The 144,179-nt window shown below is 26.7% G+C and overlaps 4 protein-coding genes and 1 long non-coding RNA gene across 10 annotated transcripts; 3 read left to right on the top strand and 2 right to left on the bottom strand.

Moving 5' to 3' along the window:
• Positions 1–34,710: 34,710 nt before the first annotated feature.
• On the top strand, positions 34,711–35,006 carry LOC135925691 (uncharacterized). The gene is made up of 3 exons (XR_010571712.1): positions 34,711–34,773; positions 34,813–34,929; positions 34,973–35,006. It is a non-coding gene; the product is annotated as an uncharacterized LOC135925691 (long non-coding RNA).
• Positions 35,007–35,421: 415 nt separating this feature from the next.
• Positions 35,422–77,181, top strand: LOC135931659 (son of sevenless homolog 2-like). The gene is made up of 22 exons (XM_065468916.1): positions 35,422–35,683; positions 35,964–36,281; positions 39,226–39,324; positions 40,061–40,224; positions 40,792–40,988; positions 41,979–42,326; positions 42,691–42,814; positions 44,284–44,373; positions 44,886–44,959; positions 45,121–45,253; positions 46,383–46,562; positions 47,051–47,210; positions 48,763–48,864; positions 50,638–50,793; positions 62,997–63,179; positions 65,142–65,262; positions 68,298–68,495; positions 68,692–68,885; positions 71,709–71,825; positions 73,865–74,282; positions 74,720–74,945; positions 76,191–77,181. Exons 1-22 carry the CDS (start codon positions 35,558–35,560, stop codon positions 76,480–76,482), a joined length of 4,020 nt encoding a protein of 1,339 aa, XP_065324988.1. The 5' UTR covers positions 35,422–35,557; the 3' UTR covers positions 76,483–77,181.
• A 1,447-nt stretch (positions 77,182–78,628) lies between these two features.
• LOC135931936 (histone acetyltransferase type B catalytic subunit-like) lies at positions 78,629–83,834 on the top strand. Its single transcript, XM_065469256.1, has 9 exons — positions 78,629–78,705; positions 78,749–78,824; positions 78,867–78,987; positions 79,050–79,185; positions 80,931–81,105; positions 81,388–81,779; positions 81,984–82,177; positions 82,822–82,953; positions 83,476–83,834. Exons 1-9 carry the CDS (start codon positions 78,639–78,641, stop codon positions 83,617–83,619), a joined length of 1,437 nt encoding a protein of 478 aa, XP_065325328.1. The 5' UTR covers positions 78,629–78,638; the 3' UTR covers positions 83,620–83,834.
• Positions 83,835–93,713: 9,879 nt separating this feature from the next.
• Positions 93,714–107,526, bottom strand: LOC135931288 (uncharacterized). 6 transcript variants are annotated; one of them, XM_065468284.1, is made up of 8 exons: positions 107,441–107,526; positions 107,313–107,398; positions 107,221–107,274; positions 102,902–102,925; positions 94,150–94,379; positions 94,022–94,105; positions 93,911–93,979; positions 93,714–93,870 (listed from the first exon to the last, which is right to left on the bottom strand). In XM_065468284.1, the coding sequence occupies exons 3-8, from the start codon at positions 107,235–107,237 to the stop codon at positions 93,767–93,769; spliced, it is 528 nt and encodes a 175-aa protein (XP_065324356.1). In that variant the 5' UTR covers positions 107,238–107,274; positions 107,313–107,398; positions 107,441–107,526; the 3' UTR covers positions 93,714–93,766. The 6 variants fall into 6 exon arrangements, with proteins under 6 accessions (XP_065324356.1, XP_065324358.1, XP_065324357.1 ...); XM_065468286.1 differs by having other exon boundaries at positions 94,162–94,379; XM_065468285.1 differs by having other exon boundaries at positions 107,313–107,391; positions 107,441–107,498.
• Positions 107,527–130,672: 23,146 nt separating this feature from the next.
• On the bottom strand, positions 130,673–143,884 carry LOC135931821 (lysM and putative peptidoglycan-binding domain-containing protein 3-like). Its single transcript, XM_065469127.1, has 3 exons — positions 143,572–143,884; positions 143,297–143,522; positions 130,673–131,638 (listed from the first exon to the last, which is right to left on the bottom strand). The coding sequence occupies exons 1-3, from the start codon at positions 143,842–143,844 to the stop codon at positions 131,103–131,105; spliced, it is 1,035 nt and encodes a 344-aa protein (XP_065325199.1). The 5' UTR covers positions 143,845–143,884; the 3' UTR covers positions 130,673–131,102.
• Between the last annotated feature and the right edge of the window lie 295 nt (positions 143,885–144,179).

Genomic DNA, 144,179 nt, shown 5'->3' with positions numbered 1-144,179 from the left:
ACAATCGGATGCCCTTCCTGACATCAACCCCTTTAGGTGGTTTTTTTTACACCCCGTCGAGGAGACAGTGATCCTATTCTAGACTCAGACCACAGGGAACCTTTTAGACCTCCATTAGCCGCCAAATGACGTTGCCACTCCCCCGACACGATGAGGGTAAAGGTAGGATTTTGGGGGATTTATTATAATAATAATATAATAAAATATCACTAATATATATCTCGAGACGTCTTGAGCCACATTTTTTAAAATTGTTCGGGATAGACAAAAAAAATTTATTTTTATTTTCAGCTTAAAAATTTAATAAGATAAAAAAAAATGTTTTATAAGTTTTTAATAGTGCATCCAAATTTAACGTTTGCATTACTTCCAAATTAAAGCGTATTTTAAATTTTTTTAGATTTATTTTAAATTTAGGAGTTTAAAGAAACAATGTGTTTTCCAACTTTACTTTATTACGAAATAAAAAAAATTACTTTTATATTTAACCCTTTCAGCCTGACCACCACTTTTTTTAAAATTAATTACTCTGCATTCACAGTTATCGCGAATTCGCAGCGATGTATACATTCGCCGCAAACTCGTGCTTACTATGATGCAGGGTAATGTATTGAGAGTCCAAGCGTAGCTCGACCATATAGCGAAAAGATTGACTGCGCTTACTATGACGTAAAAGTAAATATTTCATTTCTTTTGATTTTTATATAAGTCATACGGAAATCTTGTCCGCGTAGAAAATCTGTTTAGGTTAAGATAAAAAAAAAGCCGGCCTGGCTTTCGGTTCGTAAAAAATTATAGCTGTTTAGTTTAAATCTTTAAAAACTGGTTGAACTTTTTTGCGTAAAAACATAACTCTACATTATAGCGAAAATATTTTATTTTTTTAAATATTAAATTTCTATTAACAAAAGTTAATATAAATTTAATAGTTTATAATTATAAATCAGTTTAATAAATATTCTTCATATTTATTTTTAAAGGGCAAAAAAAAAAATCATTAAAATTTCAAAAAAAGAAGAAAATAAACTGATGATAAGATTTTACAAAAATTAATTAATTCTTTTTTATATAGATATAAAAAAAAATTGTTTGATATTATATATTGGCCGAAAATTATAATAATATAGTTCATTTTATAACATAAAACATATATTAAACATTTTTTATTTATGCGATATATGTATAGTTAGTCATTTATATAATCTCGGCTAATGAATTACGCGTAGCCCATTCCCTTTCCCGTTTGACATCATATCTATTAGAAGAGCAAGAAGTGCATGGTATGCTTGCAGGCTTGTATTTATTACAAAAATGATTAATTAATTCATGGTTTGAATTTAAGAATCTGAGCAGATCTTGATTATTCCATGCTCTACTAGAATAATAAAATGGTTGATTATTATTGGCGCCATGGATATTTTTTGAAGATTGCATGGAATGAGTCCTATAAATTGGTTGATTGTAATAGTAGCCATGGATATTTTTTGAAAATTGTATAAAGATAATGAGTAATATCCAAAAAGCCAAAAAATGTTTCATGATTTTCTTCTTAAATTCCTTTGAAAAAGGGAGAGAAAAAGGAAAATAAATAAATTATTACAATGATTTTTTGAAAAGTGTTAAAAAATAATTCAAATTTTAAAATACTTATGGTTTGACTGTTAACTTATATATATATATAATATCTCAATATAAGCAAACTAGGTAATTAACTTGTGTCTGTCGGTGTAAAATAATAGACATAGAAACCTTATTTTATAACTCATTATAAGTTAGGAAGGGAGAGGGGTCTAGACAAAATATTAATCTAATTTATTTTTTAAATGTATAAATTTTTAAGAAAGTTATAAATTTCCAAAAATTATGCAAAAAAATGTACCTTGCCAAACTAATCCATACACTCTTATTACAAAGAACTAATTTTTATTATATATATAAAAAAAAGAAGATATTTGAACAATAAATATTAGAGGTGTTTTTTTTTATAAAATAAAATTACCAAAATTTCTAAGAATCATTTTATGTGTAAATAGCCGCGTTTTAGTTTTAATTTTGGGGGTCCAATTATATTATAATTATATATTTCAAACTTTTTATGTCATTTAAATAGATTGATGTATTTTAGTTATTATATTCGCATTAAAAAAACCTTTAAATATTGATGAAATAAACTTTAAAAAAGTAGTATATAATTTTGACCAGGAATTTCACGTGATATAAACTATTGTTGAGACAAAATCACAACTACATGATTTGGAGCTTTATAAGCCTAGACTCATCTCAAGCTTTAACCCAAATCAATGAACGATTTGTAATTTATCATATGACTCCATCCAATTTACAAATATAATTGCTTTGCAACTCGTTTGAAGATCTAATATTGACTCTCGATATAGAAAAAATTGCACATCTTGCCCAATTTTAACCAGAAGATATTAAAAATCGGAAGATCCAATTAATATTAGAATTTAAATCTTGGTATAAAAGATTAATTTTACTAGATTTTCTTTGAAATGCCATATGCAAGCATTTATACTATAAAATAAATAAGTTTTTAAATAAATATATTTCAATTACGGTATATTTTGGATAAACAAAAGCAGAAATGAGAAATTTTTTTCTCTTCATTATGGCGAAAATAAAAACTTATCTCAAGAATATGCGACAGAAAATTCATTGGATGCTTCTTTTAGCAAAATTCCGAGCTTTAAGTCTTAGGTAATGATTTGCTTGGCTAAAATTTTGAATCTAGGTTTACAACATTGTTCTACAAAAATATTTTAATGTTTCGAAAAAGATCGTTTCAATTATTAAAAAATAAATTGTCTCCACTTCCCTTTATAGAAAATTTCTAGTTATGCACCTGAATCTAATCGTTTTGCGTAACCCCGATATTTATTCGAAAATATATAACATTTTGGTGGTGTCCTATTTTCGAACCATCGAAAATTTTCTCCTTACTGCCTTCCGTTCCCTAACGCTATTGGCCAAGTTCCTATACAAGATACTCCCTATGGGGGGAAACCTTCTCTCCCTACTCATTTGTTTGGCATTTATCAATTTTTTACTATATAAAAAAAATGCATATAGTATATTGGAAACAATACAGGGGAACGCTATGTCCACTTCAATTATAATTTAGCTATTATTTTATAAGACTAAAAATTTTAACCCAACATAGATAATTACCTCCTACATGATTGGCCAAAAAAAGGATTTAAAGAATATTTAATTTTTATAGAAGAAAATGTATTTAGCATACCAAAAGTAATAAAAAATAATTGTAAACTTTATCGTTTATAATTATAAATAAAACTTTTAAAATCTTAATAAATAAATTTTAGGAAAGTCAAAACCCTATTTTTTAATCTGACGAATTTTCGGAATCAATAAACAGGAATTATGAATGATATTTGTAAAATTGGTGGACTGTCATATTATAGTTGGGAACGTCATTTTGACTCATTTTACCGATATGCTAAATTACAATAAAAAGGATAGGAACATCTTCTGTATAGAATCCTTAAATTAATATCCGAAAATCTCATATATATCATTACTTACAGTTAAAATTATTTATATATAATTATATATTTGTTTTAGGCACTCCAAAATTAATACTCATTTGTTATGTATTACAGTATTATCAAAAAATCAAATGCGTCATAGTCTCTTTATCTTACTGAAATATCTATTTTAAATTTATTTATCAATTTAGAACTTTATTCTATGAGAGGACCAACACTCACATATGTGTGTTCCAATTTACCCAGAGTATATCGGTATATATTAGATATAACATAGTCAACATATAGCAATAAGTAAACAACGACCTATTAATTTTTTTAATATTGGAATTATGTGGCCGAGTTCGATCTACCATATATCATCCCCCAAGTATCGAACCACCAAGTTGGCTTCAGAAACCATGAACGGAATTCGAACCCAGAACTTTCTGGATTGAGATTAACGCACTCATCTAACTAGGCCAGAGGGTCTGTTCGAAATGACTATTTTTTATATATAAATATTATAAATAAACAAGTGTTAACTTTCTCCTATCAAATTAGGTTTGTTCAATATCACACCATGTTATAACTAACATTAACCGAGTATGTCATAGTTGGGACAAAAAAATCTTATTTCAAAGTCAATTTTCTAAAAAATATAGTTTTTATAAATGTATATATTAATTATTTCAAATAACCTATACTTTTAGAATACGGAAGATGTTTTATTTATTCAGATCAGTCTAATATTATTGAAAATATTCAGGTATGAACGAAAAATGTTCCAAACATCGCCGGTCTCCCCTACTTTGCAAGATATTAATCAATTCAAATCTTCTTTGAATTCCTGACAATTCCAAGCTGAAAATACCAAGGACATAAAGTGATCAGACAAAAATATATTCAACATTAATAACCTTATTGTAGTGATTAGCTACCGAAAACGGAGATAGAGAGAGACAAGAATAATCAATCCACTTTATATGATTATGGATATGGAAGTTCGAGAATGATCGCCGAGGATTATGAAATGGGATGAGTTATGATGTTGTTATCGGATTAATTATGATTAATATAATTTGTATAAATGGTTTATTTGTTTGCAAAAAAAGATTTACATGAAGTCCAAGTTGTATATATAAATATATACTATAGATTGGCCACGTTATGAGATTAACCTGATCAAATGAAATATATTTAATCGTATTGAAGTATGAACTATTTTTTATATATTTTATTATTCTGTGCAATATAAATGTAATGGATATTTCATGAAATTAAATTGAATCAGAATTTAGACAATGAATAAATTAGTAATGAATGAATTATGATATAATGGTTTCTGATATTGAAATAATTATTATAATTGCTGACAAAGAAAAATCGGATGATGAATGAATTGGCAAAAGGAAGAAAATAATAAAATATGAAATAGTTAATTTGGTACAATTGAAGAATGAATTAAATAATTAGTGGATTTTGGTTAATGATTTGGGATTTTATTGACATGGAAAATATTTATCAAGTATTAAGAGCCATCTGCCATGAACAAAGTGGTAAATGAATTCAAATATGATTTTGAGATTGTGGATAATTTGTGATAATTAATTTGAGGATTTAGTTGAAATAGTGATGATATGAAATTAATTTTAGGAAATTGATGACTCAGTAAAAATGGAATATCATGCATGGATAATAACAATATGGTAATTTGGTTTTTGGATTATGATTATGGATCTATCGTAATTTAGACATTGAGAAGGTTATAAAAAAACCTGGCTAATTTAGACATCGGGAAAATACTGATAAGAGAACCTGGGGAAAATGACTGAGACTGAATAAAAGAACCTGGATAAAGACGTAATTATATAAATTACGATGGGACTATGGGTTATCAGCCCTAGTTATCATAGAGGTTGAATATGAGGATGAGTGATATGAATTAGCAACCATGGTCCTCACCCTCTATTCGGAAGATAATTAGAATCGATATTGTTCGAAGATACTCTGGGGTAGTTGCCCAGAATATTTAAGTTAAAAGGAGATAGACCTTCGACAAGGACAAGGGGTGGTTACAGCATGGTAACAGATCATTCGAGGGCCATTCAAAGTTTAACGCCATTGGGACCATCCAAGGTTTGCGACTGTATGAGGATGTTTTGAATTGAATAAAGGGGGTGGAGGAGAGATGTAATGATTAACTATCGACCACGGGGATAGAAAGACAAGAATAATCAATCCACACCATATAAATTTGGAGATGGAAGAAAGTACGAAAATGATAGCCGGGGAATATAGAATGGGATGATATTGGATGTTTATTATTGTATTATTATGATGTTGTTATCGAATTAATTATGATTAATATAATTTGTATAAATGGTTTATTTGTTTGTAATAAAGAATTACATAAAGTCGAAGCTATGATATATGCTACACTTATAAAAAATAAATGGGGCAAAAATATTTTCTAATCTTCTCTTTACTTTTAAAAGTAAATTCATACCGATTTTAAAATTAAATGAATATATCAAATGATATTTCTTACCTTGTCTTATTTTAAGTTTTATTTTTGGTTATAACCTACACTCAGGACCATTCTAGGGCTTTTGATGACCCGGGACAAAAATTATCCAATTTGCCTAAGCTTTAAAAAAATTACTCAAAAAAAGTAACTTAAGTAAGACATTTTTTGAAATGGGATTTATGAATTGGCAACTTAGAATATGATTAGAAAATATTTATGCAAATTATATTATAGCAAAAAAAAAAATGTAAATAAATTTGTAACAAATGACTGAATTAGGTATAATATTAAGGCTTACTTTTAAAAAAATAATGACAATTCACTTTTAAACGCGTAACAACATTTGTCTGCCTTACATAAAGCTCTAAATGTAAAAAAAATTTATTCTCGCAAAAGAAATATTTTTTATATAATCTAACCCTAACCAACTCCATATAAAGACTTGCCATAGTCCACAATCAAATCTTCAATGATCCATATTGACTAAAACTAATTTTAAGCAAAATCGTACTGATACATCAAGGGCTCAATTGTTTAATTTATTTTAGGGGAAAAAAAGTCTCCAAAAGTAACAGCTTAGAGTTACTCGTTATTTTAAAAGTAACAATGAATGACATTTATGCCGCTTTTAACGGACATTTTTTTCCGTATATCTTTTCTATTCTCTCATATTTTTAAATTCCAAGCTCATTTTTAAAAAAGAAAAAATATTTAATGTTTTATATAATAAAATATATACATATGCTATATCAACAAATCAATAATTACTGAGAACCAAATTATTCTCAACAACCCACAAAAGATTAATTATATATATATATATTTATTTTAAAAAAAATATATATTATGTATCATTCAAAATAAAATTGTAACTCATTCATTATACCTTTGAGTTTGATTTTAAGTTATTATTATTGCTATTGATTTTTCATAAGAATATTTATCTATTGTTTTATTTTGCACTTTCAAATTTTTTTAAATAATTTTAAGAATAAAAAGAAAAAATTAAAATTTTATTTTTGAAAGGATAAAAATCTCATATTTTTTTTTTCTACGTGACCTTCTTTTATGATCTTTTTTTGAAACGAATGACAAAATTTTGCAAATCATGTTACATGCATCAAATTTTTATTTAATTATATCTAATATATAATTATATTTATAATGGGCTGATTCATTATACAATTTTAGTTATCTAATATTTTTAATTTCTATTTTTTGATATGTTTTTTATGTATTTAAAATATTTTATTCATCTATTATCGATCGCGATGTCTGCGCAAACGGTGGCTGGAATAATGCTGGTTAGGAATAATTCGGCTTCCAATTTTTTTAGGATGTTTAAAAGTAATGACCTCCAATTTCCGAACACAAAGGCGAGGGATGTGATGAACCGTAGTCATCATTTTTCGGTTAGAAATGAACAAGTCTATCATATCATTCCGACGGGTCAATCAAACGAAATTATGAAAAGCGATAAAAACGTCATAAATATTACGGAAAATATTACGAATCAAACGACATCGAGGAACTTTATAAATATTTCAAGTTCAAGACCAGTTATAATAATACAATTAGGTGATATTAAGCCTCCAATTGCTTATACCAAAACTACTTTAAAAATTGACTCGTTTACGTTCAACAACAAAAGTAACCCTAATTCATCGTCAAATATTTACAAAGATGTAACTATAAAAGGCGTCATCCTTTCTACGTTGTTCCAAAATAAAACTCAATCACTTATCAACAAAAAATCACTTATCATATCGAATAATTCCAAAAGTAATAATATCTCAGAAAATATATCATTAGATGTCCATCCTAAATCTGATTCTAACAGAAGTAACGGATTTTTCTTCAAAAATGAAACTCACACGATTATAATAAATAGAAACGAAGGTCAAAATAGAAATGAATTGGCCGGTAATAGTGATTACAATTATTTTTACAATGAGAAAACATCGTCGAGTAGTTCCTCTAGGAACGGGAAAAGGAAAAAACTTCCAGGCAGTGAAAAAATTTTGTCATATTTTTTCGTCAATGAAAAGGAACCCACGGATTATAAATTCTTTAATGAGGCGCACACGCGAAACGATGTCGCGGGTTATAAAAAACCTTCTAAATCGATGAGACGACATGGCCGTTTAGGTAGAAGAAAAAAACATTTCTCGAAAATGAGACGCAACCATTTGCGTCCCGTCGATTTAGGAAATAGATATATCGGGCATCATGTACCCTATAGAAGAAATTTAAATTTTGGCAGGAGACATCATCTACCTATGATAGTGCCGGAGTATATGTCAAACGAATATGAAGATCCTTCTTACACAACAAATGACTATTATTCTAGGCGGAGGTTCTCACGCTACCCGATATATACCAAAAGAAGAACGCGAAAATTAAGAAAGGTTTTGCCTTATTCTCGGTCCCAATTACGTCCAACGAACTTTGTCGGCCTACGAGGAGGATGAAGGAGACGCATTGGATCAAGATGCATATTACAAATACTTAATAGAAAATGAAATGAGAGAGAATCAAAACGAGGAAAACATAGAGAATGGATTGGCCGATAAACAAGAACGAATGAATGGATACGATGACCCTACATCGCCATACGAAATATCTTACGACGAACTGGCCAGTTATGACCGGCAACCTAGATACGAGGAAGAGGAGTACATACCGAGTGAAGACGCGATTGATGGGTTAAGGATACGAGACGAATATGCTAACGACTCGGCCCCAGAAGACGAAGAATCGATTCCTATCGATGAATTTGAAAATCCACCCATGGTAGCATCTATTAAGGGGGATTTCCAAACGATGATTTATAGTTCCAATGGGAGTCATAGAGAAAAGTCGGAAAGATCGGGATTTTTACTATCACCCCCTGACTCATTGCTATTTAATTCGCAGGCTAAAACGGGAAACTTGAAAGTAATGTTACAACCGGACGATAAACCCATGGATTCGTTATTAAGTTCTAAAAATTTCGCCAGAATGGATAATTCTCCTATGTACGCTAGGCCATTTAATTTCAGTATAACTTCTGATCTGGGTAAAACGGCCAATTTAATAGTCTTAGATGAACGTTTACCTAGTGGAATAGAATCCACTCCGAGTACCAAGGTTAATCAAACACAGTTCCTTGTAGATTTCGCTAAAATTCAGAACCAAATTCAAAGTTATATACCTGATCTGTTTGATCGCAATCGCAAATCTAGATATAACGGTGACTATCGCAAGCCAAAATATGAAAACATCCGGCCTATTAACGCCAATCACCAAGATTTAATGTTATCGTCTCGAGACAATGTTCAACAATCGTTTGAGTCCCCGCCGATTTTGAACGAGCCGATCAACGATGCCAAAAGTATGATGTCTCTTTCGAAACGTAATAAGGTTATACACGGTCTCATAGCATATCCACACAATATTCCAAATCACATGATGGGTAAAAACAAAATATTCCTCGCCCATTCTGCCGTGGGGTGGCTCGGTAAATATTCAAATGACGACAGCCCTTGGCTAACTTCTGCCAATGAAAAATCATCGAATAAATCCATTCCGGTTAACGGGTTTATCAAAAGTTATTCGATACCCATGTTTTTCCCGCGAATGTTTCCTTATTTGAACTAAATGAAACACTTCGTTTCATACCGTGAAAAAAAAAATCATTATTATTTAATATTTTATATAGTAAAACAATAAGTATATATTTCATTTTTTTTACCCCTTTTATTTTTTCTTTTATAGTAAAAGAGATTATCATGCCAATTCAGAGATATTTTGAATTTTTTAAGTCTATATTAAAGTTACAAATAAAATATTTGATATATAAATTGGATTTTTCTTCCATAAAAACAAAAGAACTGTGGTAATCTAGAGTGTTTTATGCCCATGTTCAATTTTTTTTTTGAATCATTTAAAAAAATATGCACGTTATTTTAAACACTTTTAAAATAAAAAATGGTTTATTAACATCATTAAATACATTCTTTCTCTTATTTTCATAATTATCATTCCTTGAGGAATTGACATTTTTATATATAAAAAAATATATCTCACTTTTTATCATAAATTTAATAATTTATTTGAATTTATTTTATCAAACTTAGTATGATTAATCAATAAATAATTATTTTTTTTTACTAATTCATATATTTTTTTTTAGAAAATATAAAGTTAATATTTATTTTGTGATAAATTATTATCTTAGAAATTAAAATCTTTATAAGGGTATTAATCTTATAATATTTACTTTACTTGATATAGGTCCAGCCCTACTGAGACTTCACACGAGCACAAGACGTAAAGGAACACTATTACTTGCTATTAGTGTGGTTAATTAGTTGGTTTTATACGACCACGACCCTGGTTTTTGGTTGAAAGAATGAACCAGAACCAACCCAACGCACGAGTCGGTGCGTGCTCCGATCGATGCTAGGGTCGGTGCTCGGGTTGATACTCGGGTCTATGGATATGGTAGACCAGGTTGACCCATTTGGTTGGGTTGGTTCTGGTTCATTTTTCGACCAAAAACTCAATCAAAAATCATGCTAATTCGACCCAACCAAGCAATTTAACCATACTACTTACTATCCTTCTAAAATTATGATCTAACCATTTATAAAGATCCGCTTTAATTTAGTTTTAGAACATTTCAAACTCACAAAAATTAATGTACGGCGGCAGAAAATGCGAGAGATAAGAAATAAAAACAAAATATTTTTTGGTTACAAATGGCTTTATTTTTAAAAAAATTTTAAAAAATTAATTAACGAATGTTTGCGCATGATTCTAAATATTTATAGAATAATTTATGTAGTTACTTAAAATTTACGAAAACAAGTATTTTTGTTTAATTAAAATTTATTATATTCGTCAAGAAATTATTATTTTTTGTTAATCGTATTCAATTTGGATTTTTGTAACTCTACATCAATATGATCAATTGATTTTTTTTATTAGCTTCTTTTATTTGATACCCATGTTAAGATATTATAGTAGAAAAATTGTCAACCCCCCCCCCCCCTTTCCTTTACCCACGTCGAAGACGTAGAGTGATGAAAACCAATGTAATCAATTAATCTCCTTAGTAGCCTTAATTTGAGATGCACATGTCATAATGTTAGAAAATATTAGAACACCCCCCCCCCCCATATTGACCCACCCTAGAGAGATGTTAATATAATAAATTAAGCTTTTTATTAGATTTTAATTTGATACCCATGTTGAGATATATCACCCCCCCCCCCCCCCCAACACCCACCTGGTTGCTTAGAGTGATGAGCATCAATGTAATCAATTGATCTTTGTATTAATTTTCATTTGATGCCCATGTTGACATTATATATATAATTAATCCCCCCCCCCCCCCCAACAAGCACTCTGGTGACAGTAAGTTTTGAGTATCATTTAGAGAAAGAAAGAAGGATTATCAAAGAATATGATAAAATATATAAAACACGAATATAAATACATTTATATTAGATTTTTAAAATAAAAGTCACAAAATACCACCGTTATCTGTAGAAATTAAAATATATATGAATTTTTTAAAAAGATAATTCCATAAATCTTTCATTTCTTCGTTTTCTTTGTGCTGCATTTTCCTTTGAAAATATTTCATTGACCCCACGATAATTCCTTTTCCATATTTTCTGTAATCCATTCTGTTATCAAAGGTTCATTAATATGTATGAACATTAAATTTTGACAAATTATTTACTCTTAAACTTGCTCGATTATCTACGAGATCAAAATCATAAAATGAAATCCCCTTTCACATTCGACATATACTGCCCGATAAAATGTATCCAAAGGAGTTAAGGAATTTTTTAAATTTATCATTAGGAATATCTTCATCGATATATCGTCGAAGTCCAGCAATCATTTCAAATTCTATTATTACGAATCTTTGGGCAGATTTTTTATTTGTTTTCCCACCAAATCCCGTATCTAGTTTCTTAGACCAATTTTCCTTTTTTTAAAAATAAAATAGGAAATCGAAGCTATCTATTAAACCCCTACTGTTACTATTTTTTTATTTAGAGTAATTATAAATTGGTCTGGTTTTAATCTTACAAAGTCATGGATTTTTTTTCATGATATATTATTTTGAATAAAAGTATAAATTTTTGAGTCTGGCGACGTCCTGTAAATATTTTACCTACATACAAGCGTCTACACGAAAGGGGGATGCGAACGATTTACCTTTAATTTTTAACACTATTTGTTTATTAAAGATAAAATGGTAAATTTATTAAAAGATATATTTGTTTCTCATTTATCAAAGGATAACATTTTTAGTACAGGTTGAAGTTATATACTCTCGTGACGAATGTTCAACCAACTAATGCTTATTTGTTATTCCTGAACTAAACAATCATGAGACCTGAGAGTGTTTAATTAGAATTGCTTGAAAGTTATTATTAGCGGATCATTTAAAATTAATATCATGGTCTGCCAGGTCTCCTCCTATCAGCGAGAATCTCCCGCAATTTTAAAATTTCTTCCGCATTAATTTTTTTAAACCATTTTAACGTTTTTAGTTTATAACTAATAATTTTGAGAAGCAGTAGTTTGTTATTCTTTAAATAAATTTTGAAACTTTTTCAAAAAACATATCTAGTTTGTCAAATTTCCTTCTTTCTATTATGTTTTATCCAATAATAACACAACATCATAATAACCATGTGTTTGAGTTACTTAATTTTAGGAATTAATATAAGAACATTTTATATGGACTGGATTATATTTCCTTGAGGTTGAATCTCTTTTCTCTTAATTAAATTATCATTATATTCATTTAAATACATATCATAATTATAAATTATATCATTACTTCTATAATGTTAATTGTGTTCAATTAACATAATTTATTGTAATGTTAATTTAAATTTGTGATCAGTTGAGATAATTTATTTTAATGTTAATTGAGTATTAATTTTAATATCTATTGAAATGTTTTATTATATATACCAGTTGATTGTGTTATACATATTTTTATTATTATTTGATTTTTTAAAAGTAGAAATAAAATTATTTTAAAATTCAAAATATAACTTGTTTTCTTCATGGTGCCCCGGCACGTTTTTGTAAAAAAAAAAGAAAATATATAAAATTTGCCTAAAATTAAAAAAAAGTCAAAATTAAATTAAATTCGAAGGATATGACTTGTTTTTTTAAAAAAGATATATATAGTCAAATATAATTCTGATATATACATATACAAAAGTGAGGGTAACTCTAGAAATTTTCGTAATAACCAATCTTCGAACAGCAATTCAAACTATAACAGAAGAAACTCCATGTGGCACAGTAACAATAATGCAAACAATTATGATAAAAACAATGCCTAATCTATTGAGATGACTGCTTAACCTATCGAGATGACTACCTATTGAGATGACTACCTATTTAGATGACTACCTAATCTATTGATATGACTGCCTAATCTATTGAGATGACTACCTAATATATTGACATGATCAATGCCTAATCTATTGAGATGACTGCTTAACCTATTGAGATGACTACCTATTGAGATGACTGCCTTATCTATTGATATGACTGCCTAATCTATTGAGATGACTACCTAATCTATTGATATGACCAATGCCTAATCTATTGAGATGACTACCTAATCTATTGAGATGACCAAGAATCAAACCTTAGCACGTTCTTTCATGCAAAAGCTTCTTTCTTCATGGTGTCTTGGCTCTGGGTGGTGGACTACAAGATGATGACCAACACCTAATCTAATGTTACAACCTAGAAAGAACCAATATGGAAGTTGGACGTTAGGTTATGAATTCTATATTGTGAGACCAATGATGATTACTTATTATTCTAATCCACGTAAGAAGAAAAGTTATTATAAATTAAGATTTTATGCCGGGATAAAGGCATGTTATTAATCATTAAAATAACTAAAATGTAAAATCATAATGGATATATTTGAACACATAAAAAGCCTTAAAAAAATTATTTACTTAATTTCTTAGTGAAATATTGATATTTTTGATTTCTTGAATGATGACCAATTGTTGTAAATTAACTAAACCTAAAGATGAATTCTTAGATATAATTAAAAATAAACCATTAAAAATCCTAAACAAGAAGATAAAACTTTAATTTTAAATATATTAAAATGTAATTAAAACATATGAATTAAAAGGTTTAAATCACATGATTGAATTTAAATAACCCTAAGTAATACTTAATATGATAAAAATGTTTTTGAAATAAAGCTTTTGAAGACAAGTGGTTATGTAACATCTTCATTTTAGATAAATATTTAAATGATGTGATGAGATCATTTTCTAAAAATTATCTTATGAAGAATTTTTATTAAAAATAACACTTTTTGAATTAAAACTAGGGTGTGAAATTTAAATTTTTTATTTAAAGAGAGGGAAATGTGAATAATATTTTATTTGCATATTTTAACCTCGGAGATTGAAAATAAATAAAAATAAATTAAATATTAAAACGCAACTTAAATAAATAAAATAAAATATATAAAACGCAAAATTTGAAAAAACGCGAAATATTATATAATAATCTTTTTCGATTTATCATTCTTACGGAATTCTACATATTTATCATTCCATATTCCAAAATTTTTATTCCAAATTCTTTTTTCCAAATTTAAAATTTTATTCCGTATTCCATATATTCAAATTTGAATAATTCCTAATGATAATGATAACGTACAACAATTTTATCAAACCTACGAAAACGTATGGACTCACGCGACTCAAACATAGACTTATGCGCTCACCGAGCAGCAACTTGATCGAAGAGGGGAATGTTAATTGTGTTCAATTAACATAATTTATTGTAATGTTAATTTAAATTTGTGATCAGTTGAAATAATTTATTTTAATGTTAATTGAGTATTAATTTGAATATCTATTGAAATGTTTTATTATATATACCAGTTGATTGTTATACATATTATTATTATTATTTGATTTTTTAAAAGTAGAAATAAAATTAATTCAAAACTCAATAAATAACTTGTTTTCTTCATATAAGATAATTTTTTTATTTATTATAGTTAACTTTGAGCAAAGCAATTCATTATCATTATAAAAGATTAAAACATGGAATTGCATAACTCATCAATATTTTCTATTTATGAAGACACAATCATTAATATTTCATAGTACAGGTATAACAAGAAGGTATAGGCAGGATTCTCAAGGACCTTATTTAAATCTGCTACATCTTAGAATTAAATATATTTGTAATTTTCATATTTTAAACAGATAGTAAGTGTACTCTAATAAAGTAACTTTAACTGTTATTTTAAGATTTTATTGTTATTTTGAAATTTTAAGAAATCAATAAAGTGACAATTTATTTAGAATGATTATCTAAGGTTCTAATACAATATAATTTTTAATGAATAAAAATTATTTATAAAAAATTGTTTATTTATGCTTAATTATATCAATCCTAAAACATATGAAAAAAAGTTACACGGACAGTTAAGCTCTATAAAAACACATGAATGACCGAACAAAATCAAAATTAATTTTGCACATATATACTTTACCTAAAAATATTAAGCTACTAAAAGATCCACAACAAAAGTTTAGAAAGAATTTTGATTAATAATGTTTTTGAAATGACTGGGGTCTGCATAGTCGCTAAAAAGCATATAATCTTTTTTTAAATTAATTTTCAGACACATTTTTTTTAAAAATATATTTAAATCATAAATATCAAATATAATTCTATTTTTATTTAATATTAATGGGAAAAAAAATTATTTATTATCTTATTACAACTCAAATTATATTATATTTATCCATAGGATTAGGAATCAAACTTTGAACTTAATAATTCTATTGGGTATGACTAAATACTGCATTGCTAAAAAGCATATAATCTTTTTTAAATTAATTTTCAGACACATTTTTTTTTAAATATATTTAAATCATAAATATCAAATAATACATAATTCTATTTTTATTTAATATTAATGGGGAAAAAAATATATTTATTAGCTTATTACAACTCAAATTTTATTATATTTATCCATAGGATTAGGAATCAAACTTTGAACTTAATAATTTTATTGGGTATGACTAAATACTTGCATTGCTAAAAAGCATGTAATCTTTTTTTAAATTAATTTTCAGACACATTTTTTTTTAGAATATATTTAAATCATAAATATCAAATAATATATAATTCTATTTTTATTTAATATTAATGGGGAAAAAAAATATATTTAATAGCTTATTACAACTCAAATTATATTATATTTATCCTTAGGATTAGGAACTTTCAACTTAATAATTCTATTGGGTATGACTAAATACTGTATTGCTAAGAGACATATAATCTTTTTTTAAATTAATTTTCAGACACATTTTTTTAAATATATTTAAATCAATTTTTTAATAAATAAAAAATTAAATAAAATATAATATCAAAATTATATTTTTATTTAATATTAATGGAAAAAAAATATATTTACTAGCTTATTACAACTCAAATTATATTATATCCATAAGAGGGCGTTAAATGCATAAATATGAAAATATCATTTTAGGAAACCCGAATGATTATTAGTTAGCGCCTTTTTATATTTGGGTGTAAATACATATGAAAAACCTAAAAATTTAAAAACAATGATAGGTTTCTGTTGTAATTTTGTATTTTTACATTATATATACATATTTAAGATTTTATATAATGTCCAATGTCAATCAAATAACGTATAAATGTAGATTATTAGTAGATTATATATTTAATTATATATAATATCTTATGACAATATTATATGATTATGCTTGTAAGACATCAAGAGATTGTCAATCACTATGGATTGGAGAGATGAGAGTGATCATCTGAAAACCAACTCCTTTGTTTTGTAAAACTAATATATATCATTATAATTTGATGTTTACAAGTTAAATTTATTTTGTTATATATATATATATATATATGATTGAATTGATAAATAATATACATATGGAAATTGGAGTCATTTTTTATTAATTTATGAGTAAGTTTAGAATCTAAAAATAATAGAAAATTTGTAAGGCACATAAAAGCAAAAAAAGTTAGCAGGTGTTAGGCCCCCTCGTAGTCGCAATTCACCCTGGCATAACAACCATGCAGGCATTCAAAATCACTATTTTGGGCTAAATGCCAGTCATATTCTAGCTTTAGAGATTTTAAGCGTATGAGAAATTAAACATTCAATAAAATGAATTCATCTACCTTTTTTAAAATACGGAAATTATTTAAAACCAATGCAACTTGTAGACAGATGATAAATTTTTTTAAAATGTGAGTTCGAAATGTCTATTTTTTTAGAATTGATATCAAAACGCACGATTATTGGCTCGTGATCTTTTAATATTAGCTCTCGGATCATTCAAACCTGATATATTTAAATCCTTACGCTGCGTTTATAATAAAGCGTTATCTACAAGCGTTGCGTTATTTAAAGCATCGTTATTACAGCTGATTCAGTTCTAAGAACTAATTTAAGATAAAGTTTAAATAGAGATATTAATTATATTTTTTTATCGAATTCGCTTACGCATTGCAACATATGTTTTTCAAATTTTATCTAGCATTGTCATCATAACGCTCCATATTTATAATTTTACATATTTATTGGCTAAATTTTGTAATAACGCTTCGTTAAATAACGTAACGCTTGAACAAAACGCATTTACTATAAATGCGCCCTTATTTGCCAAATCTATATAAAGTATTTAGCAGAGGCAAAGCAAAATTTTTGTACACTTTGTATCGTAAATCATTTTTATTTCACAATAACCCAATTTCAGCCTCAAAAATAATATTTTAGTGTGAATAAAATAGTTGCCATTTTAATTATTTGTTAGGATGTTAGCCTGTATATGAAATTTAATTATTAGGTATTATCTTTTATAAGGAATAGCTGTTAAATTTATACAGATCAATTATTTCCCTACCTTCATCTGGTCTTTATATGCTTGGAATAAAAGTCCTTCTTCAAAATGCATTTGTTAGGAGATCATAAAGTTTTTTCAAGGACTCTTAAAAATTTTTTTCTGGTTATTAGCAATGGTGTTGAAAATTGATCATGGAATTCCTAACATATTCCTTATCTTTCCGAACCAGCTACTTTTGTATAGTATATAGGCAAGGCCATAACTACAAGGGGGGGGTTGAAATTTTGCGTAGTTAGCCATTTTCATGCACTTTTAAGTGTACTATAAATGTAAATTATATAAATGAACCTTATTATTACATAAATTATCATTCATTTTATATAAATAATGCTTAATTTTTACATAAATTGTTATTGATATTACCTAATTTAGTCTATATTTTTCTATGAACATGTTTCATTTTATTACCTAAATCACATTTTAAAATCATGAAATGTTGATCGAAATACGCCATTTCCGGTCGAATTCAATCGAAATATAACAATTTCAAAAATTTTAGCCATCCCAAGTCCCTCTAAGAAATAGTTATGACCCTTTACTTAGACTTTCCTCCGATTTCCCAATGTAAGCTCATAACCTAGCGCCTGATATAAAAAATGTTTGAGGACGAATAAGGTATTCGTGTCAAATAATATTCAATTTTTTTTAAATTTGATATTGCAGATATATTGGAGAATATGCAGCTTGCATCCTTCCCAGAGATCGAGGTTTGATGGTGTTGTTCGTAGAATCTGAGGCATTTTTTTAAATAAAAGTTTTAGGCCTTTTTGTTGCTTATTTTTGCATTCGATTTAGATCCCTTGAGTCATTGTTAATTAAGGCTGGAGTTTAATATGTGCGTATTCTTTACAGTTGTTGGTATCTATTTGAAGATTTCATAAATGTATGATATTTGAATCATGACGCTACCAACTTTTTTTCAAGGTGTCTCCTGTTGCCTCTCTTTTTTCTAACTAAGATTAGCAGAAATACCATACGAATAATTGTGCTATTCGTTATTCATTCCATTATTTGATTCGATTATTAAAGTTATATTTTTCGAAGGTTTTTTTGTCAAAATAAATTATGAATATATGTAGATGCGATATATTTTAAAATGTTCTAAACTAAACTATTTGTCACCAGCATAAAATTTACAGAACATAATAATAAAAATAGAACCCAATGATTTCTTAATGTTTATCCAAACAAAATGGCCAAAAACACACTCGAATTTTAGAATTACCTATAATTATATTTTTTTATACGTATTGATATGATATTATTAGATTGGTAAATCGTTAAAATAATTTTCTATTTGAATTATTAAAAATTTTCTGATGAAATCATTTAATTATTATGATTGATTAGGGCAAAAGTTGTTTTCTTTTTCTTACATTTAATTTCTACTTTACCTGTATCTTACAAAAAATTAATTAAATAATTATACATTTCAATATGTTTTATATGCTCCATTCTTTTTTTAAAATCTTTATAATAAATTTTAGGTTCATCAAACGAAATTATAAAATAAAATATAGATACAGGAAAGTAATAAAATATGATTCCACTAGGAGAGTAAATTATATTATTTTACTATTTATTTTTTTGCTTACGAATACGGAAAAATAAAATAAAATATATTTTAAGAAAAAATTCGGAAAATAAGCGAATATTTACAATTAATTTTGAATAATTTCTAAATAATATACAAATAATTTCGAACAATTTAATCGAATAATAAAAGACCATTATTCGACGGATATTTTTTTAATTAGATTCGTTTTGAATTGAATCATTATTCGTTTTGAGTTTCAGCACTGATGTTGAGTCCACATTTCTTACCTCAATGAGAAACGCATTGGGCCAGATATTTTGTAATATTGTTGATTAAGATATACATCATCAACAAATGCCAGTATGTAAATAATATCGTCTGTTACCTGCCTCCCCCCTATCATGTGGTTGTAACAAGCATTTTTCTGATTCTAGACCTGTTACGGCATTTCTATGATAAGAGTATATTTTAGTTAGTCATTTAGGAGGTGAGTTTTCTATTTCTTATAAGGGTTTTTCATCTTCTGATTCGAATAAGTTAGTCTAACGCATTGAGAAATCTACGGTTAAGAATAATTAGTTGTTCCTTTTTTAATTGCCATTCATTTCTAGTAATTGGGGGGGGGGGTCGTGATTACTTCAATTAAGTTATGACCCTTTCTTAAGGAAGTTATTGTGTGACTTCTTAATTTTCTTCCTCTAAGAAAAACAGTAATCCTATTTAGTTTTATAATAGTAAATATTTTTTCTAAAATACAGTGAAATTCAAAGAGATTTCCCTTCAACCTATTTTTTACCACTTTTGCGATTTTAGTTTCAAATGAAATTTATTAGTAAGGGTTTAACTATTCTTTCGGGACTGTAAATTCGGTCTAGCCAATAGTACAGAGTAGTGTTGTTAAACGGCTTGATTAGAGTCGATTTTTAAAAATAGCTAACTCAATATTTTAGCCAGAAAAATATCAGGCTTGGAGAAATTTAACCATAGGTGGCACAAAGTTTTGAACATTTATTAGCAAAAACTCGAGGTTTAGCTGATATTTTTCTGCCTAAAAAATTGAATTTTAGCCTTTTCCAAAAATCGGCTCAAATTGAGCAGTTTAACAACACTAGTAGAAAGTGTAAGCATTTCTTGTTCAGTTTAGAATTCGCCTTTCCAAATATCAAAATCTTAGCATGCAAAATTGTCTTTTTTTTTTAGCCTATTCATTATTTGAATTATTTCTTCCATATTGGGTTTATAATCATATTCCGTATTGGGTATGTGTTTTCTGAATTTTTTTTTGCATGATAATGCGGTATTCATAGATACACTTAATTGCATTTATGTTTGTGATTACATTATTTTTCATGGTGCAGTTTATAGGAATTCAATCTATTTCTTTTTAGTCTTTATTTTTTAAATTATTTTAATAATTTAAATGTGAGATATTTGTTGTTTAATATAAAAGTGGTTTGTGTTTTAGTCACTGTTATCACTATGAAAGTTTTTTTATCAGGTAGTCTTAGTTTTTGGCACGCTTTCGCCAATTAGTTTTCTCGAAAGTGAACTTACATTTAACTCGTTTAAACCCAAATTACTTAAATATTGATATAATTTATGTCCAATTCATATTCGTTTTTGAATAGGGCTTACTAACTATTCTAAACTGCAAATAGTATAACCCTTTATTTCAATTGTTTCAGTTCAGTTTTTTTATTATTTCCTTCTTTCTCTTTTAGAACGAGATTTAGACCCTAACTGGGCCATTAAAAATGAGAAACAAGGGCAAAAAAAAATCGGGTATATACGATAATTGATTAACAATTAACAGATAATTAAAATAAAATGTTAGAAGATAAGTGAAATATTATTAAGGAGCAAGATATTTTTGACAAGGCTATTTTAGTATAATAATAATAATAATAATATATAAAAATATTTATAAACAATTGCTAACATTTTGATATCGCACTTAGTTGCTAGGCAATTAAATTCCGTTATTAAGATTGTTTAAAAAAAAAATTCGAAGAAATAGCAAATGATTAATTTCCTTAAGTCAACACACCGCACCTTTATATTGAGTTGCAAAATTTATGCTAGAATTTTTCCCTTTTTAATGAAAAAGAAAGAAATAATAGTAATAATATAATTTATTGAACTACTTGAATTTAGAAAGTTTAAGGTTTAAATTTAAATAATTGAATTGATTAATTTTTTATTTATTTTTGACATAAAAAATTCGGTTATTTTTTCTTCTAAAATATTATGTATTTCATTTATAAATTGGCCTTCCTTATTAATTAATTAATTATTTCTTTATTTCGTTTTTTCTCATATCATTCCTTAATTTACAAATAAAAAATTGAAAAAAGTTTTAAAAGATGAAGATTCAATAATCTAAATGACATTTTTTCATAACGTAAAATGAGTTTTAATTGAAAATTTTTATTATGATAAGGTTAATTTACTCTACTTTTATAAAAATAAAAATTTTGTTGAATTCAAGAAACATTTGGGATCAGAAAAAATTACCGATAGAAAAAATGAAAAATTTGAGATATATTTTTTGGGAGGAAAAAAACGAGAATTAGTGAAATGTTGACTAAAAATTTTAAAATTTTGAATTTTTGAGTAAAAAAATAGTTAAAATTTGTTATCTTTCTCATGGGCAAATGGTGATATAACATTTTCAATTAAATTTTATAATTAAATATCCATTTTTATACATACTACCTTTATCAATATACAAAATTCAATCAGGATGTATTTATATTACTATAGGATTCTTTGGGTGCTGTTATTGTTAGTACAACAAACATTATTTTTTAAACCTAAGGTTAGGAGCTTATCTGTGGATAATTATGTTTTCTTCCTTTTTTTATGCATTAAAAGGTTACCTTGTATAAAAAAGTAAATTGGTATATGACATAGTTACTTGAAATGTAACTCTAGTTACAGTTACTCAAGTTACTTGAAATGTAACTCTAGTTACAGTTACTCAAATCTAGTCTTTACATTACAATTACCTTATTTTTTTCCAAAAGATTAGCAGAATGAGAATTGAGCTTACAATAATGAAATGATGATGAAGAGATTTGTATATTAGAAATATTATATTAAAATATACAACTAGTTATATTTATAATTTTTATTCTTATTATATCTTAAATGAACGTGTCAAGATTATTTAATATAAATGTGTTTTAATTCTTTTTAAATTTAATGCTTAAAATAAATTAGAATTAACTTTTTTAATCATTGTCCTCAAAAATATAAATTACCACCAACCCTAGAAAATAGGCTACTTTGATTTAGGCACCTCAAAAAGGTAAATTACCACCAATACTAGAAAACAGGTTTACGTTTATTTAGGCACGTAAAGAGGAGATAGACATGGGAACATACTAGGGGAAAAAAAATAATGAGGCGAAAGATTTGACGTACACATAAAAATAGGACACACAAATAAAATATTAAAAAAATGGAAGGATGCGATTCATGAAGACTTATACTTAGCGTAACTTTAACGAAAGACTTTGTAAATGGCAGTACGGACCGAAATAATAAGAGTGTAACTAAATTAACCATTCTGTGAATTTAAAATAATCAACCTCATATCTTAGAAAGATTTGTTTTAGGCATGTAAATCTCTTATAAAATCATATATTTCAATGTTCGAATTATAAGAACATTATGTCATTTGTATTTTCATCAAGTATAAATAATGCACTATTCGATTCGATTTTCAAATGATTAAATTTTGAATTATAAAACGATATTAAGGACTTGATGAGTTTCAAATTCCGATTCAATTTTTATGAAAGGAAAATTTTCGAAATTTGTCGATAAAAGATTGGGAGTTATAAAAATTTTACAATTTATTTATTATTTCAAAACGAATAGAATAATTAATTATTTGCATTCCTCGAATCTTAAATATATCTATTTATTATTCTGCGAAATTTCGCAAACTTATCCGGATAAGGTTAAAACTAGAGGTACAGAGAGCGTTACTGCATCTTTCTTTCTTTCTTTCTTTCTTTCTTTCTTTCTTTTTTTTGTCTCTTTCTTTCTTTTCTTTCCCTTCGAATTTGTTTACTTTATATTTTCAAACACATTATTATTATATATTTTAATTACATTATTATTATATTTTTACCCCCCTCTGATTAATAAAAGGTATATAACATTATACTAAAAATAATAATAATTTATTATAGTAATAAAAAATTCAGGTCAATGAAAAATAAAAATTTATACCTTGTTTTTTTGCAAATATATAATTTTTTTTAAAATAATTATTATGATAATAAAAAAATATTAAAATAAATAAATTTAATAATTATTGTATTGACAAATTTTTTTTGAAAATCTAAAAAAATTACAAAATACTGAAAGAGATGATATACCTAAAATGATTCCCAATCAATATTTTTCTTATTTTCCCACTAAAATAAACACTTAACTGTTGATTAGTCATATATTTTTTTTTATGAATCATGGGCGGAAAAATTTTCAAAGAAGAGATATTTATACAAAGGTAAAAAATAAAACGGGGCTGAATAAGTTCGATAAAATTTGTTTTTTTTTTAATTTGGATTTTTTTTTCCTTTTAAAAAATAATTCAATGATTAAAATTTCCATATAATATATTTAAAAAAAGAAAGACGATCCTAAATTCGTTATCGGTTGGGAAAAATATTTGCGACAATCGAATTTCTTATTCTTAAATTGGTTATATGTTTATTCAGAATTTAAAGGTTTTTTTTAAAAAAATTTATATATATACACATATTAATGGACATTCTTTATTACATTTTAAAATTGAATAATATATATTTTTTTTTAAAGGCTATATTATGTCAACGTCATATTGAATATATCTTAGTCGTTCTTAGACCCCTGCTAGTGGGTCCGAACCCGCTTATACCAGAGGTCAAGCTATGATATAAATCTTTTTTATAAAATCGGGCTGGGCTAGAGCTTAAAAAAATATATAAATTAAAGAGTCTTAAAAAAAATAAAAATATTTTTTGATTTGCCAAACTACTATTATCGTGAAGCCATTCCACTTTTCCGATTGGTCCATTATATATTGTTCAAATATTACTTGGAATTATCGGATCTATTAAATAAATTTGTAAATATAATAAATACCGGCAAAAAAAAATACGTATTAATAATGATGTCGTTTATTTAGACCTAAATGTACGAAATACCATCAAATTCATACGATCAAAGGAAGCCCTCCCATATTTTTTACATCTTGTTAAAAGATAAAATGGTAAATATAAATTTCCAAGGGGATAAGACGAAAGTAAATGATCGATTTTATTTAACTTCTTAATATAAAAAAAAATATGTATGATTTAACATTTTTCAATTTAAAAACGTCAGGTCCTTGCCTAGCTCGAGTTTTAAAATAAAAATTCCAACCGGTAACAACTGCGGGCCGGGAAAAATTGAATTTCTAGTCTTAATTATTACATAGCTGTGCGCCCTATTACCTTTGTAGGGTGATAAATTGATTTAAAATTGCATTTTTAAAGAATAGTAATCTTAAATATTCATTATCGTGTATATAAGTAGTTTAGTATAACATCAGTTTAACGGTGTTATTGTCTAATAGTTTTGAATTCTAACACCTCATTCACAGTTAGTGAGAATTGGCTGCGAAGTATACAAAAAACAGGCTGTATATTTTTGTATTCTCTAGTATGCAAAATATGCTGTACAGGGATGTGAACCCAGCAAAATTTTTTCCCGGGTTCGGTTCAAGGTTAAAAAAAATAGGTGGGTTCGGGAAATATTTTTAAACACGGGTTTGGTTCCGGGTTCAGCTCGGGTTTAAGAATTATTGAATTGATAAAAAAATATTCTATATTAAAATCATAATTAAAAAACTAGACATAAATTTGGTATAAAAAATAAATTTTTTATTTTATTTATAGTCAAAATATAGTTAAAGATAAAAAGCATAGCATGTATAGATTTAAAAATTTTTATTTAGACTTAACAATCCATAAGGATCTTTGAGAATAAATTTAAAAAAATTTAAATAAATTGTTTAAAATTTATTAACACTTCACCTAATTGGAAATTTGAAAATATTATAAAATGTCAAGTAAATTATTAATATTTGTATTTACAATTATACAAATATCTTATATTAATTTTAACAATAAACTAAAACCGGTTGAACCCTGGTTCAAATAAAATTCCAGGGTTCGGTTCGGGGTTTTGAAAATTTTATAAACGGGGTTCAGGTTTGGTTCGGGTTCAAATTATTTTCCCAAAAACCCGGGTTTTCTTTTCCGGCTTCGGGTTCGGTTCGAACCCCTGGTATTTCTGTGTAATATTTTGCGGCAAATTATTGCTAACTATGAATCTTCTAAAAAAAATACTCAACGAATACCATAAATGTACACAATGAACAGATTTATAAAAATTACTAATCGACCATGATTTATGATAAAATAAAAACTCGGCATAAATAAAAAATTATGTTCACAAAATATAATTATTCTAGGAATATGGAATAACGACATGTTTTAATTCGTATGAATACTAACGAATAACAGATTTATTTGAACCGAATAATGGATTAATTAGATTCGTATATTGATAGAGCCCAATTATTACTTATAACAAATATGCGTATATTGTTATTTTATTATATTATCTAAAATCTTAAATACTTTCATTATATTTATTTGCTTAGATAATTTTAACCTATTGCACGATTTGGTATGCTATCGAATTGTGTAAGGCTAGGAATGTTGAACACAAACACAGGGACATTTTTAGAGTTAGATTTAAGAGGGATTTAAAAATCAGAAGGACTATACCAGCTGAATCCCACCAGGTTCAACTTAATTCTGCACGAAGTCGCAATCTACGTTATCCAACTAACAACTCAATTTCCAACGATATCAGAAGACAAATAGTCTTGTACCCAAGTCCGGGGGTCAACGGAGGCTACCAAAATCCTCAAATAAATAATCCCTTTTATAGCAACGTCCCACCGCCGTTCTACCCGTCCAATCAAAATCTCATTCTATCGGCCGCGCCGTACCAACATCAGCAATCTCAGCCTTTTCTAACACCTGCGATAAACAATAATAATCCTCAACCTATATTTCATTATTCGAGTAACCAAAATGGTTTACCGGTTAATTCACAGTATATGTCCCCTAATTTCGGGTTTCCTTACTTTAATAACTATAATCCAGCTGGGGGTCAAGGAGGAAACTTTTTAAATACTCCCCTTCAAAATCCAAGTCAGGTTTTGATCTTGCCTCAACCCAATAACCAAAATGTTCCAACCAACAATCATTTTGGGGATCGAGGAAACCAAGGAGGCATATTATTTCCTAACTCACTTGGAATTCCAGGGAATTTTCAAGGTCAACAACTACCAATATTTCCTCAATACAATTTAAACCCAGCTCCTCCTAACGCTGTAAATTTGAATGCTAACAATAACGGGCGTAACGCTCAATCTTTACAACCGTCGTTTTTTCCCGCTTATTTTCCGCAATCAAACATGGCCAATAATTTAAGCGACAGGCAAAATATACGTCATAGGTTGTATTTTCCGTCATCTCCCCAATCCTCGAACACGAATAGAATAGCTGTAAATCCTTTGATGAGTGCGATCAGATCTAATATAGGAAATTCAAGATGGCCAAACAATAATCCGTCGTACAGACCTCTGCCACAACCGTCAAACGATTTACAAATGATGCGTTATAGCAATCAGGTAAACCCGGCAGGTGACTGGAACAACAATCAATTGGGTGCGGGAATGCCACCCTTCACCAACAACAATTACAATAATCAAAATACGCTTTTGGCTCAGATGCAGCAGGCTTCTCAAAGGGCTCAACAGCAAGGAGTCAATAGGCCTATTATGGACACATTTAATTCGCCCGCCTTTTCCAATTCAAATCCTTACGATCCTTATTTTAATCCTATGAACCATGCCAATACCTGTTTTCGAACAAAAAGCTTATGGACAATTTTATATACCTTACCGATTAGTCTACTAGTTATCTTGAAATCGTTCAATTTTTCGTAAAGTTATTTCGAGTTAAAATTGAAGAAGGAAAAAAAATTACCTTATTTTTATATTATACAACAAAGTTTATAATTTATTGTGTTTGTAATTTAATTTTTAAGTGCAATCTAACTTTTTTTAAAAAAAAAATCACTTTATATTATTTTTAAATTATTGATTAACAATATAGAGCCATGCAAACATCCTTATCCTTTGTTATTTGAAAGCTATGATATTTGCAAACTAATGGCAATAAATGTTATATATATATATATACACACACTACTAAATTAGCGATTCATTAATCAAAAGTTCCATATATAGGTATCAGTGATAGAGCCATTTTGTGGTTTCCACAACGACTAATTGTCTTTAATTATTATTATATGATTACACATTTATGCATTTAATCGATTTGCAAATTACAAAATGGAGGTACAGCTGAATTCTATGTATGGATACTTATAAATACATTTATTGAATAAATCTCCAATCTAGTAGTGTTTATACATCATTGACTATCATTTTCCCTTAAACGATTTTCTATAAAAGAAGCGTTGATATGAAAGTTTTTTCTTAACATAATTAAAATAAGTGCTATTCTATCTGATCGATTAGCATAAATCGACATAATTAAGATGCTAGGATTATGATTAGAATTAAAATATCTTTAAGAAAAATTATTCTAAAAGTAGGAACTTTTCCCAAATAGAAAGTGTGACTCTAATCGTTTTTCTTTTCTCTTTAAAAATTCTTAATAGAATAAAATTTTTTAGACTAAGAAAAAAAAATTGAGAATAATTTAATATCGAAAATTTTATATTTTAAAAATTATAAATAAAGGAAGTCCCTATCCACTTTTGAATAGAGATAAGTAGGAGCTAGGACGAAACCGAACCATTAAAACGCTTTTCATACAAATATTTTATTTTTACTTTTATATCTTCTTCTTCTCCATTTAATGATGGTTTACCCGGGTTCAACCAGTTTTTTTCTCTAATCCCCTTTTCTCCATTTTTTTACTGTTTAAGTGTAATAAAATATAATATATCAGCTGATCAATATTTTATAGTTATATATATATATATATATATATAAATATCATAAAAAATAGTGTGCATAATGCAATGATATAATACTTTAAGAAAAGTCGCTGATTAGAAAAAAAAAAGATTGTGCAAATTGTCAAATGCAAACGAATGGCATTACGTCGGCTGAGTATTAAAGCTCTATATCCACCATTTTCTGTAAAATGCTTTTTTTTTATAAATGAATTCTTCACTACTATATTTTTATATATTCACATTAAAAAATGTTGAAATATAATTGAGAATAATCCTTTATTTATCGTCTTGTATTTAAAATGCAAGGAATTATTATTTTTTTAAATTCTCTCCTGAAAAATTTTAAAAAAATGGATATGGAACATTCTAATGCTCAACCGACAATTATTTGAGTATAATTTTTTAATTTATAAAAAAAAATGCGAAAATTGAGAGTGAAATTGCACAATTAAAAATATTTTTCTTTTTTCTACAAAATAGTAATTTACTTTACAATAAGAATAAAAAATTAAGAACTCAAAAAAATATGAAAGACTAAATTTATATAGGTCCGGACTTTTACTTTATTTCGATCTTTTGAACGATCATGGTGGTATTCAAATGGATGGATTCTTTAAAATTAAAGCCTAATAATAAATTTATCGGCAATTCAATAAGTTTAAACATTCAATAAATAATACAGTATATAAAAATTGTGCATTTATTCGCATTTTGTGAGGATCAGAAATTTTCTAATTTAAAATGTTTTTTGAAATAATTTTTGGCTGGTTCTTTGGGAATTAATTATATATAAGGGTGTGTTCAAAATAAAAAAAATAATCTCGCATTTATACATTATGAGTCCAACTCCAAACTCTGTTTCGTAAATTTCAATAATAAATTCATTTTTTGAAAAAATTAAATTTCTACTTTTTTGGACGCACCCTAAATAATGCACATGGTAAATGTAAACAGCTGAATAAAATTTATAGCATATTCCTTATGCAATTATTAAATATAGGATAACTATTTTTATGATATTATAACACACCAATTTTAAAAGGCCAGGTATTTTGTATAAAGGAAAATATAATTTAATAGAACTGACTCCTTTTTCTGGTAAATGCAAGCAAAAGGGTGAATATAAAAATTAACATGAAAGTAATCATGAATTAACATAGGTAATTAAATTTAAAATCATTTTTAAAAAAAATCAGATATTTTAAAAAAAGATCCACGATCCTCATTGTTATGAATTTTTTTTGCTTAAAACTTTAAAAAAATTGTAGCCTAGGAGGCCAAAGGACTCATTGACAGAAATAACTTTTAAGGTAAAAATAAAAATCTGAAAGTTTCTGATACTTTCTGATTTTCAACATTTCAATTGCTATAATTGGGACAACGCAAGGACTAGAGAAGAAAATTAAGTAAAGGATTAACTTAGCATATAAAATTATTTTAATAATAAATTAAGTTTATTAATAAATTAAGTTTATAAATTAATTATAAAATATGCAAAATATGGTTAATAAGATATAAGTTCTAATTTAACAATAAAAACTAAGAATTATAAAAATTAAAAGCAAAAAGTGACATAAATTGTGATTCTTATTTAAGAAATTTAGTAATTTTCATTGGCACCCATGTAAATTGTAAACAGCTACCTTTTTAAGAATAATAACTTGTAAGTGTAACGTTATCTAGTTATTTACACTTTTGTTTATTTTATTTACCATGATAAGTGGTTCCAATATGGTTCTATTTAGGCGAATACACTGTCCTTTGTAAGAGTCCTACCTTTTTTATACGTGATTTCTTTGTTCCAGCTTTTAGAATTTTTGAAAGTGTCCAACTTATTATTAAAATAATACCTAGCAGTTATGCCCTTTTTGTACAGTTAGATAGTGAAGCATTGTTTTATATTGTAACAAGATATAAAACTATATACCAGTGGCGTCGCTGGGGAGGAACGCAGGGGCTCGAGTCCCCTGAAAAATTTGAATAGGCTCCTGAAGCAAAAAAAAATTTTTTTTAATGGAATATTAACCCCTTGAACTAAAAATATATTTTTTGATTGCCCCTTTTAAATTCTATTAAGTAAAATATAGATTTAATTTTATTATTTAAAAATTAATAAGACTATCTAAATATTTATTAAATGAATACTATTTTAAATATAAGAATAAATTAATTAATACATATAAATTATATTTTCACTATGTCAGCTAGCAATCAAATTTTGTGTTAAAAATAGAATATCAATATCACTCACTAAATATTAATTTAGCATTAACAGTTGAAGCTTAATTGACTATTATTATTTAAATTATTTATAACCCTAATTAATAAATATAATCACTTATTATTTGAAAACTAAAAAATTTAATATTGTAATTAGCAGAGTTCAAAATCACTAATCAACTGTATATTTATTTTTAAATTTTATTATCACACCTATTCCTAAAAATATTTTCAAGTTCCAAATAAGTATAATGAGAAGTAAGTAGACATCTATAATAATAATCCTCAAAAAACGTCAATCAAATTTAGCCAATAGTGTAATTTTAAAATATATTTGTCCAATAAAAATGATTATAACGAAATCGGTCCAATAGGAATCACCTTACACACGAAACATTCATACACTACCATTTCATTCACTTCACATAGCAAAGCAATGGTATCCAGATGGCAAGTAAATTTTTAATATTAATAAATAATTTTTAAATATTTTAGAGTTAGAAAATCAAACATTTTTTATTCCTCCTCCTAAATCTATGTATAAAAATTTCAGTTCAGAAGAACAACAATGTGCATTGAATGCACTGAATAAATGCCTAATATTATACATATTCCTGAATATTTAGGGATCAGTAGAACTTTAAACGCATCAAATAATTTTTTCAATAAACAGTTGGAAAACTAATAATAACTTTTATTTTGAAAGATAATTTTTCCATAAAATATATATAAATTATTATATTTAGTTTAATAAAATTATAATAGAAATGAAATAGGAATAGGAATAGGAATATTTTTATTAATAACTATAGGGTTGATCTAGCTATTATTCAATAATAAATAACAAATAATAGTAACATAATGTACAGCATTAGACATAGGGATAGCAATTTCATTAAGGTATGATGCAGTTAATTTTATATACATATATAAAATAATAGTGTTCCCAGATGTCAATTTTTAGATTCCTAAAATAAAAAACTATTTTATATTCTGTGTCCAAAATGTTTTAAAAAAATCCTTAAAATTTTTACAAATTAATAACGACATTTTGGATACATTTAAGTTTTAAAAAAATAAAAATATTCAAAATGTTTGATATGATTCAATTATTAGTTATTGATTAAAAGATATGTAAACATTTAATTGTATTTATTATTATATATTACCTTTCAGTTATTAAACTTTGTATGAACTTATTATTTGATAATGGTTATATTTACATTTTATTTATATACTTAATAAATAAATATATGCTGTAAATAATTGTATCAATATTTAATAAATAGTTGGAAAACTAATAATAACTTTTATTTTGAAAGATAATTTTTCCATAAAATATATAAAAATTATTATATTTGAGTTTAATAAAGTTATAATAGAAACGATGTAGGAATAGGAATATTTTTTAATAATAACTATAGGGTTGATCTAGCTATTATTCAATAATAAATAACAAATAATAGTAACATAATGTACAGCGAGGGATAGCAATTTCATTAAGGTATGATGCAGTTAATATACATATATAAAATAATTCTGTTCCCAGATGTCAATTTTTAGATTCCTAAAATAAAAAACTATTTTATATGTTTGCCTTATAATATTTTACATTTGTCTGTGTCAATTTTAAAATTGACTCAGAATATTTGGTAATATCATCAATATTTTCTTTTAACCATATATATTGTTTGACATATAGTAGATCCTTATTTTCCAGCACCTTTTAATGTTACGACCTTTAATATGTATTCATGAATTTCATACAATGATAGGTAAATCAAATATTTCCCCTTCATTTGATGATAATTTTGAAAAATTTTCCCAATTAATATATACATATATTAGACAGATTGAATTCTTATAAACCCCCTAACTATTTTTCAGGATCCAAGGAAAAAATTAATTATTCTGAGTTTTCCTGGGCATGGTTAATATTTTTCACAATTAATTTGGACTTGGACATAGCTTGCTAAACATCTTTCAAAAATTTTTTTAATTTTAAATATTGGCTAGATATTGGCCTGACAGGAGCTCTGGTGGATAATGTTGGTATTTGGGATGCTAATAAGTAACATTGTTTCCGTGTAATCTTAACTATTGGATGAAAATAAGATAGAAATTTTTATTATTCATCCATCATTGAGCAAAGAAGAAAATCCTGATTTCCTGTCATTCTTGACGGGTTATCATCTAGTATATTTTATAATCCTCTATTATATACATATACAGTTGTTATAAAATATTAGATAAAATACCGTTTTTATAGACTTATTTGACAGTTATAATATATTACAGCTAATATTATAATGAATTTTTCTAATAAATGTTTTGATTATAAATATAGTAACAATTTGCATTTAGGTATTTAACGCCATCTATTTATTTATAAATAATTATAAAAATTAAACATTTTGTTATTCATCCTACAATAGAAGTAATAAATTTGATATCTTTTCTTCAAGCTATTTTTTTCTTTTTCGAAAAACAATTTTGAGCTAAATTTTTAATACAAGTATATTTTTGTATTACAAACTACTATTATTTTAAGATATAATATACCAACTGGAGGTGGTGCGACAATATATAAAATCTTAATTGTTTCATCATATCATTCTGGTCCTTATTTTATAGTTAGAAAATATTTCATTTCTAATATGGCTTCCTTTCCTTGTAAATAACTTAAGGTTTCAATATATTTATATAATTTCTTCCAAAGATTTATAGTGTTTTTGTTTTATCAAATTATCTAACATAATAAATTCTGATATTAATTTACACCGTGAGTGTCATGGCTATTACTGCAAATTAACCATTATCTATTATTTATATTGCTATGTAATTTATGATTATTCCTACAGCTGCTGAGAGCATATGATAGCATATTTTAGATAAACAATAATGGTCAATGTGTACTCGTTTATATATCATTTAAAATGGAAGATAATCTTTTAGAAAAAGTCACAATAATTTTCTCGATTACTTATCTAGCTTTCATCATGTCATCTAAAAGGAAACCACCATATAGTTTTATGATTTGGATTGGTCGTTTACACTCTCTTCTTCAAAAATTGTTGATTTGGTTTAAACCTATAAATTTTTCCTTATTAGTCCATTCTATAAAACATTGTCTAAAATGGTAACAGAGAGTTATATTAGTTTGATAACCTTTTTTCAATTTTAGTTTGCTAAGAATGATATTATTGCATTATGTGGTTTTAAAAACTATTATCAATTGATTCATATGTATGAATTAATAAATCTTACTTGTAATTCTTTAGACGCAAATTTATTTTATATCAGCAATGAAAATATTTTATAAAGTAATTAGATTTTGTATTAAAAAAATATTATTTTTAGAAATGTCTTGTATTGTTTTAATTATTTATAAGCCAGTTTATTTTGTATGCATAATATAATAAATGACAAAATACGAAATTCAGAATAATTGTCAGTGTTGACAAATTTAAAAAAAGTGTAATATATTAATATAAAACCCGGCCGAAGGCCGGGCAAAAGCGTACCGAAGGCCCAAAAATTTAGGGTATGGGGGAGCGTCTTTTTTAGTTGAGCCCCCTTAGATTGTAAAGGCTAGCGATGCTCCTGATTCATACGTTTTTCTTTGAATAAGCCGCAGGCCAATTACACTGTTTGCGTTTGCCTGGGTGAGAATCAGCGTTTTAATTGTGATGTTTATTTGTTGTGGCAAGAGGAGCCTATGATTAAGAACATAATTTGATATAATATTTTCAGACTTATTTATATTTTTAATTATTTATCTCAATCACAATTGACATATACCGTGAAATAAAAATATGACAGAGGGTCAATCTTTCGATTTTTATATTCCAGCAGATTTATAAATTCCAGATGATTTTAGATTTAAAGGATTACATAGATAGAGTAATGTACTCCTTTAAATATTATATATTTCTTTTTTAGTTGATATTGACCCATGGATCCAAATTAATATTTAACGAGGAAGCTAAGCTATATTTTGAATCACTTTTATTGCAAATTTTGAAAAAAATCTCTGTATTTAAACCACATTCTTTACATGTAAGTTTATGATTAAATTATATAAAATAAAATTGCATTATAGGATGTTCAAAACATCTTAAAAAACTATTTCCCAAAGCCTATTGCTAATGTATGTATAAATGAATATCAAAATTATTTTGATAAAAATATAAAGAAACCTCAACCTATATTCAATTCTTTTAAATTACCTAATATTTTTCAAAAAGTATATTAATTAAAGAAGCGTATATATTTTACAAATTGCTAGGCACTTTTACCATATAAATTGCATATAAATGTGGCTATTCTTATATCTTATATTATAGAGAAGTTATCATTAGAAATTTTAAAGGTAAATTAATTTATATTCATGCCAATTTTTTTTTATTTTACAGTATTTATGTAAATATGCTTCCTTATTGAATCAATATAATGTTGATAAAAAAGATATTTATCTTGTGCTTAATGCTCGAAAAGTATTTATAATTTAATTGGTGTGGCCTTAAATTATTATTAGGATTTAGAAGAGCTCTTCTTAATATCTAGTGATTCAATAATTCAGGATAATATAAAAGAATATAACACAAAAATATATGATTCCATTGATATCATAAGATATAACTATAATAGTTGGCCTTACTATAACAAAAAACGGAATAATATTGGGATGTATTTAGAAAATATAATAGAATACATTATTAGAGAGGAGGCTATCTATCTCAAAGATTTGAAGTATATTGATCGATTAATTAAGTACCCTCTAAGGACTTATTACTCCAATAAACCAAATGAAGTTATTTGTTAGAATATATTACATTTAAAAATGTTGTATTTGTAATTTAAATTATAGATTTTAAATGAAATGTAATAGCTACACTAATCACTTTCTATTCAATTTTAACTATCTATTTTTCATCAATAATGCTTTTCAAGTAACTTGAATTTTAGCTTAAATAAACTTTGATATAGATAGCAAACTAAAAATTATAAAAATATCTTGTAAAACATATTTAATAGTAGGAAAATTATATGAAGTGTTAAATATATATAAATATAATAAAAAATACCTTTAGAATAAATTCTGTGCTAAAACTAACTGGCTTGTAAATTTGGATATATTAGATGATATATATTACTTATCTGTAAAATTAATATGGGGCCTAGAAGATTGCAAGCAGTTATTAGAAATTCAACTAAATTCTAATGAAATGGTAAACCTTTTTGAAGATCTTGTATTGGTTCAAGAATTTAATGTGTACCTCAAATATATAACTGGAGTTTTGCAATATATTTGCTCAAACCATGATGTGTTTAAAATATGTGACAGTGATTGTGATAATATGAATTGCCTCACAAATAACTTTGATTCAGATTTTTCAAAATATTTACAAGTTTACTTATGATAATTGTTTGTATAATATAAATGGTAAATTGCATATATATCAGATTTTAACAATTTTTTTCTACTTCTATTTTAGACCTCTTTTTTTTTAATTGAAAAGTTTTTTCCCCCAGCTATTTGGTTTTGCAAAGATTTAACGTCATTGATATCTGCCTCATTTTTATTTTTTTCATTTTTAGTAATAAAGATTGGTTGGGCTTGATAAATAGGTCTTTTTGATGAATCACATTTATACACTGACCTTTTTCAGAAACAGTTATTTTTTTCTAGAAAAAAAGAGTACGATAGTGTTCAAAGTCACCATATGTTTGAAAAAGGAAATTATGTGATTTTTTAAAAAAGGCTATATATATTATGTCAGATATTTTAGCAGAAACTTAATTTTATAATATTATAAAAACATCGTACATTTGGTTGCCATTTACAAAGGAACATCATTTTAATAAGTTAATGTTTATAATGATTTTAACATTAAATATATTATATACTTATGAATTTTTTTTATATTTAAATCACATAAATATAAATTGCATGATATAACATTATTCAAAATAATATAATATAAAAATAATTAATTATTTTTTAAAAATTCATATTTTAATAAATGTAGAAAATTAAATATATATATTAAACAAAAAGAATTTCCGCAAGATGGAGTATTTTTAAAAAATTTGATTTGTATATTTTTTTATATAACAAAAATATATTTAAAAAAAAAAAATTTACAACAGTATATGAATATGTATTTTATAATATAAAATGGCATAATTTTAAAATTCATGTAAAAGTTTTTTGTTCAGCAAAGATGATTATTTTTTAAATTATTTAGGTTTATAATTAATAATAAAAAGTAAGTGGACCATGCAGTTAAAAAAGAATTTTTTAAACAGCATATGTTATCAGCAATTAGGACCCCTTATTAATTTGCAAATATTAATTAAACTCATGGTTTCTAGATATATAAATATTATTTCATCATTTTGAGAAAAAAGAAAGCTTAATTTAAAAATAAATATGATAAATAAATTAAAATATGATAGTTTTAGGCAAATAAATTTTTTTTCATTATACAAAACATAATTTCCTGTAATTTTTATGTTTTCATGAATTATATGGGGTTATTTTTAATTCTTCCTTCATTTTGTAATTTATCATTATCTATTCTTCCAAAAAAATAAATAAAAAACTTTTATATGAATCTCAAAATTTAATCATATATATTCATATTCTCTCGTAAATGAAACCGCAATTTTTGTTATACAAAAAATATATAAATTAAAAATTTTTAAATGCCCCATCTTTCGGAAATATTCTTGTTACTTTATTTTCTTAATGTATATTATTATAAAAATTGTTTCATATATTTAATTAATTTTTCTTATTATTAGTATATATGAACTACTGTATATAGTTATAATTTGATAATATTTTATTTATTATATGTTATCTTAGTTTAATCTTTAAATATCCATAATATATTTTGTTAATTCACATGTAACGCACATATATCATCACTAGTAAAATATTAGTATTAAAATAAAAAAACTAACACAAAATTGAAATACGTGATACGTGATATATAGCGCTTTTGCCCTCTAACGTTGAAGATTCAACAGAGCTACGCTAGGTTTTCCTCATTTCCATCTAATTGGAACAATTTAATTTGGGTATAAAAATAAAAATATGAGGAGCCCTCCACACGTTTGTCGGCAAGCCGCACGTACTTGTAGGCACAACATTTCGAAAAATGTTGCTTAAACCTCTATAGGCTTTAATTTAGAAGGAGTGGGACAAAGAAAAAGCCTATACCCGAGAACTACAGTATAATTTAATTACTTTAAAGGTGGAAGCTTAATTTCTTTAATGTAAGTTATATCTGTAAATAAATATGATTAAAATAAAATAATATTTACCACCGGATGAACCGAACCCATAAATCTAAAATTGAAATAATAATTATAATTATATTTGATAAAATATGAATGAATGATTTATAATTTTTCGTTTTTCTCTTATACTAATCGTCACTACATATATTCCAATACGTGACAATTATATTGATTTGAAAAATATATCTTTTACAATTTATATGCTATTAATATAAAAATAATTTCAGAAATTCATGAAATATTCAATCTTAAATTAAACATAAACTTTAAAAAAAAGGTTGCTCTTTTGCAAATGGCGATTATTTTTAAAGACGTATTTTTTAATCGTTAAGCAGTTTATACTAATATAAATCTATGGATTAAAAAGGAAGCAGAAAAAAAATGAATATAGGTTAGAATGAACTAATATAAAAACAGCGTCTACATGACAGGATTTTCACTGGATGCAAACCCCCTTCAAAAACCTATGCTTACTCCCCTACCTATTTTTAATTCCATTTTTTTAATTATAATGATACTCCATCAGAAAATTTGAAAAGAATAACTTAAATTATTTTATCTCTACTACCAACTACCAAAAAATATAAAGGAGTTATTTTTAAATAATAAATTCAATTAAAACCTCCATCATTTACAATGTATTTATTATTATAGCATTATGTTATTGCTGAAAATATCTAAACCTTTTAAATTACATTTGTAAGTATAGCAAAAAGTTTTATTTGGAAAATAATGTCTATGATTGTTTGCAATATATAGATTTGGTTGATGAATTGTATTATAATAGGTCTAAAATAAAAGTATTTATTTATACAGCAATAAATTTTGTCCTATTTGATCTCAAAATTTAATAGATAACCCCCCAAAAATGTATCCTACCCCCATCGTCTACCCCCCTCAAAAAAATAGGATACAAACTGCTATTCCTCCCCCCCTTATGTAGCCGCTGTATAAATAAATGGGAAAAAAATTATGAAATATTTCTTCAATTTATTTTTACATTTTTATAAAATAAAAAATGAATAAATACTATTATTTCTGCAGTTGATACACCCACAAATCAAAGATATTTATTTGTACGTATTGCCGCGATTGTTATATATCCCAATTCTGCACTTCTTTTTCTATCACCATATTATACAAGTATTGAATTTTATTTATTTTTAAAATTTAGTCTTAAATGACCTCTTCTTTCACTCGTGATATATATATATACAACAGATAGATAATGATGATACGCAAGTCCAACTTGTCTAACACCTATTTGTAGCAAACGCGTTTTGTTCAAGCGGTGCGGTATTTAACGCTACCGAAATCACAGCTGATTCTTTAAACCGATAATATAACATATTTTTGTCGAAATTTTATCATGGCGTTTTCGTCGTTTCGCTTTATATTTATAAATTATTCCTATTGGCTTGATCCAAAACGCGCTAACTATAAATGTGGCCTAAATTTTAGTAATACTTATCATGAGAAATTAGTAAAATATTTATTTGCACATATTATAAGTACAAATAAAATGATTGATTGTATTAGACAAGTTGCAGATTTTTTTTTAAGAAAACCTTTTTTAAATTATTACAATATAACTCATGTAAAATGACATAAAAATGTATTCCCATACCAATTTGAAAATGCATTTGGTATGGAAGATTAAGCAATTTTTGTGAACATTTTTTGTCATTAAATGACGTTTTTTGTCATTAAATGACGTGTAAACTAATTTTATTTTTCCCGTCTCAGTCACAATGAGGCGATTCCGTGATACTTTAATATTTATCATGACAGATACGCCAACGATATCAGACTGAATTATTGATGTTGTTTTTATGTTTTAATTTTCTCTCTTTGCTATATCTAAAAAAAATGATAATAGGAATTGATAAAATTTTACGGATCGCGAAAGTTATTTTACCCATCTCCTAGTACTAGTATCAACGAAGAATTGATTAAACTGGAAAACGCCCTCACGGCTTTAGACTTATTGAAAGCGGATATTTTATGTCAATGTCCTCCTTGGTTACAAGGTCAGCTTAACAGGTATAATAGAATGAAAACCCTTATATATCATTATAATTTAAAATTAAATAATAAAATTAGAGGGAATATGAATGATCCTTTTAATTTTTTTTTAATATAAAACTCAGCTGAATTTAAAAGAAATGAAGAAATAGTAAAATAAATAATTTACTTGCTTTATGAAAATATCTTTTTAAGACATGTTTTTATGTATGAATGAAGCATGTTTTTGTAGGAAATTATATTGTTTAAGCATGTGCTCCCAGCTCAATTATAAAATTTTCAAGAATTCAACTAAGTTTAAACTTACCCCCACCCCTTCCCCATCTTATTTGAAAGGTCGAAATTCTTAATTGTTTGATTAGTATTTATATCGTTAGGTATATTTTCTGCTATCACTCTTATTTTGACTAAGATGGAGATCGGGGTCTCGGAGAGAAACCAGCAGATGCGGAAGGATATTTAACTAGTCACTTTTTCGGGTTCTCAGTATTCTTGTATGGGCACCCGACAATACATTAGGATCAAATATCATATATGATATAATCATTGATGTTGAAATTTTTTTTCTGTATAATAAATTCGAAGATGTTCCCGGCCTGGCAAAGAGGACTCTGACAATAACAAGACCGATTGCATCGAGGGTTGGCCCGATAAGCCCCATATCAGGGCTCTCGTAAACCTCAACACCGGAATTGTAGCCTCGAATAACGAATTCTCGTCCAATTCGACTTCCGGCGCCAACAAATTATCCAAACCATTGTCCGCGGAACTCCTTTTGATGGGTTAATCATATAATTATTAATAAATAAAAATTCGTCATATACTATCGCATGTCGGTGTTGTTAAACGAATCGATTCGAGGCGATTTTTAAAAACGGCTAACTCAATATTTTAACAAAAAAATATTGCCTGAGCCTCGAGATTTCGTTAATAAATGTCCATATCTATGTGCTTTCTATGACCAATATCTTCAGGCTTACATAATATTTTTCTGATTAAAATATTGAGTTAGCGATTATTAAAAATTGGCTCAAATAACAACACTATCTCCTATTTGTAAAGTTTGTTTCTCAATATCCTAGTATTTTTTAAGCTTACCCTGTATTCACAGTATTTTTTGTATTCTTCGCCGCGAATTTTTGCTAACTGTGAATGAGGAATTACCCTGCCACGCGCTAACTATGAATGAGAGGCAGCGTACCACACTTTTCATTTTATAAGTTATAATTCTAGATTGTAAAATAGTGAACATTCAATGACCCTAAACTTTTATCGAAAAATATTAATGACTTTCCTCTTAGTAACATTAACTGACATTTTGTTTTAGTCATATATTATTCTTATTTTTTTTTCCAATTTAAATGATATTTTAAAATGACACACGTATGTTATGTGACTAAAAAAGTACCATATATATGATTTATGAAATGTGTAATATATTCTCAATCAATTTTGAGAATATATGCGAAATAAATTACCATATGGTATAAACATTTGTTGTAGGCTAGGGTTAGCCTATATGAGATTACTTGGGTTTGCACTACGCGAACCGTCATTTTAATAATGAAAATGGTGGTAGTTATGCACTCATTTATTTTTAGTCACATGTCAAATCTTTTACGGGTGTAAAAGTACTTCTGAACAATTTTTAGGTTGACGCTGAAATAAAAGGCAATTATCCGAATTTGATTGATAACATCACGCGAAAGATTTTATTAAATAGAAATATTTCTTTTTTTTTAAATTTTTCTCGCAACATTTTTTTTTAACAGAAGGACCTCTCCTCAAAGTTACCTCACCGGATACTAACACTAATCTAGAAGAACGTTATTGTTTTTTATGGGAAAATGGTACATTTATAGCTTGCAAATCTCCCACCTTCTTTAATTCCTCTACCATGAGGCGAACTTCCTTGGAAACCTTGCTTTCTACCCTGTTAGTAGAGCCTCACGTTCACACTGCCTCGCCATTTCATTCGCTGGGCATCGCGAAAAATTCCGAATCGAAAGAAGGCAAAGAGTTCAGGGATAATGGGGAGGTTTTGACTGATTGTTACAAACCTGATTTTAAGATCTCCGAAGGGTTCGCCATCAAGAACTGCTCTGTTTACCCCGTGGAAGGTTTTTTTTTAAAAAATTTTTTAAAGCACTATAATGAATGTGTTAAATTATAATGATAATGTATTTCAGAAGAAGGAATGAACGAAAAAATAGATTTTTTTTATGCTACCGTTCAGATAATATTGTCATTAAAGTTAAAGGGCAAGCTTACAAAATAAATTATTTTCCTTTGTTATTTTTCCGCCACCACGCAAGGTTAGGCAGTGTCGCGGATACTTGTATCTTAGATATAAAATATAAGATATCTTTGTATTTTGTATTTAGAATATAAATTGAGTGGTAAGACGACTAGTTCTTTAAAAAAACAAATTAATTCCCGAAATTTATAATGAAAGAAAGAAATTAATTTTTTTTTGAAAAAAAGATGACCCATGTACTTTTCGAATAGTTCCGAATAATAATGATAATTTTATAACCTCATTTTGCTCCGAGAAATCATCAGAAACCTACGATTGGCTAAGTTTTTTGATCAAAATTAGTACTCAAAAGTAAAAAAAAATATATATTCACACAAAACGAGTTAATGAATGAAAGAACGATTGTTTTCAGAGTTGTTAACGCTCCTTTTTAAAAGTAGCTAGCTCCCGCTTTCGCTCCTACCTTCTCAAAAGGAGCTAGATCCCGCTCCCGCTACTACATTTTTAAAAGGAGCTAGCTCCCGCTTCAAGTAATGGAGTGCCACTCCTAACCGCTCCTTTGATTTTCAGTTTTTAGAAGGTACACGAAACAAAATAATATTTTTTTATCAAAAAGTTTAATTTATATTAAATGATCTATCAAAATATTTATAATCTTTTATTAGTCTTTAAAAGTAATAAATTTTCTAAATTAGAATCTAACAAACATCCACGCCTCTCCCTAAGACCTGTTTTGCAATACTAAATAAGCGCTCCATAGAAGCACTAGAGGGAAGCGGGGTATTGTATTTTATAAAGATATCTTTTAATTCAGGTATAAAAAAGGAGGTTGAACAAGTAATGAGAAAATTAAAATAAATATTAAAATATATTTAAAAAAGCATCATATCTAACAACCCAAGCTCATCTATAATGAATTGCCCAAAAATAATTATAACCATTTTAAAAAATATTATTCCAAAATAAATAAAATATAGTTACCATTTCGTAAAGAAAGATTTTTTACTTTTAGATGCTTTTTTAGATTGGATCTGCTCATTTTTGAAAATGAAATACTTTTACTAAAACGCAAAAGGTATTGCCCTTAAATTTGTTTGATCATTTAGATCAACATCTTTTAAAAGTTTAAAATATTTTTTGTATAATGGAAATGGAAATTCGATTACTTCTTCTATAATCTCTAAATCCATAATATCGAAAAAAAACTTGATATTTAATATTTAAAGGATTAGAAGAAAAACCAATATAAAACTCTGCTCAACATTTAATAATGGATAAAATAAAATAAAAATTCATTTTTATCGAATTTTAATTAACAAATATTATTAATATTTAAAAAATAATTTAATTTATACCATAAATTTAAAGGAGCGGTGGAACTGCGCTCCTCCACTCCAGCCCTAAAAGGAGCTAGCTCCCGCTCCTGCTCCTCATTTTTAAAAAGGAGAGGCGCTCCAGGCGTTTTTGAGCTCCTTAACAAATCAGATTGTATTAGATAAAAAATAAAATTAGATAAGATAAAAATATAATAAAATTTATATTAGATAAGATAGGAAGGATGGATGGAGGGATGGATAGATAGATTAAATTAGATAAGATAGATAGATAGATAGATAGATAGATAGATAGATAGATAGATAGATAGATAGATAGATAGATAGATAGATAGATAGATATACGTTATTTTTATAAACGATTAAGCTTATAGAGGGAGGAAAATATTAATTAAATAAAGAAGTGACGCAACGAATATTCAATGAATTAAAAAATATATATATCATAAAATTTTAATGTAATAATTCATTTTCCCTTTTTTATAGCTCCTTGAACAAGCAGATCTCAAGTATGATTGAAGCTGATGAATCGACTCAGCCTTACTCGATATTGGTACATTTAAAAGATAAATATAGGTATAAATAAGTCTTCTATTCTTTTTTTGTTGTATCGTTATAATTTTGAAAAGAAAAACTTTAATTTAAATTATAATAAATATTTTGGCAGTTTATTATTTATTATTTTTAAATACGTGTAAGCTTATAGAAAGGAAGGAAGGAAGGAAGGAAGGAAGGAAGGAAGGAAGGAAGGAAGGAAGGAAGGAAGGAAGGAAGGAAGGAAGGAAAAGAAAGGACACAATTACGAATCATGGTTATTTATAACCACCTATAGCATTTTAATTCATATTGGAAAGATGAGTATAAAAAATCACGAATGTGCGGGCATAATTTGTTAAATTATTTATCGAAATTATTATGATCCATAATTATCACAGTCTCTTTTAAAAATTTTTTTTTAAAGTATGATATAAGTGTGATCCCAGATTTATCAAATGATACTTAAATTTTTTTTTGTTTTAAAACGTTAATAAAATTACAATGATTTATTTAAATAAAATCAAAATATTGATAAAAATCGATTTCTTTAGATATTGCCAACAAGACACTCCACAAAATATAGTTTTTGATTGCAAGTACGATAAAGAAATTCCTTTAGTAAAAGGTTTTTTTTGTTTTTTCTTTCTTAGAAAATCTTTTGTATAAGTAATAAATGAAAAGAGAAGTGTAAAATAAAAAATTGTTTGAAAAATTAAATTAGGAGGCACACCTTGGCTTTTTTAAATTCTTGATGACTTTTAATTATCAATATTATTTAACACAAAGCTGGCACTCTGGACAAGTTGATAGAAAGATTGACCTTTCCCAAATACTCGGATCCCTTTTATTTATCTATATTCCTCGTGGTCTACAGGACTTTCGTGCATCCTACCCAACTTTTTGACGCCTTAATGGATCGGTAACTTTATGATCTAAACAAAAAGAATATGTATTTTATTATAAAGGAAAGATTTATACTCTGTTTAAAGGGAGAAGTAAGTGATTAAAGAAAGAAAGAAAGAATTTTTTTTTCTAACATCTTTAGAAGCTTTTAGAATTATTTTTTTTAGTGGAGTTATGGGAAAACATATAGTGTTTAAAGAATTGAATTTCCACATTTTTTTTTCGCGGGCAATTTTTATGTTCGGTTCAATGGCCTGATTTCCCATTTTGTTTACGCTTGATAATATAAAACGTAATTTTTGCAATTATAAATATTTTGATTTTCATTCTTTTTTTGTTCCTTTTCTTTTACAGCATGTAAGTGTTATTATGCAAAATAAAATTGCAAACCCATATACCACTATTTTTTATAGTGATTTACCGGTTTTAAATATCCGATTGGGAAAAATCCGTTATTAGCCGATATCTTATAATACCGATCCGATATGCCATATTTTATCGGATCGGCCTTTGAAAATCGGTGTCTGACACACCTCCTTTTACTTCGTATATATTATCAAGTGTAATCAGAAAGCATTCAATGATCTTCCCATTCATAGATGACAATAATATCGCTTCATTAAGTGACACCATCCAAAAAAATATACTCGTATAAATGTAATTTTATAACTTACCAATACAATTTTTATTTCTTTTTTTTCGTTACTTTTATTAATCAATACTGGGTACTTGGGTATTTATTTAGCTCAATGTTTTTAATGGCTCGATTTTGCCGATTTTAAATTTAAGATTTTTGTCAAAATAATATTACGCAAACCTCAAGATTTCGTTAATAACCAAAACTTTTGTTATCTATACCCAAAATATTCAGGTCCGCTTAATATTTTTTGGCTATAATATATTGGGTCAAAAATCTCTACTTCTTTGAAAAAAATGTCTTCAATGATTTTTGCTCAAATTTATTTTTTGAAGATTTTATTCAAACTCTGGAAAAAAAATATAGAAAAAAAATATAATAATGGCCTATTACCTATCTACTTATTTAATAATGTATTAAGATACAGCTTGTCAATAGGGTTAAAAAATGTTAATTATTAAAAATTATTAAAACTGCCGATATTTTAACAAAAAATTATTTTTAAAAGCTATAACATTCCCGAAATCGATGATCATACTCTGGAAAATATCAAGAAATCTTTCCGTGATCGCCACAATAGCGCGAAATCACTGAATCAACCATCGCTGACGGAAGAAAATTTGGAGATAGCGTGCAAGGAAGCTTTGTTGAAATTTAGGAAAGAATTCGTGGTTTTGGTTCAGTTTAGGTATTCATTTTTAGCACGCCATAATATCACCATTTATTATTATTATTATTATTATAATGTTACGCTATGTGTTGATGACCCCACCTAGACTAATCATAATTTATTTAATTTGCCATTATCTTCTATATTGGCTATCTGCCCCTTTCAATCGATTATATCATAATCTCGCTATCTACTTACTTTTACACATCAATCATGTGAATATATCCAGGTATATTACTAGTTTTTTCAGTTTGTTGGGGCTCATTGGGTGCTCATTAACTGAAAGAAAATTTCTGAAATCTCCAAAATTTTGACGGAACTCCAAGCCCAATAAACCCTATAGAGACACCATTGTTTATACCGCCCCAACTCTTTCTTACATATATATCTCATTTTTATCAAAAATATCATCTTGTTTCTTCCAATATTCCGCACAGACTTCATGAAAAAAAATAATGAAATTTATTTTATCATCAATAAAAAATAAAATCGACCAAAATATTTAGGGTTATAAACGTGTTGAGGCAATGGCTCAATTACCATTATTACGATTTCAAGAGGGATCCCACTTTGACCTCCAAACTTCGGACTTTTTTGGACCATTTACGTGTAAAAAAATCGAAAAGACGATGCGTTCAAATGATGAATAATTTGATTGATAAAAGGGTAATTATATTTATAATATATATATGAATTTAAAAATAAATAGCATACCATATATATATATATATAAGTATTAATAAATAATTTAATGGATATATGGGTAATTATATATCAATATATATATAAAAGGTAACGAAATACATGGTACTGCTAATACAGAATTATAATAAAGAAAGATTTTTTTTTATATATATCATGACTTCAAATATGTTAACTTAATATTGTCGCCCATTTTAATCTATCACCAAAAGAAAAATGGGTACAAATTAAATAGTAACGCACAAATTGAGCATATGCGTTTTGCGATAATTTTTTAATTAAAAAAAACGTAACACATCCCGATGTTTAAATTTGAGGTTGCCTTTTTTTTTATTATAGTCGATTCAAAATTTTAACTAAGTATCTTAAAAAAAAAGAATTTTGTTTTTGAAAATTATATTATCTTCTGCATTTTTCTTTCTTTATAGTGCACACAAATTGAGCGTTTACGTTTTGTCGTAATTTTTTTTATAAAAAAAACGTAACGCATCCCTTGTTTAAATTAAGATTGCCTTTTTTATTGATATTGTCGATTCAAAATTTTAAATAAGTTCTGAATAAAGGATTTATCTTTGAAAATTATATTATCGTCTGCCTTCTTATTTCTTTAATTTCTAAATATTCCTTTTTAGGATATAAGTATATAATTTTTACAAAGCGAAGAATAAAAAAAGTAATGAAAAAGCAAACTTATTTGCGTTTTTTAAAATGGTTGCGAACGCGCACGAGGCCATTTGAAATGCATTATCTGCGCTTGCAAGCAGCTTTTGAAACGCTCAATTTGTGCGCATGAATAATTTCTAAATATTCCATTTTGAAATATAAGTAAGTTAATTTTTTTTTAAACATTATAATATTACAAAAATTAAGAATAAAAAAAGTATTGAAAAAGGCAAACTTTTTTTGCGTATTTTTTTTAAAAAAATGGTTGCTAACGCCAAACGGTAATTTTACCAAATTTGCTCGATCCCAATTTGAAATGCATTATTCGCGATTGCAACGCAGCATCTGATACGCTTAATTTGTGCATACTAATAAATGTGTGCGATGCGAGTTTGTATAGCCGTTAGAAAAAATATTTTGATGAATTAAAATGATACTTTAAAAAAAATTGCCTAAAAATAAAAAGTGAAGGAAATTTTTAAGCGGGTGTCCAATAACTTCTTCTTTTTTTTTATAAAAATTCTAATTGTTTTAAAGCGTTCAGAAGTTTGAAAATTTTAATGAAAATCATGAGTTAATTTGTTTTGGACATTTGTTTTTTTTATATTTAAAAAAGCTTATATATTTTTTTTCTTATAAAATTTTTATAAGTTTTCTAATCGTATTTTTTGATATTTTGAACTTATCTGAAAAGAAAAAAATACATAATTTTGTTCTATTTTTTTTTATGTTTTATTTGTATTAATTTTTCTTTTTTTTTAAAATTAAATTTAAAAAAAATATTTATTGTTTCAAAATTGCAAATATAAATTTTTATACTTTATTATATATTTAAAAAAAAAATTTTTTTTAGCTAGAAAATAAGGACAAAAATATAGAATTCATTTTCAATGTACAACCACCTCAGATCGAATGGTACATAGCTAAATCCAAAGATCAATTTAATATTTTGACGGTTAGCATTTAAAAAATAAAAAAAATTAAAACGGACAGAAAGGAATATGTAAAGAAAGGGAGGTAATGAAAGAAGGTAATCAAAAAAATAGTAAAGAAATCATGTAAAAAAAGTAATATATAAAAGGGTAGCTCAAATAAAAAACGCCGCGTTTTGAAATCTCCATAACTCTAAAACGCGTCACATTTTTTTTAATATATATAATAATATATGTTTACATATACTCTAAATTTTTTTTTTATAACTTAACCCGTTTGTTAGATAATCGAGAAATAATTCAAGATCCTCAATTATCATTTAAAAATAGGCTATATGGGTTTCCGTCATGTATGACTCAATGATGTGTATTATATATATACTACTAGATTGGCGATTCATTAATTGAATATGTCCATATGGAGAGATATGGTTTGCACGCTCACTAATTATCATAATATGAATGCACATTAATACCATTTAAATGACGTGCAAACCACAAAAATGGCGCTACAGCTGACTCCTATGTATGGACACCTTTTGATGCATTTTATGTATGAATCACTAATCTAGTAGTATTTATATGTACCTTATTGGTTTGACTATAGCCATAATCGTAAGATATAACGCAAAACACGCATACCTTGAGATCTTTATAATACAATTATAAAAGTATCCCGATACATAAATATAATTTATATCAATGAAATAATGTTGGATCAGTTCGCTTTTCCCCCTTGTATAACTTGTTTTTAACAATCTCATTTCCCACTGAACGAACGCCAATTTAATTTATTTTCCTTGCGGAATTACGGGGCCTATATTTTCACGACTTCTTTTTTTTTCTTAGTTTGTCTAAACATCCAAGCCTATTTTGATAAATTTAAGGTCTTAAATTCATTTCAAAGTTGATAATAAAGTGGACTTAGATCTGGGGACCTTGTTTAGAAGTAGCTTTGAAGATCGCTAAACTGCACTACATTTTTCACACTTTTTTTCAGAGAATTCAGGGATCGAAATTGGTCCGCATTCCAGTTTTTTTTCCTCCTCACATAATTTTATCGGATATAAGATCTTCTTTTGTGATATTTTTAATTTACAAAATTATCGTTTTGATTTGAGGGGGGAGGGATGTCAATAAAAGGCGCTTAATAATCATATTTGCTTGATAACCTATATATGTCGCGTTATAATTTATGATTCGGGGAAATTTTTGAAAAAAAAAAGAAGTACGTCTCGCCATAGTCCAGCATAATGAGAGTTCTTGAAAAAAATTTTTTGAGGGTCTTTATAGAGTTAATTTTTATCAAATTTTCAGTATTTTTTTTAGGTCTCAATTTTCTTAAAAAAAATGCAATTTTAAATTCTTAAAAATTTTGAGGATATTAAATTTAATATACTTTTAATAATTAAATATGAAATATCATTTAAAAAAATAAACATTTCCAAGCGCGACGTTTTTTAAGCTATCCGATATATAGAAAATGGGAGGTGGGGAAGAAAAATATAGAAAGAGAGAAAAGGAAGCAAAGAAAGGTATGTCTATAAATCCAGACTATTTTATCGTTAAAGTTTCCAGGATGTTTTTTTTACCGAGTCTAACCTTATTTGCATATAACATTTTGCTTTACTCATAAGTTTTTTAAAATCGAGATTTCATATTAACTATTACATTTTGCTTAAAACAATAAAATTGCAAACTTTCCTTAGCTACAAAAAATATATTATTATTTCGAATGTTACTATAACTATAACTCCTCTCGTAAAGTGTGAACATTTAAAAAAAATATTATATAGTTACACCCTGTCGAGCTAGCCCGTCAGTTAACTCTATACGAATTTGAGCTCTACAAGGCCATAAAGCCTTCCGAATTGATCGGAACGGCATGGATCAAGCGGGATAAGCATTACACTTCGCCTAACCTCCTTAAAATGACACAGCATTCTACTAAAGTATATTTTTATAAGTAGCGGATTAAAAAAAATAATGGAAAAACGCGTTACTTTTTTTTAGAATATAATTTTATTTAATTTTTTTAGCTCGCTTCGCATACGCCCTTAAATATTTGTTGTATTTTCATAAATATTTAGAGTATAATATATAATTAAATTAAGGTTAACAAGTTGGAATTAATATATCAAACGAGGCAACGTTTTATAATAATTGCCAACATATCCATTCATTTTTTTTTACTTATTTCCTGTAAACTGTGTGAAATGGAAATATTTTTGTTTTTAAAGGCGCTTAAGAATAGTAATGGTATCTTTGTTCAATTTCAAATACGAATTGAATTTAAATGGATTAGTAATTCCTCAATCATGTTTTTGAATGAGGTAAGGTGATAAATTTGTAATTAGGCCTAAAACGAATTATTTGTTATTCGAAATTCGATTCGATTCGTATTTTACGAATACGAATAGCACAATTTCGAATCGAATATAAATAATGAGGAAAATTATTCGTATTATTCGAAATTATTTATATATAAATATTCGTAATTTTTCGCAAATATTTTATTTGTAGTTGTAAATTATTGTAAGTATAATAAAAAAGAAGTAATTAAATTTTCCTAGTGGATATCATTTTATTTTATTTCCTATTATCTTTATCAAATCCATAACTTATATTAATTGCTGTCAAATTTTAATGGAAGAAAAGGAAAAGCCCCAAACCCAAAGTAAACAAAAATATAATTATTTTATTTTGATACTTTCTCTTTATTTAATCATTTTTGGTGTTAAGATTCCTGGCTAAGCCACTGCTTTCAAAATATTATTGTTAGTGATTATGGCAATGTAATAAATAGTGATGAAGATTTTATGATAGTGATTATGATAGAATTAGATGATTTACTTTAAAATTTGATAAAAAATAAGGTTACTAAATGGGAAAAGAATTTTCCTAATCAAAGAATAAGAACTAGTCAAGAAAATTTAGTTATTTGCCAGAAACTTAAGAATGTGAGAAAGATTGTTTTGGCTTGTTCTTTTTAAATATATTCTTAAATTTATGCAAATACTATTTTTAATCAAAGTACAACAAATACAATGAATTATTTATATTTTGAAAATATTTTTATATTTTTTTTTAATACCAATATTTGCATAAGAATTATTTAAATTTTATATAATTTTTTATACAATAAAATTTTTATTGCATAAATTTAAGAATATATTTAAAAAGAACAAGCCAAAACAATCTTTCCCATATTCTTAAGTTCCTTGGCAAATAAATTACTAATTTTCTTGACTAATTCTTATTCTTTGATTAGGAAAATTCTTTTCCCATTCAGTGACCTTATTTTTTATCAAATTTTAAAGAAAATCATCTAATTCAGATAGTGTATCATAATAACTATCATAAAATCTTCATCACTATTAATTACATTGTGATAATCACTTCTAATAAAATGATATTACATGTATAATATATGTACTACAAATTTAACAATAATATTTTGAAGTTTTATTTGCAGTGCCAGGATTTTCTCTCCCAACTCTCACATTTTTTATGAACACTCAATTACGCTATGTTAAATTTATTTTAAATATTTGCATATAAGAATAAGATATAACAAAATTTTAGAAAGTATTTCATCATTATAGATTTTATTTATTATATTAAAATACTTTAATAGCATAAATTTCCTTTATTTAATCATAAATTTTTTTTAATTATTTAAAATAAATATTAAAATGTAAATATTTTATATAGATTATAATTTTAAAAATTTTATTGTATAAAAAATTATATAAAATTTGAATAATTCTTATGCAAATACTGGTATTTTAAAAAAATATGAAAATATTTTAAAAATATAAATAATACATTGTATTTGTACTTTGATTAAAAATATGCATAAATTTTAAGAATATATAATCACTTCTAATAAAATGATATTACATGTATAATTTATATACTACAAAATTAACAATAATATTTTGAAGTTTTAATTGCAGTGGCTTAGCCAGGATTTTCTCTTTCAACTCTCCCATTTTTTATGAACACTCAATTGCTTACATCTTAGGCTATGTTAAATTTATTTTAAATATTTGCATAAAAGAATAAGATATAACAAAATTTTAGAAAGTATTTCATTATAAATTTTATTTATTATATTAAAATACTTTAGTAGCATAAATTTCCTTTATTTAATCACAAATTTATTTTTATTATTTAAAACAAATTTTAAAATGTAAATATTTTTATAATTTTAAAAATTTTATTGTATAAAAAATTATATAAAATTTAAATAATTCTTATGCAAATACTGGTATTTAAAAAAAATATGAAAATATTTTCAAAATATAAATAAAACATTGTATTTTTACTTTGATTAAAAATAGTATTCGCATAAATTTTAAGAATATATTTAAAAGAAACTAATATAATATTTTTTTTGATTTGAAAAGATAGGTTTAATTTTTAATTCATAAGAGGAATAAAAATATAAATTAAAATATTTTTATTTTTAAAAAACAGCCTCCCCCATGCTAATGCCACTGTTTAATTAATTTACTGTTTCTTAATTTTTAAATATTTTTTCTTTCAGCTCCTAATGTATCAATGATCTGGTATTTCAGGAAAGATGGTAAGCATGTATTTTATATGATATATATAATTTTAAATATATTCAAAGATCAATTAGAAAATCTTGATGGAAGAAGTTATGGTGAAGGACATAGTCAATCCTTGAATAGTTCTAGATCTACTTCAATATCTGATCAGATGTTAATGTTAGGCGGAAAAATTCTTTAATATAGAACCATTATCTGCATGATTCTAAAACGGTGACAGCTAAATGTAAGATATGCAATGTAGAAATAATGTGCAAGAAAAAAACTACCTCGGTACTAATTAATAATAATAAAAGATTTCATCAAATAATTCAAAATAATAATACGATAAAAAACAATTTAAATAATGTGTCCAAAACAAATGCTGATGATATTAAGCATCATTTATTAAAATTTTTATTCAAGTCAAATATACCATTTAAAATTCTCGCCACACAGGAATTCAAGTCATTGGTTAGAGCTTTGAATCCTGACATAAAAATATGTTCAATACCCTCAATTAAACAATATATGAATGAGATTTATGATCAAGAATTCAATAAAGTTAAAATAATTATAAATAATTTAAAGTGCCAAATTAACTTTACCACTGACATATGGTCAAGCCCCACTAATGTACCATTTTTAGGGTTGACCTGCCACTTTATTGATGAAAAATAGGAAATGAAATCATTATTATTATATATAGTTTTATTCACAGATTCACATTCTGGTGAAAATATATATAGAGTTTTCTCAAATTATAAAAAATTATAATATCGACATATGTAACATAGCTACTTGTGATAATGCTAGCTCTAATTCGACTTTCATAAAAATTCTTCGTGTAAAAAATCCAAATTGTAAAATTTTACATGTACGATGTTTTGCACACGTACTTAATTTAGTTGTACAAGAAATACTTAAAAAAATAGACATGCAATTATCCAAATTAAGAATAATCATAAAGATTATTCGCAATTCGTTTACAAAGACAAGAATCATGCAAAATGTATGCTCCTCGCTAATTCCCCCTATAAAATATTTAAAATTAAATTTAGACACTTCCATTAGATGGAACAGTTCTTATTTAATGATCGAAAGAGCGATTAAAATGAGAAGGGTTATTGATGAGGTTGTAACTCAGATATATGATGATATATCTGATATCGAAGAACGGAAACTGAGCGAAGTAATTTAATTTTATTTACTAATTATTTTTTATCAGGATGATTGGACTACCTTAATCAACATACAAAACAATTTAAAAACCTTTTTTGATTTTACCAATGATATATGTGGTGACACATATCTTACCTTAAATCTAGTCATCCCTTTTTATGTTTCCTTAATAGAACATTTAACCCTATAAATGCTATTGATAAAATAGGAAATTATTATAATCTTACAAATATTGAAACAATAATATCAACCATATTGGCAAGATTAAAAGTCCAATTTTTTGAACAATTACCTTCGTCGTATAATATAAATACGACAAATCTATTAAAAAAAATTAAGGATGTATATAATTAATACAAAATGAAATACAATATCAATACTACATCATCGATTCGATTCGAAAATTTTTATAAAGCTTATAAAAAATATATATTTTTTTTGCAAAAAAATTATAAACAGATATAATGTTTTAAGATGACATTTTTAAGGATTCTCTATACAACAATTTACACAAAATAAACGAAATAAAACCAAATGATTTCATATAACGTTATCCAAACAAATTGGCCAAAAACGTCCGATTTATAGATTAGAATTGCTTATAAAAAATATTTAAATTATTTCTTCAATCTAATATACAAATTTTATTAAAGTATTCTGAAAATATACAATATTTTTATTTTATAAACATCAAAATATAATACACAAAAAATTTAATTATAGAATATCTGAATTTGTTAATATCCAATTTTTTATACATAACGTCTTTTTATAGTATCCTCTTTCAGAGACATCCTATTTTTCATTATCATATTCGTTCCCATTTAAAACAACCGCTCACATGAAGCCGATGATCCCTGAATTGACAAGATATCACTTGCCATTTTCGACAACACGGGAAAATCCCCATGCAATCTCCACCATTCTAACGGGCTCTTATTAGATTCGATTCTTACTTCACTAAGATATGTCTCCACTTCACATATTGATGTGATGTTATTTTGTTTGAATATTCTATCCATGTTTGACTGTACTGTTGCACTAACTGATGTAGTATTGATATTGTATTTCATTTTGTATTGATTATATACACCCTTAATTTTTTTTTAATAGATTTGTCGTATCTATATTATACGACGAAGGTAATTGTTCAAAAAATTGGACTTTTAATCTTGGATCCAATATGGTTAATATTATTGTTTCAATATTTGTAAGATTATAATAATTTCCTATTTTATCAATAGCATTTATAGGGTTAAATGTTCCATTAAGGAAACATAAAAAGGGATGACTAGACTTAAGGTAGGATATGTATCACCACATATATCATTGGTAAAATCAAAAAAGGTTTTTAAATTGTTTAGTATGTTGATTAAGGTAGTCCAATCATCCTGATAAAAAATAATAATTAGTAAATAAAATTAAATTACTTCGCTCAGTTTCCGTTCTTCGATATCAGATATATCATCATATATCTGAGTTATAACCTCATCAATAACCCTTCTCATTTTAATCGCTCTTTCGATCATTAAATAAGAACTGTTCCATCTGATGGAAGTGTCTAATTTTAATTTTAAATATTTTATAGGGGGAATTAGCGAGGAGCATACATTTTGCATGATTCTTGTCTTTGTAAACTAATTGCGAATAATCTTTATGATTATTCTTAATTTGGATAATTGCCTGTCTATTTTTTTAAGAATTTCTTGTACAACTAAATTAAGTACCTGTGCAAAACATCGTACATGTAAAATTTTACAATTTGGATTTTTACACGAAGAATTTTTATGAAAGTCGAATTAGAGCTAGCATTATCACAAGTAATTGCTATGTTACATATGTCGATATTATAATTTTTTATAATTTGAGAAAACTCTATATATATTTTCACCAGAATGTGAATCAGTGAATGGAATTATATCTAATAATAATGATTTCATCTCCCATTTTTCATCAATAAAGTGGCAGGTCAACCCTAAAAATGGTACATTAGTGGGGCTTGACCATATGCCAATGGTAAAGTTAATTTGGCACTTTACATTATTTATAATTATTTTAACTTTATTGAATTCTTTATTATAAATCTCATTCATATATTGTTTAATTGAGGGTATTGAACATATTTTTATGTCAGGATTCAAAGCTCTAACCAATGACTTGAATTCCTGTGTGGCGAGAATTTTAAATGGTATATTTGACTTGAGTAAAAATTTTAATAAATGATGCTTAATATCATCAGCATTTGTTTTGAACACATTATTTAAATAGTTTTTTATCGTATTATTATTTTGAATTTTTCGATGAAATCTTTTATCATGATAATTAGTGCCGAGGTAGTTTTTTTCTTGCACATTATTTCTACATTGCATATCTTACATCTAGCTGTCTCCGTTTTAGAATCATGCAGATAATGGTTCCATATTAAAGAATTTTTCCGCCTAACATTAACATCAGTTTGATCAGATATTGATGTATATCTATAACTATTCGAGGATTGACTATGTCCTTCACCATAACTCCTTCCATCAAGATTTTCTAATTGATCTTTGAATATATTTAAAATTATAATATCATATAAAATACATACTTACCATCTTTCCTGAAATTCCAGATCATTGATACATTAGGCTGAAAGAAAAAATATTTAAAAATTAAGAAACAGTAAATTAATTAAACAGTGGCATAAGCATGGGGGAGTCTGTTTTTTAAAAATAAAAATATTTTAATTTACATTTTTATTCCTCTTATGAATTAAAAATTAAACCTCTCTTTTCAAATCAAAAAAAATATTATGTTAGTTTCTTTTAAATATATTCTTAAATTTATGCAAAATTTATGCAAATATTATTTTTAGTCAAAGTACATATGCAATGTATTATTTTGAAAATATTTTCATATTTTTTTTAAATACCAGTATTTGCATAAGAATTATTTAAATTTTATATAATTTTTTATACAATAAAATTTTTAAAATTATAATCTATATAAAATATTTACATTTTAAAATTTATTTTAAATAATAAAAATAAATTTATGATTAAATAAAGGAAATTTATGCTACTAAAGTATTTTAATATAATAAATAAAATTTATAATGAAATACTTTCTAAAATTTTGTTATATCTTATTCTTATATGCAAATATTTAAAATAAATTTAACATAGCCTAAGATGTAAGCAATTGAGTGTTTATAAAAAATGGGAGAGTTGGGAGAGAAAATCCTGGCTAAGCCACTGCAATTAAAATTTCAAAATATTATTGTTAATTTTGTAGTATATAAATTATACATGTAATATCATTTTATTAGAAGTGATTATATATTCTTAAAATTTTTGCAAATACTATTTTTAATCAAAGTACAAATACAATGTATTATTTATATTTTGAAAATATTTTCATATTTTTTTAAAATACCAGTATTTGCATAAGAATTATTTAAATTTTATATAATTTTTTATACAATAAAATTTTTAATATAATCTATATAAAATATTTACATTTTAATATTTATTTTAAATAATTAAAAAAAATTTATGATTAAATAAAAGAAATTTACGCTATTAAAGTATTTTAATAAATAAAATCTATAATGATGAAATACTTTCTAAAATTTTGTTATATTTTATTCTTATATGCAAATATTTAAAATAAATTTAACATAGCCTAAATGAGTGTTCATAAAAAATGGGAGAGTTGAGAGAGAAAATCCTGGCTAAGCCACTGCAAATAAAACTTCAAAATATTATTGTTAATTTTGTAGTATATATATTATACATGTAATATCATTTTATTAGAAGTGATTATCACAATGTAATTAATAGTGATGAAGATTTTATGATACTGATTATGATACATAATCTGAATTAGATGATTTTCTTTAAAATTTGATAAAAAACAGGGTTGTGCATTTGACCGGTCAAATACAATTCGGTCAATTGACCGATATTTGACCGGTCAAATATGGTCAAATTCAAATAAATGTTTTTTACACCAATATTAACTTTATTTTGTATTATATAATATTATAATAAATCTATGTATAATAATAAATATCATAATATTTTTTAATTCATTTTATAGTCAATGTTTCACCCTCCGTGGCAGAGTCTTGTTCCGATTCATATTCAATATCATTATTTTCTTTAATATTTTTAATCAATCTTAAATTATGATACACTCTTACTAATTTTCCTGCTGTAGAAGCCTTTAATCTATTTCTGTTTTTCGTGTGAATATTGCCCCAAACCGACCAATTTCTTTCAGAAGAAGAAGTCGAACTAGGAAATGATAGTAAAATATTAGCGACTTCTCTTAATGGGCAATGTGGGCAAAATGCATTCCACCAACTTGAGGCCGAAATTTGATTGTTTCTTATGGAAGTTACAACTTTCCACATATTATGGCTATTAAATATACCGCTTTTGCTTCTGAAATTTACTATATTACTCAAAATATTTTGATTATCACCACCTTGTAAAATACCCAATTCTTGTATTATATTACATGCTTCATCAAATTCAGTATTAGTAAGATGCTCCCCTTGATTTTGGGGGTCCAATAAATAAGCAGCATTGTGAGCACATGTATTTAGATCAGTTTTTCTCTTTTCAAACATAACCTTAATTTTTTTTTCTTGAGATGGAGAAAATATAGAATCATGGCATGATTGTATTATGTGTTTTTCCAAATTAAGCATCTCGTTTTTTACTTGGGCCAAAGTACATTTATCCCCTTGAACTTTCAACAATGAGGTAGCTAAAGGTTGGAGTATAGCTAAAAATTTTAAATTTTTCGTCCAAAATTCTTCGTTTAATATATTATTGGTAATTTCTATGGGACAAATATCACAAACAGCTTCTTCAACAACTGATGCTTTTAGAGTTTCTTGCATATTTGAATTTGCTCCATACATTTTATTGACGATGCCCATCTTGTTTGGCTAATTGTACTTAATGTAGATGGTATGCCATGAAGATTCTTATTACGGGAAAATACTGCAGCTGGTATGTGTTTATTCTTGAAAAATTTAACAATTTTTTTAATTATTGAAATATGGTCACTGAAGGCGTTCAATCGTTCAAAATCGTGAAAGAATAACTGCAATGTATGCGCTGCACAACCATAACATTGTATATGATTATAAATAGATTCAGATTTTAGAATTCTCCAGGCTGCTTTCATGTTAGCGGCATTATCAGTAACTAAAGAATATACTTTTACCGGATTCAATTCATGAATTACATTTTTAAATTCCTGGGCAATATAATCTGCCGTATGGCGATTTTCCTCAGTATTTAGAAATTTGTAGAACACTGGAACAGGCGTCATCACCATAAAATTAATAATACTCTCGTTTCTAATGTTGCTCCAGCCATCTGATACAATTGATAAGTAAGGAGCTTTATCTATTATATCTGCAACTCTCACCTCCATATCACCTGACGCTTTGTCTAGAATGTGTAAATAGGACGTAGTTTTTTAAAAAATTCTTGGATGTAGGGATTTTCAGTGATGTGGAAAGGTAAATTGCTCGCATATACAGCCTTTGCAAACAATTGATCCAGCTCATTTTTTTCTTTGGGATTAATTCTATCTATGAAACCGGTTACACAAGATTGAGATTTATATTTAATCGCCTTGCTTGTAGATTGATTAGAAATAATGGAATCAAATTCTCCTGAGTCACAAGACAAAATATTGTTCATTTGATAATCATTCTCACTAATTTCACCCAATTCTTCATTAGAGTTAGACTTAGAAGTATTACAAATTACATTTGTGATAATTTTTGTAGAGGTTGATATTTTGGAATTTGAATAAAATTTTTCCTTAATTATAACAGGGCACATAATACAGCTGCTTAATAAATGTTTGACCATTCTATCAACGTGGGTGATATAGGACATCTTGCAAAACTTGCACACCGCTTTAACTGATTTACCATCGCGTACTTCTTGAAAATGTTTCCAAACATGATGCTTTGGTTTGACCATAATCCCTAATATATTAAAATTTAACAAAAAATGATTTTGATTATTGTAAAGTTAATCAATCTTAACTATTTTATAATTATCGACCAATTATTCCAATAATTTCTTAATATTATAAATATAATATAATATATATATAACTTTTTACCAGAATTGAATAATATTCCTTAAATCTGACCAGAACAATTAAAATGAAAATTAATTTTAAAAACCAAATATAGCAAGTGTAAGTAAAACAAATGAGAATTAATATAATTTATACTCGGCTAAATATTAAATAAAATTTAAATTTATTAAAAAATAAGAATGAAAAAATTATATTATGATTATAATAAATCGGGTATTTTTATTTTTTTTAAGAAAAATGAATTGAAAAAAATAAAGAAGGCGAGAAACGGCAATGATTAGGCAAAAAAATAACTAAAAATATTACTATATTTAGAAAAATTACATATTTATATTTTAATAAAAAAATAATAAGATTGATAAACATGCTTTTAATGCATACTAGTTAATTATATCAAAATATTTATTCGCCATTAATATTTTAGAGTATTTGACCGTATTTGACCGGTCAAATACTCCTCCGGTCAATTGACCGACATGCCAACCCTGATAAAAAATAAAGTCACTGAATGGGAAAAGAATTTTCCTAATCTAAGAATAAGAACTAGTCAAGAAAATTAGTTATTTATCTGCCAAGGAACTTAAGAATATGGGAAAGATTGTTTTGGCTTGTTCTTTTTAAATATATTCTTAAATTTATGCAATAAAAATTTTATTGTATAAAAAATTATATAAAATTTAAATAATTCTCATGCAAATATTGGTATTAAAAAAAAATATGAAAATATTTTCAAAATATAAATAATTCATTGTATTTGTTGTACTTTGATTAAAAATAGTATTTGCATAAATTTAAGAATATATTTAAAAAGAACAAGCCAAAACAATCTTTCTCACATTCTTAAGTTCCTGGCAAATAACTAAATTTTCTTGACTAGTTCTTATTCTTTGATTAGGAAAATTCTTTTCCCATTTAGTAACCTTATTTTTTATCAAATTTTAAAGTAAATCATCTAATTCAGATAGTTTATCATAATCACTATCATAAAATCTTCATCACTATTAATTACATTGCCATAATCACTAACAATAATATTTTGAAAGCAGTGGCTTAGCCAGGAATCTTAACACCAAAAATGATTAAATAAAGAGAAAGTATCAAAATAAAATAATTATATTTTTGTTTACTTTGGGTTTGGGGCTTTTCCTTTTCTTCCATTAAAATTTGACAGCAATTAATATAAGTTATGGATTTGATAAAGATAATAGGAAATAAAATGAAATGATATCCACTAGGAAAATTTAATAACTTCTTTTTTATTATACTTACAATAATTTACAAATACATATAAAATATTTGCGAAAAATTACGAATATTTATATATAAATAATTTCGAATAATACGAATAATTTTCCTCATTATTCATATTCCATTCGAAATTTAGAATCGAATTTCGAATAACAAATAATTCGTTTTAGGCCTAAGTGTGATAAAACAAGTTTTAAAAGATGAATCAAAATTTAAAAACAAAAAACTACATTAAATAACCATGGTTTTTTACCACCTTTAATTTATAAGTTGTGCAATCAATATTGCGCAAAAATTCTAATTTAATATCTTAAATCTTAAAATAATATATTATTCAATTAAAGCCGTAAATTTATCAATTGCTAATGTTTTTTATAAAATTAATAGAAAAACAGCATTTAAGCCCTTTCTTAAAATAAAAAAAATAAAAAGATTTTTAAAAAATCTTGACAAAATTATAAAGAACATAAATTACATTCCTAATGCTCTTCAATATTAAAACACCAGGTATTAAAAATTATAAGAAGTTTAAAAAAAATTGGACAAACACGGGAAGAACGATAGAAAAAAAACATAGAACATCATTTAATCAAAAGCTATTTTGTTTCAGGCATGGCGACACATTCGTTAGAAGAGGATGTCATAATTGATTTTGTAAATATAAAGGTTTTAGCCAATACGAAAATATAAAAATAGATCAGTTAGAGAATCAATTGAGATAGGAGGAAGGAATTTTGTTTTTAATTACCTTAAATTTGGGAAAGATTTTTTAAAGGAATTTCACATCAGCAATAATGTAATCGAATATTTTTATTAAACAATTATTTTTCAATATATACACAAAATTTTCGCGCGTCTTAACATGTGTGACCATAAAATATTTTTTGAAAATTTTATTTTATTAAAATATAATGTGACAAAGACAACAAAAGTTGTCGAAATATTTTTAAAATTAAAATTTTCATAGCATTATATAGAAAAAAAAATGAATAAGTGTAATCTTTTAATATTGAATTGATAAAAAAAATAAAATAAGATTTTAATAAAAACAGATTACTTATTGGCTAGAGAGAAGTATCTTATATACGGAAAATTTAGAAGAACGTACCGCTGTCCTATTGCGTATCATCGAAATTATGCTCGTTTTGAACGATCTCAACAATTTTAACGGACTTTTGGAATTTATTAGTGCCCTCAATTCGGCCCCCGTTTATAGGCTGAACCAAACTTTTCAAGTTTATATCTATTTTCATCACAAGCATATAATTAATATTAGAATAAATGTAAAGCTCTGCGTCTTTCTTTGTAATAGGACTTAGGATGTGTGTCAATGTGTAATTAAAAGCGACACATGCCAATCGCTATTTTTTTTAGAGGCCCGCCCTACAGTCAATCTATTTAAGATGAAAATAGAGTGCCGCTATTTTTATATTATGGCCATACGGTTGTTTGGAAGAGTGGCGAGAGAATGAGCCAATAGGTTTATTGAAGATAGAAAATCGATGATAATATAAAATAATTTTATTGGATAATTTGATGAAAAAAATTGGATGATAGAAATTTTTTTTTAAATTCAAAAATATATCTTTATCTAAATACTTTTTTTTATAAAATCATCTAATCAATTATTTTAAATTAAAACTATACCACCAAAATATTTTATTATCAAACTTTTCGAATAATTTTAAAAAAGCTTAAAGTTTAATAGTATCCTTGTTTTATTGGAAACAGAATCAACATTGATTATTTGTAAGAAGGACCTTGCTTTTAAAGTATTTAATAAAAGTGTCTATGAGTTAGCCAATTTTTTTTTCAAATTGAGGGAGGGAGGTTGACTCAATTGGCCAGCTATTTAATCGAGGTAAATTTTGTTAACACATCAAGCTTAGGGCCACTACCCTGCATTCACAGTTAGCGCAAATTCGCGGTAAATTATATAAAATATGATATAAATTTAATAATTTTACATTCATTTTTGTTAACTTCGCCGCGAATTTGCACTAACTGTAAAATGCAGGGTTAAGACGAGTTTTTTTTTGTATTATATAATTTATTATATTTTAAAATTTTAAGAAATTAAACGTTTTAAAGAATAAATTAAGGGAGAAATCAGAGGCGTAAGTGGGGGAAAGCCAAAAAAAAATTTAGATGCCAGGTATTTTCAAAAATATTATTGATTCCTAGCTCTTATCGCACATGTATTCCAATTCATTATTTATTTATCCCATTCATAGCAGAAATATTACTCGAATAATTTATTTTTTATCAATTAATATCGCTTTCAAATTTTCCTTAGCGTTATATTTGTCTATTTTAAAATTTTCCGCCAAATCATTTGAAACCTTTGCTGGAAGGGTAAAATATTTCAAAAAAATGACATCGATTTGATTTAGACCACGAGAATAGCTAAGAACTAGTTTTGTTAAATGGCTCGATTTGAGCCGATTTTTAAAAATAGCTAACTCAATATTAGCCATAAAAATATTGCCAAAGTTTCGAGATTTCGCTAATAGATGTCCAAACCTTTGTGCCATCTATGAGCAAAATCCATAATATTTTGATAAAATATTTAGTTAGCCGTTTTAGAAAGTGTTTAATTCGAGCCGCCGTTCAATAACATCACTGAGAAATACTACACCTGAAAATGGATGTTAGCTTTTCTTAATATACATAGGGAGTTGACACCAAACACTGATAAAAAAATTTAATTATATTTTTCCCCATTTTTTAATACACCATATTTATTTTTGAATATTTTGTAAGTTTAACTTGCAAAATTCTTAAAAATATTTTTATGCATTTATCTATATTTCTATAAATATAATTTTTATATATCAAATTTAAAATGCTTAAAAAATTTATATTTTTTTTTACAAAGATTATAAACATTTAATATTTTACCATTAAATTTATATTTAAAATTTATGTATTATGAAAGTGTCAATATTTTAGTCACTAGTCCTAAATAAATTTTAGAAACTTAAGATATTCCTAAATAACTCCTTGGATAATCCTTAGAATTCCCGAACGCCCCTGTGAAGAGTCATTTTATATTACGAATATTCTAGAAAGTATTAGTATTTAAAATATTATATTTTATTTTTAATTAATATTTAAAAATTATTATTCATACATATATACAACTATTTTTCTTATTTCGAAATCTGGAAAACTAATTTATAAATACATTTTTTTAGCAATTACCCCCAAAACTCATCAAATTTTATCAAGACATGTGCGAGCTTATGCTGGATAAGCATTTTAAACTTTACCGCGAAAAACTCAAGTCAATCGACCCACCTTGCGTTCCCTTCTTAGGTAATATGGACTCCCAAATTTAATCTCTTCTCTTATTTAGTTGGCAACTTAATATTTACCCCCTTTGTTTTGGTATCCCTCCCTCCCCATGAATTCTATAATAGAGTAATGAGTCAAGCGCGAATTTTTTTTCGTGAAATAATATCTTAAACCTATGTCTACGAATATTTAAATTGGCCATGAAATAATCAAGATTAATTTGGGACTAAATCAGTTAATTATCGTCTGCTTCACCATTGAAATTTATTTTGTGTAAGAAAGAAAGAAAAAAAAAACTATTCGAATAAATAGAATTAGCTAAATTAACATTACCGAGGAGTATAGAAGTTAAATCAAAATAAGTATTTATAAATTGTAAGATGATTGGGCTATCAAAAGGAGAGGAAATTATAAAAAAGTTCTTGATGATAATCAAAATACAAAATACACAACCTTATTTTAATCAACTGAAGATTCAACCCGACCCCCTTCGATTTTTTTAAAAATTTGTATGATGGTAATATATACACTATCTAGTAAAAATATAAAATTTTAATTATCAACTCAGCTTACTTCATGAGATATGGCCATCTACAGAAACACGGAAATTCCAAAATACACTATATTTAATTTTAAATATCTCAAAAAGTAATTAAGCTATAGCTCTAGAATAGCTCTTTATTATGATATAAAATTTATCTTATTGAAAAAAGTATATTACCAAAAACCGGAAATGGCTATAAATAAAAAATGCTCTTTTTTTTCTTTTAAATTTTTTTTACAGATAAACATTATACTTCTTAATATTTGTACAAAATCCTAGATTGGGACGAGTATTGGGTCAATAGTTATTACACTTTAAATATAAGTAGTATGGCTTAAATCCTCTATTATACCAAATATAGAGTAATTATTTTTTTTAAAAAGTGGGCAATATATGTGAATAATAGCATTAAAACTAAAATCCTAAAAAATCTGATTATTTTGCATTTATTAAATGTTAAAAAACTCAAAACAACATTTAATTGTATTATTTTAAATATAACACATAAAACCAAGTAGAATAATTCCGAATGACGTTGCAAATAAAGTAATAGAATTTTATAATTCTGATGAAAACAGCTGACTTATGCCAGGTATGAATAATTTTATATCAATGAAAGTTAATGGAAAAAAGAACCAAATGAAAAAGAGATTAGTTTTATGTAATATAAAAGAATTATTTACCAATTTTATAGAAATAAACAGTAATATATAAAGATAGATTTTATCAAATTTGCTATCATGAGACCAAAACACTGTACTTTAGCAGGCGGGTCTGGAACGCATACAATGTGCATCTGCACATTTCATCAAAATTTTAAGTTAATTATAATTGGTGGTAAATTAGATAAGTTAACTGCAAACCAGCATAACTTTCCATTTCCTCCCTTAAAAAATTATAAACACTACATTGCACAAAGTCTATGCAATCCAGCCCAGTCTTGCTGTTACTTAAGAAAATTCCAAATGTGTCCCGGCACTTTGGAATTTAAAGAAAGACTACACTTATTGTTTGATAATAATGCCATAGATTATATAACATTCAAACAATGGTTGGCAGCTGACCGTACTACACTCGAAACTTTAACAAAGTCCGCCAACGAATTTGTGGAGTATTTGATTGAAAAATTAAATATTTTACTTCCTCATGCATTTATTTCTTCGGTACAATCTTCATTTTTTAAATCATTAAAATTGAATTTGAAGGATGGGGAATATCTAAAAATATCCTATTTTGCAGAGAACTAAGCTTTTGTAGTTTAAGATCACGCTCAAGGTTTTCATTGGATTAATAATCAGGCAACACTATTTATGATTTATTACCGCGAAGGCGATATCATCAAACATTTCAGTTACTTGATTATATCAGATTGTCTCAAACACAATATTTGTTCCTTTAATTTATTTCAAATAAAATTAATTATATTCTTGAAAGAAAGATTTGATAAGATTTCAATAATATTTTATTTTTCTGATGGAGCTGTTACCCAGAATAAAAACAAAAAAAACTTTGTAAACCTCTACAACCATTATAATGATTTTGGGATCAAGGCCGAATGGCATTTTTTTGCAACTGCACATTGCAAAACTCCTTGCGATAGTTTAGGGGGAATTACTAAGAGGTTGGCGGCTAGAGCAAACCTGCAACGTCCTCATGAAAATCATATAATAACTCCCATTGACTTATATAATTATGCGAGAATCAATATCCCGGGAATTAATTATATATTTGTTAGCAACGTAGAATATTTAAGAATGGAAATCAATCTTGAAAATAGATTTTTAATGGCCAAACGAATTCCCGGGACACAAAAATATCATTACAAAAATGTTGAAGGGGAAAAATGCCCGTTAGTAGAAGTCACAACTGGGTTTTTGGTAATATACTTTTTTTCAATAAAAATAAATTTTATATCATACTATTCTAAAGCTATTTAATAAAATTAAAATCATGTCTTTAGCTTAATTACGTTTTGAGATATTTAAAATTAAATATAGTGTATTTTGGAATTTCCGCCTTTCTAAAGATGGCCATATCTCATGAAGTAAGGCTATTTGAAAAGTAAAATTTTACATTTTTATTAGTTAGTGTATACTACTAACATGCAAATTTTTAAAAAAAATCGAAGGGGATCGGGTTGAGAGACTTTTTTTGGTTGATTTAATATGGAATACAACATATAGCTTTCCTATAGAATGGAAAGAGAGAAATTGACCCTTTAGCACTCACAAATGATCGACGCTATTTATCAAAATTAGTATTGTTAAACGGCTCCATTTTGAACCGATTTTTTAAAACGGCTATCTCAATATTTTAACTAGAAAAAAATATTACGCAGACCCGAAGATTTTGGTTATAGATGGCACAAATGTTTGGACATTCTATTAGCAAAATCTCGCTTAGCAAATATTTTTCTCCGACTTAAAATAAAAAATGGCCCAAATCGAGCCGTTTAAACAGTAAATCAAAATTTATGCTTTTTAAAATTATTTTTAATATTTTTAAAAATTAGGGATTTACATGTCAGATATCTTGCACTTAGAAGAAGGTAACCCTAATTTTATAACCGCTCCCGACAAAAATACGAATGAGGGTAAGGGGGTTAAAGATACCCTGATCATAAACGCCCCTTCTTTCATCAATGTCAACGGGGAAACGAGCGCTGACAATATTGTTGATACTGATAAAACAAATGCGGTTCAAGTTCAAGGTGCAGATTTTTTCTACTTTTAAAATATCGTGCCTTACCAGTCTAAATATAATAAATAAAAGTATCAGGTCCATATGGACTTTAAGATAATATTTTATAATTTTTTTTCCTTTGACGGTGAAAAGCAAGATTGCCTAATTTTATTACGATTATTATAACTATTTATATATCCGGTGGTGAAATTTTTTTTTTTAAGATAAGAATATGGAAAAGATTTTAAAGAACGATAAATTGGACAGTAGTGGCAATAGGGAAGATTCTTCATCTCAAGGCAACGATAATTGTAAATTGATAAATTTTTACAAATGGACGAAAGTAGCTCAAGTTTGTAACGACATCCAGGATTACCAAAATACTCCTTATCATTTTACTGTCGAGATGGATATCAGGGTAATAATTTTTTTGTTTAAACATAGGTTTTTATAAAGTATAAGGATAGAATAATCATGAAAAGTAGGAAGTCGAGTCGGCTCTAACAGAGCTAATCCTTTTTTCGACTTTGACTTAAGGTTTGGGTCGTTTTTTACGACTACAACCCAAAGTTATGGATGTTTTATTCTACCCGACCTAAAATATGGGTCGTTTTTAAAAGACGACCTAAGGTTTGGGCTGATTTTTTTCACCTGACCCTATATTTATGCCATTTTATTCAACCAAAAATCTACTAGGGTTGACTCCAATAAATATATAAATATAATAATAACATTTAGTAGATACAAATATTGATGCTTGGTTACAAGATGTTTGCGCAAATTTGCTAAAATATATTATTAAATCAACCTCCATATATGACGAGGCCAAAAATAATATTGAATGTCTTCGCAAATTATAGAAACAAGATGGCTGTAACTACGGACATATGGACCATCAACAATTTAATTAGTTATTGCACCATAATTTCCATTATATTAACAATAAATGGAATTTAACTAACTCATTATTGTCTATTACGGAATTTGCTCACCCTCACACGGGTGAGGATATTAACGAACTAATAATAAAAATACTCGCGGAATATAAAATAATTGAAAAAATATCCTCCTTTACCCGTGATAATGGATCAAATATAGTTTCGGCGGGGAAACTAATTATTTTTTTTAATTCGTGAGACCTATAACACAAATTTTAACATAATACGATGTCTGTCTCACATTATTAATCTAATCGTAGAAGAAGAATTGCCAACGATTTCAATAGAATTGGAAATAGTTAAGTTGTATGTGAAAAACGTACATAAACTTCTTTGATGCAGGGTTTTGTCAATATTTGCAATTGTAAAAATCCGCTAGATGTGTCCACCAGATGAAATTCAAAATATCTTATGCTCAACAAAATCAATAAGGTATTATCGGCATATATTATTTAATTTTTTTTAATGTTTGATTCTGTAGAATATAGAAACCATTGTAAAATTGGGAAAACGGTTTACAATAATACCGAAGAGGTCAAATTGTTAAAAGATATTGAAGAAATTTTGCACCCATTTTATAAAATTATATGTAAAATTAAATTCATCAACTATAGGCATGCGCATGTATCATTATATCGTGATACAATGCAAACATTGTTGAAATGAAGAGTCAATGTTGTATATGTTTACTTTTTACAATCACATGTATTATAAATGAATTGTTATACAAAAAAAATAATTTGATAAATATTGTATCTTCTATTTTCTTTGAAATATGTTTTTGTGCAAATTTTGAGATATATTATTTATGAGTTTTGATGTGAGACACGGCATAACTTTTTCAACATCGATCATACCCTTCTTTGAATCAACTCCAATAAAATGGCATGAAGGTTTGGACATCTATTAGCTAAATCTCCAGGCTTAGGCAATATTTATCTGGCTAAAATATTAAGTTAGCTGTTTTTAAAAATGGCAAATCGAACTATTTAACAACACTATGCATGACGATGACTTTTATATTATTTTAATTACCCGTATCAATAATATATATATAAATTAACATTCCTTCTTTCTTTCTTTCTTTCTTTCCTTCCTTCCTTCCTTCCTTCCTTCCTTCCTTCCTTCCTTCCTTCCCTTTCCTTTCCTTTCCTTTCCTTTCCTTTCCTTTCCTTTCCTTTCCTTTCCTTTCCTTTCCTTTCCTTTCCTTCCCTTTCCTTTCCTTTCCTTTCCTTTCTTTCCTTCCCTTCCCTTCCCTTCCCTTCCCTTCCCTTCCCTTCCCTTCCCTTCCCTTCCCTTCCTTTCTTTCTTTCTTTCTTTCCTTCTTTCTTTCCTTCTTTCGTTTATAGCTATCTATCATTAAAATATAACAAAAACATTACACTGAGAATGTAATTTTTTAAATATTTCTTGATTTTTATTACATTATATCTAAAAGAAATTGAAAATAATACTAATTGTTTTATGGCATTTTTGATTCATCATATATAGAATGAAAATGATAATAAAATAGCTGTTATAATACTAAAAAAACTTTATTTAAATTTAAATTACTATATCTGAAAAATTTGTCGCCAAAAGTTATGAGATTAATACATTTTATCCCATAATAACCATAATGTATATTGCAACCTAATCTATACAAGTAGCTGCATATATAAAACATGTTATTGCTAATAAAATAGGAACCCTCAAATGTACATAATATTTATTTCCTATTATACTTTAAATTATTTATTGTCCAGTATAAGTAAGATAACAAATTTGCGATTTTAAATAAAGCAAGCAATAAAGACAAAATTAATACTCTCCAACGTATTATCATAGGGTAGTGTGATAAATAACACTAACGAAATTATAATGGCTTGTTATATTTATCCTATTAAATATCATTAAGATAATCCCTAACCTGCCCCATATATAATTAGTTTATAACGGGTCCACTGTAGGTCTTCCCGAATCATAAAAGTCTTTTAGTAAAGCACTTATTCATGGTATGACAAATACCTTAAATGTTTTACTCTTTAACAAAGAAGTTTATTACTTGACTAAACAATGCACTTTAATATAAATAGGAAATCTGGACTCATGTACAACTGGTCTGGTCTGGTTTATAGGATTTTTTCCCATTTCCCGCCCCACTCTAACAATAAATATCCTTATTATATGTGCAACACGCAATATTTTAATGGAAGTAAGCAAGGAAGAAAGTAGATGGAAAGAAAGAGAAAAATACCATTAAATTTATTTAAAATAACGAATGAAAAAGACATTTTATTTCCCAAACCTATAATTAAAAAAAGGCCTACATCCAAGAAATCGATCCCTATAACGGTATCCCCGAGATGGAATTTGACGATGTTTTATATCAGAAATCCTTGGAAATCGAACCCAAAGATGCTAAACAATTGCCTAAATTTGTGAGTAAAAATATTCATATCATAATTTATTCCTAAAAATTTCTATTTATTCGTCTGCGTTATAAATACATTTTTTTATGATTATAATGGAATTAAAAAATGAATATTACATGAAAATATCGTGGATATATGTAAAATATAGAATTATGTATAGAAGGCAATTTAAAATGAACGCGTAAAATTTATTTAAAAAGAAGAGTTGTGTCCCCGAATGTGGGTTAAGGAATTTTAAACTATTTAGCGAAAATTTTGAGAACATGATCTCAATTGAAGCCGATTTTTTTTAAAGAAGTCCGAACCCGCGTCGGTTCTATATTACTTTGGGGTTGATGGGTTGCCCATAAGTCGGTCTCTGTTTGGTCTATGGTCTCAAAATGTCCCACCAAACAATTTTAAATTTCTAACGAATTCGGGTTCACCATCATGATAGAAAGTTTATAATCATAACTTAAATTATTTTCATACTAATATATCATTGGCTGAGTATTATACTGTTCTATATCTACTTTTTAATATTTAGTAGCAGATCACAATATAGAATTGCAAGAATTATTCTAAAATAAACATTTTTATTGTGGATATATAAGTTTATAGTACTGAAGAATTAATTTATCAAGGAAAAAATGCATTTTGAAAAAAAAATGTGTATATAGAACAATATATTACCCAACCTTACATTTGGGAAAAATAACAGTAATTTTGGAATGTAAACTGAATATATTATGGTGCGCACAATTGAAAGTTTCAAACGCTGTCTTGAAAATACAAACAATGCATTTCAAATGGCATCGTGCAAATTAATAAAATTACCTTTTGGCGTTAGCAACCATTTTAAAAAACGCAAAAAAAGTTTGCTTTTTTCAATACTTTTTTATTCTTCATTTTTGTAATATTATACAAAATGTTTAAAAAAAATTAATTTACCTATATCCTAAAATGGAGTATTTAGAAATTAAAGAAATAAAAAGGCAGACGATAATTTAATTTTAAAAAACATAATCTTCACAAAACGCAAACGCTCAATTAGTGCGCACTATTATTCTTATGCTTTATATATTTTTTTTAATATTCCATCTTTTTTTCATATTTCTCATAGGCCTCTTTTATAGTAATCGCTCAATTGCTGGGTTTTTTTCAAAATCAAGCAAATATTAAGTAAAATTTATAATTGACTGCGCGATGCGATGAAATGAATTGCATCGCTATGAAAAATACCCGCCGATGTCTGTCGCTACTCGGGCTAACTATAAATGAGGCATTAGAGCGATATCTATAGTCGGACTTGGCGTAATTCTGACATCTTCAGAAATCTTAATCGGATATTTTTATTTGATTTATTTGAAAGAATGACATCTGTCATGTAAGATTTTTCTTATATCTAACTTATAGAAAAAGGATAGTTCCAAAAAATATTAATTTGATTATATTTAAGTTTATATTGGCATTTTTTTCAGGGATTATTCTAATTCTTTTTTTTTAGTATATATTTATACTTTTAAAAGAAAATTTAGAAATTTTTTATCAATCCAAACAAAATTTATAAAGTTTTTAAAAAGTGGAAGGGATAATATGATAGTTGTTGTTTTTGAAAATTAAATTTGCCATCTTTAAATGGGTATCTCCCAGTGTTGTTAAACGGCCCGATTTGGATCGATTTTTAAAAACGTTCCGGGTAAGACTTTAGTCAAAATATTACTATGTAAGCCTGGAGATTTGGCTCATAGATGCCAGAAAGGTTTAGACTTCTTTTTGCCAAATCTCGAAGCTTTTATCTTATTATTTTGGCTAAGATCTTAATCGGGTCCTTTAACAACACTACTGTCATCTCTGCAATCGTTCGGGCAATCCAAAATTTTTTTTAAAAATGTTTTCCTAAATTCATGATAGTTTTTAATTGTCCCTTTAATATTTCATTAATCTTTTCATTTTATTATTTGTGATTAAAATTTTATTTTAAATATGCTTCTTTGTTATCAATTCAAGTCAAAGGTTTTCTAATTGAAAAAAAAAATTTCCCATTTACTTTTTCAAAAACTCAGCCAAGGAAGTTCGAGAATTTACCCACCCTAAAATCTCCCGGTATTAAGACTCTCAAACCACAGCACCAACAACAAAACCAAGCTGTTTTAAAGAGCTCAAATCTCCCAAGCCACCGCCATAATTCCTTATCCCCTTCTTCCCCGCGGGCTCATTCCGCTTCATTGGATGTATCGCGCGATTCATTGATGGATACCAAGGCACCAAATAATTTCAAAAAACTGTTTTTCAAAAGGAGGTCTTCTGGAGGAGGTCTTAGTAAAAAGTCTATTATGAATCACTATAATAACGGTGATCTTGCCAATCGCAACGGCCACGGCGCGAATAAGTACAACCCGAATAAAATACGTGACGAAGCCTACGAAACATTTGATAGCCCTGTCAGTCCTACGGGATCTACTGTTCCCTTATTAGCTAACGGTAATATATTTTATAAGGTTTTTTTTAAAATAAATATTTAATATTTTAAAAAAATATCCTGACTTTTCTAATCTCAAATAGTGAAAATAGAAATCGTTAATCTACTAAAGGTTTCCGAAACACATATTGCATTTTATGTGTTTTTGGCTTCATAAAAACAGTGACGCTATATCCACGGGAGAAGCGGGGGGGGGGGATGACAATTTTCACCCATATACATTTTTCTCAAGGGATATTTAATTATAAAAATGCCAGGGGTGGAGGGTGTTAGAGGGGGAATCAATCTCGGCATGTTGCCTTCAAACAGTTTTCTCTCTGAAAATTCGATAATTTCTGGCCCATGTCTCTTTGTCCGTAAATATAAAATTATTTTATATTTTAATAAGTATCTAATTAATTAAGTTATAGTATATTTCAATTTTTTATTTTGAATAAAGCTCTGCACAATTCCTTATCACCATTCTCGCCTCATTTTCCTCTTCCAAGTACTGACTCTGGGGCTATAACATCAATCCCTTCTCATATTATAACAAGTGCTCAATACTCACCACCTTTATCTCCGCTCAGTAACTCTGACACACTATACCATCCATTTTTTACTTTTCCTAGACACTCTACAATTGTCACGGACAATAACTATCCACCAATAAATAGTTCTCAAAAGTAATATTTGGACATATTTTGCATTTTATATTCAAACATTTAATTCATGCAATCTTTGTAAACCGATTCCAGAACCGGTTTTAAAATCGTAAATAATTTATATTAGCACCCGGCCCAAACCGGCGCGTAAATAATTATTATCCGTGATTTCGGCTTGTCATTTGTTTAACCTGACCTGACCCATAAAATATATTTATAAATTATCCGGCCTGGCCCTTAATATTTTTTTTGTGAAAACTATATAAATTTGCCTTAATTACCAGCTTTAAAAAACATTACAAAATCCTTGGCCCAACTCGGTTACGCTATTCGTTTTAGCCCCGTAATGTTATGGGGGATTTATTTTGTTTTAATTCCTTCTAACGATGTTTAAAAGTTGGGATTCTCAGAATCGCTTAAAATTAAACGGGAAGTAAAACCCAATTTTTATTTTTTGGGATCATTCTTTTTTTGAAGATCAGGCTCCAAAACTCTCATCATAAATTAAGCAAACTTTATATAATTTTTCCGAAGTTCTACTTAATTTCCCTCACTGTCGAATTTAAACCCAACTCTTAAAAATTAGTACAGCTACTTTATTATTATTTTTTTTAAAAATGCGATTTTTACGCTACAATAAGCTGAGCTCAAAATATCAAAAAATTTGATTTCGAAAACTTTCCAAACTTTATCGAAAAAAAGAAATATGCTTCTTTTTTTAATAATTCTAGAAAATTTTTATAAATTTAACAATAAGATTTCAATAAAATTTTAAAACTTCTGAAAGTATTAAAACTTTTGGAATTTTTTATAAAAGATTTTGGACATTAATGGAAAAATTTACTTACGTTTACTATTTGATTTCTTAAAGAGACGCGGGGAGTCGAACAAAACTGTATGTAGATTAGAATTAGATGAGAACCAGAATTTCGAACCTGGTCAATAAAATCTGGGTTTCATTCTTAAAATTTTTAAAAAAATGAGTTTTACGGTTCTGTTTTTTTGACCTGGTTCCAAAGATTCCAAACTCTGGGTTAAACTCTGTTAAAGTAAATTTTAAAAAAAATTTAAACAATAAATATAATATATAAATAATTTTAAAAACCGGTTTCCGAATATTTTAACATCGGTTCGGTTTTTTATAAATATTTAAAAGAGGGTTCCTATTCTTAGGTTTACTCAACTGATTAGAATTGTCCTTATATAATAAACTGCATAAAATAGTTCTGTAATCATATCTTAAAATATATTGTTTTTAAAAAAAAGTTTACAAATATCCGAATATGATGTCCAGCACGATACGGGAATCGTTGATAATCAATATGATCTTATAGTGATGTCACCTCCTCCTATCCTCCCCAGACTTCCTTCCGTGCCTCCACCATTGCCACCAAAAACAGAAAGGATGGCTCAACCGTTTACGAACAAATATGCTCAAGCTACTCAACAAAATTTCGTTTTGCCTCCACCTCGAATACCCCCTCGTAAAAATTCGAGCATTAAAAGCAAAAGTCGTCGAAAGGTGAAAGAAAAATCCCCTCCATTACCTCCTATTTGAAAATAAATAATAACCTATTTTTTTTGGTTAAGCGAAGATGCTACATTATAAATTATGTCATAATTGTTTAAACCTATCACTAATAAACTGTGTAATACCTTCAAAATCGAATTTTCCCACCCGAGCCCGCTCGACAACAAGCCTGGCTTCTTGCGGCCCGCGGTCTGAATTTAAAAAAAAACATATACGGATCTCAAACTCGAAATATTTATTTTACTCTCTATTCCATTCTTACGCATCAAATTTAAATAAAATACTTATCTATTTTATTCCTTTATTACAAAATATGATGTAAACAATGAATAGTAAAAATATTTTCCATCTCCTGATTTTTTTCATAAAAAATTTATTTTATAATCAATCTCGATCATTCAAAGATTAATATTTTTAGAGTCACGGGTTGGACTTAATTTTTTTGGCGAAGTTACCACCAGACTGATGGGTGTCATTCATGACTCTACTTAGAGTGCCATTTTTAAAAAATCTATTAAAATTATACATTATTATATTTTTTTGAATCTTATCGAATTATATGGTCATTACATTAAACAATACATATTATTTATTTTTTTATAACCACAATTCCGCCCTTCCATTGTTTCATAATTTTTTAACCCTCCCATTTGCTCATGGTTTTTTTATATGACATTTATAAAAATAGAAATTCTTCCAAAAAATAAATTTATCGACCAACAGTTATTAAACCGTTTATTCAACATATTAAGTTTTTAGTCATAAAATATTTATATAAAATTATATTTTCAAAAAATTTTTTGCTATCATCTCTTTTTATTATTTTATTATATTTTCTTTTTTTTAAATAATTTGTTTGAATGAAATATTTTTTTAAACCAAATTTAATAAGGGAATATTCTGACGAGTGTTTAAAATATAATGAATATTAATTAAATTATGATATTAATAAGTTATGAAGTTTTTTAAAGAAAATAAAAAATGAAAGCATACATATAATTAAATTGAATTGGAAATTAAGACCTCTCTATTACACATGGGAAGAGAGTATGTATTAAAAATTATTATGTTAGAGAAAAGTATAAGATGCTAATACAAGGATGTTAACCCAAATAAGGTTCAAGAATTTTAAACTAGCGAAAATTTTGATAACAGGAACTTAATCGAAACTTATATTTCTAAAAGGGTCTGAACACCCATCCCTTCTCCCGTTTCCTTGAGTTCGAGGGTTGTTCATAAATTGGTCCCTCTGTGATTTCAAAATATCCAACCAACAATTTTAAATTCTTGAATTCTTTTTGGGGTTATATCCCTGTACTAATCAGACATGAACATGTTGAAATAAACTATGCACAGTGGGCAAGCATTCATTGTTATTTTTCAAAAAAATATGGAATATAGAAAAATATTAAGAATTAAAATTGTGATAATAATGATTCATATTCATTTTAAAAATATGTCAGGAATACAAACTAATATTTTTTTATCCGTTAACCAGTTATTTAAATTTTTTTAGCCCATCCCCCGTAAATTGCCTGGCTGGTTTTAAAATAAGTCAACATACATGAATTCCTGCCTAGTTTTTTTATTTAAATTTTCAATATTTTATGACCCGGTTCATATTTTCAAAATTTCATTATTTTAAATGATTTTGGTTGTATTTTTTAAAACATTGAATATATAATAAGGGAATTGATTCCTAAACATATAATTTTTCAATTGATATAATTTATTTTTTAAAATAGCTAGGATATTATATAAAAAAAAAATTTGCATCACCTTATAAATCGATCTAGGTTCGAATCCAGGAAGGGCTGGTTTTTATCAAGTTAACCTATATAGTTTTGTGCTCCAGGATATGATATATAATAGATTTATAAATGACCGCATATTTTCGTTGGTCTTTTACAAACAGAATGTTTTTCAAAACCATTTTTAAAAGGCATATTTATATTTTTTTATACGCTTAAATGGCGCCCGAATTCGTTCGTATTTTTAAAAAAAATATTGTAATAAAAAATAATTACTGGAAATATGTTACAAAAAGTGTTTGGTAAAAACAATCTGGTTGAAAAAGGTCTTATTAGTTATTACTAAACTATAAAATATATTTTGGACGTTGTTTAGTGAATTGCTATAAGATAACCAGCGTCATATATCTATACCCGCCTGAATTATCGATAATGTTTGAAACTAGGGATCTCTCACATTTTAAATGTGAAGCTTCTAACATTATTAATATTAAATTAAGTAATTTTTTTATATTTAATACCATATCTTTACTTGCTTTTAGTTTCTGAAACAAAAGATATAATTGATAATGACAAAATATTTCATCCTGAATTTACCCATCAAATATTTGGAGAAAGGTTTTGCTTTTCAAATTGATTGTTTATTTTACTAATATATAGTGAATCTATATTTGGATATAAAGATCTTAATATAAATTTGTATTATTGTGCACATTGTCTTTATACATATTTTGACTTTACATATGAACTTATTATTGATTCAAAAAAATATGGAGTTGAAGTATATTCATTTTATATCTATATAATTTTATTTCAAATTTCTCAATAAATTTTTTTTACAAGCCTGATGATATCAATAGCCTACTTTTACCGAAAATTAATAATGATTTTACTAATAACATGCAAGAATTTAAAAGTCATATTTCTAAATGTAAAAAATCCCCATTTGGTATCTGCATAGATTCATTCAATTCTAAAGGTCTATAATATATGATCATAACAAATATTAAAATTACTTAAATGCAGCATAATATTTAGGTCATTAGTTAGTTCTATTCATTCTAGGTCTAATTTTAAAATAGGCACGAAGGAATAAATATGTTTTTTAAATTTTATAGTAAGTGACAAAATAAATATAGATTTCTTTAGTTAATTCCATTTTATTTTTATATAAGAAAATGGGATTAAACAAAAAATCTTTTTTTTTTGGCAGTAAATTATTTTTATAAACCCTTTCCAACACTTATAAATAGATCAAATTATTAAAAAATTTAGCAGGCTATTTACCCAAACAAAACGTTTTTATTTTCAAAATAGAAATGATAAACACGACCTATATTCTTCTAAGCTTAAACTATTAGCTTATGTTTATTTATTTTTTTATCATTTTGGAATAAGAAAATGTCCAATAGAAAATATTTGAGAGAAAAGCATATCAACTTTGTCATTTTGATGAAAATGTCATTGGAATGACTATCAAGTACTCAATGATGAATGAGTTTAAAAACTATTTTATACCCTTTTAATTAATGAAAGAATTTTCAAGTTTTACCCCCTTATGAATTGTTCCAAAAATCTGTAAAAAATATTGATAAAATTTAGTATAGATTTTCCTCAAAACTAAGTTTAAGAAAAACAACAGAAAGAATAATTTTTTTAAACACATACCATACTGTCAAGTATGTAGTTCTTTATTTGTGCCAAAATGGGTGCTGATAGTTTTTTTATTTGCACCATAATATTTCCATATGTCTGTTTTTTTTTGGATTGTACAGGATGTGGGAATATTTTCAGGAATAACTAGAACTACAACCATCTTTTGAAGTACATCTTGAACCATTCTTAGTTCAGGTTTTAAACTCTGATCTACATAAAATAATAAAATTCCATCTTTTTTATAAACATAATTTTGCTTACCACATAAAATGATATTTTTAAAAAAGGATGTAAACCTTCCTCTTTTATTTTCTAAATAATTTAGAAATTATTTTTTTTAAAATTATTTCAAATTTTGTTTTAAATAGTAAATATTTGAATTTAGGCATGGTGGGCAAGCTTTTACTCTTCAACAATGCCACCAATTATTTTAATATTTGAAGCATAATAATTTGATCAATTTTTTTTATTGATTAATAGTGCACACAAATTGAGCGTTTCAAACACTGCGTTGCAAACACAACATTTTAAATTAGTTCCTAAAAAAGGATTTGTCTTTTGAAAATTATATTTCTGCGTTTTTATTTTTTTAATTTCTAAATATTCCTTTTTAGGATATAAGCAAGATATTTATATTACATTTTATATAATATTACACAGCGAATAATAATCTAATGGCAAACTGTAATTTTACCAATTTGCACAAGGTCATTGGAAATGCATTATTTGCGCTTGAAACACTCAATTTGTGCTCACTATAACTCTTTACTGTGTTTCACTTTTTAAAACTTTACACTTATTGTATTAGGATAGATGCATATTTCTTAGGTTTTATCATAATAAAAAGTCAGAATCCACAAGAGTTATATTTATTTTGTTACCTGCAGATGATACCTAAAACTCATAATTTGTAATACAATAAAACATTGTTGACAAATAAACTAACACTGGAATATTTTTTTTGCTCACAAATCAATATAAAAATTTACAGTAATTATAGGGGAGTGGAGGGGCCTAGTATCTAAAATATAAAAATAATTTATAATCGAATGTAAAAATTAAAATCAGGTAAATCATATGAAACGTACATGATCCAATCAGACGAAAATATGCATCATCAGACGAGTGATTATAATTTAGATTTCTACAATTATTACCAAAGACTGCAAATTTTTACGTTATGGTACATTGACGCTGCATCTTATATAGATTTATCTGATTCTAGATGGCGCTTTTTCATGCTGTAAAATTGTAAATTTTTACATAATATATTATAATATAACAACTTAAGTTTTTTATTTAAAAAACTCTTTTTTCCTCTGCCTGATTTATTATAATATTTATACTCGGAAGTTCTAAATCGCTAAAAAAATTAAGAATCTCGCTTATATCTCCTAGAAAAATTTCAGAGTAAATTTGAAATTGATATTAACAGAGACTAGTGAAGTAAACATTTGTAATTAAGTTGATTATATAAAAAAAATCGGAATTTTAAACGGGAAACTTATACTTATCGATTTACAAGGTACGAGACAATAAATATCGAAAATGCCAATCAATTCGTCGATGATAATGATTCTCCTCCAACATCACTACCCCACTCGAAAAAGCTTAAAACATTGCTCTCTAGTGGCGAATCTTCTGACAAAAAATATGACATAGTGGGTTTTGCCAACGTCTATGAATATTTCGCCTACCCAAATAAAATAAGGCCCAGGATTAGCCAATTCTTGGTGATGCCTATGCACACTAGATTATCCCTCGGCACGAAACTTTTGAGACAGATCTATAGTTTTTACAGGATAGAACATGGAGTAACGGGGATTAATGGACATGATGCTACAAACACACAAAATGGTGTCTATGAATCTGACGACCATATTAGTGTCAATGATCATGAAGTGGTCGACATTGCTAGTAAAAAAAATTCTAAATAAAAATTACTATATGTAAGAAAGCCATATTAAATGGAATAAATTTATTTTGATAGAAAATTCTATCGCCTTTATCTTTGTATTAAATTAGCTTTAATTAACGAATAAAGTTTATTAATAAAATAATTTAAAATCAAACTCGTAATTTATCAATTTTTTTATATAATATTTCAATAAAATCATGCAGTCGAAACTCCTTCTTACGAATTTAATTTGATGAGAGATTTTGTGGATTGTGAAGACCTATTAACTCTTTTAAAATCTTTTCCTATCCCAAATGATTACCAATCAAGCATTGTTTTAAACAACAGTAATTTTGGAAAAATAATAATCAATGATGGTCTCTTGTCCATGGTACACGACAAACTGAAATTGAACAAAGTTAATAGTATTAAATATTCAATTTTATAATTATCCTGGGTTTACATTATAGAAATTTCATGCGATGATTGCTAACAATGGGTTAGAAATACTAAGGATCCTAACCATATATTTTCATAAATTTTATATTAAATTGTAAACATAATCAATGTACCCTAATATAATCAAGTGTAGTGTTGCAAAATAGTTTTATTTATGCCGATTTTTAAAAATGGCTAACTCAATATTTTAGTCATAAAAATATTATGCAAGCCGATTTTGCTCATAGATGGCACTATGATTTGGACATCTGTTGGCTAAATCTAGAGGCTTAGGTAATATTTTTCTGGCTAAAATATTAAGTTAGCCATTTTTAAAAATCGGCTCAAATGTAGCGATATGAGATCGTGAGAATCAAGGCCAAATTGTGGCATCAGGCACTGGCATTAAATATTACTTTAAAGATATAATGTCATCATTTTTTTGTTACGCATCGAGAAAAGTACCACTTTATAATCATTATTGTCCAAAAAATGGTAACTAATCATAATGTAGGTGAATCAAACTTGAGAATAGTAATATTTTTAAAAACCGATCATAATTTTGATTTTTATTCCCCCCTTGTTATAATAATTCACAATTTTTTTTATTATATTACTTTTTAGAAGCAAATAAGCAAAATTATTGACATTCTTAACCTCTATTTTATTCTTCGTTGTCCTCATGAATCAAAAGCAGACGAAAAAATCAATGTTTACAAAACTGAAATGAGGGATAAAATGATGAAGCCCTTTTTGGTTAGTTTCGATAATATTAAGTTTTTTAATTTTACCAAATCTTATAATTTTTCATCGACACAATTTTCATTTTTGTAGGGTTCAGATATAGTTGGGTAATTGGTATCTACATTAGCATTTTATAAAGATATTCTTAATGCAGCTAGTGTTGTTAAATGGCTCGATTTGAGCCGATTTTTATATAACGCCAACTCAATATTTTAACCAGAAAAATATTATGTAAGCTGGAAGATTTTGCTCATAGATGGCACAAGGATTTGGAGGTCGCGAAATCTCGAAGCTTAATCAATATTATTCTGGCTAAAATATTAGGTTAACCACTTTTAAAAATAGGCTCAAATCACATTATTTAATAATATTACCAGCCTCCTCTTGTAATTAGGAAATAACCACTTTGCCACTACCCAACTATAGAGTTTGAATGGACTTTTTTCTAATTTCCAGGGATGGTAAATTTTTTTTAGTTAATTAATAACTATATTGATTCTTTTAAACTATTCATATAAAAAAATATATTTAAAGAAAGAAAATGAGAAGCTAGCTAAATTTAAAGCGACTATATTAACCAAAGTGGAATTACAAGATAAAGTAGAGGATATATTTAAGGTGGCGTACAAGGAGTATCAAATTATTGCGGACAAACTACTTCTTCACGAAAATAAATGATATATATTTATATTATGATTTTTTTATATAAAAGGATAATATATATTTTTTTAATAAATTATTTGTCAAACATATGAATTTCTTTTTTAAAACTATTTTCTTAAAGGTCACCTCCAATATAAACATTATAAACATCCACCCATCAGCTCTTAATCATAATTATTTTTAAATACATAAAACAAAATAACTTAATACCCATTGTCCATAAACTTCTCTGAATACCAAATGCAGATAAAAAAAATAGAGCATCCAGGAAAGAAGCCTATGAAATAATTTTTGATGGGGAATAATTGAAGAATGTATTAAAAGGAAATGCCCTAATGATTATAAATATTTGAATTTCTTTTTTTGCAAAATCTTTAAATATCCTTAAGAAATTTAATTTTTTTAAAAAGTGTTAGAGATAGAATTTATGGTGTGGATATATATCTAGTGCAAGATATTATTAAACAAATGTTTACGGTTTTGTGAAAATATATTATTATCTATATAATTTTGATTAAATTAAGCAAATTATATATATAATATTGTAATTATGCATATTTTCTCAATTTTACATGAAAGTAATGTTTAAATCTTTATTTTCATTTATTGCTTTGTTGATTGCTTTTAAGTTTTGGCTTGAGCAACTGGTCATTGGATCAACAAAATTTTATTATTAGCAATTATACTCAATTATGCTGCCATCTTGATAAAAAACTAGTTAAAAAGTCAAGTTATTTGATATAAATTATATTCTTTATATAACTAAATTTAGTCCATATCTTATTTGTTTTGAATGGAGGTGAGTATAGGTGGATACTTTAAATTTTAACTAATGCCCAAATATAAGTGACCTGACATTAAAGCCAATTGATTAAAAAAAATAAAATGATATATATATATGTCGTATTGGGATTCGGAATCCGTGGGGATTCGGAATCTCTTGATTTTAAATCCTTTACCGAGAGCGATTTAAAAATTTTTAAAGTTGATTTAACCGGAAATATATTCTAGCATGGGTAGAGTACCCAAACTGTAAATTTCAAACAATTTTGCCATGAACTTTAGAACCACTTCTAATTTATATTAATTTTTATATGGATTTTTCATATAAATTAAAAAATACTAAAATGTCCATCGCTGAAATTGGCTGAAATTTATAGGGTAAATACTCTGCACATGCTGGAATACAATTCCTGTGAAATCAGATGTTTAAAATCCAAAAATCGCTCTTAGTAAATGATTTAAAATTGAGAGATTCCGAATCCCCACGAATTCCGAAACCCCATACGACATATACAAATTTCTAAAAAAAAGATAAGAAAGACTTTTTTTTGATATTGTTGCAGCTAGGTCAAGAAATAATAAATCTGTCTAATGAAAAAGATTTTCAGCGACTCAATCTATTATTTAATTTTCAAACTATAATTAAATGTAAGTTTTTCCTACAAAATGTGATAGATGTATATATTATATTACAATTGAAACAAAATTAACATGGGATTAGATAAATATTAGAAATATATATTAGGATATACATTCTAAAATCAGTATCACTATTTTTTCTAAAATTTTTAATTTTGTGTAGTTATTTATTTTGGAATTTTGTTTTTTTATTATCATTTATATTTCATGGATATATTTTTTGTCATACTTTTCTAAATGTCAAGCGTAGAAAAAAATCCCAAATTATATTTTCATTTCATAAGTCATTTAAAAAATTTTTAAAATGCATTTTTAAGTGTCGTTGAATGCAAATCAGGCTGGAGATCAGGTGACACGCCATTTTGGTAACCTATATAGAATCCAGAATATTTTAAATTATTTGCATTTTGTCTGCTTAAAAACATATTTTCTTGTGAGAAAGCCTTGGAATAATTGTGAGATAGGTTATTATTTTACTTATCTTACACAAGATGACGTCACCAATTGATTTGCATTCAACTAGGCTTAAAAATGCATTTTTACAAATAAATCGCCAGTCTAGGTTAAAATTTAAAAATAGGTCATTACTTTCCAAACTTTATTTCATACGTAATAACGATTGATTCTCAAATGAATGATATTTTCTAAATCCATGTTGTGTAAGTGTTTTATATTATGTATCACCTAAAAAGGCATAGTTTTCAGTGTTTGTGACGATGTCACTATTATGAGATAGGATAAAGGATTAGCATATCCAATCTTTTCTTCAAAATATAAATTTTAGCAAGGCATAGCCTTAATTAAGAACCGCTATATTTCGTATTTTCTTTTTTAAGAAAAAAATAAGATTCACTTTTTCTAATATCTCATTTATTTTAAGCTATTTTGGGTAGAGTTTTTTACAAAAATATGCTTGTAATTTGTGTTGTTAAAAGGCTCAACGCTAACTAAACATTTTATCCAGAAAAATATTACGCAATCTGATGATTTTGCTCATAGATGCCACATCTTTTTTAATAATTGTGAATCGCAAAACAAAAATTAAAAACGGAAGTTGCGTTTAAAATGTTTAATTATGTAATTAATTCTAGGGAGGAAGAACAATTGAACATGGTGATGCACATATCCATGTTAGTTATTTTTGTTTTAAAAAAAATTTCCCTTTTTTCTTTGTATAAGTTATGTTTATGTTTTCTCCATCAGGGAAATTTTGATAATTTGTTTTTTATATATATTGGATTTATCTATTTTTTTGTTTATAAAATTTTTACGCATCAGATTTATTAATTAAATAATTGTTAGTTTTTTTTACACAAAGCATTAAAGATCCAAAAAATAAATAATTTTTTTAAAATAAAAGTCGTTCTGATAATATAACCATACCATCCGAATCACTTTTGATTAATTGCAATCCCAAAGAATGCCAACTTAAAATTTTCATAATTCTGGTAATAGATCGTCAATAATACTAATCACCTTTGATCGATTTTATCCTAAAGAATACCAACATGAAATTTCAATATGGAGATAAATCGTCAATAGTTAAAAAAAATGCCTAGCGATTATCAAGCTGATGTACATATAAAATATGACCGTCTTTTCAAGCTAGTGATCAAACCAACGAATGCGTCAATGGAGCATACCGTTTAGCCAGATAGTGTTGGAACAATATAATATGATCGTTGACCTTTGCATCTGACTTTATTGATGATAGATCGACAAGTATTCCATTGACGTCGAATGACGATATCATAGTCATTATTCTCATAATATCAATACTTCACGCCATGACCAAAAGTATAATCAAAAAAACCCTTCTCAGTAATTATTTAAAATATTCTGTAATATTTTATGTATAACATACGACATTATTGTTTAAATATTTTATAGATATTATATAATTTTTTTCTTATGATATTTTATAAATAGTTACATACATTTATATATATGAAAGCCCAATATTGTTGATTTGTGAAAAAAAGAAAATATTTTTATTAAAACTAAATGACAAACTTAATTTTTTTATAATAGTTTTCATCTTCGAAAGTATGATCATACTTTTATTCAATTTTTTTTTTGATGAAAAAGAAGTTCTTTTTTTATGTTTAAAATTTGTGACTTTGTTTTGTAGTTTAATATAAAATTAATAAAAACAAAATTTAAAAATCGTCATATGTCATTCAAACCATAAGTTGTAAGAAATTAGACTACGTCTATCTTAGAATTGAGATTTGTTAAAGTGGTAGAGTAGAGTAAGAAGTTAAATTAATTATATCTAAGAGTAAGTTAGAGAATTTAGATAGTGATATATATATTCATTGTCTAAGCCACAAAATTATTAAAATTGAACATGTTTGATATTTTAATTGTTAATATTAAAATATTAGTTACGGTTATAATTAACCCTTATATATATAATAATTGTTTGCAACGTCTGTATCTCAGTTGTTATAAACGTTGATTTAGGAATCACCTTAGAAATTGATCTAGATAATAGATTTGAAAGTGACCATATGTTTTAGTTAATATATAGTAAAATAAAATGTCCTAGGTTATTTACAAACAGAATATTTTTTCAAATTTCAAGGCATGTTTATGTTTTTTTGATTAACGCTTAAACGGGGCCCGAAATACCTAATCGAATCTGTATTTTTAAATAAATATTATAATATATGATAAAAAAATTTACCAGAGACATGCCTCATAAAACGCTTTGTTCTTGTTGGAAATTTTTTTATTAGATAATACTATAAAATATTAATGTTCGACTTAGCCTAAAATCTAGTCAAGTTTTGAGTCGCAAAACTCATATCAATTTTAGCGTCATGAGCCGCATGAGTCGGCTCGATGAGTCGGCTTCAGAGTCGTCTAAGGTTTATTTTGAATCGGCCTGCTATTATTATTTACTCCACGATAAATATATTAAAAAAATTTAACCCCTATGGTTCGAAAATTTAAATATTTTTAAATTCGAAATCTATTATTTTAAGAATATGACCATGTTATTATTAATATTATCTAAACCCCGACATTTCGCTGATAGATGTCTAAACTTTTGTGCCATCTATGACCACAATCTTAAAGCTTACATAATAGCTTTCTGGATAAAATGTTGAGTTAGCCGTTTTTAAATTGGCTCAAATCGAGCCGTTTAACAAGACTACCTATACAATTATTTAGAATATATATAAAAGATTTTTTTTTAAAAAATATTCAGACCTGGGTATGATTTTTTTTAAAAAAATATTCAGACCTGGGTATGATTTTTTTATAAATATATTATAGGGGAGACCGGGGTTATATTGTCCATAAAAAATTGAAGTGCTATAAAAAATAGAGGAAGCAATTTTTCCAAAATGTTTAAACGTAGTTTTAATCTTTACATATATCTCTATGGTAGAAATAAAAAAATTTATATAAAAATATTAATTCTAATTAAATAAATAGAAATAAATTGTCAAATATGTTAAATTTATTAGGTTCATCTATATTATATATATTAGCCGGAAGAACTTATTATCACTTAAAACTGTCATATAATTTACAAAAAATAAGTCAATCATCTTCATAATGTCATTCGTGGCCCAAGAAAAACTAGTGGCTTTTAAGGTTTTGATAAATTTGGTCGAATTTTTTTTATTCAAGATAATCCCTGCTTAAAAATGGCTAAAAGGTACCCCGCCAAAACCAAAACCTGCCCCATATCTTCAAAATATTAAAATTTAATTTGAAGATATTAAATTACCACAAATATTGTCAATATTTTTATATATGATAGAATGGAGATTTTTTTATCATTTAGAATTAATATTAAGTCTTAAAACGAAGAAATAAAATATAAATTTTTTAGAAATAAAATGGAAATATAATTTTTAATTTTAAATAAGAAAAAAAATTTTATAATAAAAAAAACCAGATGGGAAAAAATTAGTTATTAATAAATATTAAAAATAAATATAATATATTTTAAAAAAAATCCATCATTAAAAAAATAAGGGATTGATTTTATATTTTTGATGACTTAGTTTTCTTTTATTTTTTTAAATCCATCTGGGAAAATTTTTTTTTATAGCTTAACAAACATTTGATTTTTTTTTAAAGTGGTCTTTTAAAATATAGAGTACCATATAAAAGATAATATACAGTGTTGTGATGATTTAATGAAACATATTGACGATTAAATTAAAACGCAGCCATATAAATAAAAGTCTTTTTCTTGCATAAATAATGAAAATAACACATTTGCAATTTATAAAAAAATTTAAAAATAACAAAATATTAAACTACTATAAAAACCAAGTCAAAATATCTTCAGGTTTTTTCAAGATTATAAAAGTCGTGGGGTATTATTTACCCCTCCTTTGTAGGGAAGGGTATTGGAAAAATTTTTGAATGAGTTAAAAAGTTCTAAATCGCGAAAACAAAAATTGATAAAAATTGGGAATCTCGCTTATATCTCCTAGAAAAATTTTTAAAGTAAATTTGAAATTAATATTAAGTTGCCAGGGGAGACTTGTATTTAAGTTAAAAATTTTAAAAAAATCGCTAAAAATGGAGGAAATATCCTCCATGTTCCCAGTTTGATACCCAAATTTGGAGAAAAAATTAATTTCTTTTTGGGCAAAGCTTAAGGTCAAATTATGATAATTTTTTAACTTATTTTTCATTGTTTATATTATTTTCTATTAAAGTTACCTTTCTTATATTTTTCGAGAATGACTTTGTGAAACCTTTATTTTATTTATATAAAAGATCAAAAAATATAAAATTTTCTATTCGTATTGCATTGCACATAATATAACGAAAAAATATATCTACATTATATAATAATCTTGTGTATACCTATTAAATTAATTGTTCAAAGGAATAGATCGGATTCCCTCTTCGATATATCGTATCGTATGTGAATAGAAGGCTGTGAAATCATAATTAGTGAAATTTAGCAAAAAGCTAGTAATTGCCTCGATTTTATGGATTCCGTTATTTGGTGTGGGATATATAGAGCGATATTGATTTTTCAAAACGCCAAAAAAATTTTCGATGGGGTTTAGTTGAGTGAAAGATATACTATATTTTGAAAACAAGAAAAAATCTTGTTCTTCTTTATATTAAATTAGATAGGGTGTAGTTCCACTCATTATGATAAAACACATCTAAGTTACAAGGTTTGTTGATTATATGGAGGGCGGGTCTACATATAATTCATATGCCCATGACCTACGTGCTAGATAAGATAAAATTAATTTTTAATTATAATCATAATGTATTTTTAATATTATATAATAGCCCTTTAATATTATATAATTTACTTTATTGAAAATAAGCCTAAATGGCTCTATAAAATAAAAATTGATCTTTTTTACTTTAAATTTTTTTGACATACACTCTACCTAATATTTGTAGAAATTCCTAGAGTGGACCAACAGTTATTACACTTTAAATATAAGTAAGAGAGATTGGGTTTAGTCGAACCGATTTTTACAAAATTGGCTATTACCCCTGTTTTTTTTAGATAATATAAATAATATATGAATAGACACTTAAAACTATGCTCTATAAAGATGCCTTATGAAATATTTTAAGAATATAATCATTTTTTTTAATTTTATTTTTTGTAAAAGTGAAAATTTTGTCCAACAAGCCCCAGCGGGGTGAGAAACCATTTCAAGAGGCTTCCTTAACCATTAATTTTTTAGGCCATAATAAATTGAAATGTTTAGAATAGTTTTCTCGTTTTATTGTTCAAAATATAATTGAAGCTAATCATATATAAAAATTGAAACTTAATTTTGGTTAATTTTAATTTAATGATTTGGATATAAAAAAATAAGGATCTTAAGGAGAGATTATGATTTCCTATTATAAATCCTAAATACCAATCATAAACAGCCTGAAATTACCTTTTCAAGAGAAATTTTATTTCTTAAATAAAATTTTTAATAATTAATTATTTAAAAAGATTTTTTGTCTATAGATGTAAACTAATAAAAATTATATTAGGATAAAATTTTAACCGTCTGGTGTATTTAATTTTAAAATGAGATTAACTGGATTGCCAAACCCCGGGGTTTACCTAACCCTAGTTTCCTCTAGTATGTATTAAATCTTATATTATACCATATATAAAGTATTTTATTTTTTAGTGGGCAATAACTTGAATAATAGCATAAAAACTAAAATCCGATTATTTTTCGTTTAAATTTTCCAGGAAGAATTTAAAAGTATATCAATTTAATGTAATGATATCATATTTAAAAATTATACCGGGCCCGAAAGTTTAAAAAATATTATACCCAGCCCGCTGAACCAACATAGTGTTGTTAAACGTCTCGATTTGAGCCGATTTTTAAAAACGGCTAACTCAACATTATAGCGAGGAAAATATTGCCTAAGCGTCGAGATTTCCCTAAAAGATGTTCAATCCTATGTGCCAGTGCCATCTATGAGCAAAATCTTTAGGCTTGCTAAATATTTTTCTGGATAAAATATTGAGTTAGCCGTTTTTAAAAATCGGCTCAAATTGAGCCGTTTAACAACAGTAGAAAATATACCCGGACCAGGTGGTGTTTTACAGATCCCTAATAGGAATACAATTTTTTATGCTACTCTATACTTTGTAAATGGTTCCAGATTCATCGTCTAAAAATGGATATAAATATAAATACATCTGTGATGCAAAATATCCCCATTTGAGCTTATTTTTAAAAATGGTCAACTAAATATTTTCCAAAAAAATTACCTAGCTTGAGATTTCTAGTTATGAGCAAAATCTTCAGGCTTGCATAATATTTTTGATGGATAAAATACTGAGTTAACCATATTTATAATTACTAAATACATCTTTTAAAAACGTATCTACATACCGATACATCAACTATTGAATATCAATACAGAAACTGACTTAAAATATTTATTGAGCTGATATCGCATCTATATACAAATATATATAATTAAGATAAATGATTGTTAGATTTTAATGCTCTGAGCCCATAATTTGGTTGTAAATTATACGACCAAGCAAATTAACACTATACATAAGTCATTTTGAATTTTAAAATATTTAAATTCTCGAACCATAGTGGTTAAATTTTTTAAATATTTTATCGTGGAGTAAATAATAATAGCAGGCGGATTCAAAATAATTTTTTTCCGACTCTGAAGCCGACTCATCGAGCCGCTCAATTTGAAATGAGTTTTGCGACTCCAACTTTAGTTCAGAGTCATAAAAACTCGACTATTTAACAACACTACCCGAAATACCAAATAGAATCTGTATTTTTTAAATAAATATTATAATATATGATAAAAAAAATTACCAGAGACATGCTTCATAAAACGCTTTGTTCTTGTTGGAATTTTTTTTATTAGATAATACTATAAAATATATTATGGACGTTGTTTAGTAAATTGCTATTCGATGACTTACGTCATATACCAATTCCCGCCTAACCCTGAATTCATAGTGAAGAGCGATTGCGATTTCGCCGCGAAATCGCAGCGACCGATCAGCTGAATCGATCGCAGCGATTTTCATTATAGTGCAGTGCAATGCGTTATTAATTCTAAATGGTATCCATCCTCAAATTATTATTTTTTACAGATTGATCTTGAGGAGGTGATTAAACCATCTTAATATTAATAAAATAAGAGGGCGAATTTTTTGTCCTCTTTCCTAAACTATTAAAAAATGAGCCTAAATTTTTCAACTATATGAGAATGACTAAAGTAATTTTATTCTAGTTTATCTATAATTCATTTTAATTTAGGAAACCTTTTATTATATACTCAAACATGTAAAACCTTTATTACATACCAAATGTAACAATTTTATAAAACATCCTATAAGTGTTGAAGAAAAGTTTATGGTTTGTTTATGGTAAAAATAAATTTATTATTTAAATATATTTTTTATTTAGGTATTTAGCAACATAAGGTTCATATAGTATTAAATCAACACTGCTATTCTTATTCATTCCATGATTATGCTTATATTTATATAAAAATCCTATATTATAGATTTTTATAAATTTAATCATATCTTATTTTGTATGTTATATAAATATCTTGTTTTGTATTTTATATAAATATCTTGTTTTGTATTTTATATATATTATAATAAAAATAAAGTTATTATTAATATAGTTTCAAATAACAAAAATATATTCAAAATAATTTTAATCAATAATCTTTTATAATATCAAGTATTCTAGTTATTTCTTTTTTTCCTGATTGGTACAATCATCTAATTTTTATAAATATCTTGTTTTGTATTTTATATATATTAAAAATAAAGTTATTATTAATATAGTCTAAACTCATAAAATATATATGTAGGAATATGTCACTAAAAAAGCTATATAGTTGTTCTAAATTCATCTATTAAAAATATTTTTATAAAGCAAGTTTAAATTACCAATATCATTAAACTTTCTCTAAGAAGATCATTCATTATAAATAATATATATTTAGACATTATTAATTATCAAACTCAGTACAAAGCTTAATTAATGCAGGACTTTTGGGAATAATTATATCATTCAATGTATTTCACAAAATGTTTATTTCAAATAATATAAATACATACAAAATATATATTTCAAATAACAAAAATATTTACAAAATATATATTTCAAATAACAAAAATATATACAAAATAATTTTAATCAATAATCTTTTATAATATCAAGTATTTTATTTGTTATTTCTTTTTTTCCTCTTTGGTACAATCATCTAATTTTTCTTATAACATTAAACATATTGCATGTTCTGTTGATTTATTTTTAAGCATTTCCAAGATTATTAATGCTTTATCTGCTTCTATTTTCATTAATTTCCTATAGTCATCTATTTAAAATTTATCAATAAATCAAAAAATATAAATTACCCATATCATTGTTCTTTCTCTTAGGACATTTATAATAAAAACTAGGTGACCCAACACAGGACATAGATTCTATATAAAAGATAATATAAATTTTTAGATATTATTAATTACCAGAATCATTACTAAGATTTAATGCTGCAGAATCTTTGGGAATGAATATATCATCTGATATATTCTCACTATCAATGAGATCACCTAAATAATAAATATATTTTATCAATTAAAATGCGATATTTTACATTCATGTATACCCCCTGTTATTTCATTAAATATATCATTTGCATCTTTAGTAGTACATTCCTCTATATCTAAAGAGGATTTCTGTGATCTAGGTGTTAAGGTTTTTACCAGGAATAGCATATCCTGATAGAATGGCCATGAGATGTGACCTCTGACCCACTTTTCAGTCTTTTTAGCTTTTGCCTCTCTTTTATAAAACAATCTCTCAGATTTTTCCAGAGAGATGAACCTAAAAAAATTTATAAATATAATATGTATGTAAAATTATTACCAAGCATATTATACTGCTTGGCTAATAATTCCCAGATTTTATTCTTGTATATAATACTTTTATACAAATGATTATGCTTATTATATAAACATTCGTACTCTTTAAGAGGAAGAATAAAAGCCATTTTATCTATTTTCTAAAAAAAAATTAAATTTAAGTCATAATTTTAACTTGATTCTTTGGTTTTATATCATCAAAAAAGGTTGTCTTTGAATTCATTTCAATTAATAAAAAATTAGCGCTAAATTTAAAAGTAGCGCCAAATCAAAAATTTTGAGCTATATTCACCAAAATCTGTATTTAACGAAGCACTATTTCAAAATCTCGCAATAAACGCAAAATAATTTGTGTTTTGAGAAAATCGCGGCGATTTGCTTTCCCGTATTAAATCGCGCGATCGGTAACTATGAATGCGATATGATATTTACTGTATTTAGTATTTATCGCGTCTAAATCGCAATCGCGCCACTATGAATTCAGGGTAAATTATCAATAATGTTTAAAGGCTGCTTTCATAGTGCAGATCCGATTTTTACATCCGTTCCGTCAAAAGTCAATCTCATTAAAAATGATATATATGTTCATAGTGCGTCCACGATATCTTCCTAGTTATGTATTATGGATAAATCTAGGTTTACAATTTGGTGAATCAGGTATTAAAACTTTATAAATATAACATAGAATTTTTTAAATAGTTAGTTTTTACAGATATTTTTTAGGTGATGAGTTAAATTTTACTCTTCCATTTGTCTTCTCTATTTGTAACATACCTTGTTAAAAATAACTAAGCTTGTTTATGTTTTAATAATTAATAATCCTAAAAATATTAATGCTATCATTTGTTATATTGTATTAATACTATATCTCTATTTATCATAACTAAATAGAATTTTATTTTATTTCTAATATTCTAACATTATAATACATTATTAACTAATAGAATTTTTTGAATTAATTATAATAGCATTTTATCATAATTATTCCATTTATCTTCTCTTTTACTCTCATCTACCTTGTTAAAAATAACTATATATAATTTTTTTTTTTAATATTTTAGCTTGTTGATGTTAAAAATAAAAATTAATGTGTTAGATTTAATTGAAGCTGTAAGAGGATCTAAATTTATATATGATAAATTTGATGAAAGTTACAAGGACCCAAGCAAAAAATCAGAATTTTGGATATATTTAGGCCTACAATTTGGTGAATCAGGTATTAAAACTTTATAAATTTAACATAAAATTTTTTGAATATATTTTATTAATTAAATTGAACACTTTCAATAATTATATATATATTTAGAATTGATCAAACAATATGATCATTCATTATCTCTATTTTATATTTTTTAGATGATGAGTTAAATTTTACTCTTCCATTTGTCTTCTCTATTTCTAGCATACCTTGTTAAAAATAACTAAGCTTGTTGATGTTTTAATAATAAATCATCCTAAAAATATTAATGTTATCATTTGTTATATTGTATTAATACTATATTATCTCATGTAAGTATTTAGATAAAAAGATTAAGCTTACTATTTAATTCTTAAATTTGGTAATACAATGTTAATCAATATCTTTGAATAATCATTTAGGAGCAAACTTAATTTTTTAATTAAATTGAACACTATCAATAATTGAACAAACAATATGATTATTTATCAGTTTTATATTTTTTAGGTGATGAGTTAAATAATAGTTGGAACAATCTAAGAGTTTACCAAAATAAACTATATAAAAAAACTCTGGATAAACCTAGTGGTTCAGCAGGACCACCATATATATCTGTATGGCCGTATTATGAAGCATTATCTTTTTTAAACAAAACATTAACACCTATAACACAAATATCCTACATAACCATATCAAATTCCACTCCGATGTATGATATCACCACAGATGAAAATATATATGGAAAAAGATATTTCAAAATCGAATAAAAAAGTAAAAACAAATTATAGAGAAAAATTATTTGAAAAAATAATAAAAATAGAGGAGGATAAAAAAGAGGTATTCTCTTTGCTAAATTTATAGATGAAGAATTGTCATCTTTAAGATAAAGTGAAAATGAACATTATTCAAATGATTTTTTTATATAAAAGTCAATTAAAAAAATAAATTATATATTTTTTATTATAAAATAATAAATATTTGCTTTGTGCTTTTTAAACTTAGCCTGACCTATAATTATATCATTTTAAGTACCATATCAGGAAAGGTCTGATAAAAATAAATTTGATTAGTCAAGGCTTACTAAGTAGCAAGATATTTACACTCAGGATCCTTTTCTTATATAAGCTACTTTAAAAACATGTCACATTAAAAAATCAGTAGTAATACAGACCTCAGTATCAATTTCTAATAAATCTTATTACCCATTCACCAAGTATTTAAATTTAATACAATAGCAGACAATATTTATTTACATGTATAAATTTTTTTTAAGAATTTATTAAACAAAAACATGGGAAATTGGTACAAAATAATTATTTTATGAACAAGTTCTTGTATTTTTATAAAAAGAAAATATACCAAAAAATATAAAAAAATTTAATACATATAAATTCAAAATATTGAAAAAATAAATATTAATTTAAAATATTAGTTTGCCAGGGCAAAATGTCTATATTATTAAAATAATTGCTAAATAAATTTCTTATATTTTTATTTTGATCAGAACTATTTTTAATACTCTGTTGGTTCCATAAAGGATAATTTGAACCAACAGGATCAAAACTAATTATATTTAAATTTTCTTTAGTTAATATTATATTATGTAAAATACAAGTTGCATTAATGATGTCTTCAAAAACAGGTAGACTAACCTCTACCTGTTTTAATAAAATTCTCCACTTTGAGGTTAAAACCCCAAAACTACACTCCACTATCCTTCTTGCCCGGGATAGACGGTAGTTAAATATTTTAGAATCATCTTTATTATTTTTAATAAATGGCTTCATCAAATATCTTTTCAGAAGATTTGCTCCACCCCCAAAATAACATGAGGCACCACTATATTTGAATTAGGTAAAAGCTTAGGGGGTGGAATTGGGAGCTCACCACTTTCAATTCTTTTTGATAGAAGTGAGGTTGCAAAGACTCATCCATCACTTTGGCTTCCATAACTGCCAACATCTATAACCATAAATTTGCCATTATGATCCACCAATTCTTGAAGGATTATTGAAAATCCATGCTTGTAATTGAAAAACTGTGTTCCTGTGTGCGGAGGCTTATTTGTCTTACAATGCTTCAAATCAATGGCCCCTAATAAAATATTATAGTGGTGCCTCATGTTATTTTAGGGGATGGAGCATATCCTCTGAAAAGATATTTGATGAAGCCATATATTAAAAATAATAAAGATGATTCTAAAATATTTTACTACCGCCTATCCAGGGCAAGAACGATAGTGGAGTGTAGTTTTGGGGTTTTAATCTCAAAGTGGAGAATTTTATTAAAACAGGTAGAGGTTAGTCTACCTGTTTTTGAAGACATCATTAAAGCAACTTGTATTTTACATAATATAATATTAACTAAAGAAAATTTAAATATAATAAGTTTCGATCCTGTTGGTTCAATTATCCTTTATGGAACCAACAGAGTATTAAAAATAGTTCTGATCAAAATAAAAATATAAGAAATTTATTTAGCAATTATTTTAATAATATAGAAATTTTGCCCTGGCAAACTAATATTTTAAATTAATATTTATTTTTTCAATATTTTGAATTTATATGTATTAAATTTTTTTATAATTTTTGGTATATATTTTCTTTTTATAAAAATACAAGAACTTGTTCATAAAATAATTATTTTGTACCAATTTCCCATGTTTTTGTTTAATAAATTCTTAAAAAAAATTTATACATGTAAATAAATATTGTCTGCTATTGTATTAAATTTAAATACTTGGTGAATGGGTAATAAGATTTATTAGAAATTGATACTGAGGTCTGTATTACTACTGATTTTTTAATGTGACATGTTTTTAAAGTAGCTTATATAAGAAAAGGATCCTGAGTGTAAATATCTTGCTACTTAGTAAGCCTTGACTAATCAAATTTATTTTTATCAGACCTTTCCTGATATGGTACTTAAAATGATATAATTATAGGTCAGGCTAAGTTTAAAAAGCACAAAGCAAATATTTATTATTTTATAATAAAAAATATATAATTTATTTTTTTAATTGACTTTTATATAAAAAAATCATTTGAATAATGTTCATTTTCACTTTATCTTAAAGATGACAATTCTTCATCTATAAATTTAGCAAAGAGAATACCTCTTTTTAATCCTCCACTATTTTTATTATTTTTTCAAATAATTTTTCTCTATATTTTGTTTTTCCTTTTTTATTCGATTTTGAAATATCTTTTTCTATATATATTTTCATCTGTGGTGATATCATACAGCGGAGTGGAATTTGATATGGTTATGTAGGATATTTGTGTTCTAGGTGTTAATGTTTTGTTTAAAAAAGATAATGCTTCATAATACGGCCATACAGATTATATGGTGGTCCTGCTGAACCACTAGGTTTATCCAGAGTTTTTTTATATTATTTATTTTGGTAATCTCTTAGATTGTTCTATCTAGTCTTTAACTCATCACCTAAAAATATAAAACAGATAAATAATCATATTGTTTGCTCAACAAGCTTAGTTATTAACAAGGTATGCTAGAAATAGAGAAGACAAATGGAAGAGTAAAATTTAACTCATCACCTAAAAAATATAAAACAGAGGTAATGAATTAACATATTGTTTGATCCATTCTAAATATATAGTCTGAGGAAGAAGCCTTCTCGCTAATTGCCAGTTACTTAGGGATGTCAGATCCGAAGTTCTTGAAGAAGGATAATGCAATCTGACAAAGGAGGGTAGGATAGTATATTATTGAGATAAAGATGTGATCTTTTGATATTTCCGAATATTTGGAAATTTTATGTTGTTCTTTTTGCTCAGGTTTGGAGTATGGTTGGATAAAGTTAATTGATATATATAAAAATAGTTCCAAACCAGAAATAAGCCCCGTTTCCACGGGGAATCAGGATGATTCCGTCAGGCCATTTTCCATTGGATCTAAAAAGTCTGGTTCAAGTATAGCGGGTATTTTGGATTGATTTCAATGCTCGCTAGATGAAGAAATTGTATTGGGTGTGCAATATAAACTGTATATGAAGCTTCTGCAGACAGAGCAGAAGTAGGAAAGGTTATTACACACAGCGTCTACATCAGCGGGAGTGATAGGAACAGTTTGCATCCAAATTTTTTGAATAAGGAGGGGGAAGGATTTAAGAATAATAAACTAAGCGTAAGATAAATTTTTAGATGACATAGGGCAAAATGTATTGATGTAAAAATAAATTTTTTATTATAGACATAATATAACGATATTGCTAAATATTAACCATTCTATAAATGGCACACAATCATTAACATTATTTACTAATAAAAATATTTTTAAAATTTTTATTAGTAAACTCACATTTGATACGTTGACGAAATTTAATGAAAAACATTTACATATTTTTTAAATTATTTGAAAATAAAATAATCTGACTTGTAAAAAATTGTTAAAATAACATTTTATCAATTTTTACATAATTTTATTAAAGAATTAAAAAACATGGAAATGTTTAAATTAAATATGCACAACACTGCATAATAATACATTCATTGTAAATAAAAGTTTTTAATATAATTCATGTTATAAAAAAATAACTTAAATACAAAATATTTTGCTAGTTTGCAGTAAAACAGTAATCATTTAAGTTATGAAGGTAGATCAATTATATTAAAAAGGAGGAATCATTAATGTATGAATATCGCTGCCGAAGGTGTTGAAATATTTTTTAGGGTGGTAGGCAGAGATTTTAGAAGGGGTTATGCTTCCAGTGATTATTCGGACATGTAGACATTGATTGCACAATTTATGTAGATTTCGATTACGTGGGTTACCTCATTGTTTGTTAGTTGAAGATTTTTGGAAGAAATAATTTTCAAAAGTATGTTTATAAAGTGTGTTATATTCGCGTAAATCATTTATAAATTATATTTTTATACAATTATTTAGTTTGTGAATATGTTATCGACGATTGTTAAGTATTAATTTGACTATGCAGTCTAGAAATTTTCTTTTATGAACTTTAATATACTTGTAATTTTTATTATTTTTTATGAATTTTTAATGTACTTGTATTTTTTTTTGCATATTAAAAAAATATATATAAATGAAAAAATTTTAAAATAAAAGAGTTGTAAGATTTATTAACAAAATTATTTAATTTTTTATATATTCTTTTTTATTAATACCAGGTTCTATTAAGTTTATTAAAGTCTCTCCCACAAGTCTTCGACAAATAGATTACAATTCAAATAAGGAATTGTAACATTCAAGAATATTTGATATAATATGAAGGATCAAGTTATCCTACCTATTCAGGACCCAAAAGGAAATGAACCAAATTTATTTATAAAGCTAATTGTATTATAAGATTAAGAGGGCTGCACTCATCCTACTTTTTTAGCTGACAATGACAAATGGGCCTAAAATTGATTTATATATCTAAATTTCGTCCATATCTTATTTGTTTTGCGTGATTAGTATAGGTGGGTACTTTCAATTTTAACTAATGCCCAATTATAAAAAGCAAGCTGTCAATTGTTTAAAAAAAATAATTGATCTACAATTTCTAAAAAAAAGTATAAGATGTTTTTATTTTGATATCGATGCACCTAGGTCAAGAAATAATAAATAAATCTTTAATTAAAAAAAATGTTCATGCGAATCTCAATTCTATTAATTAACTTTCAAACTACAACGAAATGTAAGTTTTTTTTCTACAAAATATAAGCTTGACAAATGTAACATACAATACAATTGAAACAAAATTAAGATGGGATTAGATAAATTTAAAAAATAATTTTATCATTAATTCAAAATGATCTATGAGAAATATTAGACGACCTTTATCTTAGACATAATATGAATCATTTCGGAATATTCTAAAAACAGTGCCAATATTTTTTCAATGATTAGTTTTTAATTTTAATTTATATTCGAATTTCGTTTTTTTTAAAATAATCATTTATAATTCATAGATTTATTTCATGTCATACTTTTCTAGATGTCGACTATAAAAAAATTTCCATCATATTTAAATAGTCATTTGAAATTTTTTTATGATTATTTAAAATTTGTCTGCTAAATACATATTTTCTTGTGAGAAAGCCTTGGAATAATTGTGAGGTGGTTAACTTACCTTACCATTAGCATTTTAAATTATATATATATATTTATATACTATACGTAACCAAAATGGAGTCCTCAGTCTAGGTATTATTATATATATTATTGATGCCTATGACAATTCTCATAGACTAAATGAAAATGGCATCACCAGTTAATTTACATTCAAATATTAAAAATGCACCTTTATAAATAAATAGCTAGAAACTTTTATCAAAATTATCACTTATTCAAAAAATAGAACATTTTTTTCAAAACTTTCTTTCATAGATCATAACGATTAATTCTCAAATAATAATAGATATTTTCTAAATCCAAATTGTATAAGTGTTTTATATTATGTATCACACAAAAACGCATAGATATCAGTGTTTGTGACAATGTTACTATTCAAAATTGGTATGAGATCGGATAAAAAAGCCGATTCATTCTTTTCTTAAAAATAAAAATATTAGCAAGCAAGGCGCAGTCCTAATTAAAAACTGCGATATTTTGTATTATCTTTTTTAAGATCATATTAGACTTTTTAAAAAGGAATAATGATTCACTTATTTTAAATTATCTTCATTTCTCAATTATTTTAAACAATTTTGAGCAGAATTTAAACTATTACTTGTAATTTGTATTGTTAAACGGCCTGAAAATTCAATATTTTATCCAGAAATATATAGGCAATTTCTGAAGATTTTTCTCATAGATAGCACAAAGGTTTGGATATCTATTAGCGGAATCTCAAGGCATAGGCAATATTTTCCTGGCTAAAATATCGAGCTAACAGTTTTTAAAAATCAGATCGAATCTAGCCGACACTATTTATTAATTATTAATCCTATCACAATTTAATCAAGGAGTCCAGAAAGGGTCAGTAAATAGAATGAATCAATTAGGTGATCTGAATCTATGAAATCATTTTTGAACCATATTCTATAAATATATATATACTTTTTAAATCCAGGGCCTAGAAAAATATATCTAATAAATTTTTATGGAAATGGAAAAATTGACAAAATATTATAATAAGGATTATTTTACAGCATCAATTTGTTGTAGAAAAATTATTTGTTTATTTTAAAAGATATATATCTGTTTATATCGTTGAATAAAATGTAAGTAATAAATTATAGCTCTATTATACACAACAAGCTGATCACGAAAGTAAGAGATATTATATAAGTCATCCATTGTTTCATATCATTTTCGATAAAATTTTAATTTTGTAATACTTGCGATTCAGTCTCAAAATTATACTATAATAAATAAATAAAAAAGTTTATATAATATATAATTTTTAGTTTTGTTTGTATAGAATATGTTACAGTCAATCAGGTGATCAGTACTTACTAATCAATCATGTAAGAAAAAAAATAGTCAAGACATGTATTGACAGAAATTTTTCAAAAATTACTTCTGATTGAAATTGTTTTTAGAAAGAAAAAAATTTCCATAAATATATTTGGTGATGGTCAAAGACTAAGATCGGAATAAAAACAGGACCAAAGACCGATAAAAAGCGGATCAACTTTTTAAAAGTTATGCAAAACTACCAGAGTTGTTAAAAGATACTTTTAAATGGATCTAGATACAGATACAACGTCTAAAATAAAATCTAGATACAGATTATTTAATCAAAAATCTATCTAGATACAGATACCACATTTTTATATCTAGATACAGGATAACAACTCTGAAAACTACTATTTAGATCTGGGACCTAAAAAAACAGTAAATATTAAATGTTTTGCCTTGACTAGTGTTGTTAAACGGCCCGATTTTAGTCGATTTTTAAAAATGGCACGATTAGGATTTTAGCCAAAATATTATAGTAACCTTCGAGATTTGGCAAATCGAAACCCAAACCTTTCTGTCACCTATGAGCAAAATATCTATACTTATATAATATTATTTTGGCTTAAAATCGTAATCGCGTCGTACTGGTCTTGACATTAGTTTTTTGTTTATGTTTTATAAAGAATCAACTGTAATGATGATTTTTTATTATCGCATAAAGTGTAAAGTATTTAGAAAACAATGACATAATTTATGTTCTCCATATTTATGATAAGTTACAACTAAATTAATTGCAACAGAAATATTGATTCAATGAAACATTTGAGCAATAATTTTGCGGAAAAGTCTACTATTGTTAAAAACTCCCCTTCTTCATTTAAATTAATGTGAAAATTTTTCGAATAACGATTGTTGGGCAGATATAAACAAGTGACTCAATATAATTTTAACTTTTTCTAAATCATAAGGTGTTTAGTAATCGATTCAAAATTGATAGATCAATCGTGACAATTCGATTGATTTCTTATAAACCATAATTATTTTTTAAAACTTCTGTGCCCGGACATTGATCATGATTACAAAATTATTTTGCTGAAAAGGATTGTAAATCATCTGTTTCAAGAAATAATATTTGTATGACTTTATAGGATTTTTATAATTTATAATGCATTTTTGTGTATCTCTTAAAATTATGTAATCAAGAAATTAGTATAGTGTTAAACCTTTCAAGCAAGATAATATAAATTAAAAACTAATTTTATATATAAATTTAAAGTCTTCTATAATGTTTGATTTGCACTATTAGTGATATTTTTTGAAATCAAGCTAATTTTATAAATAAACTAACTATATAAAATAAATCAAAAGAATTGAAGGGCAATAAAATAGCCATCACAAAAATTTTGAAATCCCCCCCCCCTACTAAATTAAAATTAGTTATCATTTAATTAATTATAAATAAAATATTTAGTAATAATAGTAATATTATATATAAATTTATTAGTTTTCTATTATATAAAAAATGTAATAAGTAAAAAAAGTAAAAAAATGGTTGATTTTGTATTTTGGCCAGTATTATTTCAGGAAATATTAAAGTGAAAGAGATAAAATTGTGTTTTTCTCCTATTTTAGATCGAATCAAAAGATCGACGATCCTGGATTCGATCGCAAATTTGTCATTTTTACGAGATTTATGATTCTGACTTAAATTGAGGATCGAGATCATTTTGTTTAAAATTCGATCCCGATCTTTTTAAAATTTTTTTACTTAAAAAGCAATAAAATAATTTTGAAAATTAAATTAAAATATTATTTTTTAAAAAAATATCTATCTTCATATTTTATCAACTTCCATTCCACCATTTATTTTATAGATATATTTATTCATTTCCTAAATTTTATGAGATTTAGAGATCTTACAAGTTATTTAATATAAATTTATAATAATATATTAATATTTATTTTAATAGGTATATGTAAATGTCCATTATAGATTTAGAAGATTCTATTGCTTCTACTATTGATGTAACAGCAGATATAAGTGAGAATGAGAATCTTTTACCATTTTTGAAATTACGTAAGTATTTTACTTTATGTGAAATGGATGAAAGCAACTCTTATAATATGATCACCAAATGCCGTCTCTGTAAGAAGATAATATTCTTCCAAAATATCATCCTCGTACTTAAAGAGACATTTAGAAGTAATTCTTTTAAATTTTTTTTATTTGATAATCTTAATGCCAACATGTTTAAATTTAATTTATTACATTCCTGAGTTGAGCAGGTCCTACAGAAATAGAATCTAGATACAGATTCTTTATAAAAAAATATTTTTTTATGCAATTATTTTATATTATCAGATATCTGCAAAATATATTAAAAAATTGCAAAGATCTGGCAAATTTAGTAAAATATTTTTAACAGGCCAGTTCTACTAAACCTCTGATATCTAGTAAAATATTAATGGGCCTTTAAAGACATTAAAAATTTATTAGTTTATTTGAATTTTAAGCTAATATTTTGATTAATATTCTTTGTAAATAAATTACAATGTTAATTTCTTTGTATATTAAGTATTAAGTTTACATTTAATCAATATTTATGACATGACCCAAATATAAATAAATACCATACAGATGATGTGCCAGACTTGACTGTAAAATTTAAAAGGGTTAAGTTTTGCAGATACTTGATTTGATTTATATGAATAAAATGAACACTTATTTAATAATAAATTAATTATCATTTCATAATATAGATTTCCTTCACTGTATGAAGACAGTAACATTTTGCAGCCATGATTTACCCTAAATTTAAACTTAATTGGCCTTATATTAATCTGCCACAAAATATGATGGTAAAAGAAAGATTAGTTGCCCATTTGGAAAAGATGCAGGAACAACCATATGCGGATACCTCAAATGAATGCATGGATGACATTGATGCTTTTTTTGGGAAAAATACTGTACAAAATGCTTGTTCCGTTAAAAAATTTTTTTATTCAAATGATGATTCCATGAATATTTTTAATACTTATATTAATTTTAAAAAAATATTTATTGAATATAATACACCTTTGCCATCAAGATAAATTTCTACCATATTTAATTTATTTTTATATTAGTTAATTTTGCATCGGTTATATTATATTATTATTCAATTACAATAAATTATAACATATATTAGTTAATTTTGCATCAGTCAGAAATTTAAATAGAAAAAAAGATCGTGATCGCGATCTTTTTTTTAAAAAAAGGTCGATCCTGGATTTCGATCCTCTTTTTTTGAAAAGATCGTGATCGGGATTCGATCGTTTTAAAAAGATCAGTTAACAAAGATTAAATCAAAAAACCTCCTTTTTTGTTCATTTCATATGGGAATACCTATCACCAAGTTTAATAAAATCATGGGGAAAATATGACTTGTCCCATACCTTTAAGAGAACAAGCACATGCAAACCCTTGTAACATAATGAGTATCATACTGAATCATGATGAAAATAATCTAGAGATGATGCCATTCAGCATGGTTTACTGAGCGGAATAATCATTGATTTAATTTGATTTGTGAGTTTAAATATTATTTATGGAAAATTACCTAAAAAGGAAAGAGAATTAATTGAGATGATACAAAAAGATTCATGGTAAGTTCAATTTTATAAAGAGTGTTCATCAAATATATGTAAATCTTTAAAATTATATTTAAATAATAAAAGATATCATTCTTGTTATAGTAAAATACAGCATTATTCATTGATTTTTTTATATTGTATTATTTTGTGAATATATTACTATTTAATAAAATTTAAATTAGAGTTATAGCATATTAATTTGAATTAAAAAAAATGAGAACAATTTCAGGCATTAACTTTATTTCTTGAAAATTTTTAGATAATACATCACCTGGTTTTTCAGTCAATACACAAATTAACTGGTTAAGTGACTTGACTATAAACATATATATTTGTTGTTAAACAACACAATTTGTGCCAATTTTAAAAATGGATATATCATTAGCTAAAAAAATATAGCCTAAGCCTCAAGATTTTACTATAAAATGCCCAAAGCTTTGTGTCATCTATGAGCACTCCTAATTCTGGATAAAATATTAATCTAACCGTTTTTAAAAATCGGGTCAAAACGAGCCATTAATAACATTATACTTGATAGTTCAATTTCAATTATAAAAAATTTTATAAAATATAATTAACAAATTTGAATATTATAAAAGTAAGATGATGTTAAAAAACTTACTGCAAATAATTTGTCATCTAGTTTTCTAATTGGCATATTTAATATGTCTTGATACTATAAATATATGATGATATGTAAATTTTAGATATTACTCTTTTTAAGGATATAACATTCTGTTTAGGTATTATATCAACCTGAACTCCTTCCAATTCATATAAAATATGAGGATCACTATACCCTTGTGTTATAATTTGATTTAAAATATTATATTTTGATATACTTTTTGTTGTATTATAAATTGATGTTGAAATTTGGTTTATCATATTATAAAAAAGATTTTTGTTAAAGAATATTGATTACCTGTCGTAATTACCAATACATAAAACAAGTCACGTGAAAAGTGGCATCTAAAAAAATATTGTCTATAATAGAGGTCTGTATATAAATTTTTTGAGCCCACCCTCCATTTATTCATACATTTTGTTTCACTCGCCCCCCGCCAAAGAATTATTTTAAGGCTGATTTGGCTCTTTATTCATTTATTTTCAAGTATTTTTAATTAAACATATATAATTATTATGATATAGTCTGTTTTGCTCTCTGAAAAATTCAAAATTCACCAGCTAATCTCGACCATTACTTAAAAATTCCCTTGTTGAAAATGTTTTAGAAACCTCGACCAGGCCAATCTGAAGTTTGGCGGGTGAGCTCAAGTTTACCATATAACTGCTAAATTTATTTTAAAAGCTAAACTGAAACGGTCATAGGAAAGGGATTTCGATGGATGATATTACATCTGGCGACATATATCTAGCGAGATTTACAGCTCATGATCATTTGTAACAACTTTTGGAGAGGTTACTGCAAGGCTTTTGACCTAAAAATAATAATTATACAGTTATTCATAAAAACATTATTAATTTTTAATTATTTGATTTAACTCATTTTTTTTTCTTTTACTATTGCAAATCGATCCACAGGTTCAGGTTCAGGTTCTCTTTTTTCTTATTTAAAAACTTATCATCATCTCCATTTATCATTACGTACTATTATTTTAGAAAGATAGATCATATCAAAAATTATTATAAAAAAATTATTAAAAATTGATTGATTGATTATCATCAATTAAATTAAGATTTCTAAAGGAGGCAAATTTCCTTTTATAATCCTTATTTCCCAATAACGTATTTTTCTTAATCAAATTCCAAATCTTTTACCTCTTGCTGTCAATAGACAATTCTTCTTAGCAGTTTGGCAACATTGGTCCTTCAAAAATGATCGTTTGGGCTGCTTTTGTTCAATTCGTAGTTGTCATCTGATCAAATTATTCAACGTATCACAAGTTTACCTGAGCTCCAGTTGATAAAAGTTCTTAATAAGTGAAATGATGGCAAGTTAGAAACCTCAAGCCGTCCAACGGGTACGATTGAAAATTAATGGCACCTTCCTTTGCTTGTTCCGTAGCTTTCCTTAGTTCGAACTTGTAACCTGAAGCGGTGCCATATTTTAAGTTGGCCTGATTGGATAATGAATATAAGTGCCTTGAAGCTATCCCTAGTTCGAATTTAGGACTTTTATTCCGAGAAACTTACCATAGCAGTAAGTTTGACATAAACTGTCCAATTATTTTTCCTTGCACTTATATTTTATATAAAGCAGTAGTCAAATCGAATGGATACCATCATCTCCGCTACAAATTCACCAAGGGGAGAAATATCCAATATCAATTTTTGTAGGTATATTGTAAAGAAATCTAGCATACAAAGATGTCTTCATAATAAAAAAACAAGAATATTATGCAAGCATGTATTGAATGTTGTAGTGTGGTACATAATTCTCAATACTATTGCAAAAATTCCCATTTATTATTATTTGTTCAAAATCTCCAAAAACGCGAAAAGATATTTCACCAATCAAAATACTCCATATATGCGAATACTATCGTCAAAATATGATAATAAAACTTTTACAAAAATTACATTTCGCAGAATACTTTTCGCAGTTCGGTGAAGGTGCTACAAGAGCAAAGAATTTATAAACCGAATAAGTCGTCATTTATTGTGAACGCCTAACGTTATAATAAAATTTCAGAACATATAATGCGATGCATCGATAAAAAATATGCGATACTATTATAAAAATAATAGCAAATTCGATAAAAATATTGTTGTAATAGTCAAATGAGTTAAAGAAAAATGAATAAAAAAGATTTATTATTCAGATTAAATAAAGTTCAAGATTATTTCAGTTTGTTTTTTAAACATTATATAAATGAATATTATAGAAAAGTATATATAATCGAGGATATTTTTCTTGTTAAATATAATGATTTTACGAACTTAATTTTTAATTTTAATTTTTTTATATTATTTTAATTTTTTATTTTAATTTCTTATTTTAATTATGTTAATGAAATTAGTATTTATATTATATTAATTAATAAAGTATTAGTAGTTTATTTATACTATTTATTTTATGCTCTAAATTCTCTCAACCACTACATTTGTTGGCCGAAACATTATGTTCTATGGACATATTCAGTCTCCACAAAATACTAAAATGTTACATTGGGGTTGGAGAGAGGAGGCGACAGGGCAATTACAATTCAGTCTAATTAACTCTGAAAAGAAATTCTAAATAAAGTGGAGGGATATGTATGAAAGGATTATCGACACTAAGACAAAGAATGAGAGCAATAAAACAATGGTATCAATATTAATGGTCGTATTTCGGAAAAGAATAGAATTAGTCATTTAGCTAAAAAGAATTCGTCACAAGAGATCGTTATACGTATAAGTGATCGATGTAGCTAAAAGAAATTCGTTATAAATTTAAGATATACGTTTAACTGTTATTTAAGTTGATAATATTTAGCAAAATATCAGGTTGTTGATTAACCAAAATCTTCATAAAGAGAAACGGCTTTTGTCATTAGAAAATATAGGCCGCAATCGAGCTCAAGTAGAGATCGGATTTTTATTTTGGATCAATAGATACAAGAAATCATTATCGTATAAGAGATCTTAAGGCAACGTGGATATCTTGACAAGCGACTAGGTAGAACAAGTGGTCAAGACCAGGATGCAATCGTTAATCGTTGACAAATTATCTCCAATTGCTTATCAAAACTTTAGTATAGGATAAAAAATCGATGATCTTAGAAACAAGAATTCGTGAAAACAATCGTTAAGCGCAGATCAAGCATCGCCAATCGTTGACAGAGATAAAGCACTTATCATTAGTTACAAGAGAAGAACGTTAGAAACAAGCAAAAGATTAAAATAATTTAACAGGAGAATTTAAGATGGGGCATCGATAATCATTGACTAGCAATCGTGAATCGTTTAAAAGCATGCAATCAATACCAGACGAAGGCAAGAAACAGAATCTACCGGTGAGAAGAAGTAATCGAATACATGCACGACTATTGGTCTTTCGCAGAATGGGGGGTCTAATCTAAGTGGAAGGGTGTTGTAATAGTCAAATGAGTTAAAGAAAAATGAATAAAAAAGATTTATTATTCAGATTAAATAAAGTTCAAGATTATTTCAGTTTGTTTTTTAAACATTATGTAAATGAATATTATAGAAAAGTATACATAATCAAGAATATTTTTCTTGTTAAATATAATGATTTTACGAACTTAATTTTTAATTTTAATTTTTTTATATTATTTTAATTTCTTATTTTAATTCCTTATTTTAATGATTATGAAATTAGTATTTACATTAATTAATAAAGTATTAGTAGTTTATTTATACTATTTATTTTATGCTCTAAATTCTCTCAACCACTACATTTGTTGGCCGAAACATTATGTTCTATGGACATATTCAGTCTCCATAAAATACTAAAATGTTACAAATATAAACGATTTTTCTTAAATATTTTTTATAATAATGATATCTATTTTGGCTTCATCTTAAATTCGTTTTACAACTGCATCAGTTGTAATAACGCAGCGTTAAATAACTCAACGCTTGGATATAACGCGTTTACTATAAATGAGTCCTAAGGCGTTTTGAGAACCTTTTAGAAGTATAAAAACCCCGAAATCTAAAATTTCTTTATTTTCAAAATGTTAAGTATTAAAAAGAGTACTGATCAAAATACATGTAATGCCAAAATATTATAATTTCACAAGTTATTAACATAAAATTATAATTAAATCTTAAATCTAAAGTACATATTATCCATATATAATATATAGAGTAAGATTGAACTAATTTCCATATTTTCAGAGTATTCAGTGATTGAAAAAAAATCTTCAGTGATTTTTTAATGCAATGCTCTAGCCGTTATAAAATATTTTTAAAGAGATCTAAATATTTTTATATATAAAACCACAAATTTACTTATAGAAGATTTTTTACGAAAAAGATTGAAAATTTTAGCATAAAATTTGATCTAAAATTTTCCGCTAGTAATCTCAAGATAAATATTTTTAGGGTCAAAAATCTTTATACATTTTATTTTATTAAAATTAGGTAGGGGGTGGGATGTAAATATTTTCTTTTACAAGCATAAAATTATATAAGATTTTAATGAAATTTTCAAACATTAAATAATTTAAATAAAACACATAAGCTATCATTTTTTTTTAATTACATAATGTGCAAATTATACAATAATTATGATAGTGCATAATTTGCAACATATATTGGGAGTTTTTAAGATATGTATTTGTAATTTTGAAAAATTAATTTTTAATAAAATGTTAGTTCAGTTATTTTATATAAGGATTGTTAAGTTACAGTTTAAACAAATATATATATGAAAAAGACAAAATAAACATTCCTTTTTTATTTGTTGTTATTTTAAAATGCTATTAGCCCACTATCCTTCTAAGTGTTTAATCTATAGAACGATCATTTTCCGACTAACACATATAAAATCTTATCCACATTTTTACAATTTTTAATCATACTCGTCCACTGTAGATAATGTTAAAATGCGCAAACCTTTTATCATTATTTTTGAGTTTGGACATACCCTAAATCACTTTGCATTTTTAAATGTTAATAAAGAAGAAGCGAATGAACTTCATTGTTGTAATACAAAAATAATTTTTTAAATAAAATGAAATTAGAAGATGCTTTAACGTCAAAGCAACAAAGAAAGAACTAAGGAAATAAAAAAATTAAAATAACTTATTCGACACTTTTCCTTATATTAACAAAAAAAAAATTATCAAATTTTTAATTTATTAAATTTTGAACATATCGTTAAAGAAAAATGTCAGATCTCATAGACATTTTGGGTTCTTGGATTAAATTTTTTTATTGAAAAAAATTCTAATGTTTTTTAAAAAAAATAATTTAGTAAAAGAAATTATTTTTAGAAATGGAGTGATGAAGGAAATTGATAAAATACTTTCATAACAAAATTTTTTTTAAAAATTTTTTACTTTCTTTCCCCGTGAAGTAAAGAAAATTAGTAATATCATTTTTAAACTACTCCAAAAGATTTAATTATACTGGTCTAGTGCCCTAAGCTTTTATCCGGTCTTTAAACAAATTAATAAGTTTTTAATTTTTAAAACACTATTAGCGCTACCTAGCGTTAAAATTTTAATATCCAATTAAAATATAAAAGTCATTATTTTTATATCTTTTTATTTTGATTAAAAAATAAAAGTTATTTAACAAAATAATACAAATGACTTCTAGAAAATTGCTACAAAATATTATTTATTATTCTAAAATTTATTTTTGAATAAATCAATTAACAACAATGTTAAAAATGAATGGTACAGATCCTTCCTATAATAGCATCATACCCTGTAACAGTGTGTAATTAAACATTCTCTTGTAAAATGTTCTCTACAAATTTTTGTAAATTTAGTACGATTAAATTTTTCATTTATTAAAATATTTAATTATATTTAGTAACTTGCTTTAAATATTTGGTACTAAGACAAATTATCATCGGTCGGGGTAATCAAGATAGTCTAAATGGCAGCTAATTTGCATTCATACATGCTTAAAAACGCATTTTAATGAATGAATCGTTAGTCTAGGTATTATTATATGTCTTTGAATAATAAACAATTTTTTAATAAAACATTTGTAAAGCTATAATAACTTTCAGTATTAAATTCATGAACAATTTCTATGTATAAAATATTAAAACTTATTTACTCTAATATTTTTTATGGTTTATTTTTTATAATAAAAAAAATGTAAGTTGGTGCCAGAAAATATTTATGTTACATATTGAAGTTTTCTAGAAATACTGGTCATGAAGTTTTCTAGAAATACTGGTCATACGTAAAATAAGTTTTGATGTATTCATCAGGTCATAGGTATAACAAATTCAAGACATCATTTAAGAAATATAATTTATTAATATCAAATACAAAATTTCATTTTTATTTAATTCATTTTGAATGCAACTATCTAACTAAAAAATTATCTCTATAAATACTTTTTCGAATTCGATTTAATGAATCAAATTGTTATTATCATGTCAAGTGAAAGAATAAATGTTAATATAATGGTTGTGTTAAATATTTAATATGTTAATGAATGAATCAAACAGATAATAATTTATGCTACACAACAACTAGTATAAATAAAATAATTATATATATAAATCCATATTTAATACATATCCATCCTATTCCCTTTTTTTGCTAGATTGAATTGAATATAAATTATAAAATGAAATATAAACATAAGAAAAATTTTAAACAAAAATCTTTAAAAACTCGAGTGGTGGCCTTGGTTTGAAACAAATTTCATAGGACTGCGGGCGAGCTTGGGCTGAAAAATTTTGATTTCTGCTTGTCTGTTACCGTGAATTCATTCTGTAAGTTATTCAAAAAAATATTTAATGAAAAACTATAAAAGGACTAAGGTAAAAACCCAAAAAGTTATAACTATGTATACTAAATTTTGGGCAAAATATTTTAAAAAATTAAAGAAAAAAAGTAAGTTAGAAAGAATTGTATATTAATGTTTTATAAATTTAATATAAACAGCCATATCCTGCAAATATTTCCCAAATTTGTTAAAATTTGATATTTTAATATAAAATTTTAATAATCAATTATTTTAAGATATTTGCTTTGTACCATTATGACAAAATTTAAATGTCCTACCTAAATTTTGAAAATGAGAGATCAAATGTTTTGACAACACCCCACAGTTCATCTAGGCCTGTTCTTTCCAATAACAAGTTTTGCGACCTTAACTTTAAATATTAAGTTAGGCAATATCTTTATGTGAAGCGTAATCAGTCAATATTGTATGTATTTTACACATTGTTGGAATTTGAGTATATTGACAAAATCAAAAAATTGTAAATGTTCTGAGCAATGTTTTACATATTTAATGCTCTGATTCCGCAGAATAAGTATTTTAATATAAAATGACTATCTTATAAATTTCGACGGTCATTAAATTTTTAAGTTTTATTTATATCCTAGAATTGTATTTAAAAATTCCACCGATTGAGTGAAATATTGACCATGTAAATAATAGTATAAATATACTAAAACTCATATAAAAAATCGTTAAGGACGTGTCCTGATTTGATTTATTTTGGATTTTATTTCTGTTTAGTCAAGGCTAAGCAGCTTTTGAACTATGACACCCTATTTTGGTTTGTTTTAGGTGTTTGGTGGCATTGTTATTTTCCTTTTCTCGTTTTTTGTTTTGTTATGTTTTCCTTTTCTCTTACCTTTATGACTGTTTGGTAATAAGTCGAACCAGAACATACCTAAATGCCTTAAAATTAAATATTGCAAATTATTTTTCCTACAGTAAGCAATACGGTTGTTTTAAAGCTTCTGTCATTTTGAAACAAAAAAAATAACATTTCCTTGGAGACCCGTACTAATAAATAAGGATATATATATAAAATATACCTAGTAGCTAGTACTTAACACGATATGATTATAATAATATCTCTCGCTTTGGTCTATTTACGGAAACTTAAATAGAGGGTTAGGATTTTACCTCATATTTTGTTCTTTAATATTTCGGCGAAACTAATTTATCCCATCCGGAATAACTTATAATTTTTAACAGTGCAATAGGCAAATCGGTTATAATAAACTCTTCTTTTTTTTAAGGTTTACAAACATTTTCGCTCTTTTTTTTAAAAAAATATATAATTTTTTTGCGAACCCTAGCCGATATTGTATATTATTCTAAATTCCAATTTTCTTTCGTGGTTCCTTTACCCGTCAAGATGTTGACAATACAGGTACACGCGTTTAAAACTCGAAAATTAAATCAATAAAATGGTTGGTTCATCTTAAAATCATATGACAGGTGTACGGGTAGAGTTAAAATACGTAATAAACTTCTTTTTTTATAAATGTATATGTTTTTAAGTTTAGGCTATAGTTGGGTGATGGCTAGATGTCGGCTAATTCGTATCAATTTACACGCGCGTACAGGAGAAAATCGGTTAACATTATAGACTTTTTAATTTATAATAGCTTAGTTCAAAATTTGAGCAACTATATTTTTAAGGAAAACCCCCTAGGTGCCAATTGATATTTTTCTGCTAATGTAATAATTACGAAAATTTTTATTTTGGACAAAACCTCAAATTTAATATTTCAAACAACTATAATACCGATATAACTGGGGGAATTTATAGTAAAACGCGTTATGTTCAAGCGGTGCTTTATTTAGCGCAAGGTTATTTACAAAATCAAGACAATAAATAGATATAATGTATAAATATGGAGCGTTATGATGATGATAACCAATGCTATGATAAAATTTGAATAAGAAATGTTGAGATGCAATAAAGATTACAAAAATAATCGCGAAATTGCCCTAAAAATTTTTATTAACATTTTTTTTTTTAAAAGCAGAAGATATTTTTGTTAATAATTGTTATAAAAAAAATGAAGACACATATATTAGAGATCTGCAAATCACGGCTCGGCGCGTACCCTGTCCGACCCTATTTTTAAAAAATAATTTCGGTATGTGCTGGGTCGGGTCGGGCCTAAAGATTCAAAAAAAATTTCATGACGGGTCTGTATTATTTTCTATATTTAAAAAAAATTCAGGCCGGTTTCGGGTCGGACTTTTCGGGACAAATAAAATAATTTTGTTCGAGATTTTGACCAGGACAAGACAATTTTTTTTGGAAAAAATAAACATTTCGGGTCAAACCAGTCTTGGAAAATTAGGCCCGATACAGATCACTAATACATATTATTAATATTATCGCTATGAAGAATCAGCTCTGATCTAGATAGCTTTAAATAATGCAACACTTGAACATAGCTCGTTTACTATCAATACAAATATATTTTAAAATTCTTGTGTTTTTTTTTAGAATCCATGATATTCCAAAATACATTTTTTAAAAACTTTTATGTATATATTTAAAAAAATAGGATAACAAATTCGTTTTTTTTTTGAATATAGTATAACTTTCTTCTTTTTTTTATATGCCAGCTTTTTTAAAAATTTTATAATAATGAATTAATTGGATTTTATTTTTTTTTCATCCACTGGAAAAAGTGAAAATAATGCGTAGTAAAAGTTTGCTAAAAAACGCATTATACAAGACGCTCTTCGGATGCGCTATACTCTTCCTATTCCTTTATTATGTACCCGGAAATTCGTTTGAAAGTATAATATATGCATATTTTTTTTCATCTTGAATTCATTAGATAAGTTAGGTATCAACTTTGTGTTTGTGTTATAAGCTCGTATAAAATTCTTATAATTTTTTTCTTCTTAATCATAATTAAAACAGATTTCCTTTCCATACACAATAATGTATCTAAAATGCAACCATCCTCTAAGAATGGACGAGTTTATCTTAAAGTTGGATTCATGGTGGGATCCGCCCCTGCACGATTTAACAGCTTATCGATTTTAAAAATCTTTTAATGATATCAATTTTTTAAAAATTAAAATCAATAATTACGAGATTATTATCCTGAATAGAATTAAAAATTAATTGATCTCATCTCATAAACAGAACTTAAAATTCGATTAGCTTTTAAATCGTGTCGGATAGAATCTCACTAGCTAATATGATTGACTACTTTGAATTATACATAATACATACTTAAATTAGAGAAATGCAAAAAAAACGAAGACCTACTGTTGTTCTGTTTTGCCTTATTTTTTTAAATCTCATGTTTATCAGATTTTGAACTAGGAGCCTATTATGTTTTGTTTTATGGTGTGTACCAAATCTATATAACCTCCAACTTCTTATTCTGCTGTTTAGAAAAAGTTATATAGACGGCTAAGCAGAATTCTGTTTCAGAAATAAGACTATTCGGGGCACGGTATCTTACCGCATTAATTTCTTGAAATATATATTTTTTTCTCTGTCAATAAGATGAGGAAATTCGTTAAATAATTTATTCAATTACAATCGAATCGAGCAATAAAGAAAGTTTTGATGATTTCAAATTGAAAATAAATTCTCCAGACTTGGGGATCACAGAAGGTAAAAAGATGTTTTGAAATCTATTATTAAAATTTCGATGCCCTGAACAATAACATTTTGGCTATAATTAATGGATCGTTTTTAAAAATACAAATCGAGCCGTTTACCAACACTCAAATTTCTTAGCTTCTTGAATAGGTAACAGATGAGATAAGGTTAAGCCAGTGACACATAATAATACCTAGACTGACGGTGCCATCATAATAATACATTTGAAAACGTTGAATTCAAATCAGTTGGACCCGCCATTTTGGTAACTTATATAGTAATTATTCTCAAGTTTCCTATTAAATTGATAACTTACTTCCTTATTATCTCGATGATCAAGCATTTCCTTAATAAAGTTTGAGTCAGACTTAGAAATAAATTAGTCTCCCGTTTAAATTGTTTTAATAATGACATGGGTAATCAAAATGGCGTCCCCAGCTGTTTTTATTGATGTGCACATTTAATGACATCGTCAGTCTAGGTATTATTATTATATGTAGGTTAAGACAGCAATATATAATTTTTCTTAGATTACAAATTATGAGTATACATAAATTTTTTTTACTTTAAAAAGATAATTTTAGTATAATTTATGTATATATATATCAGAGACCTGCAGATGTACCATTTGCATTATCCGGCCTTGCCCGGGTCCGATTTTTGTTTTGTAAAAAAAAAAAAATTCGGCCCTGCCAGGATTTTTTATAGATTACTTTTTTAATTTTTTTACAACTAGCAATGGCGATCTAAAATTTTAAAAAATATTTTAGGCTTGACCAGCGTTTATTCAAAAAAATTTAATGCCGCCTGGCCGTCCGGCTCGGGCTTTCAGGTCTCTGGTATACCAGAATAGCCGCTTTATTATATAAATATAATGAGTGAAGTTTTGAAGAAACAGCTGCCCGTCTCAGACGGTTACCTTAGTATTATAATTCGGAAATCTATCTTTATACTTTCTAAGAAAAACAATTTGTATATTATGTTGTTTTTTCTTTATAAATGACCGTTGTAAAGTTTTTTTTCAAAAAAACTGAGTTCACCCAGAATTCATTTTAATAAATCAAATAAAGGAACACCTGACTGGTATTTATTTTTTATTTCGAAGAGCGGCTAAGCGAACATCTAGTCATTTAATATGGACTAACCTTAATATACATCAAGAATATGACATTACGTGTGTCATTTTTTTTTACGGGATATATATTAAAACATCAAAATCTTTATATTAATTTACCTTTTCCTAATATTATCTGATTGAGTTAAAGCCGACCATCTCAAAAATAAATGAAACTTGGCATGTTAGTTATTTATGTTGTAAATGTTAATAAAATCTAAATTTTAGAATGCTAGCTCAACCAGATCCAAAGATATACGCCTTCAAAGTCGAAAATCTCGAAGTGCGTGATTTCATTAAATCTTGTTATTTAAAAAAATATTTAAGATAGAGTTACAAATTATATATCAGTTTATAGCCCTTAAAATTTTACGTTAGTAAATATAAAAAAAAATTAAAAAATTTTAAGTGTTTTCTTATTTCCAGTAAAAATAAAAAATTAACATTGTTAGGAAGGGATTTTTTTTGGGTGTTAATATTCACTAAAAATGTCTATTACCTTTATATTAAACGATTTAATAAAAAATCTCGATAGCCATTTTTGTTTTTTTAATTTTATTTTAATTTTTATTCTTTTTATAAATAATAAAATGCAATATAGATGGCGTTATATTATAATTATTTAATAATATATAATTTTTAATAAAAATATGAATAGTATTGTGATTAAAACTAAAAAATCAATTGAGTATAACCAAGAATGATGTCCTGAGGCGATATGTAAGCAGACAGCCCATACAGATATGATTTTATTAACGCTATATTGTAAAATAAACATATTTTAAAATTTTATACACAAACAATATAAAAATAAATACCACTTGTTTTAATCTTATCCCATTTTGTGCTTATTAATAGAATTTCTTTAGACGATAATTTGTAGGTACGTCCTGTCACTGTAATAGATCTACTACTGTTTTTATTTGATTAATGGGTGACCATATCTTTTCCGTATTTGTGGGGTAAAAGAAGGATGGTGATGGTCCATGGGGATGTAAAAAGGAAATATATATCTTTTCCGTAATTTCCCTCTCTTTTAGTACTGTGGCTAACAACCAAAAATCGTCATAAACACATGTTACAAATCCTTTAATATCGGCAAAAAACAAATTATCAGCATTTGAGATATTGTTAATTTGAAAGTCCTCTGCATATAAATAAATTTTTGATTTAAGTTTATTTAAACTCAAAGAAAATACAGCATGTATTTCCCGAGTTCCTGGAATGGGACGAGCTAAATTGAATCTTTCTAATTATTGTAAATTGTATTGTTAGTTGGTTATATATGTAAAATTTACTGATGGCATGTTTTGTTTTGCAAATTGATATAAATCAACTGGCGTTAAAATGTGTCCAGAACTGATGAGCTGAAAACTTGAACGTGCTGCTAATTTTTTTAATGTTCCGCCAAGGCCGTCACATGGACCTTTTATATGGGATGTAGCTGAAAAATACCATTCAGCTGCTACACTAAAATCTGATTCATGATAACACAGATTTATAAAATATTGCGCAGCTGATCCGTCAGAGCAGTAATATATTTTGTTTGGCTTTTTGCTGAATTGATTGGTCAAAAATTTTATCATTTTAGTCTGGTATAAATGTACTGCAATAACATTATGTAAAAGTGACTCATATATTACCATATATTAAAGGTTTTCTATAATGCCCCTATTATTATATGCTATCATAGGATAGATAGTGGCTTGATTATTATTCCAGTGGAATCCTTGAACAGTGTCTTGGATTATAAATGCATAATTTTCAGAGAAATCACACATTATCATAAATTCATTTTGTTGTAAAAAAGGTTTAAGTTTTGAAATATATGATGATTGATTGGTAGCGATGATAGGAATAAAAAAATAAAATAATCGGATAAAATCGTTATTTTCAAATAATAATGATAGTAGATCCACAACAATGAAAGGATATATCTACAAATTATGGCCGTAGGAATTTCTATTAATAAGCGTAAAATTATAATAGTTTGAATATAAAATTTTAAAATATGTTTATTTTACAATATAGCGTCCTAATAAAATAATATCTGTATGGGCCGCCTGCTTACATATCGCCCCAGGACATCATTCTTGGTTATACTCAATTTATTTTTTAATTTTAATCACAATACTATTCATATTTTTATTAAAAATTATATATTATAAAATAATTTTAATATAACGCCATCTATATTATATTTTTTTATTTATAAATATAATAAAAATTAAAATAAAATTAGAAAAACAAAAATGGCTATCGGCATTTTTTATTAAATCGTTTAATATAAAGGTAATAAACATCTTTAGTGAATATTAACACCCCAAAAAATCCCTTATTTTTACCGGAAATAAGAAAGAAATTTTTTAATTTTTTTTATATTTTCCAACGTGAAATTTTAGGGCTATAAAATGATATATAATTTGTAACTCTATTTTAAATATTTTATAAAATAACAAGATTTAATGAAATCACGCACTTCGCTATTTTCGACTTTGAAGGTGTATATCTTTGGATCTGGTTGCGCTAGCACTCTAAAATTTTAATTTTATTAACATTTACAACATAAATAACTAACATGCCAAGTTTCATCTATTTTTGAGATGGTCGGCCGAAAATCTCGTTTTTTTGGTCGATTTGACGTGGAATCACCCGCATATAATTTTTGTAAAAATATATTTGTAGTCTTCAACGAAGAGGAATATTATGAAAACTCTCGCCCATTCGAAAGTAAAGATATTGAAAAGTTGGCCAATCAAGTCCATAAAACCAAGAAAGCGTACGATAGAGCTGAACGAATTTTCAACGCGATGAGGGAAGAGTTTGTTCACCAGAGTCATGACAAAAAACATTACGTGTCATCCCTCAATAACAACGGAGAACGCGTATCCCATTACTCGAATTATTCCAGTTCTAAAAACACGTCTAAGAGGGTGTCGAAGACAAAGAAAACTTTTAAAGCAGTATACCACAGCAACTACTCGGAGGACACTGAGCCTAACAAAAACCGCAAGGCCACTAGCCACAGAAGACGTGTGCTAACTTACTCGAATGATTCCAGTTCCAAAAACTCATCTAGGAGGGTATCGAAGACGAAGAAACATTTTAAGAAGGCGGTATACAGCGGCAACTACTCGGGGAACCCGGATTACTCGAGGTATTCCGAAATAAATGAGTCTAACAAAAACCCCAAGGTTAAAGTGGACTCAAATTACGATGACAACGGGAGGAATCTTAGACCGTTCAAGAGGAAAAAGAATAAGGGTAAAAGGATCAGGTTATTGAACGACCTGCCATTGAACGAGACACGTATACGATCTAACCCAAGAAGACCTAAAATTTTGAAAAGTAATATGTCCTTGGATAATAACAAGGGAGATTTTGATGGAAAAACTAAGAATGATAGCCAAAATCGGAGACGAATCTTGACGAAGGGTAATTCAACCTCTAAATATGATAGCCAAAATCGGAGACGAAATTCGATGAAGGGTAATTTAACCTCTAAGAAACCCCTTTTAAATTCGTCGATAAAATATATGATGGAACAACATAATAATGTATCTGTTGCTAAAAACTCAAAAAAAGTGGGAATAAATACGTCCAAAACCGCGGCGGATGATAAAATCAAAATTAGCAACTTTAAAAATGGGAGCGAAGTGAAGAAGCCTACAAATAAACCCTTTGCTGAAAATAAATCGAGTACTATTACTGGACCTTCAATTTCAAAGAAAAGAGCCAAAAGGAGTATAAATTTATTAGTTGAAAATGATATGGACGTAGAAGACATTTCCAATGACATCGCCTACCTAGATAAGCATAAGATGGACAAAGATGCCCTAAGTAAAGCTTCGGTTGGGGCTCTCAAGAGTGAGAAAATGGAATTCGCCGATGACCAAATGGATTCAAAGGACGATGACAATTGGCCCGATTTGGGGAAGAAATGGGGCCGTAAAAAACTCAAGTATTCTTCTTCATTCGATTCCAAAAAATCTGTATCGTCAAACGCGAGGAGAAACAAAAAGAAGAGCGGCAGAACTAGAAAAAAGGAAATAACGGAAGAAGATCGAGAAGATGACTACGACGATGAGGACGATGACGACTCCGAAATGGAAAAAGCGGCCATGTGCCCAAGTATTTTGTTAATTTTATTTTTAAAAAACTCTTTTATAAATTTTCAAAACATATAATCCAAAAACATTCATTTATTTCAATGATATCTCGAAAAAAATGTCCATTTTTTTATATCTTTTTCAGGGGGTCTGTCTACGACCACTTCAATGTGGCCATAACAGTTCTTAGAATTCATAGAGGAAACGAGGTGGCTTAACTGACATCTGTTCAATGAGCTATTATAGAATCGCATATCGTCCCTTATGAATTAAGCCTTTTAGCGAATTTTAAAAGAATTTAAATTTGTTATCTATTTTTATTTTCCTTAATTTTTTTTGTTTTATATTTCTCTCATCATCAACCATAAAATGGTATCACGTCAATTCGCCGCGGAAAATTTGGTGCGGCATTATTTCAGCACGGCGAAAATAATTCGGGGCAGCGTCAATTCAGCACGGCGACAATTAGACGCAGCCTCAATGGCACCTATCATACAGTTATAATTTATTAATATAAAACAAAAGGATCATCAAATAGAAGTCCTGTTGAGGGTTGGAATCAAAAAAAATTTAATTAAATAAACAAATATTTAATGATTTCTTTGGCGGACCAATATACCATGTTATAAGATATGTTGATTTAAAAGTATTTAAATTATTTTTACAAGTAAAGAATTAACGAAAGGGAAGTCTCATGCTAGAGGTTGAATTTTCCAATCATATCCAGCAATTGTATCAATTTAGAAAATAATTATTGGCTTAAAAATAGTTTTTCCTTTAAGACTGACTCATATAATAGATTTATTAAAAATCCTTAAAATAATTTTATTAATCATAAATAATAAATATCATTTTTAAATCAGGGTTACAAAGAAACAGGAACGAACTGTTATAATTTTCTGAACTGCAACTGTAACCTAACTTTTATAAAAAAAAGTATAAAACGAGCCAATCTAACTGTTATAAATATTCTTGAACCTAGTAAAACCGGTTCACAACGGTTTTTAAAAATAATTAATTTTAAATTATTAACCTAAATTTGAAATTTTAATAATTTGTGATTTCTTTTCAAATTTAAATTTTTCATACATATCGAGTTAATTATTTTTACTTTATATACTCAATTTAATAGAGATTAGGCGAAATACTAGTTAATTAGATAAGAAATAATTTTCATGGTTAAATTAAATAAGGAATTATAAAAATATAAATCAAAAAGATTTTTCTCCAAGAGTAATATATATGGTTTGTGATTAATTTTTAAAAAAAATCAACCTTATAAAAATCAACCTTATAAAAACCAAAACGAACCGAAAATAACCGAACCTATATATGATATTCTTCAAAAAAACCGAAATGGAACAAAATCTTTATAAAATTTTAAACTAAAAATCGAACCTACCAAACCGATACATAACGGTTCGAAACTCTGGTTTAAAAAATTTGATTTTTTTGGATTTTTTTGGATCAACTTATATTATAATATGGCAAATTTATTTACCAAAGAAATCGGCATAAATATTGGTTTGTTAATTTTTTTTTGATATTATTAAATTTTTTATTGATATTACACATTTAGTGAATAAAATTGAGATTTTTGTAAAAAGAAAATATGAATTAATAGGACCAACATTCAAAATACCATCTATTTAATCATCCTTTTGTCTTATACAAATAAATTTATAATAAATTGCAACTGTATATAAGCGCCGAATCGTCACCGCGCTGAATTGACATTGTGTCGAATTGTTGCCGTGCCAAATATTCCGCGCCAAATTGAGGTGGAATTCCCATCAAATGTAAATTCCTTTTTTTTTAAATTTCGTTTTCCATTTATTTTTTTCTTAAAAAGGAAGACGAAGCATGAATAAGAAAGGGAAAAAATGGAGGTCCTATAGCAAAGATTATGACGACACAAAAGAAGATGAGGATGATGATTACGAAGATGATGATGAAGATGACGATGACTACGAAAATCCCCTAGGCATGCCCAGGGCTGAGAAGCTCACAGGAATCAAGGAATCTAACGAGACAGCTATAACTGTTGGTACAAATTCTACCATTAATACAATAGCCAAAGCAACTTCGATGACATCTACACCTGTCCGTCAACCTACCGGCCCACCTATAATCGCAACCAATAAGAAAGGTAAAAGTAAAAGCAAAAGTAGTTTAAACCTAGGCCTCAAAAAAGGGGGATCAGTTTCATCGAATTCTAACACGGTTCTAAATAACCCCTTGAAAGCTGCGGCTCTGGAAGAAAGGCGAATAATTGAAGACAGTTTAGGGGATAAGTGGGAAAATGAGGAGATGCATGGTAGACCCCTTTACGACCCGGCACCAATCAACGGAGATGATGATGATGATGACGACGATGATGACGATGAAGATGATATTGCTAAAATGAGAAACGGTATGGCAGGAAATTTGAAAGAGAAGGAAAGATCTTTAGCAACATTACGAGAAAAATTAGGTGAGAAAGATGATTTATTGGAAAGTGCTGAGGAAGTTGTCAAAAGAAAAACTAGGGCTAATGAAAAGGAGGTTAATAGTCGCAATATGCCATCCGGACCTCCAGCAAATCGACCTGAAGGTCCCCTCAAATATGAATCAACTTCAACTGAAGTTATCAAAGCTAAAGTCGCATCTCAAAATAGTTATAATGACAATAAGGAAAATATCATTAAGCAAATAGACAACGATTTTGTTGTTAGAAGATCCATGGCAGTCCCGTTAGAGTCTTCTAAGAGCAATTTAGAATTTCCATTTCCCGAAACTCTTAAAATATCTGACCAAAAGTGGCTGGGCGATTTTAAAGGTGACAAAAACATTGGATCTTGGGACAAAATAAATGACATGGATGATGACGATGACGATGATGACGACGATAATGACACGCTGATAAGTAATAAAGAAGCCGAAGGGAAGGATATGCATTTGAAGAGTGCCTGGGCCAGGATAAAGAGGTGATTTATCAATTCTAATGGTTTATAATAACCTAGATTGAATATTAATTTATTAAAATGCAGTTTGAAGCAACATTGAATAAATCAGCTGGTGGCGCCATTTTGGTTTAAAATATAAGAATTTTTATAAATAAATAAAAATCTTAAATATATATTTTTTAATTCATATAATTTTAATATATTATTCATATATGGGAAACTGGAATGACCATGTGCATTGATACACATAAAAAATGCTCACTCGCAGCTGGTGGCGCCATTATGGTTTACAATATAAAAAATTTTATAAATAAATTAAAATCTTTGAATATATATTTTTTTAAAGTTTTCATATAATTTAATATAAATTACTCACAATAGGAAATTAGAATGACCACGTGCATTGATACACATTTAAAATGGCACACTAGCCATAAGGGCGAACGGGTATAAGCGTCGAAATATGTATTTTTCACTGCGATGAATCAGTCGTGATTTCGCTGTAGATTAGTTTCGCATTAGGCAAATCGTCCTTATTTTAAACGAGGCTTTCGACAGTTATAATTTATGATTAGTTTAAAATATAAGTGTTTTGTTTTAATTTAAAATTGACCGTTATTTATTCTATAAAGGATTACGGACTCCTCTTAAACAATAGTTTTAAGAAATGGTAGGTTATGTGATTTCTATATTAATCTAGAAGTGAAAACTTGCAACATATTTAGATAATTCTATAAACGTATGCAGGCTTTAATAGAAATAATGCTTGTAGGCCACAGAAATTTTTGGAGATGAAAAAAATAGATTAAACAAATGGTAGTCCCAAAAGAAAGCTATCTCATGGATATACGAAGAATATTGTATGTCACCTATTACAATATATGGCAGATTAAAAATAATTTGAAACTAAAATTATATGGGAGATTCAATCATTTATAGATAAACTACATAAAATTTTAGACTTGAGCAATCATTTTTTTTAATATTATATATAATTGAGTATTTCGGCCAGGCCTCATTAGTGATATGCAAATATTCTCACCCAAATAATTTTTGACATAATTTTAAGAAAAAGGGTATGTAGAGATAAGAACTAATAGTAAACCTCAAAAAACAATCAAATAAATAAGACAAATTAGCGCCTTAAAAAAAAGCTATTAATAACGAAAAAAAAATAAAATGTCCAATAATAAAATATTGTCTTTTTCCTATCAATATATGCTTAAATTAGAATTTATTCTTTAATTTTTTTTATACATAATTTAATTTAGTATAAAAAAAATAACAAACTCGAGAATATAATAGTTCCTGTTTATTTTTTCTTTTGATCCCTACCCGTTGTATCAAGGAAGTACTAGATATAATCTCTGAATTGGTAAATGTCCCCAGTCAAGGATTACAAATTAATTTGGTTTGCTTAAGGATATTATGAATAATAAAAATATCCAAAAGAGAATATAGAATTGAAAAATTTTTCTTTTATGATATCAATGAATCTCACTGCAATAAATACAAAATTTGTCTAATCTGTGTTTATGATCGGTTTCATAAGTACAGGCTCAATACTGTAGTATACACCAATCACTTCTTGCTTAAGAATTTATATTAACATTGTCAAATACGCAAGTAAGCTGTAAGTTGAGCCTTCGCAATGTAATGCTATCATAAAAGGTTTGCGTGGTAGTATTGGACAGGGAAAATATGAAGGTTTCTGCTTATTTATACTGGAACGTAGACTATTGGACCAAATTAAATTTAAGGATATCTGTTTATTAACAAAGCTTTCGCCTTTATTATATGATTTATTAAACAAAATCATTTACTTTGTTGGAATCTTTTCACACTGCACTTACAAAATTTTATACATTACAGACGAGTTTATAGTGTCTTATTTTATATCCGTAATAATTAGAAATTAAAATGAGCCATTGAAATAAAATATATGATCTTAAAATTTTTAACCCGTCGTTTTGGGCATGTTTTCCTCGTCTTAAAATATAAGAAATAATTAAAAACAATGTGTGTTCGGACAAAAGGGATCCAAATAGCCGCGAAATTAAGTCACAATGGGGGGGGGGGCTTCCATATAAATTTGCCCTCAAGCCGCATAATCACCCGTCAAGGTAGTATTGTAATATGTCTTATTAATCATAAAACAACGTCATTTGCCTCATATAACACTTATAGTTTATTACAAAAAATATTGGCAACATGTTTGGTCTCGGCATATTTTTATATTTTCTAGTTTAAACGGGATTGGTATAAAAACACAAAGTCTCAATGGTCTTCAAATCTGATAAGTGTGCCGCATTTTTTTACTGATAAGAGTTCATAATCCAATTAATTTATTTTAACAATTAGAATTGTATAAAATAGTTTTAAGTGGAATAATAAGATAATATTTTCTTTTTCTTTCAAAAAAAAATATAATATTTGATTTTATATTAATAGAAGCCCTAAGAAAGACAAGGAATACAGTAGCGAAGAGGAAGATTTAGATGATATGTTGGAAGACACGCACAGCCCACTAGCTGCCGAATTGAGGGATGCCAGAAATTTAGAAAGTGAAATGGATATCGATGATTACGAAGATGATAAAGACGTAGTGAGTCAAAGGAGAGCGAAAAGGGATACAGCTATAAGATATACACGAGATTTAGGACGTAATACTGAGCTCGCATATTTTGCAGAGGATGAACCTATAAAAAGCGAAGTTTCGCATGGTTCTTTGAAGGGTTACCACAAAAGATCACGCGCGATGGAAAGCCATGGGGGTTTCAAAAGAGACGGAAGAAAGGGATCATCTAATAGGGTACCGGGTTATTTGGTGTACAGGATAATGCACTCCCCAAGATATTTAGCCTTTAGTCGACGCCATCATAACAAACCTGGTATTCAGGCTAATAAAAAAAAGAAGCTCAAAAATTACAATCGCGAACGAGTTATTGAGCGTAGTAGGAAGGTAACTAAAAGAAGGGCCATCCCATCAGCGCATTTCGACGATCCGGACAGTTGGATCATCCTTAGAAGCAAAGGTTTATACATTATATTTTATCTTTTAAATTTAATTTCTATCGCACACATTTTCATTTTTCGTACTATTTGGAATGTTTGAGGCGATCAACGTATAAACGCTTCTAATTAAGATTGGAACCATCATGCGTACTTCTAATCCCTCTTTACGTGTTTCAGTAGGCTCATAGTTTATAACTAATGACTAATTTCATAAATTACTATATTCTATTTAATTTTTTAAAATAATATTAGCGTAATATTGAAATTTAAAAGTTTTAGATGATATATATCATCCATCACTTAGTTAATTAATTAGATTATACGAAATGTTACTCTTTCTTTTAGATGAGAACATGTCCAAAACTGTGATTTTTTTTGGTAATGTTTCACTAATTTTTTTAGAAAATATGTTTTGTACATGTTTTTTTTTAAAAAAAGAGTTTATTGTTTTCATTAGAATTATCGAAATTTGTGAATTTCTTTTTCAAGTTTTGGTCATATCCTGAATATTAAAAAAATTTAGCTTTAAAAACCTTTGATATTAAAGGTTTTGTCGGTTTCCATGCTAAAATAACCCGCAGTCCTTAAAGCGAGTCGTAGGCCAAAATGCAAAATAAGTGAACAAATAAATTGCTACTAAACTGGAAAGTGACCTTCAAAATACAAGGAATATTAAAAGAACCTTTAACCAAAATCTTTTTTTAAAAAAAGACAAACCAAACCAATAACAACTTTTTGATCGGTTTTAAACGAGTTTTGTTTTAAAAAAACTACTTAATCTTATTAGGCTACTTAAAAAAATTGATGTATAAGATTTCGTGAGATCCAATTAGTGAAGGTCGGCTAAGACCGATTCAGAACGCTTCATAATCCTTAAAAAATAAGAAATTGTCAGCTGCTTTCATCAATTTTTGTAATAAAATATTATGCATTTTATTTTGGATAATATAATTAGATAACAGTTTGTTTCAAAATATATATATATCTGAATTCTTAATGCAGTGCAGCCACTTTTCCCCATATTTTTATTATTTTAATGGAGAGGTCTTCATTGATCTTCATTAGAGGCAATGATTTGAATCCATGATATTAAAATTTTCTCATGGTCCCTTTCTTTGCAAATAATATAAATATCACAATATATATTCCCCCCCCCCCTTAGATTCCAGATCAAAAAAAGTTAAGAGAGGGACCACCGAAGAACTGCAAGATATTTTGAAGAAAGCCCAAAGAAAGGGGGAGTCAGATGATGACTCTTCGAATCCGGAGGACGGAATTTTAGATGACAACGACGATGACGGGGATGATCTGACAGAAAATGGGAGTATTTGGGTCGTTCCTGACGATAGCATAACTATTTACTCCTAAAATTAATAACTCACTAATGATTTTAGAAGAAAAAAACACATTTAGAATAAATATTTTTATTAAGATTTTTGTAAGAAAAATTTTGTTAAGTTCTCAGAATAATTTTCTTAAATGTCACTCCCTTTTTTCATAATCAAATCACCTTTTTATATATATTTTTTTAAACTTTGCGAATTTCAAATCATTTTTAAAATATTTTTAGTGTATATGTGCATAGGATTGAACTAAAAATTAATTAAATCTTTTGCGTGCATTAACCAACTTATTAAAGGTAGGAATGATTAAAAAAATTAATAATTATGTTTTAAGATTTAACTTATATGATATGTGTATGAAATATTTTTGTAATGATTATTTTTTTTTATTTTGGTATTTTCGCGATTAAATAACTTATTTAACAAATCATGGCAAAAATATTTTGCATCAAACATTTTTCCTAATTATTTATTTATTCCCGGAAAAATATAAAATAATTTAATATAATAACATGTTCTTATTTAGACGAATAATATATTATATATTATAATAAATAAGCGAAAGAGTTTTATATTAAATATATATAGAAAAAATACGTTTTAAAAATTTCAGTATTTTTTTATTTTACAGTTTTTCGTATGGAGTTGAGCGTACGCCGAATCTTAAATTCAAAAAATGCAATTAGATTTGATTTGTAAGCATTATAACATTTTATGATTTGATTATATAATGTTCTTTAATTTTTGATTTATCATTTTTAAGAATTCATGAAGAAATATTTTATAAACCGCGGGACGGAAAAAATTAATTAAAATTCATTATTCGCCCATTTTGGAAAAAAAAAATTCGAATTTAAAAAAAAAAAAATTCGCGCCGTTTTTTGCCAAGTGAGATTTTTTTTAAAGTTTAAAAACTATTCAAGTCCTATGAAGTCTTATACTTTTTTTTCTAGATGCCTAAAAACTCTGGAATTGATCAGGTAATCAATCACCAATTCTCTTCTTTCCTAACCACGAAAAAATGCCATAAAACAAGCACGGGCAAAGCTATACAAAGGGCAATCATTATCACCAGAACGATCCAAAGTTTGAGACCGCACTCAGAAGGTAGACATAAAAATACGTCTTTTGATGGTTTTCCCGTTCCTTCACCCCTAGCTTTGTCTAAAGAAGGAAACGAGGGGGTAAGATTAGCTCTGTGATCACCTTTAAAATCGACGTTGGCGACATTCGCATCATTATTATCGTTTAGTGATGACGCTGCTATATTTTGATAAAGAGGAGGATTTGATGCTAACATGCTGGACTCAGTAATTTTCGATAGAGGAAATACGATTGGGTCGGAATGAGGGATTATAGATATTCTGGGATCTGTTTTTGCGGATAGATAACGGATGTTTTTGTCGTAGGTTTCGAAAAATTGCTCTTGAGGCGTTAACGCTTTCCGATTTCCGCGATAATCATTGGTGCCAGCAAAATCTGGCAAAGTATTTTGAGTAAGATCTTGACTTGACTCGGTGAAATCTATATATTATATTTTTTTATTAATGATAAATTTGTGAAGAGGATAATTAATCGATTTTTTTAAAAATTTATTTGCATATAAGAATCGCCGAAAACTTGAATTTTTTTTTAAAAACAGGGCTAAGTCGCAACAAAAACCAGCCATGAATCTCGCCTATGAAATTTGGCTAAAGCTATTTTAGCCCAAGAACAATATAAATTATCATTAAAATATTTTATAATAAGGAGTTTTTGTGTGCATAAGTATAAATGGTGACCAATATTCAAGATGGTCCTTTTTAATAATTATTCCTGGTTTAAATATTGTAAAAAAATTTAAGATAGTGCAAAAAAGTGTGCCTATACAATAATATGAATCGAACAATTCCTTATTGGTATAGTACGAACAATAAAAATATTATTCTATTCGTCGTCGAATATTCGCTTCAAAAATTAAAATTCTTTAAAAATATTTTCGAAAAAGCTAAAATGTGGAAATAAAGTTAAAAAAAAATAATAAAAATTTCCGCGAGGAACATGCGTAATAATCCCAAATAATTCGATCGAATAATGGATAAAAAAATTATTCGGCGTATATTTTCTTTATTCGTATTCGATATTTGTATTTATTTTCGCAAAACACAAATCGAATATCGAATAATTCGTTTCGGGTATAGTAAAAAGTGACCAAGTCCTAAATGGTCATTTTTTAAAAGATAAATTTTATGCTTAAATTTGACATTATCTTTAATACTTGCATTTTTAAAAAAAACAGTATTTATAAAATCTTTATAATTATAAATTAAACGAGACTCCAATTTTAATTTAAATATTAATCATGAACAAAGTTGTTGTTTTTTTTCAGAACATTTGTCATTATAGCAATATACAATGAACAAAAATTTAACATATTAATCTATGATTTAAAATATATTTAACTATACAGCCCTACTACGCTAAAATATCATCAATTTGTCCAGTTATTTTTAAGATTGTGTTATATTAGAAATAAAATCTAAATTAGAGGCGGATCAGTCGCGGCCCGACTTTAAAAAGAGCTTGTAGAGAAGAAATCTCAAACTGAAAATATTCATTTTATTCTCTATTTTCAGGGTGTAAATAAAAATTTGATTTTAACATTAGCATAATAATTATCAAAAGTCATTATTTATTCAACCAATCATTTGACATATCATTACCAATGCCTTACGAATATTATTTACAACTTATTTTGGCAGGTTAATTAAAAGAAAATTATTTAGGCGTGCGTTTCCCTTATGTGTAAACATTATTTAAATATTGAATTTCTTTTGTCAATTTATTTGATTTTATAATTTGTATCACTAATAAAAACAAAAAATACTCAAATATATTAGTATTTATTTTTAAATGTAAATATCAATCATTCATGACAAATTAAATATATAAGATTTTATCATAAAAATATTTAAAATTATGGAAGCCGAGAACATTATTTCGCTAAAGGTTTATCATTTGATTTGTTAATTAATTATTAACATCAGGTGGGCAGTCAGCGTTCGACACAATCTGATATGTTCGATTATTTTTTTTGCAATATATCCAAGAATTATTTGCTTGAAGAAATTAGTATCTTCAAGAGATCTTTTTGAGGCTGATATTTATAATTTTTTTGGTAAATTATTTTTAATTTTTTATTGACTTAAATTGAATGATATCTGTTAGTATCCTGGCTACCCTAAATAAGCTCCTTTTCTTCAAATATGACTTAAACATACCTGTATAATATTTATTCATGTGTTCTATCTACTCTCATTAAGATCCTCCGGAGTACAAAGTGATTATTCATAAAATATTATTCGTTCCTTTTGCACTATTTATAATTCTAATCATTTAGAGTGGATTAAAATATATGAGGCGAAGCGCTTTTAATGAGTTTTAAAATAATTTTAGAAATCACCATACTAATAATATTTTCCTCATCTTCAATATGCTTTATAATCCGCAATTACGCTGATGTTTTTTTCAGATTGTAAATTTAATTATTTTATTTTTGTAAAATATTTACAATTTTACTTTCCATGTATTATAAAAAAAAGTGTTATTCTTGATATTACTAAGACGATATATATTAAACCTTACCTTTATAAAATAATTTCATAAATTCCATCTTTAAAAAAAATGTGACATTCATTCAAACAAAAGGATGGAAATATGATGGGCAGGTCTATGTTTTAGTGATAACGTTTCCGTTGCCCCAGCCCAGCTATGCAGGCGCGTAACCAATGGGGGGGGAAAGGGGGAAATTTCACCCCCCATAGGAAATTTGACTGTTTTTCTAAATATTATTTTAAGATAATAAAAAATTTTACCCCGACCCCCGGACCCCCTCTCCCATCAAATTTTTCAATATCAAGCAGAGTTTATCCTTACTGCTAGTTGCATTAATAAATTATTTTCCTATAGCTCACTACTATGTAGAAATTTACAAAAACTAAATTTCAATTTGGTTCAAGTTATTGATTTGGAGGAAAATGTGGACAGGAAAAATGAATGTAGTTGAATATTTCATAATATTTATATAGACGTTGAATTAAATCTTATAAAATATCCAATTTCATTCCATTCTTAGATACTTTTTTATCGCAAATTAAAGTACGGTTTTTAGATAAAAAACAAGTCTTTGGTAATCTTCAAATTTTATTACCTAAAGACCCTTCTTCGTTTTCTGATGCCATTATTGGTATAATAAATATTTAGCAAAATTTTATTCCTATGATGTTGATACTGAAATCAATTTAATCAGTGAATTCGAATTGTGGTATAAATATTTACTACGTTTATTATTTTACCTGAGCATGCTATTGATGCGCTCAATCGGTATAAAAGGCTTAATTTATTTTGAAGGTATTCTTGCATGTTTGCCTATTACAACATATACGAATGAAAGGACCTTTTTCAAATTGAGAAGGTTGAAAACTTATTTACAAAATACTACTTCTCGGCTAAATGGGTTAGCTATGTTAAATATCCACAGAGATTTATTTCCAACGACAAAGAAAATTCTTGATGAATTGGAAAATTTTCCACGAAAATTAAAAATCGCATTATAATTCTAGTATTTAATAAATTTTTTATATAATATTGTATTTAATAAGTTATAAAAACTTGTTCTTTAAAAAATTTTCTAGTCAATATTTTATACTCACTACAATTAAAATTTTCAATCAAAAAAATTTTATATTTATATTATATGAGAATTTAAGCTGAGGCTAGTTTTTAAAGCAAATTTTATAAAAAAAAAATTGACACTAAACTTTATTTCAATTTTATACTTTTTAAAAAAAATTTATCTATAATATACCTAACTTAAAATAAAAATTGGGTTATAACTTTTATTTCTTCTTATATTCATAAGCGCGAATTAGTAATCAGGAGACCCAAAAGAAAGCGACTACTTACGTCAACGCATAGGAATTCAGATTATAAAATCTAATTTTACACGCCATAGGTTCATTCCCCGAGGAGCCGATTAATCTAGATTTTCTTCTTCTTCCCTAAATTATTTAAACCCCCCCCCCTTCTTCTTCATATAATCATTTGCATTTATTATAATTCTATTATATCTATTATTATACTTTGTATTATGAAGTCCTTGTTTGTTAAATTTCTTGAATTTTCTAGAATTATGTTTTGGACATGATTTTATTTTTATACTATCATTTTGTCAGATTTAATTTGTCTTTATTAATAAATGTTAAATTTAAAAATTAAAAAAAATATTTCTTAAATAATTAATTTATAAAAGGAACCAAAATTCAAATAAAAATTAAAAATATTAATATAATTATTATTGAATTATGAATAATTTAAAAGAATAGATCAAAGATATGACCCGGCCGAAGGTGAGGAAAAAGCTGGCCAAAGGGGGTTTGGAGGCAAAGCCCCCCAAAAAAATTTCCCCCCTATAGGAAAATCCTGGATACGCCACTGCAGCTATGTATCCATATTACATCTCCATTTGCCTTTATAACCGTGGATATATTCTTTGTGGCATTAAATTTAAAAAAATACTAGTACATATTTTGAGATATTTGTTTTCCCTTACAAAAACTCTAATTTATTTTTTCAAAAAATCCTTTGTTCTATAGGTGCGCTGCTTCTATATTGTATTAATTTTATAAAACATTTTTGTTAATAGATAGCGCTATAATATTTATAAATAATGAAAGATAAATAAAGAGCAAATTCTTATTCGATATTTTGAAAATTAAATCACTATTTTATATTTTATAAACTTATATTGTAAAAGGAAAAACTTACAAATCTCAAAAAAAAATGATAAACTACCGAAATATAAATATTTATTGTCATAAAAGACACTTTAAATAAGGCTTAATTATTAGGCTATATAACTTTTGCAATTTTTGTTAAACGTAAAATATACAACAATTAATTTCAAATATAACATAAGATTTAAAAAATAGTATTAATTTTTCATTACATTGTTACAATATATAAATAAAATTAATATTTAAAAAAAATTAATTAAATAATTATATTTATTAAACTCATCAGAAAATATAACTTAAGATCTATGAATATATAAAAAAGAGAAAATAAAGTAAAATGAAATAAAATACACTAAGAAAGTTTAATAATCACTTCTTTCTATTATTTACTTAAGATTTATGAATATTAACGAAAAAATAAAATATAAACTGATATTTATAAATAATTTCGAATGATACGAATAATTTCGAATGATACGAATAATTTCGAATGATACGAATAATTTCGAATAATCAAATAATTAATATCTAATAATAAAACGTTTACTATTGGACGAATATTTTTTCTCATTATTCATATTCGATTCGAATAATTATGATATTCGTAAAATACGAATCGAATAACAAATAATTAGTTTCAAACTCATTATCGGATAGAAATGACTTTTCGATTTTTCTTAACAAGATTATTAATTCTTGCAACTTTTTCTATATGTTAAATGTAACTAAATTATAAAGACCGCGCCCTAAGGTTATTTATGCTCGTAATCCCTCAGTCCGATGCTTCTTCTGGCATTCGCTACAGCATCTGTTACCATCTATATTACTTTGTTTCTCAAATGATTCATCTTCTATTCTATCTATCTCAGATAATGAGGTTTCGCGAGTATGCTTTTGCGTCACGCTTTTAGTTGCCTGGGTAAAATATTTTAAATCAAAATTATCACATAACTTGTGAAGACTATAAGGGTGATATAATTTCGACGCTTGAAATGATCTGTCCATAAATCGAAAGCGATTCGATATTTTTTGGTGCGGAATCAATTAGATTTAAAAAAATATCTTTATAGATGAATAAACATCATCTGCATCCCGAATAATGGATGTCCTGTCCTGAAATTAATTATTATATATTTTGTTTTATGATTTAATTTTTAATAATCATTTTATTTACATTTCAAACCTTTAGAATCAAAATATAATTCTGCCCTATCAGAATTTATATTTTTTTTATTAATTATAAAGATACTAAAAAACATCAAAATAATTAGAGCTGGGAAGAAACAAACAAAAAATTTGCTGTTAAAATTAATAAATTATTGCGAAAATAAATTATGTTTATTCAATTCTTTGTAAATCTTTTTCTCCCAACTTTAAGCAAGGTTCACAATAAATATAATAATTCATTATTTTCTTATATTCATTCTTCAAAATTAGATTTTCGAGGTACCCCCATAGAAAAAACTAGCTTTATTATTATTAAAGAGAGTTGTTATTGTCAAAAACAAAAAGAAGCTTCAAATGTTAACTATATAAAAAATTACTAAAACCAACGAAATTCTAAAGTAAGAATTAACTCAGAAAGAATAACTAAAGGAAACACGGAACTGAAACTTGGATCTATATTTTTATTAAGTCACAGTAAGTGAAAATTCAAAAGTTTTATTATAAATAAAAAAATCATGAAAAATTAAAAAGTGATTCTTTGTCAAAAAAAATCAACAACATATTTATCAGAAATGACTGACATTTCATTAATTATATACAATTGATAAAACTAATATATATATATATAAATTGATTGACATTATATTAGAAAATGTCACATTACGACATGCCACCCCTTTATGGGCTGTGGCACGCCAAAAAAAAATATATATAGATATTAACAAAGCTAGGATGCACGGATCTTGTGGGAGTCCTCACGACAGCAATTGGTTCTCCCACAACTCCATATCGTCGATACGAGGGGCTTCCGCAGAAAAGGCGGACATCGTCGGAGCAGGCCCGTGGATACTATCGACGGCTCGTTGCAGAATATTGTCGATGGGGGGGGGGGGGGTTTGATATACTGCTGGAACTACCATTGGAGGTGCCAATTAGAGCACCCCGGTTGGCCGACGGAGCCGTTCGCATCTGAGAAAAAGGAGCTGGCCCTTGTGTTGAGCCCACCATTCTCCTTCGATGATGTTTGGTCGATCGTCCCAGGGCATTGTCACTGATCCGGGCTAGAGGCGGTCGTCCATCTCTTCCTAAGCTCGGACACTGACTTCGAATGTGGTCATCGCTACGATAATGGAAGCATTTCTTTGTACGGAGACCCCCAGACATCATAGAATTATCTTGCGACATCGATGCTTGTATCGTCATGCCGGTGTTCTTGGGTATCAAGGTGACCTGAATGTAACATGATCCCAGATCTACTAAGCGGTTGGTAGTTTCCATGTGACTTATAGTCTGGAATATTTGGATATCAGATGCAACGGGAGATAATAAAAAAAACTTCTTATTTTTTTTTAAAAAACCGCCTCTAGCCCCGATCAGTGACAATACCCTGGGACGATCGACCAAACATCATCGAAGGAGAATGGTGGGCTCAACACAAGGGCCAGCTCCTTTTTCTCAGATGCGAACGGCTCCGTCGGCCAACCGGGGTGCTCTAATTGGCACCTCCAATGGTAGTTCCAGCAGTATATCAAACCCCCCCCCCCATCGACAATATTCTGCAACGAGCCGTCGATAGTATCCACGGGCCTGCTCCGACGACGTCCGCCTTTTCTGCGGAAGCCCCTCGTATCGACGATATGGAGTTGTGGGAGAACCAATTGCTGTCGTGAGGACTCCTACAAGATCCGTGCATCCTAGCTTTGTTAAATATCTATATATATTTTTTTTTGGCGTGCCACAGCCCATAAAGGGGTGGCATGTCGTAAATGTGACCTTTTTTAATATAATGTCAACCAATTTTTATATATATATATATATATATTAGTTTTATCAATTGTATATAATTAAAGAAATGTCAGTCATTTCTGATAAATATGTTGTTGATATTTTTGACAAAGAATCACTTTTTAATTTTTCATGATTTTTTTAATTATAATAAAACTTTAGAATTTTCACTTACTGTGACTTAATAAAAATATAGATCCAAGTTTCAGTTCCGTGTTTCCTTTAGTTATTCTTTCTGAGTTAATTCTTACTTTAGAATTTCGTTGGTTTTAGTAATTTTTTATATAGTTAACATTTGAAGCTTCTTTTTGTTTTTGACAGTTAAATCCTTCCCTTCTATTTCACGGATATTTTTTCGAGCGTTATAAGCAATATTTTGGTCTTTCGGGTTAATTATGGCCGAACCATTATGTAGGGCAAAAATATTCCAATAATTACTGAAAGGACCTAACTGAACAATCCAATCCCACCCCATGATGGTTTCCACATCTTTCTTTACTACCCATAAATCTAGGAAAAATGTGGTATCATGAAGAATTACGCCCAATTTAGTTTTTCCCAAAACTATTATCTCAGACCCATCAAATTGTCTGACACACATAGATTCTTTCTCGAGCTTACCTTTAGGCCAATACTTAAAATAATTTCTTCGAGACATTATAGAAATGCTAGCCCCTGTGTCGAACAACATGTCAATATCCCTCGAGTCAACTCTTACGATAACTCTTGGACAAGGACAAGGTTCGACTAATCTCTCAGTCATTAAAATATCATACGTTTTAATTGACTGATCAATATTAATCTCATTTGAAACATCAGTTTCATGAGAATTCTCATTTGAACATAAATTCAACTCGGAATTTAGTGGTTCCTTAACAATATTCATATTTTTTTTTGCAATATAACTGGGATATTTTTCCCATCTGAAAGTAAATATTCCTTTCATCGGAATATTTAACAATACCCCTAGGATATTTCTCCCATTTAAAATCATTAGAATCTTTCTTATTTTTATCATCATAAATAAAAAAATTTCGGTTATAACCCCTGCTTTTACGAGAATTATATCTCATTTCAGCATGATTATTTACTTTATTATCATTTTTCCATACCGATCTCCTACCTACTATATGATTACATTTGCAATCATATAGTCAATTTTTGATACAGTTTATGGCTACATGTCCCGGTTTGTTACATTTAAAACACAAACGGGATTTTCCATAATTCGATCGTAAAACATCAAATTTATTCGTGTTAGTACCAGAAATTTTTCTAACATTAGAATTTTCTAATGCCAGTTTCTTTAACGGAAAACCTTCACGAAAATTTTGTTCTTTGACTACGCAGGTCTCCACCTTGTGACCCACATACCCACAGCGGGTACATTTCAAATCTTCTAAAATTTTCTTATGACCTGAAAAGCCATTTTTTTCAATGGAAATATTTTTTCCATTTGTCCATGTCGGACCACGTATTTGGCCTTTATTAATATTACTATTCGCCATAACCAACGTATTTATATCTTGATATATAATCTTAATCACTTCTTTTAATTCTTTCAATTCCTGGAGGATAACTATAGATCTCTCCACACTATCCAAACGATCATCGTTATTATCTTTCATCGTTTCCACCTTTTCAGGTCTGCCGTTCTTGATTTCATTTAAAATTCCATTTAAACTACTTTCCAAGACCGAAATCTTTTTCCAACAATCAGCCGACACCGGAGTGTCTATTTTCCAATTACCATATACTCTGGTCGCAACCAGCGTACATTTTTCAAACAAAAATTTTATTATAATATATAACACATACAGTATGACCAAGAATAAAACGGTCACTAATGAATTATTCACATCAAATTTATCAACCATTTGATACAAATCTTGATAATTAATACTCGGATACTCCGAAATTTTATTAAAGAAGCTAGGCTCACTATCAAAATTAAATATAAAGCCCATCTCATTATATGAAAAATTTATATTGTTTTTAAACGGCCGTGTTAAATTTCTAAAAATTTACACAAAAAGATGATTGCGTTGTGTTCTGAATGGAGATACAAAATATAAAATAAAATATTTTTTTTTACCTTAAAATACCGAATAACCCTGGAATCGAAACTATCCTGGTAGTCTCGGTCAACAACTGTCAAAAACAAAAAGAAGCTTCAAATGTTAACTATATAAAAAATTACTAAAACCAACGAAATTCTAAAGTAAGAATTAACTCAGAAAGAATAACTAAAGGAAACACGGAACTGAAACTTGGATCTATATTTTTATTAAGTCACAGTAAGTGAAAATTCAAAAGTTTTATTATAATTAAAAAAATCATGAAAAATTAAAAAGTGATTCTTTGTCAAAAAAAATCAACAACATATTTATCAGAAATGACTGACATTTCATTAATTATATACAATTGATAAAACTAATATATATATATATATAAATTGATTGACATTATATTAGAAAATGTCACATTTACGACAGTTATTTCATAATTGTAGTGGTTTTAAATGAAAGTGTAGGCATATTAAAATAAAGATAATAATAACATGCATCATGTTTATGTAATCGAAATATAAAATGTAGTGTATAAATGAATGATTGTAAATGATATGTATCTATCAAATTTAAAAAATAGTAATTTAATATATAATAAAACTAAATATCATTTTAAAAATATAACATTACGCGTGGCCGCCTTAAAAAAATTCGGCGGCGAGCCCGGCGGTGAGGTTCATCTTAATCGGTGGCTTGGGTTAATAAAATTGCTGGCGTCCACGGCGAGCAATTACGATTTATATAATAGCCATCTTTTGGGGTTACGTAGCTATGAGTAAATGGTTAAAAAAAATTTTCTGAAAAAAATATTTCTGAGTAATTAAGTTTCATATAATTAAAAAAAAACTATTTTAAATGTAATAATTTTAAAAATTTATTTTCTGAGTCGAATGAAGGCTTTTTAATAAACACTACATTGTCTGAGTAAACTCCCACATGTTTCAGTAGGATTGAGATCTGGAGAAGATGTCAAACCACCAATGTGATATTATGTTTGTTAAACGAGATTTCAGTAGATTGACAAGGAGATTAGTTTTGTTGAAATCCTGTAATTTGCTTCATACCTTAATAAATGAATTGCTAAGATCCAAAATTATTGATGATGTAGGCATTTTTCCCTTATTGGCCTGTAAACAATTAGGATAGACTTGTGCTATTATTATCCTTTTTTGTATTGACCCAAAACTTATATATTTTAATTAATCTTTGAGTTCCCCTTTTGCTCTTTTATTTTGCACATTTTCAAGCCCTTATTTCTTTCTCCGTCTATATAAAATTGGTAACAAAATTTCATGATAATTCTGAAAAGTAGGCATGTAAAATTATTTAGAAATTTTTTCTCTAAGAATTCTACCCTCTTTTAAATTTTACCTTAAATGTCTTTTATCAATAGCTTCATATCAGGAGAGCATTTCTAAAAAATATTTCTTGTATTTTTGATATGGTATCACACCATAATATAAGGCAAATAAAGGACTATTCTAAATTATATTTTAACATTTTTATCAGTTAATGATATTATATTGAAGATTACAGTACTGAAAGATAGATTTATACAAAAAAATAAATTAGGCAAAAAATGGAATATTGCCAATGATAATCTCTGGTTGTAGGTCAATGAGGAAAATTGATTACTCTCTCTCTTTAGAATTTATCTCTTATATAATTAATGATTATATAAATTTAGCAATTTGTGGTCTTACCTCTTTATCCATTTGGGGAAAAAAAATTTAAATTATATAAGCATCAAAAAATATGATAATTAAATTAACATGAGCAAATATATTGGTGAAAATATCACAATGGGAGATATCTTGGCACAAGGCCACAATTTTTAAAACACTTATATTTTTTATTTAGACCAGATTAAAATCAAGATATAAATAATTTTTTACTTTAATTAATATTACTTATATTTATGTAACAATGTAAACTATAAAATAGTGATCTGTGTTGGGCCTAATTTTTCAAGCATAGTCCAAAATTAATTTGATCTGCCCAGATTGATCTTGAACAAATTTTACTTGTACCGTGGCCCAAATAAAAATTATTTGTCCACCTAGCTTGGCAAATATATTTAAATATTAAAAAATTTAATTTTTTTTTATTGTAAAAAAAATATTCCATAAATAAAAAATACCACCTAGTTATCAATTTATTTGACATAATATTTAAAAATTTAGCCTGACTCAGACAGGCCCAAAATTTTTTAAAAAATATTAGCCCAACTCAACCTAAAAATTTTTTTAAAAAATCCTGATTAGGCCAGGATTTGCAGATCTCTACTATAAAATAGAGAATTGACAAATTTCTATAAAGTGGAATAATATAATCTAACATAACAATTATAGCAATCAATGATTAAATAATTTTAAAATATAAGTTACCTGTATTTGGAAATCCTAAATCATTATTATGAGATATCAATGATTCTGAGTTATGGAGGTAATTTAGTTTAAAATGTTGTTTTTGTAATTTAATCTTATTGAGCTGTTCTTCCTTTTCTTTTTCCAATATTTCTATATTGTAAAAATTTATAGGTATCTTTATTTTTCCTTTACAAAAGGCTTCATTGTCTAATTGTATATTGTTAATCCTTTTAAGCTCACCAATCTAATTAATAATTATTTATATATAATTTATAATCATGTAATAACTGTACATTGCAATTATATTTGAGGGCTAAAGTGTGCAAAGATTCACCGTCGGTCAGATCTTTTTCTATATAATTTAATTTTGGAGAAGATTTTCTACTGTTATTTTTATCAATGTGCGCCTCACGTTTAATTCTCGATCTTAGTGGGAAAGAGATAGGAGGTTCTGAATTGTCTAAGGAAGATGCGGAATTTATAAAATTATCCAATAGTCCCTCTTTTTCGTCGTCATTCCGTGAAAACATATCAAGAATGCTCTCGTTTGGATAAAAACGTTGCATTTAAAAATGCATGCAATATTTGATCCGAAAACATATGATACATTTGGATATTTCAAATCGTGCTTAATATTATCTCAAGTAGATGCTAAATAGCAAGTTTGTTTTAAATAATAAATATATTCGGTAACTTTGGTCTAAATTCAGGATAAAGGAGTTAAGATATTTTTTAGAAATTCTAAAGAAAATAACCTAAAAATATCAAACGCCTCTCAAAAATATTTGTAAAATCATAGCGGACGATGGGCGGGTAAATTTCAAATATTTTTCGGTAAAAATGGGCAGAACACACTTCTATTTATAATAAATCATTTTTTTTTTATTTCTAATGCATAGTT

The sequence above is a fragment of the Gordionus sp. m RMFG-2023 genome, chromosome 1 (genome assembly GCF_954871325.1).
Source record: "Gordionus sp. m RMFG-2023 chromosome 1, tfGorSpeb1-WG-v2, whole genome shotgun sequence".
In the NCBI taxonomy this organism is placed as follows: domain Eukaryota; kingdom Metazoa; phylum Nematomorpha; class Gordioida; order Chordodea; family Parachordodidae; genus Gordionus; species Gordionus sp. m RMFG-2023.
The sequence above is the reverse complement of the archived record's forward strand: the minus strand, read 5'-3'. Positions and strand labels throughout refer to the sequence as shown.

Coding starts and splice junctions, on each gene's coding strand:
- LOC135931659 (XM_065468916.1), top strand. CDS start 35,558: ATGTATTTAGAAAATATAATAGAATACATTATTAGAGAGGAGGCTATC. Junction 42,327..42,690: donor CTCTGTTTACCCCGTGGAAG/GTTTTTTTTTAA, acceptor TTTGAAAAAAAG/ATGACCCATGTACTTTTCGA. Junction 65,263..68,297: donor ACCTTGCGTTCCCTTCTTAG/GTAATATGGACT, acceptor TTTAAAAATTAG/GGATTTACATGTCAGATATC.
- LOC135931936 (XM_065469256.1), top strand. CDS start 78,639: ATGTTTGAAACTAGGGATCTCTCACATTTTAAATGTGAAGCTTCTAAC. Junction 78,706..78,748: donor CATTATTAATATTAAATTAA/GTAATTTTTTTA, acceptor ACTTGCTTTTAG/TTTCTGAAACAAAAGATATA. Junction 82,954..83,475: donor AAATGATGAAGCCCTTTTTG/GTTAGTTTCGAT, acceptor ATATATTTAAAG/AAAGAAAATGAGAAGCTAGC.
- LOC135931288 (XM_065468284.1), bottom strand. Junction 94,106..94,149: donor AACAGGGGGTATACATGAAT/GTAAAATATCGC, acceptor TTTATTATTTAG/GTGATCTCATTGATAGTGAG. Junction 93,871..93,910: donor GAGAAAGAACAATGATATGG/GTAATTTATATT, acceptor AATTTTAAATAG/ATGACTATAGGAAATTAATG.
- LOC135931821 (XM_065469127.1), bottom strand. CDS start 143,844: ATGCAACGTTTTTATCCAAACGAGAGCATTCTTGATATGTTTTCACGG. Junction 143,523..143,571: donor CCCTCAAATATAATTGCAAT/GTACAGTTATTA, acceptor ATTATTAATTAG/ATTGGTGAGCTTAAAAGGAT. Junction 131,639..143,296: donor TTTAGGATTTCCAAATACAG/GTAACTTATATT, acceptor TATAATATATAG/ATTTCACCGAGTCAAGTCAA.